We start from the raw sequence: 131,110 nt of genomic DNA, 5'->3' as shown, positions 1-131,110 counted from the left end.
ACATGCCTGATCTACACGTTTCCATGAGGCAAACCATGTTCGAGGACATACTTCTGCAGAGAATTTGGCAGAGAGAATCTACAGGGGAACTGTCCAGACCAAGGACATGAGGGGAGGAATTCATATGGAGCCAGTTGCAGTTCAAGAGTACTGCATTCTGAAAAATGTGAATTATTCACCATGTGGGTTTGTCATTCACCCTGATGCTCCATGGCTGGGTTGTTCCCCTGATGGAGTAATCTTCGATCCCTCTGAGAATCCACCATTTGGACTCTTAGAAGTCAAATGCCCCAACATTCAGAGTTATGTGGACTGCCCCTATCTGAAAATGTCAAGCGGTGCTTTGAAACTTCGGAGGCAACACAAGTACTGCTGGCAAGTTCAGGGACAGATCCTCTTGACTGGTTTAGAATGGTGTGATTTTGTTGTGTGTGCTCAGGAGGACACACTAGTTGAGCGAGTTTACAAAAATCAAGAAGTGATGCACACCATTAGAGAAAAAGCGGATCATTTTTTCTTTTACCATTACATACAAAAGTGTTTGCAGTAAAACATAAATACAATGATTACCTGTATAGTGTCAGATTAATTATCTGTTGTTCATTAAGAAGTGATTTGTTTGTTTTTTCTGTCAATGCATTAATTCCACTGTTTTTATGTCTTCCTTTAAGTGCAGACATAAAAAAAATATGAGAAGGATTTTTGATTCTCCAAGCCAAGGTTTATTACAGCAGGTTATTAAGACCAGTAATATTAAAGCATCAAAACATATTTACATATTTTCGATATTTAAATGCATACATTCTAAAATTTGCTCCATGTCTTTACAAGTGGTCCATTCTGATAGTTCACAAGCAGACAAGATACAGTAAATAGCTGATTTATGCTGCCTGAAATAGACATGGGGATGACGGTGTCAAACAATTTGTGCTCCTTTACTCGTCGGATGCACCGTTCAACATGTACCCTGAGCCTGGCTACGGACTGTGTGTGTTTTACGTCATGTGCAGACATTCGTGTGCACCTTTTCAGGAAAACTGGCCTGTGGATCTTACATGGTACAAGATCGTCTACCAGGAAGCCCTTATCCACCATTATTGCCATGTCAGGGGTAAGTAGAGGAATAATTCCTGACTGTCTGAACATCTCCCTGTCACTAATAGACCCAGCATAGAGTCCAGACACAAAGGTTATGGCACCATGGGGTGCCATTCCAATTAAGGCCTTGAAGGTACAATGAGACTTATAATTGGAAAAGACTTCACTCTGTAACAGCAGGGATGATGGTGTTTGGCAGCAGAGCTCTGTACAATCCAGGATAACTTGTGTGTCCTGAAAATTCCCAAACTCCTCTGGCAGGTAGGCCTGTACTTTGTCTTTGGGCATCCAAATGCAGACAGACCCTAAAAGAAACTGTAGGTTTGGAGTTGGTGACCCGTATCATCTGATGTGTTGCAGGTTCAATCAGTTCCCAGAAGGCCATCAGGTGGTTGTAGGTTGCAAACCTGCAAAGACAGTAGATGGATTATTAAGATACACTGATCAAAAACTAATCAGTCATATCCAGTATTTTTGTTCAGAAGCTCACCTTTTTAGATCATTTTAACTCTATTGTGCACACATTCCAGGCGGCCATTTTTAAAATTCCTCAGATTCCCGACATAGTCCACTATAAAACTAGATATCTCAAGTTGTACATATAGGGAAATGATAATTCATGGCTCAAACTGAAGTAGACAGTTGGGGGAACATATTGATTCACTTCAATACCATATTCCTTGGTTTGTTTTATTTTAGAACCTCTATTACAGATGCTAATATGCCAGGAATGTCAGAAATGCACTTGACCTTGAGCATCACAAGCATGTATATTCACATAGCTCCATTCCATTCAGTCTATAAATTTGAAATATATTTCGCTATGGTCTTTTCTAATAACACAGAAAAAATGGAGCAAATCCATGCAAGCATTGCAAAGTTATTCCACTTTGTTCCAAGGAATGTCAAGTTCAACATTCCAATGTATGCCACAGCCAGTACACACCCTTGGCCAACCAAGCCAACATGCTAACAAATTCCATACACGAAACCGATGAGCTATTTCAAACAACAACGTTGCACATATTACAGAAAGACCAGAAAATTCCAATGAATAAATTCCATGTCCAATTATGAACGTTATATGATATGACATTTATGTCCAATATAGTCCGACAGGCTATGCAAGCTACCGTAGCCAACTCCGGTAGCATCCGACACGATACAGAGTACTCCAGCACTCAAAAGCTCCAATACTAAACATTAGATTATAGACAGTATTAGAATATATATTTTGTACAATATCGCTTATGAAAAATTATCAATTTTTACTCACGAGTACACCGAGTCGCGTCGTAGCGGGTGTACGGTCTCACTTCCGGGTTGGCGAAAATGCCGAAAATTGCTCATATATTCCATAAAAAGTTATCGGTTTATGTTCAAAAGTATCCACAATCAGAATAAAAACGAACAAAATAATCCACGACTGCTTCAGTTTCGCCGAATAGTGTGTTCTGGGGAGCTTGGCTTAGGTTAGCAAAGGTTAGCTTATGTTGCTATGCTAGCGGACCCACATTGGAAATGAAGCGCGACTTTCCGAGGGCTCAATAAAAAAATATAATTGAGCAATCGTGGCAAATGAGGGCTGGTTAGCTTCAGAAGGAAGTAAAGTATTGGTTAGAAGAGGTTCCAATCACTTGTAAGGCTCCAGCTTGTCTCTGTGGACTGATAAGTTGGTGCACTTGCAGTCAACACGAGCGAAGTGTGGCCAGGGTTGGCAGGTCGTACATAAATATTCCGGCCAAAGTCAGTGTAAAATGCGCCCGTCAGAAGCCAAAAGTAGCCCAAAGTGTTAGAGTGTTAAAATTGAGACTATTTAAGTATTATATCGCCATGGATTGTTATTGTTGACTTGTAAGTCCCGCGGTGGGCCAAGTGAAAAGTAGCCCAAAAACGAAAAACTTTGAAGGAGTTTCAAACAAGCCCAATTTGGAGTGAAAACGGCGAATCTGGCAACCGGTTTTAGACCGTATGTGCAGGATATAAAGCGCTGCAAATTCATATATGTTTCGAGGACGGTATGCCAAAAAGTATATTAACCTAAATATATTTTAGGAAACAGAATAGTCCTATATTACATATATTCTAGTTCTACATTAACTGTTCAAACATTATTCCATTTTTCCCTGTGCAAAAATAAGATTTCGCTACCACAATGCATTACTATTTTGCATAAACCAATCAGCTTCAAGTCGGCATATGACGCCCGCTGACGATTCTAGGAAGTAAACAGGAAACTAACGAGCTAACTGAATATCTTTGGACTGGCTTGATCAAATTTGACAATTAAGGCATCTTTTTTTAGTTATATTGTGCTGCATCTAATAAAGTATGGTTAGCAAACGCTTCCTCGTATCCATCGTTAGTGATTGTATCAATAAATTTACCTTGACAGACCAGAAGCTATTACTTACTATTGAGATGTTTGTTTTAGCTAGCTAACTATGAAGCTGCTGTGTAAGTAGCATATCATTACATTTTTATTTTTATTCATCTTCCCCCCTGCACAGTGTCAATGAAAAACAAGGTGACAGGAGAGGTCCGCGTGAGGGCAGTTTGTCATAGGTCTATGAGGAAAAGTGAAAAGCCACATGACTTGAGAGTAGGATCAATGGTTACACACACACACAAGTGTTTGTGTATATATGTATGTATGTATGTATGTACAAACATGCACTAATCAGTCATAACAATTACTGTTTTTTCGCAAGATATTTAAATATGGCAGTCTGAACTAAAGAAGCAAAAGCAGCCTTAATCCTGTGGTCTTTGCTGAATAAGACTTCCAGGGACTTCACATACAGTTGTTCCTGTTCTGGCAAAACAAAATATCCTGTTCTCACTCAACAAAATATTGGGCGCAGTGGGGGGCGCAAAATTATTCTCATCTATTAATGGGGGGCACGGCAGAAAACGTTTGGGAACCACTCCTTTAATGTATAAGTGTATAGAAGTGTATAACCACTACATCAGATTACTGCCATAATATAAGCAAAGCTGATTAAATATTGAAGGTGTGGTCATCTCCAATCACACCCTTCACTAATCACATTGACTAAATCTATAGCATCAATAAAACATGGTATTTGGTGCCCAAGCTTTTGCATGTGCCTATGTAGCAGATGTCAACGGGCTTGGCACCCAATCGCGGAAGAAAGCCACAAGAAGTTGGGGATCTCAATTTGCCTCACCGTTTATTTGTGCCTGTACAAGACATAAGGCGCAATTGACACACACACGCACTTAGTTGTTCTTTCTCTCCCATATAACGTTCGCCATCCGAGTGACAAAAACCCGGGAAAACACTCAGTGAACAGAAAACAAGACAATACAGATATCCTGAACAACGAATGACCACAAGATAAACAGCAGAAAAAAATAAGCGGGAGCGAAGATGAGCTAACGAAGCACGACATTAAACAGCACAGTGACGTTACAGATCGGCAATATCGATACATATAGTTAATCTTACATTTTACATTTAATGTTGAACAGCAAATAAAACATACCTGTACAAGACATAAGGCGCAATTGACACACACACGCACTTAGTTGTTCTTTCTCTCCTAACAAATAAGGGGAAAAACACGAGGATCAAAAAATTGTGCACAAAGAACTGTGTATGCAGTAAACTCAAATAAAATCCCACTAACAATGTTTGCGATGGTTTATTGATGTTTTCGTCAACTAAGGTTTTACTGCGGTTTTCATATTAAAGTCCCCAAAGAACAACTCTGGAGAGAGAGAGAAATCGTCGTGCCTACCCATATAACGTTCGCCATCCGAGTGACAAAAACCCGGGAAAACACTCGATGGATAAGAATGGTGTTACATCAATTAGCGCCCTACGTGCAACCGATTAAGGGGAACCCCCCAAACAAAATAAACATGTATATATATATATATACATAAGCCCTTCCTCCCACAACCAGCTAATCTCAAGCGGCACATTTTAATCATCACTAAACTTTGGGGAGTTCATTTCAGGACATTTCAGATGTAATAACATACAAAATAAAAAAATAAGAATTAAAGAAATCAAAACGAAAGCACCACTGCCACATACTCCCCTCTGAACTTCACAAAGTTTGGCCTCAGGAGATAAGAAATACATAGGTAGTCATCCCCCTCAGTATGATACACCATGCAACGTACACGTCACCCGACTCTTCGGGAAAGAGGCATAATGGAGTTGATCAGGCTCACAAATGCCGTCTTGCTGCAGGGGTGCCTTATACACCACCTACTCGTATGACTAGGATGACAATCTACTCTCCTGGCCTAAAAGGGAATGTCACACCTTGATTCACGTTACTAAGATGCACTATGATGACAAAGCTTTTACAAAACTCTTGACTGAACTATGTGTAGCCTTCTGTGTCATATTTTGTATAAGCCTATCCACAGGTCTTATTATTCTACCAACTCGCGACCTAACCTGAGCCACTACTCCAGGGACATGTGATGGTGAGCAATGTTCAGTTGACGTGTTGGGCCTCACTGGGTCCTCTCGACCACCGGATACTTCGACATCAGCGGACACTGCTAAACTGTCGTTTTCGGCAATGTTAGAATGACCAGCAAGGGACTCTAAATCCACATTCACCGATTGCTGTTCTGACTCTCCTTTCTCTGAGGTGCACTGGCCTTCCGCAGAGCCATCCAAAGCGGCTATCCAACTGGCCGTCTGATCGTCTTTGTCTGGTTCGCCTTCAAACATGGAGGACTGCCTGGGAGATAAGTCTGCTTGGCTACCATCTGATTCTGAGCCACTAAAGGACGACTCTACTTCCCTGTCAGTGTCAAAGGGTAGAAAGTTGACCTGCAACATTAAATTACGGTGGACCACCTTCTCTTGACCGGTTCTATTACTTCTTACACAATAGGTATGGCACTGGGGGTCTTTGGAGACTACGGTGTAAGGAACAGATTCCCACCTATCTGCTAATTTCCGCCGCCCTCGCTCACCCTTGTTGGCCAATAGCACTTGGTCACCTTCCTCAATGTCCGAACCCTTCATTCTTTTGTTGTAAAGTTCAGCTTGACGCTGCTGACTTGCGTTTGCGTTGGTTTGCGCAAGGGACAGAGCTTCCTTGAGGTTATCTCGCATCTTTCTGACGTAGCTATCGTAATCAGTGATGTCATTGTCCCTTTCTACACTGTGAAATACCACATCTACAGGCAGGCGTGGAACTCTACCAAACATCAAATAGAAGGGAGCATAACCAGTAGACTCATGGGCTGTGCAGTTATATGCAAATGTCAGGGTCTGCAGCATCTGAGGCCACTTTAATTTGTCTCTTGGGGGCAAAGCTCTAATCATGTTTCCCAGAGTGCGATTAAACCTCTCAACATGCCCGTTACCCATTGGATGATAGGCTGTGGTTCTTGACTTTCTTACCCCAGAAATATGCAATAATTCTTTAATCAAGTGGCTCTCAAAATTTGCGCCTTGGTCTGAATGAATACTTCCTGCTTCCTGCTTTCCTCCTGTACAGACGCTTTTCTGTCAGCTCTGCTTGTCCTTTCATTTATTTGAGTTATATCTACAAGTTCAAGTTATTTTTACAAGTTAAAAGGATCCATTACTCGTTACTTCACTTGGTAAGCTTTTTTACATTCATCTATAAAGGATTATTTAGCATTTTTTACATTCCGACAGTCCGACACTGCGAGTGAACTGTTTTTTGCGCCTCATCCTTGTGAGTGGTTTTTGTGCACTGTTTTATCAGCAGCTGATATTGTTTTCAGCTGTGAAATACCTGCCAGAACTTATTGGGTGTTATTTTTGCACTTTGGATTTTTAACTTGGATATTTGAGCCTTGTGCCCGGTGCTTTTGCGATTATGCCTCATGCTTCCACATCATCTATTTGCTCTGAGTGTATCAAACTGTCTCAGAGGGTTGCAGAACTTCAGGAAAGAATCCATACCTTACATTCTATAAGGGAGGAGGAAGAATATCTGGACTCGATTCTTGCCACACAAACCGCTGACAAAACCGTCCCTGTGACTGGCAAAGAAAGAGACGTTTCTCTCCATTGTCGCTGGGATGTACTGGGGGCAAAGCCTAAGCTCATCTTGGCCTCAACTCCTAATCCTGTTAACAACAACAATGATAAGGGCTGGACTCTTGTTCGGGGGAAGGAACGTAGCAGAAACCAGCACAGCAGCGGCGGCAAGCAGCAATCTTCAGAACAGAACATTCTTCTCGATAACAGATATGAAGCTCTTGCCTCAACTGAAGTAGCAGAAACTGAGCAGTCTCATCACAACATACTGCCTCCCTCTCCAGGACATCAAGGACATCAAACGCACCCCAATCAGCATCAGAGATCCGACTCCAGTCTGGCTGCTAAGCTTGCAAATAACTCTGGCCATTCGCGGACCAACCACCAGGCTGCCAACTGTGTTAGCCAGCAGCATGCTAACAAGCATGCTAAGAGGGTTAGCCATCGGGATGCTAACCATGTTGGCCATCGGGGTGGTAACCATGTTGGCCATCGGGGTGGTAACCATGCTGGCCATCGGGGTGGTAACCATGTTGGCCATCGGGATGCTAACCATGTTAGCCGCCGAGGCATTAATGGTGAAAGAAGACGAGGAACACCGCCACAGCCCAAAACGCTGCTAATTGGGGACTCAGTCATCAGAGATGTATGGAGCAACAGTATTAAGGCCTTTTGCTTTCCTCGTGTTACTGTCTGTGAAGTGATACCCATGATTCCACACATATTGCATGACCATCCAGCTACGGAAAGACTGATTGTACATGTCGGCTCTAGCGATGTTTACAAACAACAGTCTGAGATACTGAAACAGGATTTTAACCATCTGCTCGACATTCTGGAGTTTTCCCGGTGTGAAGTGTTCATTTCTGGACCGATACCAACTGCACGTCGAGGCAGTGGTCACTTTACCAGACTGCTGGCTCTAAACAGCTGGCTCACTACAGCCTGTGCACATCGGAAGGTAAACTTCATTGACAATTTCAACATTTTTTGGAGGCGTCCTGAGCTTTTTAACCCTGATGAGATCCGGGCGTGGTCTACCTTCTTGGGGTCCAACAGGGTGTGGGGGACCCATTGCATTTTTTGTTAAAATAATCAGCAGATTTAGCCCAATTGCAAGTAAAATAAACAATACATATGTTAAATTAGTTTGCTCTCATTTATTTATTAGTTACTTTTTTATTAAAATGTAACACAATAAGGAAATGAATCATAAATCATGCTGGCTGACAGGCTGGTCCTATGGCTAGCTGCTGACGGGCTGGTGCTAACGGAGCTGGCTGCTGCTCATCCTCCTTTTCATTATCACTATCAGACTCTGATATTTCAGAAATGTGATCCTGAAATTTCTTCTTCTGAATCACCATCAAAATCCTCTGTCTCTTCCAATATCAGCTGTAAGGCAGTCTGAACTGAGAATCGCTTTGCCATCTTTTATAGCATTTTTAGCATTTATAGCATCATGTCCCCATGATTGGATGAAACACACACTCACACACACATACACACACACACACACACACACACACACACACACACACACACACACACACACACACACACACAGGTCCAGAGAGGAGGGAGGGATAATGAGGGCTGAGAGAAAAGATGCTTCTTTCAGATCTCACCCCTTTGTCTCTATAGAGATTCTTCGTCTGCTGTCTGACAATATGCAATCAACCCCTGATGTGACAACCATCAAAAGTGTTGATGGTTGCTCACCTTTGCATGCCAAACTCCTCTGTCCTTTGTTTGTATATCCTTTAAAGTCATACAGACGACTATCAACTACCCAACCCAATGTTGATTGCCCACTTTGACTAGCCCAGGGCACAGTGGACCCTGGACCCTGTATGTAATACAAATGTGAAGGGGGGGGTACGGGGGGGTGGTCATTGAAAATATTTTCTGATTTATGTTGCTCACAGAAAATGAGCCAAGGACCAATGAATCTCAGTTTGAAAAAAAAAAAATTGTAGAATTTTTTTAAGCTGATTTTTTAAAAATGGGTCCCACAGACCCTTGGACCATATAAGGGTTAAACCTGATCAGCTTCACCCTAACAGGGCCGGGACTCAAATGCTTGTGGACAATCTAATGTATGGAATCACTCACATGCGGAATCTGCACCCAACCGCCAGCAGTAACGTCAGTAATGTCAGTCAAAGGAGCCCACCATCTCCTGTCAGAGAATCTGTCCACAGTCTCAGAGGTAAACTCCAGGAGATTGAAGAGGTTCTGCAACACTACAGTCTGCTGTCTTGCAGGAACTCACCCACTTCTCCTGCACACTCAGTGAATTCTCAGGTCTGACACACTGGAACCCATGCTCCTAGTCAGTGCTACATTCCAGTTATTTTAAATAGCCGGTGGCATGGCTCTCAGAGTCGAAATAAAAATGTAATCAGGAGAAAACATAAGGGTACAAAACATTGTAACAAACAAAATTTGATCCCAGTGAAATGCACAAGTGATGTAAGCGATGCTGATCAAACACATCAAGTCTTCAAAGTCTCCTTACTAAATGTCCGCTCACTCACAAACAAGTCTTTTATAATAGCTAAATTAATTGAAGATTACTGTCTGGACTTTCTTTTTCTAACAGAGACTTGGCTTGATAGCAATGGAGCAATAGTGCTAAATGAAGCTTCACCTCCCGACTTTAACTATTTTAATGTCTCCAGAGTAAATAAGAGAGGTGGTGGTGTTGCATGTTTTTACCATAAAGCATTCCGATGTAAGCAGATCTCATTAGGGGAACATCCTACGTTTGAATATCTGGCAGTACAACTCAACAGTACTTATTCAGTTCTTTTGATTGTTATCTATCATCCTCCCAGACTACATGCAGATTTTCTTGAAGATTTTGAAGAAATGCTTTCAAGGATTTTAATTGATTTTGATTATGTTTTAATTGCTGGGGATTTTAATATTCACATGGATATATCCACAAATCCAATCACTTCAGAATTCATGAGGATGCTTAACTCTTTTGATCTCATACAGCATGTATCAGGCCCAACTCATAAGCATGGCCACATTTTAGATTTGGTCATTTCTAAACGTATAGAGGTTAATAATACTGAAATTACTGATGTTGCAATCTCTGACCATTTTGGTGTATTTTTCAACATGTCATTATCTACTAGAACACTCAGTGAAAAGCGCACAATAACCAAGCGTTATCTCAGTGCTGGCAGTGCCGTGGCCTTCACAGACATGATACAGTCCCTCCCTCCCCTCTCAGAAAATGGGAATGAGCTAGTTGAAACATTCACACACAGAGTTAGGAACTGTATTGATGCTGTGGCACCAAAGGTAACTAAAATAATCTCTGGTAAAATTAAGATGCCCTGGAGAAACACTCCATCTATTGTAAAATTTAGGCAAGATTGTAGGCAGGCTGAGAGACGTTGGCGAAAGTCAAAATTGCAAGTACATTTTGATATTTATAAAACAACATTGCAGAATTACAACAGTGAAGTGAAATCAGCAAGGAAAAACTATTTCTCTACCTTAATCAATTCATCCAATAATAACTCAGCTGTCTTGTTCAGAAGCATAGATCAGCTAGTAAACCCCACCTCCTGTGGCTTCCCTGAGACTGTTTCAGTTGAAAAATGTGAGGAGTTTGCTATATTTTTTAAGGACAAGATTACTAGTATAAGGCAGAACATAGCAACAAGCACTAATAGACCATCAACCCTTATATCAGTTACTCAGCCTAACTTTAATATGTCTTATTTCCAAGAAGTTGACATGGTAACACTACTTGATGTGATTTCATCACTAAAATCCTCTACTTGTGAACTGGACCCTTTACCAACAAGCTTTTTCAAGCAGGTTCTGAGCTCATTAGCAAATGAAGTTCTAACGATTGTTAATCAGTCTCTGCAATTGGGTGAATTCCCTAACATTTTTAAAACTGCAATGGTTAAACCACTATTAAAGAACAGAAATCTTGATCCCACAATTCTTAATAATTATCGACCTATATCTAACCTTTCCTTTCTTAGCAAAATCATTGAAAAAGTAGTGTCAATCCAGTTGAATGACTATGTCAAAGTAAATCAAATAAATGACACTTTTCAATCTGGTTTCAGAGCTCTCCACAGCACTGAAACAGCCCTAGTTAAGGTAGTAAATGACTTGAGATTGAATAAGGATGCAGGCAAACTCTCAGTCCTTTTTCTGCTAGATTTAAGCGCCGCTTTTGACACCGTTGATCATGAAATACTTCTTGATCGACTACAGAGCTGGGTAGGCCTTAGTGGCTTAGTCTTAGACTGGTTTAGATCGTACCTAACTGGGCGTGATTACTATGTAGCATTAGGTACCTCTTCCTCCACACGTCAAAAAATAACTTGTGGTGTCCCCCAAGGATCAATTCTTGGGCCGTTACTATTCAACCTATATATGCTTCCATTACCACACATCATTAATAAACATGGTATTAGTTATCATCAATATGCAGATGACACTCAACTTTATATCTCGCTAGAACCTAAAGCCCTAAAATCAATTTGCTCACTGTTTGACTGCATAGATGATATACAGACATGGATGTCTGACAATTTTCTGCAGTTAAATAAACAGAAGACAGAGGTTCTTGTTCTTGGCAGTGATTCACAAAGGAATGATGTCCAGACTTATTTAAATCAAATGAATCTGAAAGCCAGACAATGTGTTAAGAACCTGGGTGTCACCTTTGATAATGAGCTCAGCTTCAAATCACACATCATGACTACATGCAAGACAGCTTACTTTCATCTTCGAAACATCGCTAAGGTCCGAGATATGCTCTCTCCTGCTGACAGTGAAAAACTTGTCCATGCATTTATCACATCAAGGCTAGATTATTGTAACGCTGTTCTATCTGCTCTTCCAAAGAGCTCTATTTCGCACCTACAGCGAGTTCAGAACGCGGCTGCAAGGGTTCTGACCCGCAGGAGAAAGAGAGATCATATTACACCTGCACTCCACTCACTGCACTGGTTACCTGTCAGCTTTAGAATAGATTTTAAGGTTCTAGTCATGGTTTTTAAATGTCTTCATGGTCTTGCCCCTCTTTACCTAAGTGAAATGATGGTTAGATATGTTCCAGTCAGGTCTCTCAGGTCTTCAAACAGTAATCTACTGGTGATTCCTAAAAGCCGATTAAAGATTGGCGAGGGTGCTTTTAGCCACTATGGCCCAAAGCTCTGGAATTCTCTTCCTGAAGAGCTCAGAGGCATTTCATCCCTGCATAGTTTTAAGAGCAGTCTCAAAACATTCCTGTTTAGATCCGCTTTTAGTTAAAACTATTAAGATAGAGTTTCTTATCTTATTTACTTTACTTTTTATTATCTTACTTACTTCACTTTTTACTTTTTATGTTATTTTAATATTTTTATCTTTAATTTCTTTTAAAATTTTCTTCTGTCTTTTTGTTTTTGTCTTATCTCCTTTTATTGTTTCTTTTATTTATACTGTAAAGCACTTTGAGTTACATGTATGTATGAAAGGTGCTATACAAATAAAGATTATTATTATTATTATTATTATTATTATACGTTCCGGAAACCCGTATACACAAAAGAATCTGTCCCAAAGCTGGCGGGCTACTTGTCTGGCTGATTGACCACTGCAGACGAATGAATGAGACATTTTAGTGAAGTGATCCGTGATCACTAGGACATCTACACTCTTGCCACGGGAATCTTCTGCACTCCAAAAGTCTATGCAGACCAATTCTAATGGCCGTGATGTTTTCACACTTTCCAGTGGAGCCCGTCCCTCAGGTTCAGGGGTCTTACTCACCACGCATCTCTTACAGCGCCTGACATGATGTCGTATGTCTTGTTCCATGCCAACCCAAAAGAATCTCTGCCTTGCCAAGTAGAGTGTTCTGCCTTGCCCTTGATGACCAGCATCATCGTGGACACCCTGCAACACCATATCCAACAGAAGAGCAGGAACAACATACTGGTGGCGTTTTTTTCCTGACAAGGGGTCTTTGCACACACGGTACAGTATGCCATCCAACATTTTTAGCTTGTCCCACTGTTTCAGGGTTTTCAAAGTTTTGAATGTTTCCTGAGTCCTCTCTCGCCTCGATGGTTTCCTGCCACGTGTGATGTAATATAGAACTCGAGACAGGACAGGATCACTTTGTTGTTTTTCCTGCAGCTCTTTCAGTGACAAAACTGGTAATGCGCTCTGACCTAATGGTAACAACTGATGTATGTCCTGGGACAGCCACAGCCCCACGTTTTCACCAAAGCCTGTGTCCCACTCTATGTGATTATCCAGTATGGCAGACACCTCAGCGCAGGACAGTGAGCTGTGTGCGGGGTCTTTGAGGCATGGTGCAGGTTCAACAGTTTGGCACTGAGCACTGACATGGAAGGCACGTTGGACAACATCCTCTCGGAAGCGGTCTGCTTCCGCCAGCAAGTCTGTATACGGTTCTGTCACCAACCTTTGGCTAACTCGACCCTGGGTGAAGGGTTGTCTGCTTAAGGCATCCGCCACCACATTCCTGCTGCCAGGGATATACTGAATACTGAAGTTGTATGGAGCCAACTTAGCAACCCACCTCTGCTCGCATGCGTCAAGTCTGGGCTTTGTTAAAATATAGGTCAGCGGGTTATTGTCTGTCCAGACAGTGAAGGTATGCCCCTTCAACCAGTGACTAAACTTGTCGCATACGGACCATTTTAGAGCTAAAAATTCTAACCGATGAGCAGGGTAGTTGCTTTGGGCACGAGTGAGGGCTTTGCTAGCAAAAGCAATGGGTCGTGCTTTTGTCTCACCATCAGAGACCTGGGATAGTACAGCACCCAGCCCATCCAGAGAAGCATCTGTGGACAGGACGAACGGTCGACTAAAGTCAGGGTGTGCAAGTACTACAGACTCCAAGAGTGCTGACTTCAGTTGTTCAAATGATTTGCTATGCTCCTCTTTCCAGTCATCTGGGCTCAGCCTCCTAAACGCAGCAGGGCCACGCCCATTGGCTTTCCTCCCCTTTGGTGCAGCAGTCAGCGTGAACAGAGGTTTGGCTATACTAGAACAGTTCTGTATAAATCGCTGATAGTACATTATCATGCCAAGGAATCCCTTAATCTTCCTCTGTGACGGAGTGACTCCATCGTCTGTCATTAGGTCGGCTTCCGTCACGGCAGTGATAGCTCTGACCTTGTCAGGGTCGGTTGCCACCCCCTTTTCGTCAATAACATGACCCAGAAACCTCACACTACGCCGCAACAGATAGCATTTTTTGGGCGCCAGCTTTAACCCATGAGCACTTAATCTGGTGAAGACTAGTTCAAGTCTATTCAAGGCTTCCTGTTCGTCGGGCGCAACCACAAGTACATCATCTAAATAACAAAGTAGAGTGAGGAAATTTTGGTCTCCAAACACACCCATCATGAGTCGCATGAAGCTCGCAGGGCTGTTACACAGTCCCTGCGGTAATCTGTTGAACTCATAAAGCCCCATAGGGGTGGTGAATGCGGTGAGCTTTTTATCTTCCTCGGCCATCTCGATATTGTAGAACCCCGAGGTAAGATCCATTGCGCTGAATATAGCATTTCCACCCAAGGCAGCCAGACAGTCGGCCTGATGTGGTAGAGGGTGAGCATCCTTAATAGTGCGAGCGTTCAACCAACGATAATCCACGCAAATACGTAGGTCACCGCTTTTCTTCCACACGAGCACTAGCGGTGAGGCCCACTCACTGGAGGATTTGCGGATGATCTCACGTTCCTCCATATCCGAAAGCACCTGTCTGAGTTTGTGATAATGTCCAGGGGGAACTCTGCGATAAGGGAGTCTGAATGGCCGGTCATCTGACAAGTGTATGCGATGAGAAAAATCTTTGGCCTTGCCACAGTCTAGTTTGTCTTTTGAGAAAACCCCTTCGTGCTTACATACTAGCTGTGCTAGCTGTTCCTTCCAATATGTCGACACCTCACATGATTCAATATCGAGGTCGGCTAGCCCATGCTGATTCAACTGTTCACGAAGGCCGGGCTTAATTGGTACACTGTCGGTTGCAGAATTATTCACCTCTTGACTCAACACCCTCAATCCGTCACATGGCGACTGCTGGGGATCGACATTGAGATCCTCCAGGGCTAAGCAGGGAAAAACATCAGCCACTTTGGAGTTCCTCCTCAGGGTGACTGGTTTATCACATAGGTTTAGGATTTTGACTGGAACCCACCTATCAGCACTCATTGAGGCTATAACTCTCCCAACCATGATACTCCTCATATGTACTGGGGATTTTGGTGGTTCGACCAAGATAGTGCTCCCCTCTGAGATTGCTGCAGATGCTGGCAGTCTAGCCCACACTAGGTGCTCCTGTTTGGGCAGTAAGGTGACGGCTTGTGTCAGTTTAGCCGTTCCGACAGTGCTAGGAATCTCTTTCCCTTTCCATCTATGCAAGCCAGACAACATGTTCAGGAACTGCTCGATTTCTGACTCTCCGGAACTCTCGGGCTGGCTGAGAATGCGCCAGTAGCTGGGGGTCTTCTTGAGTTGGGACAGAATGTATTTGATGACATTGGTGCCCAAGATAACTTGATCACGTTGGCCGGGGACGACTAGAGTAGGCACGATAACAGCATGGCCGTACACCTCCATTTCTATCTCATAAATGGATTTAGGCTTAACCTGAACACCACCACAGCCTACGAGTGTGATGGCTGAACACGTCTCACTGGGTCGAATCATAATTCCTGAACTCTTAAGCTTTTGCTCTGCTTCTTCATTCATCGTGCACGCCATGGACCCGCTATCTAATAATGCTCTCAATGAAACGTGGCCGTTTACTAAAATGTCAGTATAAAACAAGCTGTCTGCCTTTTCCAGCTTCATCACATTTTGGAACAAGATAGCATGATTACCAGGGGAATTCTTACAGCACTCTTCATATAACGATACATCGCTGTCTACACTGAGGGTCTGGTTATTTTCACTCACATTGTCCCCTCTCGAATGTGAGTGTGCAAGTTTCCCTGGTCGTGTGTTGCAGCGGTCATCTGTGAGGTAGGCGCTCAAGCATTAGGGCAGTCTCGTCGCTGGTGTCCAACATCTAAACAAGTTAAGCAACGTTTCTCCTTCATGCAATGTGAACGAGTAGAATGTGATGTGTCACTACAAACTCTGCAAGCCGTGTCACGAGCCCATCGTGCCGCACGCGGTGTATCAGGACCACGGGGAGGCTGACTAGTACGCTCTAGCACCTTTTCCAGCATACTGAGAACACGCTCTAGTGCATTGGAGCCAGTAGCAACATTATCACAGAGCTTGGGGATGTTATTGGAGATACCCTGTGGTAAATGGGCAATTGTGTGCTCTTCAGGAGTGGCCTCTTCTGAACTAATAGCCGATGTGACCTGGAATGTGCGGGGTCTTAGTACACTGGGGGGTTTGCGTGACTGGCTCTCCCTCTGGTATTCGTCTATGGCCTCCTGAACTTCCTCGAAAGACCATTTAGTCATTGGCTTACACCTAAAGACACTGGACAAATCAGGGCTAGTGCAGTTTCGTATGAACATCATGGCAATCTCGGAATTTATGCTCTCCATTCTGCCACCATTGCGCTGTAAATAGCTGTCAGCACGCTCTGCAGCAGCATTAAGTCTGACCCAGTAGTCAACAGGGGTTTCTTCGTCTTTTGGTTGTGTGGCATAGAAATCAGCGAGTGGCAAACATGACACAGGGCTATCACTGAAATAACGCTTCAACATATCATAAATTTTCTCAGGACTTATAACAGCGTTGGAGTCAGAACTACTCTTAAGCCCCACCTTCACTATGTTTTTAGCCCTACCCAGGAGATGACTGAAAATTGTGTTTGCTCTTTCTGTGTCGGGACAGCTGCTCTTCTGTAAATATAATTCCATAACGTCTATCCACTCCTGGACAGTATATTTGTCACTACTATCTCCTCTGAACATGGGTGGCTCTTTAATGTCTGACCTCACAATTACACTCATTTTGGAAAGGTCGAGTGATGAGCTAGGACTTCCGGTTTTCCCTGTGCTAAGTGGCACTTGAGGTGTAGTAGCGACTGGGCTTTGACTAGCTAATATCCGACTTGCAATGCTCTCACCAATCTGACTTCCCAGTTCCCCTATCAATTCACGCAACTGTTGTGTGACATCTCTGTTATCACTGGGGGTTGAACATATGGGCATCACTGGTTCATCACTATGAGCCCCACCCGGACCTGACAGGTTATCTTGAAACAGCTTTAAACCGCCCGGCTGACCCACAATGCTATCATCTACCCTGTGTGACGCCCTGCCCCTTCCAACCAGTGGGGTGAATACATTAAAAGTATCTAGGCCTCTACCAAACATGGTGTGGGAGGTTTAACTGAACAGATTAAATGTACACAAGAATCAGGCAAAAATTAAAAAGAAAGTAAAATGTAAAAATTAAATAAAAAAAAATATATATATACACAGTTGGATCAATTTGATGTAAAGCTGACCGCTGGCTATTGGCGTGACACCTGCTGTATGGATCCTCTGACCTCACGGGCACGCAGCTTGACCTCGGCGTCCGGCAGCGGCTGAACAGATGAATCCGGGTCACGGCACCAGTTTTATGTAGCAGATGTCAACGGGCTTGGCACCCAATCGCGGAAGAAAGCCACAAGAAGTTGGGGATCTCAATTTGCCTCACCGTTTATTTGTGCCTGTACAAGACATAAGGCGCAATTGACACACACACGCACTTAGTTGTTCTTTCTCTCCCATATAACGTTCGCCATCCGAGTGACAAAAACCCGGGAAAACACTCAGTGAACAGAAAACAAGACAATACAGATATCCTGAACAACGAATGACCACAAGATAAACAGCAGAAAAAAAATAAGCGGGAGCGAAGATGAGCTAACGAAGCACGACATTAAACAGCACAGTGACGTTACAGATCGGCAATATCGATACATATAGTTAATCTTACATTTTACATTTAATGTTGAACAGCAAATAAAACATACCTGTACAAGACATAAGGCGCAATTGACACACACACGCACTTAGTTGTTCTTTCTCTCCTAACAAATAAGGGGAAAAACACGAGGATCAAAAAATTGTGCACAAAGAACTGTGTATGCAGTAAACTCAAATAAAATCCCACTAACAATGTTTGCGATGGTTTATTGATGTTTTCGTCAACTAAGGTTTTACTGCGGTTTTCATATTAAAGTCCCCAAAGAACAACTCTGGAGAGAGAGAGAAATCGTCGTGCCTACCCATATAACGTTCGCCATCCGAGTGACAAAAACCCGGGAAAACACTCGATGGATAAGAATGGTGTTACATCAATTAGCGCCCTACGTGCAACCGATTAAGGGGAACCCCCCAAACAAAATAAACATGTATATATATATATATACATAAGCCCTTCCTCCCACAACCAGCTAATCTCAAGCGGCACATTTTAATCATCACTAAACTTTGGGGAGTTCATTTCAGGACATTTCAGATGTAATAACATACAAAATAAAAAAATAAGAATTAAAGAAATCAAAACGAAAGCACCACTGCCACACCTACATATTTTATCTCTCTACCTTCAGTGAATTAAAGTGGATGTGTACAGTCAACTAATTTGGGAAACTTTACCTGACTTATTTATTTTTGCTCAATTACTGCTGTTCAATAAAATGTTAACAGATATTTTAATATATTTTTTCTCCTTAGATGGTGTTAAAACACTCGAGCCCTGTCATTTTGGTGAGCACCCATTGCTCCTGTGTGGCAGGATGTGCCCTGTGCAATCATTTGGTTGCCCTTCTTTATCAGACTGCACACTATTCTCAGCTAGATATTCCTGCTGTACCCCCAGTCCAAAGCTGCACAGACACCGAGCAGCGAGTTACCTAGCATGTCAGTTTGTATGTCACATGTATGTTCATCCATATGTAGCCACCATTAAAACAGTGCTAAATGTGTCCCTACTTTTAGGGTGTGAAGCCGGGACCCGTTGGAGAAATGGAGGTTCGAAAACCAAGGAATTCAACTGCTGACTGTGTGAGGTTATATATATATATATATATATATATATATATATATATATATATATATATATATATATATATATATATATATATATATATATAAGTTATCTTTTAAACCTTATATTCAACATCTAATTAAAAAGCTTAGACTTTTGTTAGGTTTTTATTATAGAAATAAATCTTGTTTTTCTTTTATTGTAAAAAAGAAGTTAGTTGAAGCAACGTTCATGCCTGTATTAGATTATGAAGATATTTTGTATATGAATGCTCCTGTGCACTGTTTGAGCATACTGGACAGTGTGTATCATAGTGCTTTGCGATTTATAACAAACTGTCGACCTCTTACTCATCATTGTTTGTTATATACAAAAGTGAATTGGACTTCGTTGCAGGCACGACGTTTTGCACATTGGTATGTTTTTATTTACAAAGCACTAATTGGGAATTTGCCTAATTATTTATGTTGTCTTCTGAATAGAAGGCAAAGTCTGCTCAGTCTTCGTTCGAGTGAGTTTTTGCAACTTGCTGTTCCTAGAGCTCGAACAGAGCTAGGAAAGACTGCTTTTAGTTTTGCTGCTCCATACACATGGAACCGGTTACAGGCTGATATAAAAATCAAGGACCTTGTTTCTTTGAACAGATTTAAGACTCTGATAAAATCAGTCAGGTCCAGATCATCTGTGTGTGCGTGTTTTAATAAATTTTATGTGAGATTTTGAATGTATCTTGAATGTTGTAATTTGTGCTGCTGCTCGGTCTCTCTTGGCCAGGTCTCTCTTGTAAAAGAGATCTTGTATCTCAAGGGACTAACCTGGTTAAATAAAGGCAAATAAAAAAATAAAAAAATATTACCTTTGATCCATGTGATGTGTAATGAAGTTTAGATTATATTGTGGCAGTAATTTGATTTAATGGTTACACACGTTTTTGCTTTTAATATTTTTCAGAAGTTCACATTATAAAGCGTTGGATGGAGAAATGCCCAATGTTGCCATGCTAAGAGTGTCAAAGGTCTATAAGAAGTTTTAGTCCTGTAATTGCCCCTCTGGTTACAACAATGGGCATGTCAACTGCAGTCCCATTAGTTGAATGTGCTTTTGGGCCTGTAGAGGCAGGGAGTGTGGTTTGATTCCATCATAAGCCAGCAGCAGTGAGAGAAATTGTGAACATCCCAGGTGCCCCCACTCAAGCACCCCTTGCTATCCAAAACTATAGGCTGGGACGATGAGAATGTGCGTATGTTTTGTGAGAAGAGGAAGAAGTGCATGTTAAGTCCCTGGAAGTGTGATTGAGCATGGGCCAGAGGATTGAAGCTGCAACACAGGAGCAGAGTTGATGTGAAGAATGGCATGGTCTGAGAAAGATGAGAGTATATTGTGCTGCATCTAATAAAGTATGGTTAGCAAACGCTTCCTCGTATCCATGTTAACGTTAGTGATTGTATCAATAAATTTACCTTGACAGACCAGAAGCTATTACTTACTATTGAGATGTTTGTTTTAGCTAGCTAACTATGAAGCTGCTGTGTAAGTAGCATATCATTAAATTTTTATTTTTATTCATCTTCCCCCCTGCACAGTGTCAATGAAAAACAAGGTGACAGGAGAGGTCCGCGTGAGGGCAGTTTGTCATAGGTCTATGAGGAAAAGTGAAAAGCCACATGACTTGAGAGTAGGATCAATGGTTACACACACACACAAGTGTTTGTGTATATATGTATGTATGTATGTATGTACAAACATGCACTAATCAGTCATAACAATTACTGTTTTTTCGCAAGATATTTAAATATGGCAGTCTGAACTAAAGAAGCAAAAGCAGCCTTAATCCTGTGGTCTTTGCTGAATAAGACTTCCAGGGACTTCACATACAGTTGTTCCTGTTCTGGCAAAACAAAATATCCTGTTCTCACTCAACAAAATATTGGGCGCAGTGGGGGGCGCAAAATTATTCTCATCTATTAATGGGGGGCACGGCAGAAAACGTTTGGGAACCACTCCTTTAATGTATAAGTGTATAGAAGTGTATAACCACTACATCAGATTACTGCCATAATATAAGCAAAGCTGATTAAATATTGAAGGTGTGGTCATCTCCAATCACACCCTTCACTAATCACATTGACTAAATCTATAGCATCAATAAAACATGGTATTTGGTGCCCAAGCTTTTGCATGTGCCTACATATTTTATCTCTCTACCTTCAGTGAATTAAAGTGGATGTGTACAGTCAACTAATTTGGGAAACTTTACCTGACTTATTTATTTTTGCTCAATTACTGCTGTTCAATAAAATGTTAACAGATATTTTAATATATTTTTTCTCCTTAGATGGTGTTAAAACACTCGAGCCCTGTCATTTTGGTGAGCACCCATTGCTCCTGTGTGGCAGGATGTGCCCTGTGCAATCATTTGGTTGCCCTTCTTTATCAGACTGCACACTATTCTCAGCTAGATATTCCTGCTGTACCCCCAGTCCAAAGCTGCACAGACACCGAGCAGCGAGTTACCTAGCATGTCAGTTTGTATGTCACATGTATGTTCATCCATATGTAGCCACCATTAAAACAGTGCTAAATGTGTCCCTACTTTTAGGGTGTGAAGCCGGGACCCGTTGGAGAAATGGAGGTTCGAAAACCAAGGAATTCAACTGCTGACTGTGTGAGGTTATATATATATATATATATATATATATATATATATATATATATATATATATATATATATATATATGTTATCTTTTAAACCTTATATTCAACATCTAATTAAAAAGCTTAGACTTTTGTTAGGTTTTTATTATAGAAATAAATCTTGTTTTTCTTTTATTGTAAAAAAGAAGTTAGTTGAAGCAACATTCATGCCTGTATTAGATTATGGAGATATTTTGTATATGAATGCTCCTGTGCACTGTTTGAGCATACTGGACAGTGTGTATCATAGTGCTTTGCGATTTATAACAAACTGTCGACCTCTTACTCATCATTGTTTGTTATATACAAAAGTGAATTGGACTTCGTTGCAGGCACGACGTTTTGCACTTTGGTATGTTTTTATTTACAAAGCACTAATTGGGAATTTGCCTAATTATTTATGTTGTCTTCTGAATAGAAGGCAAAGTCTGCTCAGTCTTCGTTCGAGTGAGTTTTTGCAACTTGCTGTTCCTAGAGCTCGAACAGAGCTAGGAAAGACTGCTTTTAGTTTTGCTGCTCCATACACATGGAACCGGTTACAGGCTGATATAAAAATCAAGGACCTTGTTTCTTTGAACAGATTTAAGACTCTGATAAAATCAGTCAGGTCCAGATCATCTGTGTGTGCGTGTTTTAATAAATTTTATGTGAGATTTTGAATGCATCTTGAATGTTGTAATTTGTGCTGCTGCTCGGTCTCTCTTGGCCAGGTCTCTCTTGTAAAAGAGATCTTGTATCTCAAGGGACTAACCTGGTTAAATAAAGGCAAATAAAAAAATAAAAAAATATTACCTTTGATCCATGTGATGTGTAATGAAGTTTAGATTATATTGTGGCAGTAATTTGATTAAATGGTTATACACGTTTTTGCTTTTAATATTTTTCAGAAGTTGACATTATAAAGCGTTGGATGGAGAAATGCCCAATGTTGCCATGCTAAGAGTGTGAGAGGTCTATAAGAAGTTTTAGTCCTGTAATTGCCCCTCTGGTTGCAACAATGGGCATGTGAACTGCAGTCCCATTAGTTGAATGTGCTTTTGGGCCTGTAGAGGCAGGGAGTGTGGTTTGATTCCATGATAAGCCAGCAGCAGTGAGAGAAATTGTGAACATCCCAGGTGCCCCCAGTGAAGCACCCCTTGCTATGGAAAACTATAGGCTGGGACGATGAGAATGTGCGTATGTTTTGTGAGAAGAGGAAGAAGTGCATGTTAAGTCCCTGGAAGTGTGATTGAGCATGGGGCAGAGGATTGAAGCTGCAAGACAGGAGCAGAGTTGATGTGAAGAATGGCATGGTCTGAGAAAGATGAGAGTAAGATGTAGAGCAGGCATGTGAAAGATAGGGCCCCGCGGGCCGGACCCGGCCCGTTGGATTATTTAATACGGCCCGGCATAAATTTCTGAGTATGTCAAAAAATGAATCAAGTCTCTAGCTCATTTCTATCAAAAGTTGTGATTTTTAAAAAATGAATACAAATCAAAAGCTCTCTCTGGTCGCTAGAGGAAAGTAAATGACAGCATGCAGCACTGACACGAGTTAAAGCTTCAGTCAAAGGATGCAATTCCGCTATGAAGCGATTCTGCTATGAAGGATAAATTTGGGTCCGTGGAATTGAATACGTTTTATCAATATCTCGTGCCAGGTTACCCCAAATTAACAGCCATGGCTGCATAAGTTCTATCCATGTTTGGGACTACTTATCTTTGTGAACAGGTGTTCTCTGTAATGAACAATAATAAAACAAAGCAGCGCTCAAGGTTAACAAATAAACACTTGAATGACATTGTTAAATGTGCTGCTACTCAGGATTTGACACCTAATATCGATGCACTTGTGAAGGCAAAAAGATGCCAAGTTACAGGAGCCAGCAGCAGCAAGTAGACTGCAGGAATGCAGTGAGAGAGAGAGAAAAAAAGTGTGATGACACGAAATTTGTTTGCACTCATGAATACAGATCATTAAAAATAAGATTCATCTGGTTTCATATTAAAGATAATTAATATTGTGCAGTATGTTCTCAGCTTCAGTAGGCCCAGCCTAGTAGTTTGATCTGATGTAGTCTAATTTTATTACCCATGCACTGCTATAACTTTTATTTGTATTTCTTTTTTTATTTATTTCAAAGCAGTATGACTATTAAGGCGAAAATGTTTTTTTCATAGCTCCCACTTGAGTTTGTTAATGTGGTGAGTTGCTTCAGGTATAAAACTGCATTCACTCAACTGTTAAAATAAACCAGTTGTTAACACATTCACCGTCAAACATGAAAATCTTTTTTTTTTTCATTGTTTTAATGTGTTGTGCTTAGAAAAGATCCCTTTTCATCCATGATTATAAAATGTAGGCTGAATGATAAAGCATAGTACTGAAAAATAAAGCGAAATATTTGGAGTTGATTTGTAGTTACTGATCCGGCTCACCTAAGAACAGAAGGTCTGGATCCGGCCCCACAGCCAAACTGAGTTTGACATGCCTGATCTACACGTTTCCATGAGGCAAACCATGTTCGAGGACATACTTCTGCAGATAATTTGGCAGAGAGAATCTACAGGGGAACTGTCCAGACCAAGGACATGAGGGGAGGAATTCATATGGAGCCAGTTGCAGTTCAAGAGTACTGCATTCTGAAAAATGTGAATTATTCACCATGTGGGTTTGTCATTCACCCTGATGCTCCATGGCTGGGTTGTTCCCCTGATGGAGTAATCTTCGATCCCTCTGAGAATCCACCATTTGGACTCTTAGAAGTCAAATGCCCCAACATTCAGAGTTATGTGGACTGCCCCTATCTGAAAATGTCAAGCGGTGCTTTGAAACTTCGGAGGCAACACAAGTACTGCTGGCAAGTTCAGGGACAGATCCTCTTGACTGGTTTAGAATGGTGTGATTTTGTTGTGTGTGCTCAGGAGGACACACTAGTTGAGCGAGTTTACAAAAATCAAGAAGTGATGCACACCATTAGAGAAAAAGCGGATCATTTTTTCTTTTACCATTACATACAAAAGTGTTTGCAGTAAAACATAAATACAATGATTACCTGTATAGTGTCAGATTAATTATCTGTTGTTCATTAAGAAGTGATTTGTTTGTTTTTTCTGTCAATGCATTAATTCCACTGTTTTTATGTCTTCCTTTAAGTGCAGACATAAAAAAAATATGAGAAGGATTTTTGATTCTCCAAGCCAAGGTTTATTACAGCAGGTTATTAAGACCAGTAATATTAAAGCATCAAAACATATTTACATATTTTCGATATTTAAATGCATACATTCTAAAATTTGCTCCATGTCTTTACAAGTGGTCCATTCTGATAGTTCACAAGCAGACAAGATACAGTAAATAGCTGATTTATGCTGCCTGAAATAGACATGGGGATGACGGTGTCAAACAATTTGTGCTCCTTTACTCGTCGGATGCACCGTTCAACATGTACCCTGAGCCTGGCTACGGACTGTGTGTGTTTTACGTCATGTGCAGACATTCGTGTGCACCTTTTCAGGAAAACTGGCCTGTGGATCTTACATGGTACAAGATCGTCTACCAGGAAGCCCTTATCCACCATTATTGCCATGTCAGGGGTAAGTAGAGGAATAATTCCTGACTGTCTGAACATCTCCCTGTCACTAATAGACCCAGCATAGAGTCCAGACACAAAGGTTATGGCACCATGGGGTGCCATTCCAATTAAGGCCTTGAAGGTACAATGAGACTTATAATTGGAAAAGACTTCACTCTGTAACAGCAGGGATGATGGTGTTTGGCAGCAGAGCTCTGTACAATCCAGGATAACTTGTGTGTCCTGAAAATTCCCAAACTCCTCTGGCAGGTAGGCCTGTACTTTGTCTTTGGGCATCCAAATGCAGACAGACCCTAAAAGAAACTGTAGGTTTGGAGTTGGTGACCCGTATCATCTGATGTGTTGCAGGTTCAATCAGTTCCCAGAAGGCCATCAGGTGGTTGTAGGTTGCAAACCTGCAAAAACAGTAGATGGATTATTAAGATACACTGATCAAAAACTAATCAGTCATATCCAGTATTTTTGTTCAGAAGCTCACCTTTTTAGATCATTTTAACTCTATTGTGCACACATTCCAGGCGGCCATTTTTAAAATTCCTCAGATTCCCGACATAGTCCACTATAAAACTAGATATCTCAAGTTGTACATATAGGGAAATGATAATTCATGGCTCAAACTGAAGTAGACAGTTGGGGGAACATATTGATTCACTTCAATACCATATTCCTTGGTTTGTTTTATTTTAGAACCTCTATTACAGATGCTAATATGCCAGGAATGTCAGAAATGCACTTGACCTTGAGCATCACAAGCATGTATATTCACATAGCTCCATTCCATTCAGTCTATAAATTTGAAATATATTTCGCTATGGTCTTTTCTAATAACACAGAAAAAATGGAGCAAATCCATGCAAGCATTGCAAAGTTATTCCACTTTGTTCCAAGGAATGTCAAGTTCAACATTCCAATGTATGCCACAGCCAGTACACACCCTTGGCCAACCAAGCCAACATGCTAACAAATTCCATACACGAAACCGATGAGCTATTTCAAACAACAACGTTGCACATATTACAGAAAGACCAGAAAATTCCAATGAATAAATTCCATGTCCAATTATGAACGTTATATGATATGACATTTATGTCCAATATAGTCCGACAGGCTATGCAAGCTACCGTAGCCAACTCCGGTAGCATCCGACACGATACAGAGTACTCCAGCACTCAAAAGCTCCAATACTAAACATTAGATTATAGACAGTATTAGAATATATATTTTGTACAATATCACTTATGAAAAATTATCAATTTTTACTCACGAGTACACCGAGTCGCGTCGTAGCGGGTGTACGGTCTCACTTCCGGGTTGGCGAAAATGCCGAAAATTGCTCATATATTCCATAAAAAGTTATCGGTTTATGTTCAAAAGTATCCACAATCAGAATAAAAACGAACAAAATAATCCACGACTGCTTCAGTTTCACCGAATAGTGTGTTCTGGGGAGCTTGGCTTAGGTTAGCAAAGGTTAGCTTATGTTGCTATGCTAGCGGACCCACATTGGAAATGAAGCGCGACTTTCCGAGGGCTCAATAAAAAAATATAATTGAGCAATCGTGGCAAATGAGGGCTGGTTAGCTTCAGAAGGAAGTAAAGTATTGGTTAGAAGAGCTTCCAATCACTTGTAAGGCTCCAGCTTGTCTCTGTGGACTGATAAGTTGGTGCACTTGCAGTGAACACGAGCGAAGTGTGGCCAGGGTTGGCAGGTCGTACATAAATATTCCGGCCAAAGTCAGTGTAAAATGCGCCCGTCAGAAGCCAAAAGTAGCCCAAAGTGTTAGAGTGTTAAAATTGAGACTATTTAAGTATTATATCGCCATGGATTGTTATTGTTGGCTTGTAAGTCCCGCGGTGGGCCAAGTGAAAAGTAGCCCAAAAACGAAAAACTTTGAAGGAGTTTCAAACAAGCCCAATTTGGAGTGAAAACGGCGAATCTGGCAACCGGGTTTAGACCGTATGTGCAGGATATAAAGCGCTGCAAATTCATATATGTTTCGAGGACGGTATGCCAAAAAGTATATTAACCTAAATATATTTTAGGAAACAGAATAGTCCTATATTACATATATTCTAGTTCTACATTAACTGTTCAAACATTATTCCATTTTTCCCTGTGCAAAAATAAGATTTCGCTACCACAATGCATTACTATTTTGCATAAACCAATCAGCTTCAAGTCGGCATATGACGCCCGCTGACGATTCTAGGAAGTAAACAGGAAACTAACGAGCTAACTGAATATCTTTGGACTGGCTTGATCAAATTTGACAATTAAGGCATCTTTTTTTAGTTATATTGTGCTGCATCTAATAAAGTATGGTTAGCAAACGCTTCCTCGTATCCATGTTAACGTTAGTGATTGTATCAATAAATTTACCTTGACAGACCAGAAGCTATTACTTACTATTGAGATGTTTGTTTTAGCTTGCTAACTATGAAGCTGCTGTGTAAGTAGCATATCATTACATTTTTATTTTTATTCATCTTCCCCCCTGCACAGTGTCAATGAAAAACAAGGTGACAGGAGAGGTCCGCGTGAGGGCAGTTTGTCATAGGTCTATGAGGAAAAGTGAAAAGCCACATGACTTGAGAGTAGGATCAATGGTTACACACACACACAAGTGTTTGTGTATATATGTATGTATGTATGTATGTACAAACATGCACTAATCAGTCATAACAATTACTGTTTTTTCGCAAGATATTTAAATATGGCAGTCTGAACTAAAGAAGCAAAAGCAGCCTTAATCCTGTGGTCTTTGCTGAATAAGACTTCCAGGGACTTCACATACAGTTGTTCCTGTTCTGGCAAAACAAAATATCCTGTTCTCACTCAACAAAATATTGGGCGCAGTGGGGGGCGCAAAATTATTCTCATCTATTAATGGGGGGCACGGCAGAAAACGTTTGGGAACCACTCCTTTAATGTATAAGTGTATAGAAGTGTATAACCACTACATCAGATTACTGCCATAATATAAGCAAAGCTGATTAAATATTGAAGGTGTGGTCATCTCCAATCACACCCTTCACTAATCACATTGACTAAATCTATAGCATCAATAAAACATGGTATTTGGTGCCCAAGCTTTTGCATGTGCCTACATATTTTATCTCTCTACCTTCAGTGAATTAAAGTGGATGTGTACAGTCAACTAATTTGGGAAACTTTACCTGACTTATTTATTTTTGCTCAATTACTGCTGTTCAATAAAATGTTAACAGATATTTTAATATATTTTTTCTCCTTAGATGGTGTTAAAACACTCGAGCCCTGTCATTTTGGTGAGCACCCATTGCTCCTGTGTGGCAGGATGTGCCCTGTGCAATCATTTGGTTGCCCTTCTTTATCAGACTGCACACTATTCTCAGCTAGATATTCCAGGTGATCAGGTATTCAAAAGCGTGTCATCAAAAGTGAATCAAAAAGAATCAAAAGTGAAAAGTGTCCGACGTGGTCCATTATTCTGTGTTGGCTCCACGACACTGCAGTTTGATCTGGGAGCAAACATGCTCCAAAGAGGCAGCTTGATGTCTCAGTAGAGGTGTCAATACAGACGCCATCAAGGTATTGACTGAACGGTCAGTGGAGAGAATTGAATTGGATGCAACACAACTTGCTGTGCACACGCGAATTTACAAAAGAAAAAGCACAGCTTGAATCAACTAGGGATGACCTGTAAGAGTCATGTGCCAATACTATTTTCAGGTAGGGGGTGTGCTCAGCATGCGAGTGAATAAGGAAAGAGCGTTTGAGCATCTTTTGGGGGCTCGTCAATCTTTTCAAAAAGCTTCTGCTGCCCCGTGTGAGGGTCGAACTCACGACCTTCAGATTATGAGACTGACGCGCTACCTACTGCGCTAACGAGGCTAGGAAAGAAGAAGCGAGGCTGAGGAAGAACTAACAAAGCTGGAGAAAAATGTATCCGCCCCCAATTCACTCCTTGGAGCATGGCGGCAAGTGCACCTGCAGCAACTAATTACTGCCAACAACAGCTAACAAACAACAAGGTTAGCACAAGAAGCCTGGAATTAACCAGAATCTGAGGCCAACGTAATTAAACTCTAATCCTACCCTAACCAATCACAGGATGTTCCAAGAGTAGACAAACAACGCACACAAACAAAAAAAAAACAAAAATACCACCAAAATACAAGTACAAACGACACCTACCTCATGAAGGTATGAAGTGAAGCTTTCTCTGGAGTGCTTTTAGTAGATGCAAAGCAGTAATGTGTGCCAAGAAATTCAGAACTTGCATGTGGGAAAGAGAGAAATGCAAAATCTCAGTTGATCTAAGATGGATATTGCAGTTCGGTACAATGCACTGGAATACAAAGACAAAATGAATTGCCAATGTAGCTAAAGCCAATTTTGCAGCAAATGGTTTGCATGACTTAACTAGGAAGGCAGATGAATCAAACCTGTAGGTCACCAAGATTCTTTGAGTTTTTCCTATCATAAGTCCACAAACTGACGATGGTAAAAGAGGAATGGCAACAGTGAGTCAATATCACCACAATGTGTTCTTTTTACCACCTCCTTGCAGGCACAATGATTCAGAGTACTTTAAAATCAAGGGGACAAGTGCACGTCACCTGACTCAGCATCACTGCAAGACACAGCACGTGTCCTCGTTAGTATAGTGGATAGTATCTCCGCCTGTCACGCGGAAGACCGGGGTTCGATTCCCCGACGGGGAGACCCTCTTTTAGCGCAAGGCGGAGCAACCAGTGACCAGCCATGAAAGAATGTGGCACTTTTTCTTTTACCTGAAACAAGACATCGCTATGTTGCATGAAGATCTTTGGATGAAGCACCTGTGAGTGCAAGCTCTCCCCACTGGTGGCATAAGGTCTCATCACAAATCACATTAGAGAGGCAAGTTAATCCTCTACGCTGCAAGAGACCCCACTGCATTTCCATGCCAACACATTGTAACGACAAAGCAGCCATTTGTAACTCAATTCCTGGGACTATTTCAGGATCAGTTAGGACTGCTAAAGTTTGGCAGCACAAAGTTGCAAATGGCATGAGAAGCATATTTAAAACTGGCTAGCAGGAAGAGAGCACACTCTCTCTTTCCACACGCCCAACAAGACACTCACGCTGCAAGCAGGAGTCGAACCTGCGCGGGGAAACCCCATTGGATTTCAAGTCCAACGCCTTAACCTCTAGGCCATCGCAGTTCGGAGGAGCGAGAGTAACATAGAGATCAATTCCTTGGACTTCCTCAAGCTCAATGATGAGTGCACAAGTGTCATTGCTTCTGAGTTGCAAATGGCTTGAGTAGAAAATTCAAATAAATGAATCTCCATAAGTCTACTCACTATTAACTTCAAGCTGGTACCAATTCCAGGTGATCAGGTATTCAAAAGCGTGTCATCAAAAGTGAATCAAAAAGAATCAAAAGTGAAAAGTGTCCGACGTGGTCCATTATTCTGTGTTGGCACCACGACACTGCAGTTTGATCTGGGAGCGAACATGCTCCAAAGAGGCAGCTTGATGTCTCAGTAGAGGTGTCAATACAGATGCCATCAAGGTATTGACTGAACGGTCAGTGGAGAGAATTGAATTGGATGCAACACAACTTGCTGTGTACACGCGAATTTACAAAAGAAAAAGCACAGCTTGAATCAACTAGGGATGACCTGTAAGAGTCATGTGCCAATACTATTTTCAGGTAGGGGGTGTGCTCAGCATGCGAGTGAATAAGGAAAGAGCGTTTGAGCATCTTTTGGGGGCTCGTCAATCTTTTCAAAAAGCTTCTGCTACCCCGTGTGAGGGTCGAACTCACGACCTTCAGATTATGAGACTGACGCGCTACCTACTGCGCTAACGAGGCTAGGAAAGAAGAAGCGAGGCTGAGGAAGAACTAACAAAGCTGGAGAAAAAATGTATCCGCCCCCAATTCACTCCTTGGAGCATGGCGGCAAGTGCACCTGCAGCAACTAATTACTGCCAACAACAGCTAACAAACAACAAGGTTAGCACAAGAAGCCTGGAATTAACCAGAATCTGAGGCCAACGTAATTAAACTCTAATCCTACCCTAACCAATCACAGGATGTTCCAAGAGTAGACAAACAACGCACACAAACAAAAAAAAAACAAAAATACCACCAAAATACAAGTACAAACGACACCTACCTCATGAAGGTATGAAGTGAAGCTTTCTCTGGAGTGCTTTTAGTAGATGCAAAGCAGTAATGTGTGCCAAGAAATTCAGAACTTGCATGTGGGAAAGAGAGAAATGCAAAATCTCAGTTGATCTAAGATGGATATTGCAGTTCGGTACAATGCACTGGAATACAAAGACAAAATGAATTGCCAATGTAGCTAAAGCCAATTTTGCAGCAAATGGTTTGCATGACTTAACTAGGAAGGCAGATGAATCAAACCTGTAGGTCACCAAGATTCTTTGAGTTTTTCCTATCATAAGTCCACAAACTGACGATGGTAAAAGAGGAATGGCAACAGTGAGTCAATATCACCACAATGTGTTCTTTTTACCACCTCCTTGCAGGCACAATGATTCAGAGTACTTTAAAATCAAGGGGACAAGTGCACGTCACCTGACTCAGCATCACTGCAAGACACAGCACGTGTCCTCGTTAGTATAGTGGATAGTATCTCCGCCTGTCACGCGGAAGACCGGGGTTCGATTCCCAGACGGGGAGACCCTCTTTTAGCGCAAGGCGGAGCAACCAGTGACCAGCCATGAAAGAATGTGGCACTTTTTCTTTTACCTGAAACAAGACATCGCTATGTTGCATGAAGATCTTTGGATGAAGCACCTGTGAGTGCAAGCTCTCCCCACTGGTGGCATAAGGTCTCATCACAAATCACATTAGAGAGGCAAGTTAATCCTCTACGCTGCAAGAGACCCCACTGCATTTCCATGCCAACACATTGTAACGACAAAGCAGCCATTTGTAACTCAATTCCTGGGACTATTTCAGGATCAGTTAGGACTGCTAAAGTTTGGCAGCACAAAGTTGCAAATGGCATGAGAAGCATATTTAAAACTGGCTAGCAGGAAGAGAGCACACTCTCTCTTTCCACACGCCCAACAAGACACTCACGCTGCAAGCAGGAGTCGAACCTGCGCGGGGAAACCCCATTGGATTTCAAGTCCAACGCCTTAACCTCTAGGCCATCGCAGTTCGGAGGAGCGAGAGTAACATAGAGATCAATTCCTTGGACTTCCTCAAGCTCAATGATGAGTGCACAAGTGTCATTGCTTCTGAGTTGCAAATGGCTTGAGTAGAAAATTCAAATAAATGAATCTCCATAAGTCTACTCACTATTAACTTCAAGCTGGTACCAATTCCAGGTGATCAGGTATTCAAAAGCGTGTCATCAAAAGTGAATCAAAAAGAATCAAAAGTGAAAAGTGTCCGACGTGGTCCATTATTCTGTGTTGGCACCACGACACTGCAATTTGATCTGGGAGCGAACATGCTCCAAAGAGGCAGCTTGATGTCTCAGTAGAGGTGTCAATACAGACGCCATCAAGGTATTGACTGAACGGTCAGTGGAGAGAATTGAATTGGATGCAACACAACTTGCTGTGTACACGCGAATTTACAAAAGAAAAAGCACAGCTTGAATCAACTAGGGATGACCTGTAAGAGTCATGTGCCAATACTATTTTCAGGTAGGGGGTGTGCTCAGCATGCGAGTGAATAAGGAAAGAGCGTTTGAGCATCTTTTGGGGGCTCGTCAATCTTTTCAAAAAGCTTCTGCTGCCCCGTGTGAGGGTCGAACTCACGACCTTCAGATTATGAGACTGACGCGCTACCTACTGCGCTAACGAGGCTAGGAAAGAAGAAGCGAGGCTGAGGAAGAACTAACAAAGCTGGAGAAAAAATGTATCCGCCCCCAATTCACTCCTTGGAGCATGGCGGCAAGTGCACCTGCAGCAACTAATTACTGCCAACAACAGCTAACAAACAACAAGCTTAGCACAAGAAGCCTGGAATTAACCAGAATCTGAGGCCAACGTAATTAAAGTCTAATCCTACCCTAACCAATCACAGGATGTTCCAAGAGTAGACAAACAACGCACACAAACAAAAAAAAAAAACAAAAATACCACCAAAATACAAGTACAAACGACACCTACCTCATGAAGGTATGAAGTGAAGCTTTCTCTGGAGTGCTTTTAGTAGATGCAAAGCAGTAATGTGTGCCAAGAAATTCAGAACTTGCATGTGGGAAAGAGAGAAATGCAAAATCTCAGTTGATCTAAGATGGATATTGCAGTTCGGTACAATGCACTGGAATACAAAGACAAAATGAATTGCCAATGTAGCTAAAGCCAATTTTGCAGCAAATGGTTTGCATGACTTAACTAGGAAGGCAGATTAATCAAACCTGTAGGTCACCAAGATTCTTTGAGTTTTTCCTATCATAAGTCCACAAACTGACGATGGTAAAAGAGGAATGGCAACAGTGAGTCAATATCACCACAATGTGTTCTTTTTACCACCTCCTTGCAGGCACAATGATTCAGAGTACTTTAAAATCAAGGGGACAAGTGCACGTCACCTGACTCAGCATCACTGCAAGACACAGCACGTGTCCTCGTTAGTATAGTGGATAGTATCTCCGCCTGTCACGCGGAAGACCGGGGTTCGATTCCCCGACGGGGAGACCCTCTTTTAGCGCAAGGCGGAGCAACCAGTGACCAGCCATGAAAGAATGTGGCACTTTTTCTTTTACCTGAAACAAGACATCGCTATGTTGCATGAAGATCTTTGGATGAAGCACCTGTGAGTGCAAGCTCTCCCCACTGGTGGCATAAGGTCTCATCACAAATCACATTAGAGAGGCAAGTTAATCCTCTACGCTGCAAGAGACCCCACTGCATTTCCATGCCAACACATTGTAACGACAAAGCAGCCATTTGTAACTCAATTCCTGGGACTATTTCAGGATCAGTTAGGACTGCTAAAGTTTGGCAGCACAAAGTTGCAAATGGCATGAGAAGCATATTTAAAACTGGCTAGCAGGAAGAGAGCACACTCTCTCTTTCCACACGCCCAACAAGACACTCACGCTGCAAGCAGGAGTCGAACCTGCGCGGGGAAACCCCATTGGATTTCAAGTCCAACGCCTTAACCTCTCGGCCATCGCAGCTCGGCGGAGCGAGAGTAACATAGAGATCAATTCCTTGGACTTCCTCAAGCTCAATGATGAGTGCACAAGTGTCATTGCTTCTGAGTTGCAAATGGCTTGAGAAGAAAATTCAAATAAATGAATCTCCATAAGTCTACTCACTATTAACTTCAAGCTGGTACCAATTCCAGGTGATCAGGTATTCAAAAGCGTGTCATCAAAAGTGAATCAAAAAGAATCAAAAGTGAAAAGTGTCCGACGTGGTCCATTATTCTGTGTTGGCTCCACGACACTGCAGTTTGATCTGGGAGCAAACATGCTCCAAAGAGGCAGCTTGATGTCTCAGTAGAGGTGTCAATACAGACGCCATCAAGGTATTGACTGAACGGTCAGTGGAGAGAATTGAATTGGATGCAACACAACTTGCTGTGCACACGCGAATTTACAAAAGAAAAAGCACAGCTTGAATCAACTAGGGATGACCTGTAAGAGTCATGTGCCAATACTATTTTCAGGTAGGGGGTGTGCTCAGCATGCGAGTGAATAAGGAAAGAGCGTTTGAGCATCTTTTGGGGGCTCGTCAATCTTTTCAAAAAGCTTCTGCTGCCCCGTGTGAGGGTCGAACTCACGACCTTCAGATTATGAGACTGACGCGCTACCTACTGCGCTAACGAGGCTAGGAAAGAAGAAGCGAGGCTGAGGAAGAACTAACAAAGCTGGAGAAAAAATGTATCCGCCCCCAATTCACTCCTTGGAGCATGGCGGCAAGTGCACCTGCAGCAACTAATTACTGCCAACAACAGCTAACAAACAACAAGGTTAGCACAAGAAGCCTGGAATTAACCAGAATCTGAGGCCAACGTAATTAAACTCTAATCCTACCCTAACCAATCACAGGATGTTCCAAGAGTAGACAAACAACGCACACAAACAAAAAAAAACAAAAAAATACCACCAAAATACAAGTACAAACGACACCTACCTCATGAAGGTATGAAGTGAAGCTTTCTCTGGAGTGCTTTTAGTAGATGCAAAGCAGTAATGTGTGCCAAGAAATTCAGAACTTGCATGTGGGAAAGAGAGAAATGCAAAATCTCAGTTGATCTAAGATGAATATTGCAGTTCGGTACAATGCACTGGAATACGAAGACAAAATGAATTGCCAATGTAGCTAAAGCCAATTTTGCAGCAAATGGTTCGCATGACTTAACTAGGAAGGCAGATGAATGAAACCTGTAGGTCACCAAGATTCTTTGAGTTTTTCCAATCATAAGTCCACAAACTGACGATGGTAAAAGAGGAGTGGCAACAGTGAGTCAATATCACCACAATGTGTTCTTTTTACCACCTCCTTGCAGGCACAATGATTCAGAGTACTTTAAAATCAAGGGGACAAGTGCACGTCACCTGACTCAGCATCACTGCGAGACACAGCACGTGTCCTCGTTAGTATAGTGGATAGTATCTCCGCCTGTCACGCGGAAGACCGGGGTTCGATTCCCCGACGGGGAGACCCTCTTTTAGCGCAAGGCGGAGCAACCAGTGACCGGCCATGAAAGAATGTGGCACTTTTTCTTTTACCTGAAACAAGACATCGCTATGTTGCATGAAGATCTTTGGATGAAGCACCTGTGAGTGCGAGCTCTCCCCACTGGTGGCATAAGGTCTCATCACAAATCACATTAGAGAGGCAAGTTAATCCTCTACGCTGCAAGAGACCCCACTGCATTTCCATGCCAACACATTGTAACGACGAAGCAGCCATTTGTAACTCAATTCCTGGGACTATTTCAGGATCAGTTAGGACTGCTAAAGTTTGGCAGCACAAAGTTGCAAATGGCATGAGAAGCATATTTAAAACTGGCTAGCAGGAAGAGAGCACACTCTCTCTTTCCACACGCCCAACAAGACACTCACGCTGCAAGCAGGAGTCGAACCTGCGCGGGGAAACCCCATTGGATTTCAAGTCCAACGCCTTAACCTCTCGGCCATCGCAGCTCGGCGGAGCGAGAGTAACATAGAGATCAATTCCTTGGACTTCCTCAAGCTCAATGATGAGTGCACAAGTGTCATTGCTTCTGAGTTGCAAATGGCTTGAGAAGAAAATTCAAATAAATGAATCTCCATAAGTCTACTCACTATTAACTTCAAGCTGGTACCAATTCCAAGTGATCAGGTATTCAAAAGCGTGTCATCAAAAGTGAATCAAAAAGAATCAAAAGTGAAAAGTGTCCGACGTGGTCCATTATTCTGTGTTGGCACCACGACACTGCAGTTTGATCTGGGAGCAAACATGCTCCAAAGAGGCAGCTTGATGTCTCAGTAGAGGTGTCAATACAGACGCCATCAAGGTATTGACTGAACGGTCAGTGGAGAGAATTGAATTGGATGCAACACAACTTGCTGTGCACACGCGAATTTACAAAAGAAAAAGCACAGCTTGAATCAACTAGGGATGACCTGTAAGAGTCATGTGCCAATACTATTTTCAGGTAGGGGGTGTGCTCAGCATGCGAGTGAATAAGGAAAGAGCGTTTGAGCATCTTTTGGGGGCTCGTCAATCTTTTCAAAAAGCTTCTGCTGCCCCGTGTGAGGGTCGAACTCACGACCTTCAGATTATGAGACTGACGCGCTACCTACTGCGCTAACGAGGCTAGGAAAGAAGAAGCGAGGCTGAGGAAGAACTAACAAAGCTGGAGAAAAAATGTATCCGCCCCCAATTCACTCCTTGGAGCATGGCGGCAAGTGCACCTGCAGCAACTAATTACTGCCAACAACAGCTAACAAACAACAAGGTTAGCACAAGAAGCCTGGAATTAACCAGAATCTGAGGCCAACGTAATTAAACTCTAATCCTACCCTAACCAATCACAGGATGTTCCAAGAGTAGACAAACAACGCACACAAACAAAAAAAAAACCAAAAATACCACCAAAATACAAGTACAAACGACACCTACCTCATGAAGGTATGAAGTGAAGCTTTCTCTGGAGTGCTTTTAGTAGATGCAAAGCAGTAATGTGTGCCAAGAAATTCAGAACTTGCATGTGGGAAAGAGAGAAATGCAAAATCTCAGTTGATCTAAGATGGATATTGCAGTTCGGTACAATGCACTGGAATACAAAGACAAAATGAATTGCCAATGTAGCTAAAGCCAATTTTGCAGCAAATGGTTCGCATGACTTAACTAGGAAGGCAGATGAATCAAACCTGTAGGTCACCAAGATTCTTTGAGTTTTTCCTATCATAAGTCCACAAACTGACGATGGTAAAAGAGGAATGGCAACAGTGAGTCAATATCACCACAATGTGTTCTTTTTACCACCTCCTTGCAGGCACAATGATTCAGAGTACTTTAAAATCAAGGGGACAAGTGCACGTCACCTGACTCAGCATCACTGCAAGACACAGCACGTGTCCTCGTTAGTATAGTGGATAGTATCTCCGCCTGTCACGCGGAAGACCGGGGTTCGATTCCCAGACGGGGAGACCCTCTTTTAGCGCAAGGCGGAGCAACCAGTGACCAGCCATGAAAGAATGTGGCACTTTTTCTTTTACCTGAAACAAGACATCGCTATGTTGCATGAAGATCTTTGGATGAAGCACCTGTGAGTGCAAGCTCTCCCCACTGGTGGCATAAGGTCTCATCACAAATCACATTAGAGAGGCAAGTTAATCCTCTACGCTGCAAGAGACCCCACTGCATTTCCATGCCAACACATTGTAACGACAAAGCAGCCATTTGTAACTCAATTCCTGGGACTATTTCAGGATCAGTTAGGACTGCTAAAGTTTGGCAGCACAAAGTTGCAAATGGCATGAGAAGCATATTTAAAACTGGCTAGCAGGAAGAGAGCACACTCTCTCTTTCCACACTCCCAACAAGACACTCACGCTGCAAGCAGGAGTCGAACCTGCGCGGGGAAACCCCATTGGATTTCAAGTCCAACGCCTTAACCTCTAGGCCATCGCAGTTCGGAGGAGCGAGAGTAACATAGAGATCAATTCCTTGGACTTCCTCAAGCTCAATGATGAGTGCACAAGTGTCATTGCTTCTGAGTTGCAAATGGCTTGAGTAGAAAATTCAAATAAATGAATCTCCATAAGTCTACTCACTATTAACTTCAAGCTGGTACCAATTCCAGGTGATCAGGTATTCAAAAGCGTGTCATCAAAAGTGAATCAAAAAGAATCAAAAGTGAAAAGTGTCCGACGTGGTCCATTATTCTGTGTTGGCACCACGACACTGCAATTTGATCTGGGAGCGAACATGCTCCAAAGAGGCAGCTTGATGTCTCAGTAGAGGTGTCAATACAGACGCCATCAAGGTATTGACTGAACGGTCAGTGGAGAGAATTGAATTGGATGCAACACAACTTGCTGTGTACACGCGAATTTACAAAAGAAAAAGCACAGCTTGAATCAACTAGGGATGACCTGTAAGAGTCATGTGCCAATACTATTTTCAGGTAGGGGGTGTGCTCAGCATGCGAGTGAATAAGGAAAGAGCGTTTGAGCATCTTTTGGGGGCTCGTCAATCTTTTCAAAAAGCTTTTGCTGCCCCGTGTGAGGGTCGAACTCACGACCTTCAGATTATGAGACTGACGCGCTACCTACTGCGCTAACGAGGCTAGGAAAGAAGAAGCGAGGCTGAGGAAGAACTAACAAAGCTGGAGAAAAAATGTATCCGCCCCCAATTCACTCCTTGGAGCATGGCGGCAAGTGCACCTGCAGCAACTAATTACTGCCAACAACAGCTAACAAACAACAAGCTTAGCACAAGAAGCCTGGAATTAACCAGAATCTGAGGCCAACGTAATTAAACTCTAATCCTACCCTAACCAATCACAGGATGTTCCAAGAGTAGACAAACAACGCACACAAACAAAAAAAAAAACAAAAATACCACCAAAATACAAGTACAAACGACACCTACCTCATGAAGGTATGAAGTGAAGCTTTCTCTGGAGTGCTTTTAGTAGATGCAAAGCAGTAATGTGTGCCAAGAAATTCAGAACTTGCATGTGGGAAAGAGAGAAATGCAAAATCTCAGTTGATCTAAGATGGATATTGCAGTTCGGTACAATGCACTGGAATACGAAGACAAAATGAATTGCCAATGTAGCTAAAGCCAATTTTGCAGCAAATGGTTTGCATGACTTAACTAGGAAGGCAGATGAATCAAACTTGTAGGTCACCAAGATTCTTTGAGTTTTTCCTATCATAAGTCCACAAACTGACGATGGTAAAAGAGGAGTGGCAACAGTGAGTCAATATCACCACAATGTGTTCTTTTTACCACCTCCTTGCAGGCACAATGATTCAGAGTACTTTAAAATCAAGGGGACAAGTGCACGTCACCTGACTCAGCATCACTGCGAGACACAGCACGTGTCCTCGTTAGTATAGTGGATAGTATCTCCGCCTGTCACGCGGAAGACCGGGGTTCGATTCCCCGACGGGGAGACCCTCTTTTAGCGCAAGGCGGAGCAACCAGTGACCGGCCATGAAAGAATGTGGCACTTTTTCTTTTACCTGAAACAAGACATCACTATGTTGCATGAAGATCTTTGGATGAAGCACCTGTGAGTGCAAGCTCTCCCCACTGGTGGCATAAGGTCTCATCACAAATCACATTAGAGAGGCAAGTTAATCCTCTACGCTGCAAGAGACCCCACTGCATTTCCATGCCAACACATTGTAACGACGAAGCAGCCATTTGTAACTCAATTCCTGGGACTATTTCAGGATCAGTTAGGACTGCTAAAGTTTGGCAGCACAAAGTTGCAAATGGCATGAGAAGCATGTTTAAAACTGGCTAGCAGGAAGAGAGCACACTCTCTCTTTCCACACGCCCAACAAGACACTCACGCTGCAAGCAGGAGTCGAACCTGCGCGGGGAAACCCCATTGGATTTCAAGTCCAACGCCTTAACCTCTCGGCCATCGCAGCTCGGCGGAGCGAGAGTAACATAGAGATCAATTCCTTGGACTTCCTCAAGCTCAATGATGAGTGCACAAGTGTCATTGCTTCTGAGTTGCAAATGGCTTGAGTAGAAAATTCAAATAAATGAATCTCCATAAGTCTACTCACTATTAACTTCAAGCTGGTACCAATTCCAAGTGATCAGGTATTCAAAAGCGTGTCATCAAAAGTGAATCAAAAAGAATCAAAAGTGAAAAGTGTCCGACGTGGTCCATTATTCTGTGTTGGCACCACGACACTGCAGTTTGATCTGGGAGCAAACATGCTCCAAAGAGGCAGCTTGATGTCTCAGTAGAGGTGTCAATACAGACGCCATCAAGGTATTGACTGAACGGTCAGTGGAGAGAATTGAATTGGATGCAACACAACTTGCTGTGCACACGCGAATTTACAAAAGAAAAAGCACAGCTTGAATCAACTAGGGATGACCTGGAAGAGTCATGTGCCAATACTATTTTCAGGTAGGGGGTGTGCTCAGCATGCGAGTGAATAAGGAAAGAGCGTTTGAGCATCTTTTGGGGGCTCGTCAATCTTTTCAAAAAGCTTCTGCTGCCCCGTGTGAGGGTCGAACTCACGACCTTCAGATTATGAGACTGACGCGCTACCTACTGCGCTAACGAGGCTAGGAAAGAAGAAGCGAGGCTGAGGAAGAACTAACAAAGCTGGAGAAAAAATGTATCCGCCCCCAATTCACTCCTTGGAGCATGGCGGCAAGTGCACCTGCAGCAACTAATTACTGCCAACAACAGCTAACAAACAACAAGGTTAGCACAAGAAGCCTGGAATTAACCAGAATCTGAGGTCAACGTAATTAAACTCTAATCCTACCCTAACCAATCACAGGATGTTCCAAGAGTAGACAAACAACGCACACAAACAAAAAAAAAAACAAAAATACCACCAAAATACAAGTACAAACGACACCTACCTCATGAAGGTATGAAGTGAAGCTTTCTCTGGAGTGCTTTTAGTAGATGCAAAGCAGTAATGTGTGCCAAGAAATTCAGAACTTGCATGTGGGAAAGAGAGAAATGCAAAATCTCAGTTGATCTAAGATGGATATTGCAGTTCGGTACAATGCACTGGAATACAAAGACAAAATGAATTGCCAATGTAGCTAAAGCCAATTTTGCAGCAAATGGTTCGCATGACTTAACTAGGAAGGCAGATGAATCAAACCTGTAGGTCACCAAGATTCTTTGAGTTTTTCCTATCATAAGTCCACAAACTGACGATGGTAAAAGAGGAATGGCAACAGTGAGTCAATATCACCACAATGTGTTCTTTTTACCACCTCCTTGCAGGCACAATGATTCAGAGTACTTTAAAATCAAGGGGACAAGTGCACGTCACCTGACTCAGCATCACTGCAAGACACAGCACGTGTCCTCGTTAGTATAGTGGATAGTATCTCCGCCTGTCACGCGGAAGACCGGGGTTCGATTCCCAGACGGGGAGACCCTCTTTTAGCGCAAGGCGGAGCAACCAGTGACCAGCCATGAAAGAATGTGGCACTTTTTCTTTTACCTGAAACAAGACATCGCTATGTTGCATGAAGATCTTTGGATGAAGCACCTGTGAGTGCAAGCTCTCCCCACTGGTGGCATAAGGTCTCATCACAAATCACATTAGAGAGGCAAGTTAATCCTCTACGCTGCAAGAGACCCCACTGCATTTCCATGCCAACACATTGTAACGACAAAGCAGCCATTTGTAACTCAATTCCTGGGACTATTTCAGGATCAGTTAGGACTGCTAAAGTTTGGCAGCACAAAGTTGCAAATGGCATGAGAAGCATATTTAAAACTGGCTAGCAGGAAGAGAGCACACTCTCTCTTTCCACACTCCCAACAAGACACTCACGCTGCAAGCAGGAGTCGAACCTGCGCGGGGAAACCCCATTGGATTTCAAGTCCAACGCCTTAACCTCTAGGCCATCGCAGTTCGGAGGAGCGAGAGTAACATAGAGATCAATTCCTTGGACTTCCTCAAGCTCAATGATGAGTGCACAAGTGTCATTGCTTCTGAGTTGCAAATGGCTTGAGTAGAAAATTCAAATAAATGAATCTCCATAAGTCTACTCACTATTAACTTCAAGCTGGTACCAATTCCAGGTGATCAGGTATTCAAAAGCGTGTCATCAAAAGTGAATCAAAAAGAATCAAAAGTGAAAAGTGTCCGACGTGGTCCATTATTCTGTGTTGGCACCACGACACTGCAATTTGATCTGGGAGCGAACATGCTCCAAAGAGGCAGCTTGATGTCTCAGTAGAGGTGTCAATACAGACGCCATCAAGGTATTGACTGAACGGTCAGTGGAGAGAATTGAATTGGATGCAACACAACTTGCTGTGTACACGCGAATTTACAAAAGAAAAAGCACAGCTTGAATCAACTAGGGATGACCTGTAAGAGTCATGTGCCAATACTATTTTCAGGTAGGGGGTGTGCTCAGCATGCGAGTGAATAAGGAAAGAGCGTTTGAGCATCTTTTGGGGGCTCGTCAATCTTTTCAAAAAGCTTTTGCTGCCCCGTGTGAGGGTCGAACTCACGACCTTCAGATTATGAGACTGACGCGCTACCTACTGCGCTAACGAGGCTAGGAAAGAAGAAGCGAGGCTGAGGAAGAACTAACAAAGCTGGAGAAAAAATGTATCCGCCCCCAATTCACTCCTTGGAGCATGGCGGCAAGTGCACCTGCAGCAACTAATTACTGCCAACAACAGCTAACAAACAACAAGCTTAGCACAAGAAGCCTGGAATTAACCAGAATCTGAGGCCAACGTAATTAAACTCTAATCCTACCCTAACCAATCACAGGATGTTCCAAGAGTAGACAAACAACGCACACAAACAAAAAAAAAAACAAAAATACCACCAAAATACAAGTACAAACGACACCTACCTCATGAAGGTATGAAGTGAAGCTTTCTCTGGAGTGCTTTTAGTAGATGCAAAGCAGTAATGTGTGCCAAGAAATTCAGAACTTGCATGTGGGAAAGAGAGAAATGCAAAATCTCAGTTGATCTAAGATGGATATTGCAGTTCGCTACAATGCACTGGAATACGAAGACAAAATGAATTGCCAATGTAGCTAAAGCCAATTTTGCAGCAAATGGTTCGCATGACTTAACTAGGAAGGCAGATGAATCAAACCTGTAGGTCACCAAGATTCTTTGAGTTTTTCCTATCATAAGTCCACAAACTGACGATGGTAAAAGAGGAGTGGCAACAGTGAGTCAATATCACCACAATGTGTTCTTTTTACCACCTCCTTGCAGGCACAATGATTCAGAGTACTTTAAAATCAAGGGGACAAGTGCACGTCACCTGACTCAGCATCACTGCGAGACACAGCACGTGTCCTCGTTAGTATAGTGGATAGTATCTCCGCCTGTCACGCGGAAGACCGGGGTTCGATTCCCCGACGGGGAGACCCTCTTTTAGCGCAAGGCGGAGCAACCAGTGACCGGCCATGAAAGAATGTGGCACTTTTTCTTTTACCTGAAACAAGACATCACTATGTTGCATGAAGATCTTTGGATGAAGCACCTGTGAGTGCAAGCTCTCCCCACTGGTGGCATAAGGTCTCATCACAAATCACATTAGAGAGGCAAGTTAATCCTCTAAGCTGCAAGAGACCCCACTGCATTTCCATGCCAACACATTGTAACGACGAAGCAGCCATTTGTAACTCAATTCCTGGGACTATTTCAGGATCAGTTAGGACTGCTAAAGTTTGGCAGCACAAAGTTGCAAATGGCATGAGAAGCATATTTAAAACTGGCTAGCAGGAAGAGAGCACACTCTCTCTTTCCACACTCCCAACAAGACACTCACGCTGCAAGCAGGAGTCGAACCTGCGCGGGGAAACCCCATTGGATTTCAAGTCCAACGCCTTAACCTCTAGGCCATCGCAGTTCGGAGGAGCGAGAGTAACATAGAGATCAATTCCTTGGACTTCCTCAAGCTCAATGATGAGTGCACAAGTGTCATTGCTTCTGAGTTGCAAATGGCTTGAGTAGAAAATTCAAATAAATGAATCTCCATAAGTCTACTCACTATTAACTTCAAGCTGGTACCAATTCCAGGTGATCAGGTATTCAAAAGCGTGTCATCAAAAGTGAATCAAAAAGAATCAAAAGTGAAAAGTGTCCGACGTGGTCCATTATTCTGTGTTGGCACCACGACACTGCAATTTGATCTGGGAGCGAACATGCTCCAAAGAGGCAGCTTGATGTCTCAGTAGAGGTGTCAATACAGACGCCATCAAGGTATTGACTGAACGGTCAGTGGAGAGAATTGAATTGGATGCAACACAACTTGCTGTGTACACGCGAATTTACAAAAGAAAAAGCACAGCTTGAATCAACTAGGGATGACCTGTAAGAGTCATGTGCCAATACTATTTTCAGGTAGGGGGTGTGCTCAGCATGCGAGTGAATAAGGAAAGAGCGTTTGAGCATCTTTTGGGGGCTCGTCAATCTTTTCAAAAAGCTTTTGCTGCCCCGTGTGAGGGTCGAACTCACGACCTTCAGATTATGAGACTGACGCGCTACCTACTGCGCTAACGAGGCTAGGAAAGAAGAAGCGAGGCTGAGGAAGAACTAACAAAGCTGGAGAAAAAATGTATCCGCCCCCAATTCACTCCTTGGAGCATGGCGGCAAGTGCACCTGCAGCAACTAATTACTGCCAACAACAGCTAACAAACAACAAGCTTAGCACAAGAAGCCTGGAATTAACCAGAATCTGAGGCCAACGTAATTAAACTCTAATCCTACCCTAACCAATCACAGGATGTTCCAAGAGTAGACAAACAACGCACACAAACAAAAAAAAAAACAAAAATACCACCAAAATACAAGTACAAACGACACCTACCTCATGAAGGTATGAAGTGAAGCTTTCTCTGGAGTGCTTTTAGTAGATGCAAAGCAGTAATGTGTGCCAAGAAATTCAGAACTTGCATGTGGGAAAGAGAGAAATGCAAAATCTCAGTTGATCTAAGATGGATATTGCAGTTCGGTACAATGCACTGGAATACGAAGACAAAATGAATTGCCAATGTAGCTAAAGCCAATTTTGCAGCAAATGGTTTGCATGACTTAACTAGGAAGGCAGATGAATCAAACTTGTAGGTCACCAAGATTCTTTGAGTTTTTCCTATCATAAGTCCACAAACTGACGATGGTAAAAGAGGAGTGGCAACAGTGAGTCAATATCACCACAATGTGTTCTTTTTACCACCTCCTTGCAGGCACAATGATTCAGAGTACTTTAAAATCAAGGGGACAAGTGCACGTCACCTGACTCAGCATCACTGCGAGACACAGCACGTGTCCTCGTTAGTATAGTGGATAGTATCTCCGCCTGTCACGCGGAAGACCGGGGTTCGATTCCCCGACGGGGAGACCCTCTTTTAGCGCAAGGCGGAGCAACCAGTGACCGGCCATGAAAGAATGTGGCACTTTTTCTTTTACCTGAAACAAGACATCACTATGTTGCATGAAGATCTTTGGATGAAGCACCTGTGAGTGCAAGCTCTCCCCACTGGTGGCATAAGGTCTCATCACAAATCACATTAGAGAGGCAAGTTAATCCTCTACGCTGCAAGAGACCCCACTGCATTTCCATGCCAACACATTGTAACGACGAAGCAGCCATTTGTAACTCAATTCCTGGGACTATTTCAGGATCAGTTAGGACTGCTAAAGTTTGGCAGCACAAAGTTGCAAATGGCATGAGAAGCATATTTAAAACTGGCTAGCAGGAAGAGAGCACACTCTCTCTTTCCACACGCCCAACAAGACACTCACGCTGCAAGCAGGAGTCGAACCTGCGCGGGGAAACCCCATTGGATTTCAAGTCCAACGCCTTAACCTCTCGGCCATCGCAGCTCGGCGGAGCGAGAGTAACATAGAGATCAATTCCTTGGACTTCCTCAAGCTCAATGATGAGTGCACAAGTGTCATTGCTTCTGAGTTGCAAATGGCTTGAGTAGAAAATTCAAATAAATGAATCTCCATAAGTCTACTCACTATTAACTTCAAGCTGGTACCAATTCCAAGTGATCAGGTATTCAAAAGCGTGTCATCAAAAGTGAATCAAAAAGAATCAAAAGTGAAAAGTGTCCGACGTGGTCCATTATTCTGTGTTGGCACCACGACACTGCAGTTTGATCTGGGAGCAAACATGCTCCAAAGAGGCAGCTTGATGTCTCAGTAGAGGTGTCAATACAGACGCCATCAAGGTATTGACTGAACGGTCAGTGGAGAGAATTGAATTGGATGCAACACAACTTGCTGTGCACACGCGAATTTACAAAAGAAAAAGCACAGCTTGAATCAACTAGGGATGACCTGGAAGAGTCATGTGCCAATACTATTTTCAGGTAGGGGGTGTGCTCAGCATGCGAGTGAATAAGGAAAGAGCGTTTGAGCATCTTTTGGGGGCTCGTCAATCTTTTCAAAAAGCTTCTGCTGCCCCGTGTGAGGGTCGAACTCACGACCTTCAGATTATGAGACTGACGCGCTACCTACTGCGCTAACGAGGCTAGGAAAGAAGAAGCGAGGCTGAGGAAGAACTAACAAAGCTGGAGAAAAAATGTATCCGCCCCCAATTCACTCCTTGGAGCATGGCGGCAAGTGCACCTGCAGCAACTAATTACTGCCAACAACAGCTAACAAACAACAAGGTTAGCACAAGAAGCCTGGAATTAACCAGAATCTGAGGTCAACGTAATTAAACTCTAATCCTACCCTAACCAATCACAGGATGTTCCAAGAGTAGACAAACAACGCACACAAACAAAAAAAAAAACAAAAATACCACCAAAATACAAGTACAAACGACACCTACCTCATGAAGGTATGAAGTGAAGCTTTCTCTGGAGTGCTTTTAGTAGATGCAAAGCAGTAATGTGTGCCAAGAAATTCAGAACTTGCATGTGGGAAAGAGAGAAATGCAAAATCTCAGTTGATCTAAGATGGATATTGCAGTTCGGTACAATGCACTGGAATACAAAGACAAAATGAATTGCCAATGTAGCTAAAGCCAATTTTGCAGCAAATGGTTCGCATGACTTAACTAGGAAGGCAGATGAATCAAACCTGTAGGTCACCAAGATTCTTTGAGTTTTTCCTATCATAAGTCCACAAACTGACGATGGTAAAAGAGGAATGGCAACAGTGAGTCAATATCACCACAATGTGTTCTTTTTACCACCTCCTTGCAGGCACAATGATTCAGAGTACTTTAAAATCAAGGGGACAAGTGCACGTCACCTGACTCAGCATCACTGCAAGACACAGCACGTGTCCTCGTTAGTATAGTGGATAGTATCTCCGCCTGTCACGCGGAAGACCGGGGTTCGATTCCCAGACGGGGAGACCCTCTTTTAGCGCAAGGCGGAGCAACCAGTGACCAGCCATGAAAGAATGTGGCACTTTTTCTTTTACCTGAAACAAGACATCGCTATGTTGCATGAAGATCTTTGGATGAAGCACCTGTGAGTGCAAGCTCTCCCCACTGGTGGCATAAGGTCTCATCACAAATCACATTAGAGAGGCAAGTTAATCCTCTACGCTGCAAGAGACCCCACTGCATTTCCATGCCAACACATTGTAACGACAAAGCAGCCATTTGTAACTCAATTCCTGGGACTATTTCAGGATCAGTTAGGACTGCTAAAGTTTGGCAGCACAAAGTTGCAAATGGCATGAGAAGCATATTTAAAACTGGCTAGCAGGAAGAGAGCACACTCTCTCTTTCCACACTCCCAACAAGACACTCACGCTGCAAGCAGGAGTCGAACCTGCGCGGGGAAACCCCATTGGATTTCAAGTCCAACGCCTTAACCTCTAGGCCATCGCAGTTCGGAGGAGCGAGAGTAACATAGAGATCAATTCCTTGGACTTCCTCAAGCTCAATGATGAGTGCACAAGTGTCATTGCTTCTGAGTTGCAAATGGCTTGAGTAGAAAATTCAAATAAATGAATCTCCATAAGTCTACTCACTATTAACTTCAAGCTGGTACCAATTCCAGGTGATCAGGTATTCAAAAGCGTGTCATCAAAAGTGAATCAAAAAGAATCAAAAGTGAAAAGTGTCCGACGTGGTCCATTATTCTGTGTTGGCACCACGACACTGCAATTTGATCTGGGAGCGAACATGCTCCAAAGAGGCAGCTTGATGTCTCAGTAGAGGTGTCAATACAGACGCCATCAAGGTATTGACTGAACGGTCAGTGGAGAGAATTGAATTGGATGCAACACAACTTGCTGTGTACACGCGAATTTACAAAAGAAAAAGCACAGCTTGAATCAACTAGGGATGACCTGTAAGAGTCATGTGCCAATACTATTTTCAGGTAGGGGGTGTGCTCAGCATGCGAGTGAATAAGGAAAGAGCGTTTGAGCATCTTTTGGGGGCTCGTCAATCTTTTCAAAAAGCTTTTGCTGCCCCGTGTGAGGGTCGAACTCACGACCTTCAGATTATGAGACTGACGCGCTACCTACTGCGCTAACGAGGCTAGGAAAGAAGAAGCGAGGCTGAGGAAGAACTAACAAAGCTGGAGAAAAAATGTATCCGCCCCCAATTCACTCCTTGGAGCATGGCGGCAAGTGCACCTGCAGCAACTAATTACTGCCAACAACAGCTAACAAACAACAAGGTTAGCACAAGAAGCCTGGAATTAACCAGAATCTGAGGCCAACGTAATTAAACTCTAATCCTACCCTAACCAATCACAGGATGTTCCAAGAGTAGACAAACAACGCACACAAACAAAAAAAAAAACAAAAATACCACCAAAATACAAGTACAAACGACACCTACCTCATGAAGGTATGAAGTGAAGCTTTCTCTGGAGTGCTTTTAGTAGATGCAAAGCAGTAATGTGTGCCAAGAAATTCAGAACTTGCATGTGGGAAAGAGAGAAATGCAAAATCTCAGTTGATCTAAGATGGATATTGCAGTTCGCTACAATGCACTGGAATACGAAGACAAAATGAATTGCCAATGTAGCTAAAGCCAATTTTGCAGCAAATGGTTCGCATGACTTAACTAGGAAGGCAGATGAATCAAACCTGTAGGTCACCAAGATTCTTTGAGTTTTTCCTATCATAAGTCCACAAACTGACGATGGTAAAAGAGGAGTGGCAACAGTGAGTCAATATCACCACAATGTGTTCTTTTTACCACCTCCTTGCAGGCACAATGATTCAGAGTACTTTAAAATCAAGGGGACAAGTGCACGTCACCTGACTCAGCATCACTGCGAGACACAGCACGTGTCCTCGTTAGTATAGTGGATAGTATCTCCGCCTGTCACGCGGAAGACCGGGGTTCGATTCCCCGACGGGGAGACCCTCTTTTAGCGCAAGGCGGAGCAACCAGTGACCGGCCATGAAAGAATGTGGCACTTTTTCTTTTACCTGAAACAAGACATCACTATGTTGCATGAAGATCTTTGGATGAAGCACCTGTGAGTGCAAGCTCTCCCCACTGGTGGCATAAGGTCTCATCACAAATCACATTAGAGAGGCAAGTTAATCCTCTAAGCTGCAAGAGACCCCACTGCATTTCCATGCCAACACATTGTAACGACGAAGCAGCCATTTGTAACTCAATTCCTGGGACTATTTCAGGATCAGTTAGGACTGCTAAAGTTTGGCAGCACAAAGTTGCAAATGGCATGAGAAGCATATTTAAAACTGGCTAGCAGGAAGAGAGCACACTCTCTCTTTCCACACTCCCAACAAGACACTCACGCTGCAAGCAGGAGTCGAACCTGCGCGGGGAAACCCCATTGGATTTCAAGTCCAACGCCTTAACCTCTAGGCCATCGCAGTTCGGAGGAGCGAGAGTAACATAGAGATCAATTCCTTGGACTTCCTCAAGCTCAATGATGAGTGCACAAGTGTCATTGCTTCTGAGTTGCAAATGGCTTGAGTAGAAAATTCAAATAAATGAATCTCCATAAGTCTACTCACTATTAACTTCAAGCTGGTACCAATTCCAGGTGATCAGGTATTCAAAAGCGTGTCATCAAAAGTGAATCAAAAAGAATCAAAAGTGAAAAGTGTCCGACGTGGTCCATTATTCTGTGTTGGCACCACGACACTGCAATTTGATCTGGGAGCGAACATGCTCCAAAGAGGCAGCTTGATGTCTCAGTAGAGGTGTCAATACAGACGCCATCAAGGTATTGACTGAACGGTCAGTGGAGAGAATTGAATTGGATGCAACACAACTTGCTGTGTACACGCGAATTTACAAAAGAAAAAGCACAGCTTGAATCAACTAGGGATGACCTGTAAGAGTCATGTGCCAATACTATTTTCAGGTAGGGGGTGTGCTCAGCATGCGAGTGAATAAGGAAAGAGCGTTTGAGCATCTTTTGGGGGCTCGTCAATCTTTTCAAAAAGCTTTTGCTGCCCCGTGTGAGGGTTGAACTCACGACCTTCAGATTATGAGACTGACGCGCTACCTACTGCGCTAACGAGGCTAGGAAAGAAGAAGCGAGGCTGAGGAAGAACTAACAAAGCTGGAGAAAAAATGTATCCGCCCCCAATTCACTCCTTGGAGCATGGCGGCAAGTGCACCTGCAGCAACTAATTACTGCCAACAACAGCTAACAAACAACAAGCTTAGCACAAGAAGCCTGGAATTAACCAGAATCTGAGGCCAACGTAATTAAACTCTAATCCTACCCTAACCAATCACAGGATGTTCCAAGAGTAGACAAACAACGCACACAAACAAAAAAAAAAACAAAAATACCACCAAAATACAAGTACAAACGACACCTACCTCATGAAGGTATGAAGTGAAGCTTTCTCTGGAGTGCTTTTAGTAGATGCAAAGCAGTAATGTGTGCCAAGAAATTCAGAACTTGCATGTGGGAAAGAGAGAAATGCAAAATCTCAGTTGATCTAAGATGGATATTGCAGTTCGCTACAATGCACTGGAATACGAAGACAAAATGAATTGCCAATGTAGCTAAAGCCAATTTTGCAGCAAATGGTTCGCATGACTTAACTAGGAAGGCAGATGAATCAAACCTGTAGGTCACCAAGATTCTTTGAGTTTTTCCTATCATAAGTCCACAAACTGACGATGGTAAAAGAGGAGTGGCAACAGTGAGTCAATATCACCACAATGTGTTCTTTTTACCACCTCCTTGCAGGCACAATGATTCAGAGTACTTTAAAATCAAGGGGACAAGTGCACGTCACCTGACTCAGCATCACTGCGAGACACAGCACGTGTCCTCGTTAGTATAGTGGATAGTATCTCCGCCTGTCACGCGGAAGACCGGGGTTCGATTCCCCGACGGGGAGACCCTCTTTTAGCGCAAGGCGGAGCAACCAGTGACCGGCCATGAAAGAATGTGGCACTTTTTCTTTTACCTGAAACAAGACATCACTATGTTGCATGAAGATCTTTGGATGAAGCACCTGTGAGTGCAAGCTCTCCCCACTGGTGGCATAAGGTCTCATCACAAATCACATTAGAGAGGCAAGTTAATCCTCTAAGCTGCAAGAGACCCCACTGCATTTCCATGCCAACACATTGTAACGACGAAGCAGCCATTTGTAACTCAATTCCTGGGACTATTTCAGGATCAGTTAGGACTGCTAAAGTTTGGCAGCACAAAGTTGCAAATGGCATGAGAAGCATATTTAAAACTGGCTAGCAGGAAGAGAGCACACTCTCTCTTTCCACACGCCCAACAAGACACTCACGCTGCAAGCAGGAGTCGAACCTGCGCGGGGAAACCCCATTGGATTTCAAGTCCAACGCCTTAACCTCTCGGCCATCGCAGCTCGGCGGAGCGAGAGTAACATAGAGATCAATTCCTTGGACTTCCTCAAGCTCAATGATGAGTGCACAAGTGTCATTGCTTCTGAGTTGCAAATGGCTTGAGAAGAAAATTCAAATAAATGAATCTCCATAAGTCTACTCACTATTAACTTCAAGCTGGTACCAATTCCAGGTGATCAGGTATTCAAAAGCGTGTCATCAAAAGTGAATCAAAAAGAATCAAAAGTGAAAAGTGTCCGACGTGGTCCATTATTCTGTGTTGGCACCACGACACTGCAGTTTGATCTGGGAGCGAACATGCTCCAAAGAGGCAGCTTGATGTCTCAGTAGAGGTGTCAATACAGACGCCATCAAGGTATTGACTGAACGGTCAGTGGAGAGAATTGAATTGGATGCAACACAACTTGCTGTGTACACGCGAATTTACAAAAGAAAAAGCACAGCTTGAATCAACTAGGGATGACCTGTAAGAGTCATGTGCCAATACTATTTTCAGGTAGGGGGTGTGCTTAGCATGCGAGTGAATAAGGAAAGAGCGTTTGAGCATCTTTTGGGGGCTCGTCAATCTTTTCAAAAAGCTTCTGCTGCCCCGTGTGAGGGTCGAACTCACGACCTTCAGATTATGAGACTGACGCGCTACCTACTGCGCTAACGAGGCTAGGAAAGAAGAAGCGAGGCTGAGGAAGAACTAACAAAGCTGGAGAAAAAATGTATCCGCCCCCAATTCACTCCTTGGAGCATGGCGGCAAGTGCACCTGCAGCAACTAATTACTGCCAACAACAGCTAACAAACAACAAGCTTAGCACAAGAAGCCTGGAATTAACCAGAATCTGAGGCCAACGTAATTAAACTCTAATCCTACCCTAACCAATCACAGGATGTTCCAAGAGTAGACAAACAACGCACACAAACAAAAAAAAACAAAAATACCACCAAAATACAAGTACAAACGACACCTACCTCATGAAGGTATGAAGTGAAGCTTTCTCTGGAGTGCTTTTAGTAGATGCAAAGCAGTAATGTGTGCCAAGAAATTCAGAACTTGCATGTGGGAAAGAGAGAAATGCAAAATCTCAGTTGATCTAAGATGGATATTGCAGTTCGGTACAATGCACTGGAATACGAAGACAAAATGAATTGCCAATGTAGCTAAAGCCAATTTTGCAGCAAATGGTTCGCATGACTTAACTAGGAAGGCAGATGAATCAAACCTGTAGGTCACCAAGATTCTTTGAGTTTTTCCTATCATAAGTCCACAAACTGACGATGGTAAAAGAGGAGTGGCAACAGTGAGTCAATATCACCACAATGTGTTCTTTTTACCACCTCCTTGCAGGCACAATGATTCAGAGTACTTTAAAATCAAGGGGACAAGTGCACGTCACCTGACTCAGCATCACTGCGAGACACAGCACGTGTCCTCGTTAGTATAGTGGATAGTATCTCCGCCTGTCACGCGGAAGACCGGGGTTCGATTCCCCGACGGGGAGACCCTCTTTTAGCGCAAGGCGGAGCAACCAGTGACCGGCCATGAAAGAATGTGGCACTTTTTCTTTTACCTGAAACAAGACATCGCTATGTTGCATGAAGATCTTTGGATGAAGCACCTGTGAGTGCGAGCTCTCCCCACTGGTGGCATAAGGTCTCATCACAAATCACATTAGAGAGGCAAGTTAATCCTCTACGCTGCAAGAGACCCCACTGCATTTCCATGCCAACACATTGTAACGACGAAGCAGCCATTTGTAACTCAATTCCTGGGACTATTTCAGGATCAGTTAGGACTGCTAAAGTTTGGCAGCACAAAGTTGCAAATGGCATGAGAAGCATATTTAAAACTGGCTAGCAGGAAGAGAGCACACTCTCTCTTTCCACACGCCCAACAAGACACTCACGCTGCAAGCAGGAGTCGAACCTGCGCGGGGAAACCCCATTGGATTTCAAGTCCAACGCCTTAACCTCTCGGCCATCGCAGCTCGGCGGAGCGAGAGTAACATAGAGATCAATTCCTTGGACTTCCTCAAGCTCAATGATGAGTGCACAAGTGTCATTGCTTCTGAGTTGCAAATGGCTTGAGAAGAAAATTCAAATAAATGAATCTCCATAAGTCTACTCACTATTAACTTCAAGCTGGTACCAATTCCAAGTGATCAGGTATTCAAAAGCGTGTCATCAAAAGTGAATCAAAAAGAATCAAAAGTGAAAAGTGTCCGACGTGGTCCATTATTCTGTGTTGGCACCACGACACTGCAGTTTGATCTGGGAGCAAACATGCTCCAAAGAGGCAGCTTGATGTCTCAGTAGAGGTGTCAATACAGACGCCATCAAGGTATTGACTGAACGGTCAGTGGAGAGAATTGAATTGGATGCAACACAACTTGCTGTGTACACGCGAATTTACAAAAGAAAAAGCACAGCTTGAATCAACTAGGGATGACCTGTAAGAGTCATGTGCCAATACTATTTTCAGGTAGGGGGTGTGCTCAGCATGCGAGTGAATAAGGAAAGAGCGTTTGAGCATCTTTTGGGGGCTCGTCAATCTTTTCAAAAAGCTTCTGCTGCCCCGTGTGAGGGTCGAACTCACGACCTTCAGATTATGAGACTGACGCGCTACCTACTGCGCTAACGAGGCTAGGAAAGAAGAAGCGAGGCTGAGGAAGAACTAACAAAGCTGGAGAAAAAATGTATCCGCCCCCAATTCACTCCTTGGAGCATGGCGGCAAGTGCACCTGCAGCAACTAATTACTGCCAACAACAGCTAACAAACAACAAGCTTAGCACAAGAAGCCTGGAATTAACCAGAATCTGAGGCCAACGTAATTAAACTCTAATCCTACCCTAACCAATCACAGGATGTTCCAAGAGTAGACAAACAACGCACACAAACAAAAAAAAAACAAAAATACCACCAAAATACAAGTACAAACGACACCTACCTCATGAAGGTATGAAGTGAAGCTTTCTCTGGAGTGCTTTTAGTAGATGCAAAGCAGTAATGTGTGCCAAGAAATTCAGAACTTGCATGTGGGAAAGAGAGAAATGCAAAATCTCAGTTGATCTAAGATGGATATTGCAGTTCGCTACAATGCACTGGAATACGAAGACAAAATGAATTGCCAATGTAGCTAAAGCCAATTTTGCAGCAAATGGTTCGCATGACTTAACTAGGAAGGCAGATGAATCAAACCTGTAGGTCACCAAGATTCTTTGAGTTTTTCCTATCATAAGTCCACAAACTGACGATGGTAAAAGAGGAGTGGCAACAGTGAGTCAATATCACCACAATGTGTTCTTTTTACCACCTCCTTGCAGGCACAATGATTCAGAGTACTTTAAAATCAAGGGGACAAGTGCACGTCACCTGACTCAGCATCACTGCAAGACACAGCACGTGTCCTCGTTAGTATAGTGGATAGTATCTCCGCCTGTCACGCGGAAGACCGGGGTTCGATTCCCCGACGGGGAGACCCTCTTTTAGCGCAAGGCGGAGCAACCAGTGACCGGCCATGAAAGAATGTGGCACTTTTTCTTTTACCTGAAACAAGACATCACTATGTTGCATGAAGATCTTTGGATGAAGCACCTGTGAGTGCAAGCTCTCCCCACTGGTGGCATAAGGTCTCATCAAAATCACATTAGAGAGGCAAGTTAATCCTCTAAGCTGCAAGAGACCCCACTGCATTTCCATGCCAACACATTGTAACGACGAAGCAGCCATTTGTAACTCAATTCCTGGGACTATTTCAGGATCAGTTAGGACTGCTAAAGTTTGGCAGCACAAAGTTGCAAATGGCATGAGAAGCATATTTAAAACTGGCTAGCAGGAAGAGAGCACACTCTCTCTTTCCACACGCCCAACAAGACACTCACGCTGCAAGCAGGAGTCGAACCTGCGCGGGGAAACCCCATTGGATTTCAAGTCCAACGCCTTAACCTCTCGGCCATCGCAGCTCGGCGGAGCGAGAGTAACATAGAGATCAATTCCTTGGACTTCCTCAAGCTCAATGATGAGTGCACAAGTGTCATTGCTTCTGAGTTGCAAATGGCTTGAGAAGAAAATTCAAATAAATGAATCTCCATAAGTCTACTCACTATTAACTTCAAGCTGGTACCAATTCCAGGTGATCAGGTATTCAAAAGCGTGTCATCAAAAGTGAATCAAAAAGAATCAAAAGTGAAAAGTGTCCGACGTGGTCCATTATTCTGTGTTGGCACCACGACACTGCAGTTTGATCTGGGAGCGAACATGCTCCAAAGAGGCAGCTTGATGTCTCAGTAGAGGTGTCAATACAGACGCCATCAAGGTATTGACTGAACGGTCAGTGGAGAGAATTGAATTGGATGCAACACAACTTGCTGTGTACACGCGAATTTACAAAAGAAAAAGCACAGCTTGAATCAACTAGGGATGACCTGTAAGAGTCATGTGCCAATACTATTTTCAGGTAGGGGGTGTGCTTAGCATGCGAGTGAATAAGGAAAGAGCGTTTGAGCATCTTTTGGGGGCTCGTCAATCTTTTCAAAAAGCTTCTGCTGCCCCGTGTGAGGGTCGAACTCACGACCTTCAGATTATGAGACTGACGCGCTACCTACTGCGCTAACGAGGCTAGGAAAGAAGAAGCGAGGCTGAGGAAGAACTAACAAAGCTGGAGAAAAAATGTATCCGCCCCCAATTCACTCCTTGGAGCATGGCGGCAAGTGCACCTGCAGCAACTAATTACTGCCAACAACAGCTAACAAACAACAAGCTTAGCACAAGAAGCCTGGAATTAACCAGAATCTGAGGCCAACGTAATTAAACTCTAATCCTACCCTAACCAATCACAGGATGTTCCAAGAGTAGACAAACAACGCACACAAACAAAAAAAAAACAAAAATACCACCAAAATACAAGTACAAACGACAGCTACCTCATGAAGGTATGAAGTGAAGCTTTCTCTGGAGTGCTTTTAGTAGATGCAAAGCAGTAATGTGTGCCAAGAAATTCAGAACTTGCATGTGGGAAAGAGAGAAATGCAAAATCTCAGTTGATCTAAGATGGATATTGCAGTTCGGTACAATGCACTGGAATACGAAGACAAAATGAATTGCCAATGTAGCTAAAGCCAATTTTGCAGCAAATGGTTTGCATGACTTAACTAGGAAGGCAGATGAATCAAACCTGTAGGTCACCAAGATTCTTTGAGTTTTTCCTATCATAAGTCCACAAACTGACGATGGTAAAAGAGGAGTGGCAACAGTGAGTCAATATCACCACAATGTGTTCTTTTTACCACCTCCTTGCAGGCACAATGATTCAGAGTACTTTAAAATCAAGGGGACAAGTGCACGTCACCTGACTCAGCATCACTGCGAGACACAGCACGTGTCCTCGTTAGTATAGTGGATAGTATCTCCGCCTGTCACGCGGAAGACCGGGGTTCGATTCCCCGACGGGGAGACCCTCTTTTAGCGCAAGGCGGAGCAACCAGTGACCGGCCATGAAAGAATGTGGCACTTTTTCTTTTACCTGAAACAAGACATCACTATGTTGCATGAAGATCTTTGGATGAAGCACCTGTGAGTGCAAGCTCTCCCCACTGGTGGCATAAGGTCTCATCAAAATCACATTAGAGAGGCAAGTTAATCCTCTAAGCTGCAAGAGACCCCACTGCATTTCCATGCCAACACATTGTAACGACGAAGCAGCCATTTGTAACTCAATTCCTGGGACTATTTCAGGATCAGTTAGGACTGCTAAAGTTTGGCAGCACAAAGTTGCAAATGGCATGAGAAGCATATTTAAAACTGGCTAGCAGGAAGAGAGCACACTCTCTCTTTCCACACGCCCAACAAGACACTCACGCTGCAAGCAGGAGTCGAACCTGCGCGGGGAAACCCCATTGGATTTCAAGTCCAACGCCTTAACCTCTCGGCCATCGCAGCTCGGCGGAGCGAGAGTAACATAGAGATCAATTCCTTGGACTTCCTCAAGCTCAATGATGAGTGCACAAGTGTCATTGCTTCTGAGTTGCAAATGGCTTGAGAAGAAAATTCAAATAAATGAATCTCCATAAGTCTACTCACTATTAACTTCAAGCTGGTACCAATTCCAGGTGATCAGGTATTCAAAAGCGTGTCATCAAAAGTGAATCAAAAAGAATCAAAAGTGAAAAGTGTCCGACGTGGTCCATTATTCTGTGTTGGCACCACGACACTGCAGTTTGATCTGGGAGCGAACATGCTCCAAAGAGGCAGCTTGATGTCTCAGTAGAGGTGTCAATACAGACGCCATCAAGGTATTGACTGAACGGTCAGTGGAGAGAATTGAATTGGATGCAACACAACTTGCTGTGTACACGCGAATTTACAAAAGAAAAAGCACAGCTTGAATCAACTAGGGATGACCTGTAAGAGTCATGTGCCAATACTATTTTCAGGTAGGGGGTGTGCTTAGCATGCGAGTGAATAAGGAAAGAGCGTTTGAGCATCTTTTGGGGGCTCGTCAATCTTTTCAAAAAGCTTCTGCTGCCCCGTGTGAGGGTCGAACTCACGACCTTCAGATTATGAGACTGACGCGCTACCTACTGCGCTAACGAGGCTAGGAAAGAAGAAGCGAGGCTGAGGAAGAACTAACAAAGCTGGAGAAAAAATGTATCCGCCCCCAATTCACTCCTTGGAGCATGGCGGCAAGTGCACCTGCAGCAACTAATTACTGCCAACAACAGCTAACAAACAACAAGCTTAGCACAAGAAGCCTGGAATTAACCAGAATCTGAGGCCAACGTAATTAAACTCTAATCCTACCCTAAACAATCACAGGATGTTCCAAGAGTAGACAAACAACGCACACAAACAAAAAAAAACAAAAATACCACCAAAATACAAGTACAAACGACAGCTACCTCATGAAGGTATGAAGTGAAGCTTTCTCTGGAGTGCTTTTAGTAGATGCAAAGCAGTAATGTGTGCCAAGAAATTCAGAACTTGCATGTGGGAAAGAGAGAAATGCAAAATCTCAGTTGATCTAAGATGGATATTGCAGTTCGCTACAATGCACTGGAATACGAAGACAAAATGAATTGCCAATGTAGCTAAAGCCAATTTTGCAGCAAATGGTTCGCATGACTTAACTAGGAAGGCAGATGAATCAAACCTGTAGGTCACCAAGATTCTTTGAGTTTTTCCTATCATAAGTCCACAAACTGACGATGGTAAAAGAGGAGTGGCAACAGTGAGTCAATATCACCACAATGTGTTCTTTTTACCACCTCCTTGCAGGCACAATGATTCAGAGTACTTTAAAATCAAGGGGACAAGTGCACGTCACCTGACTCAGCATCACTGCGAGACACAGCACGTGTCCTCGTTAGTATAGTGGATAGTATCTCCGCCTGTCACGCGGAAGACCGGGGTTCGATTCCCCGACGGGGAGACCCTCTTTTAGCGCAAGGCGGAGCAACCAGTGACCGGCCATGAAAGAATGTGGCACTTTTTCTTTTACCTGAAACAAGACATCGCTATGTTGCATGAAGATCTTTGGATGAAGCACCTGTGAGTGCGAGCTCTCCCCACTGGTGGCATAAGGTCTCATCACAAATCACATTAGAGAGGCAAGTTAATCCTCTACGCTGCAAGAGACCCCACTGCATTTCCATGCCAACACATTGTAACGACGAAGCAGCCATTTGTAACTCAATTCCTGGGACTATTTCAGGATCAGTTAGGACTGCTAAAGTTTGGCAGCACAAAGTTGCAAATGGCATGAGAAGCATATTTAAAACTGGCTAGCAGGAAGAGAGCACACTCTCTCTTTCCACACGCCCAACAAGACACTCACGCTGCAAGCAGGAGTCGAACCTGCGCGGGGAAACCCCATTGGATTTCAAGTCCAACGCCTTAACCTCTCGGCCATCGCAGCTCGGCGGAGCGAGAGTAACATAGAGATCAATTCCTTGGACTTCCTCAAGCTCAATGATGAGTGCACAAGTGTCATTGCTTCTGAGTTGCAAATGGCTTGAGAAGAAAATTCAAATAAATGAATCTCCATAAGTCTACTCACTATTAACTTCAAGCTGGTACCAATTCCAAGTGATCAGGTATTCAAAAGCGTGTCATCAAAAGTGAATCAAAAAGAATCAAAAGTGAAAAGTGTCCGACGTGGTCCATTATTCTGTGTTGGCACCACGACACTGCAGTTTGATCTGGGAGCAAACATGCTCCAAAGAGGCAGCTTGATGTCTCAGTAGAGGTGTCAATACAGACGCCATCAAGGTATTGACTGAACGGTCAGTGGAGAGAATTGAATTGGATGCAACACAACTTGCTGTGTACACGCGAATTTACAAAAGAAAAAGCACAGCTTGAATCAACTAGGGATGACCTGTAAGAGTCATGTGCCAATACTATTTTCAGGTAGGGGGTGTGCTCAGCATGCGAGTGAATAAGGAAAGAGCGTTTGAGCATCTTTTGGGGGCTCGTCAATCTTTTCAAAAAGCTTCTGCTGCCCCGTGTGAGGGTCGAACTCACGACCTTCAGATTATGAGACTGACGCGCTACCTACTGCGCTAACAAGGCTAGGAAAGAAGAAGCGAGGCTGAGGAAGAACTAACAAAGCTGGAGAAAAAATGTATCCGCCCCCAATTCACTCCTTGGAGCATGGCGGCAAGTGCACCTGCAGCAACTAATTACTGCCAACAACAGCTAACAAACAACAAGGTTAGCACAAGAAGCCTGGAATTAACCAGAATCTGAGGCCAACGTAATTAAACTCTAATCCTACCCTAACCAATCACAGGATGTTCCAAGAGTAGACAAACAACGCACACAAACAAAAAAAAAACAAAAATACCACCAAAATACAAGTACAAACGACACCTACCTCATGAAGGTATGAAGTGAAGCTTTCTCTGGAGTGCTTTTAGTAGATGCAAAGCAGTAATGTGTGCCAAGAAATTCAGAACTTGCATGTGGGAAAGAGAGAAATGCAAAATCTCAGTTGATCTAAGATGGATATTGCAGTTCGGTACAATGCACTGGAATACAAAGACAAAATGAATTGCCAATGTAGCTAAAGCCAATTTTGCAGCAAATGGTTTGCATGACTTAACTAGGAAGGCAGATGAATCAAACCTGTAGGTCACCAAGATTCTTTGAGTTTTTCCTATCATAAGTCCACAAACTGACGATGGTAAAAGAGGAGTGGCAACAGTGAGTCAATATCACCACAATGTGTTCTTTTTACCACCTCCTTGCAGGCACAATGATTCAGAGTACTTTAAAATCAAGGGGACAAGTGCACGTCACCTGACTCAGCATCACTGCGAGACACAGCACGTGTCCTCGTTAGTATAGTGGATAGTATCTCCGCCTGTCACGCGGAAGACCGGGGTTCGATTCCCCGACGGGGAGACCCTCTTTTAGCGCAAGGCGGAGCAACCAGTGACCGGCCATGAAAGAATGTGGCACTTTTTCTTTTACCTGAAACAAGACATCGCTATGTTGCATGAAGATCTTTGGATGAAGCACCTGTGAGTGCGAGCTCTCCCCACTGGTGGCATAAGGTCTCATCACAAATCACATTAGAGAGGCAAGTTAATCCTCTACGCTGCAAGAGACCCCACTGCATTTCCATGCCAACACATTGTAACGACGAAGCAGCCATTTGTAACTCAATTCCTGGGACTATTTCAGGATCAGTTAGGACTGCTAAAGTTTGGCAGCACAAAGTTGCAAATGGCATGAGAAGCATATTTAAAACTGGCTAGCAGGAAGAGAGCACACTCTCTCTTTCCACACGCCCAACAAGACACTCACGCTGCAAGCAGGAGTCGAACCTGCGCGGGGAAACCCCATTGGATTTCAAGTCCAACGCCTTAACCTCTCGGCCATCGCAGCTCGGCGGAGCGAGAGTAACATAGAGATCAATTCCTTGGACTTCCTCAAGCTCAATGATGAGTGCACAAGTGTCATTGCTTCTGAGTTGCAAATGGCTTGAGAAGAAAATTCAAATAAATGAATCTCCATAAGTCTACTCACTATTAACTTCAAGCTGGTACCAATTCCAGGTGATCAGGTATTCAAAAGCGTGTCATCAAAAGTGAATCAAAAAGAATCAAAAGTGAAAAGTGTCCGACGTGGTCCATTATTCTGTGTTGGCACCACGACACTGCAGTTTGATCTGGGAGCGAACATGCTCCAAAGAGGCAGCTTGATGTCTCAGTAGAGGTGTCAATACAGACGCCATCAAGGTATTGACTGAACGGTCAGTGGAGAGAATTGAATTGGATGCAACACAACTTGCTGTGTACACGCGAATTTACAAAAGAAAAAGCACAGCTTGAATCAACTAGGGATGACCTGTAAGAGTCATGTGCCAATACTATTTTCAGGTAGGGGGTGTGCTTAGCATGCGAGTGAATAAGGAAAGAGCGTTTGAGCATCTTTTGGGGGCTCGTCAATCTTTTCAAAAAGCTTCTGCTGCCCCGTGTGAGGGTCGAACTCACGACCTTCAGATTATGAGACTGACGCGCTACCTACTGCGCTAACGAGGCTAGGAAAGAAGAAGCGAGGCTGAGGAAGAACTAACAAAGCTGGAGAAAAAATGTATCCGCCCCCAATTCACTCCTTGGAGCATGGCGGCAAGTGCACCTGCAGCAACTAATTACTGCCAACAACAGCTAACAAACAACAAGCTTAGCACAAGAAGCCTGGAATTAACCAGAATCTGAGGCCAACGTAATTAAACTCTAATCCTACCCTAAACAATCACAGGATGTTCCAAGAGTAGACAAACAACGCACACAAACAAAAAAAAACAAAAATACCACCAAAATACAAGTACAAACGACAGCTACCTCATGAAGGTATGAAGTGAAGCTTTCTCTGGAGTGCTTTTAGTAGATGCAAAGCAGTAATGTGTGCCAAGAAATTCAGAACTTGCATGTGGGAAAGAGAGAAATGCAAAATCTCAGTTGATCTAAGATGGATATTGCAGTTCGCTACAATGCACTGGAATACGAAGACAAAATGAATTGCCAATGTAGCTAAAGCCAATTTTGCAGCAAATGGTTCGCATGACTTAACTAGGAAGGCAGATGAATCAAACCTGTAGGTCACCAAGATTCTTTGAGTTTTTCCTATCATAAGTCCACAAACTGACGATGGTAAAAGAGGAGTGGCAACAGTGAGTCAATATCACCACAATGTGTTCTTTTTACCACCTCCTTGCAGGCACAATGATTCAGAGTACTTTAAAATCAAGGGGACAAGTGCACGTCACCTGACTCAGCATCACTGCGAGACACAGCACGTGTCCTCGTTAGTATAGTGGATAGTATCTCCGCCTGTCACGCGGAAGACCGGGGTTCGATTCCCCGACGGGGAGACCCTCTTTTAGCGCAAGGCGGAGCAACCAGTGACCGGCCATGAAAGAATGTGGCACTTTTTCTTTTACCTGAAACAAGACATCGCTATGTTGCATGAAGATCTTTGGATGAAGCACCTGTGAGTGCGAGCTCTCCCCACTGGTGGCATAAGGTCTCATCACAAATCACATTAGAGAGGCAAGTTAATCCTCTACGCTGCAAGAGACCCCACTGCATTTCCATGCCAACACATTGTAACGACGAAGCAGCCATTTGTAACTCAATTCCTGGGACTATTTCAGGATCAGTTAGGACTGCTAAAGTTTGGCAGCACAAAGTTGCAAATGGCATGAGAAGCATATTTAAAACTGGCTAGCAGGAAGAGAGCACACTCTCTCTTTCCACACGCCCAACAAGACACTCACGCTGCAAGCAGGAGTCGAACCTGCGCGGGGAAACCCCATTGGATTTCAAGTCCAACGCCTTAACCTCTCGGCCATCGCAGCTCGGCGGAGCGAGAGTAACATAGAGATCAATTCCTTGGACTTCCTCAAGCTCAATGATGAGTGCACAAGTGTCATTGCTTCTGAGTTGCAAATGGCTTGAGAAGAAAATTCAAATAAATGAATCTCCATAAGTCTACTCACTATTAACTTCAAGCTGGTACCAATTCCAAGTGATCAGGTATTCAAAAGCGTGTCATCAAAAGTGAATCAAAAAGAATCAAAAGTGAAAAGTGTCCGACGTGGTCCATTATTCTGTGTTGGCACCACGACACTGCAGTTTGATCTGGGAGCAAACATGCTCCAAAGAGGCAGCTTGATGTCTCAGTAGAGGTGTCAATACAGACGCCATCAAGGTATTGACTGAACGGTCAGTGGAGAGAATTGAATTGGATGCAACACAACTTGCTGTGTACACGCGAATTTACAAAAGAAAAAGCACAGCTTGAATCAACTAGGGATGACCTGTAAGAGTCATGTGCCAATACTATTTTCAGGTAGGGGGTGTGCTCAGCATGCGAGTGAATAAGGAAAGAGCGTTTGAGCATCTTTTGGGGGCTCGTCAATCTTTTCAAAAAGCTTCTGCTGCCCCGTGTGAGGGTCGAACTCACGACCTTCAGATTATGAGACTGACGCGCTACCTACTGCGCTAACGAGGCTAGGAAAGAAGAAGCGAGGCTGAGGAAGAACTAACAAAGCTGGAGAAAAAATGTATCCGCCCCCAATTCACTCCTTGGAGCATGGCGGCAAGTGCACCTGCAGCAACTAATTACTGCCAACAACAGCTAACAAACAACAAGGTTAGCACAAGAAGCCTGGAATTAACCAGAATCTGAGGCCAACGTAATTAAACTCTAATCCTACCCTAACCAATCACAGGATGTTCCAAGAGTAGACAAACAACGCACACAAACAAAAAAAAAACAAAAATACCACCAAAATACAAGTACAAACGACACCTACCTCATGAAGGTATGAAGTGAAGCTTTCTCTGGAGTGCTTTTAGTAGATGCAAAGCAGTAATGTGTGCCAAGAAATTCAGAACTTGCATGTGGGAAAGAGAGAAATGCAAAATCTCAGTTGATCTAAGATGGATATTGCAGTTCGGTACAATGCACTGGAATACAAAGACAAAATGAATTGCCAATGTAGCTAAAGCCAATTTTGCAGCAAATGGTTTGCATGACTTAACTAGGAAGGCAGATGAATCAAACCTGTAGGTCACCAAGATTCTTTGAGTTTTTCCTATCATAAGTCCACAAACTGACGATGGTAAAAGAGGAGTGGCAACAGTGAGTCAATATCACCACAATGTGTTCTTTTTACCACCTCCTTGCAGGCACAATGATTCAGAGTACTTTAAAATCAAGGGGACAAGTGCACGTCACCTGACTCAGCATCACTGCGAGACACAGCACGTGTCCTCGTTAGTATAGTGGATAGTATCTCCGCCTGTCACGCGGAAGACCGGGGTTCGATTCCCCGACGGGGAGACCCTCTTTTAGCGCAAGGCGGAGCAACCAGTGACCGGCCATGAAAGAATGTGGCACTTTTTCTTTTACCTGAAACAAGACATCGCTATGTTGCATGAAGATCTTTGGATGAAGCACCTGTGAGTGCGAGCTCTCCCCACTGGTGGCATAAGGTCTCATCACAAATCACATTAGAGAGGCAAGTTAATCCTCTACGCTGCAAGAGACCCCACTGCATTTCCATGCCAACACATTGTAACGACGAAGCAGCCATTTGTAACTCAATTCCTGGGACTATTTCAGGATCAGTTAGGACTGCTAAAGTTTGGCAGCACAAAGTTGCAAATGGCATGAGAAGCATATTTAAAACTGGCTAGCAGGAAGAGAGCACACTCTCTCTTTCCACACGCCCAACAAGACACTCACGCTGCAAGCAGGAGTCGAACCTGCGCGGGGAAACCCCATTGGATTTCAAGTCCAACGCCTTAACCTCTCGGCCATCGCAGCTCGGCGGAGCGAGAGTAACATAGAGATCAATTCCTTGGACTTCCTCAAGCTCAATGATGAGTGCACAAGTGTCATTGCTTCTGAGTTGCAAATGGCTTGAGAAGAAAATTCAAATAAATGAATCTCCATAAGTCTACTCACTATTAACTTCAAGCTGGTACCAATTCCAGGTGATCAGGTATTCAAAAGCGTGTCATCAAAAGTGAATCAAAAAGAATCAAAAGTGAAAAGTGTCCGACGTGGTCCATTATTCTGTGTTGGCACCACGACACTGCAGTTTGATCTGGGAGCGAACATGCTCCAAAGAGGCAGCTTGATGTCTCAGTAGAGGTGTCAATACAGACGCCATCAAGGTATTGACTGAACGGTCAGTGGAGAGAATTGAATTGGATGCAACACAACTTGCTGTGTACACGCGAATTTACAAAAGAAAAAGCACAGCTTGAATCAACTAGGGATGACCTGTAAGAGTCATGTGCCAATACTATTTTCAGGTAGGGGGTGTGCTTAGCATGCGAGTGAATAAGGAAAGAGCGTTTGAGCATCTTTTGGGGGCTCGTCAATCTTTTCAAAAAGCTTCTGCTGCCCCGTGTGAGGGTCGAACTCACGACCTTCAGATTATGAGACTGACGCGCTACCTACTGCGCTAACGAGGCTAGGAAAGAAGAAGCGAGGCTGAGGAAGAACTAACAAAGCTGGAGAAAAAATGTATCCGCCCCCAATTCACTCCTTGGAGCATGGCGGCAAGTGCACCTGCAGCAACTAATTACTGCCAACAACAGCTAACAAACAACAAGCTTAGCACAAGAAGCCTGGAATTAACCAGAATCTGAGGCCAACGTAATTAAACTCTAATCCTACCCTAAACAATCACAGGATGTTCCAAGAGTAGACAAACAACGCACACAAACAAAAAAAAACAAAAATACCACCAAAATACAAGTACAAACGACAGCTACCTCATGAAGGTATGAAGTGAAGCTTTCTCTGGAGTGCTTTTAGTAGATGCAAAGCAGTAATGTGTGCCAAGAAATTCAGAACTTGCATGTGGGAAAGAGAGAAATGCAAAATCTCAGTTGATCTAAGATGGATATTGCAGTTCGCTACAATGCACTGGAATACGAAGACAAAATGAATTGCCAATGTAGCTAAAGCCAATTTTGCAGCAAATGGTTCGCATGACTTAACTAGGAAGGCAGATGAATCAAACCTGTAGGTCACCAAGATTCTTTGAGTTTTTCCTATCATAAGTCCACAAACTGACGATGGTAAAAGAGGAGTGGCAACAGTGAGTCAATATCACCACAATGTGTTCTTTTTACCACCTCCTTGCAGGCACAATGATTCAGAGTACTTTAAAATCAAGGGGACAAGTGCACGTCACCTGACTCAGCATCACTGCGAGACACAGCACGTGTCCTCGTTAGTATAGTGGATAGTATCTCCGCCTGTCACGCGGAAGACCGGGGTTCGATTCCCCGACGGGGAGACCCTCTTTTAGCGCAAGGCGGAGCAACCAGTGACCGGCCATGAAAGAATGTGGCACTTTTTCTTTTACCTGAAACAAGACATCGCTATGTTGCATGAAGATCTTTGGATGAAGCACCTGTGAGTGCGAGCTCTCCCCACTGGTGGCATAAGGTCTCATCACAAATCACATTAGAGAGGCAAGTTAATCCTCTACGCTGCAAGAGACCCCACTGCATTTCCATGCCAACACATTGTAACGACGAAGCAGCCATTTGTAACTCAATTCCTGGGACTATTTCAGGATCAGTTAGGACTGCTAAAGTTTGGCAGCACAAAGTTGCAAATGGCATGAGAAGCATATTTAAAACTGGCTAGCAGGAAGAGAGCACACTCTCTCTTTCCACACGCCCAACAAGACACTCACGCTGCAAGCAGGAGTCGAACCTGCGCGGGGAAACCCCATTGGATTTCAAGTCCAACGCCTTAACCTCTCGGCCATCGCAGCTCGGCGGAGCGAGAGTAACATAGAGATCAATTCCTTGGACTTCCTCAAGCTCAATGATGAGTGCACAAGTGTCATTGCTTCTGAGTTGCAAATGGCTTGAGAAGAAAATTCAAATAAATGAATCTCCATAAGTCTACTCACTATTAACTTCAAGCTGGTACCAATTCCAAGTGATCAGGTATTCAAAAGCGTGTCATCAAAAGTGAATCAAAAAGAATCAAAAGTGAAAAGTGTCCGACGTGGTCCATTATTCTGTGTTGGCACCACGACACTGCAGTTTGATCTGGGAGCAAACATGCTCCAAAGAGGCAGCTTGATGTCTCAGTAGAGGTGTCAATACAGACGCCATCAAGGTATTGACTGAACGGTCAGTGGAGAGAATTGAATTGGATGCAACACAACTTGCTGTGTACACGCGAATTTACAAAAGAAAAAGCACAGCTTGAATCAACTAGGGATGACCTGTAAGAGTCATGTGCCAATACTATTTTCAGGTAGGGGGTGTGCTCAGCATGCGAGTGAATAAGGAAAGAGCGTTTGAGCATCTTTTGGGGGCTCGTCAATCTTTTCAAAAAGCTTCTGCTGCCCCGTGTGAGGGTCGAACTCACGACCTTCAGATTATGAGACTGACGCGCTACCTACTGCGCTAACGAGGCTAGGAAAGAAGAAGCGAGGCTGAGGAAGAACTAACAAAGCTGGAGAAAAAATGTATCCGCCCCCAATTCACTCCTTGGAGCATGGCGGCAAGTGCACCTGCAGCAACTAATTACTGCCAACAACAGCTAACAAACAACAAGGTTAGCACAAGAAGCCTGGAATTAACCAGAATCTGAGGCCAACGTAATTAAACTCTAATCCTACCCTAACCAATCACAGGATGTTCCAAGAGTAGACAAACAACGCACACAAACAAAAAAAAAACAAAAATACCACCAAAATACAAGTACAAACGACACCTACCTCATGAAGGTATGAAGTGAAGCTTTCTCTGGAGTGCTTTTAGTAGATGCAAAGCAGTAATGTGTGCCAAGAAATTCAGAACTTGCATGTGGGAAAGAGAGAAATGCAAAATCTCAGTTGATCTAAGATGGATATTGCAGTTCGCTACAATGCACTGGAATACGAAGACAAAATGAATTGCCAATGTAGCTAAAGCCAATTTTGCAGCAAATGGTTCGCATGACTTAACTAGGAAGGCAGATGAATCAAACCTGTAGGTCACCAAGATTCTTTGAGTTTTTCCTATCATAAGTCCACAAACTGACGATGGTAAAAGAGGAGTGGCAACAGTGAGTCAATATCACCACAATGTGTTCTTTTTACCACCTCCTTGCAGGCACAATGATTCAGAGTACTTTAAAATCAAGGGGACAAGTGCACGTCACCTGACTCAGCATCACTGCGAGACACAGCACGTGTCCTCGTTAGTATAGTGGATAGTATCTCCGCCTGTCACGCGGAAGACCGGGGTTCGATTCCCCGACGGGGAGACCCTCTTTTAGCGCAAGGCGGAGCAACCAGTGACCGGCCATGAAAGAATGTGGCACTTTTTCTTTTACCTGAAACAAGACATCGCTATGTTGCATGAAGATCTTTGGATGAAGCACCTGTGAGTGCGAGCTCTCCCCACTGGTGGCATAAGGTCTCATCACAAATCACATTAGAGAGGCAAGTTAATCCTCTACGCTGCAAGAGACCCCACTGCATTTCCATGCCAACACATTGTAACGACGAAGCAGCCATTTGTAACTCAATTCCTGGGACTATTTCAGGATCAGTTAGGACTGCTAAAGTTTGGCAGCACAAAGTTGCAAATGGCATGAGAAGCATATTTAAAACTGGCTAGCAGGAAGAGAGCACACTCTCTCTTTCCACACGCCCAACAAGACACTCACGCTGCAAGCAGGAGTCGAACCTGCGCGGGGAAACCCCATTGGATTTCAAGTCCAACGCCTTAACCTCTCGGCCATCGCAGCTCGGCGGAGCGAGAGTAACATAGAGATCAATTCCTTGGACTTCCTCAAGCTCAATGATGAGTGCACAAGTGTCATTGCTTCTGAGTTGCAAATGGCTTGAGAAGAAAATTCAAATAAATGAATCTCCATAAGTCTACTCACTATTAACTTCAAGCTGGTACCAATTCCAGGTGATCAGGTATTCAAAAGCGTGTCATCAAAAGTGAATCAAAAAGAATCAAAAGTGAAAAGTGTCCGACGTGGTCCATTATTCTGTGTTGGCACCACGACACTGCAGTTTGATCTGGGAGCGAACATGCTCCAAAGAGGCAGCTTGATGTCTCAGTAGAGGTGTCAATACAGACGCCATCAAGGTATTGACTGAACGGTCAGTGGAGAGAATTGAATTGGATGCAACACAACTTGCTGTGTACACGCGAATTTACAAAAGAAAAAGCACAGCTTGAATCAACTAGGGATGACCTGTAAGAGTCATGTGCCAATACTATTTTCAGGTAGGGGGTGTGCTTAGCATGCGAGTGAATAAGGAAAGAGCGTTTGAGCATCTTTTGGGGGCTCGTCAATCTTTTCAAAAAGCTTCTGCTGCCCCGTGTGAGGGTCGAACTCACGACCTTCAGATTATGAGACTGACGCGCTACCTACTGCGCTAACGAGGCTAGGAAAGAAGAAGCGAGGCTGAGGAAGAACTAACAAAGCTGGAGAAAAAATGTATCCGCCCCCAATTCACTCCTTGGAGCATGGCGGCAAGTGCACCTGCAGCAACTAATTACTGCCAACAACAGCTAACAAACAACAAGCTTAGCACAAGAAGCCTGGAATTAACCAGAATCTGAGGCCAACGTAATTAAACTCTAATCCTACCCTAAACAATCACAGGATGTTCCAAGAGTAGACAAACAACGCACACAAACAAAAAAAAACAAAAATACCACCAAAATACAAGTACAAACGACAGCTACCTCATGAAGGTATGAAGTGAAGCTTTCTCTGGAGTGCTTTTAGTAGATGCAAAGCAGTAATGTGTGCCAAGAAATTCAGAACTTGCATGTGGGAAAGAGAGAAATGCAAAATCTCAGTTGATCTAAGATGGATATTGCAGTTCGCTACAATGCACTGGAATACGAAGACAAAATGAATTGCCAATGTAGCTAAAGCCAATTTTGCAGCAAATGGTTCGCATGACTTAACTAGGAAGGCAGATGAATCAAACCTGTAGGTCACCAAGATTCTTTGAGTTTTTCCTATCATAAGTCCACAAACTGACGATGGTAAAAGAGGAGTGGCAACAGTGAGTCAATATCACCACAATGTGTTCTTTTTACCACCTCCTTGCAGGCACAATGATTCAGAGTACTTTAAAATCAAGGGGACAAGTGCACGTCACCTGACTCAGCATCACTGCGAGACACAGCACGTGTCCTCGTTAGTATAGTGGATAGTATCTCCGCCTGTCACGCGGAAGACCGGGGTTCGATTCCCCGACGGGGAGACCCTCTTTTAGCGCAAGGCGGAGCAACCAGTGACCGGCCATGAAAGAATGTGGCACTTTTTCTTTTACCTGAAACAAGACATCGCTATGTTGCATGAAGATCTTTGGATGAAGCACCTGTGAGTGCGAGCTCTCCCCACTGGTGGCATAAGGTCTCATCACAAATCACATTAGAGAGGCAAGTTAATCCTCTACGCTGCAAGAGACCCCACTGCATTTCCATGCCAACACATTGTAACGACGAAGCAGCCATTTGTAACTCAATTCCTGGGACTATTTCAGGATCAGTTAGGACTGCTAAAGTTTGGCAGCACAAAGTTGCAAATGGCATGAGAAGCATATTTAAAACTGGCTAGCAGGAAGAGAGCACACTCTCTCTTTCCACACGCCCAACAAGACACTCACGCTGCAAGCAGGAGTCGAACCTGCGCGGGGAAACCCCATTGGATTTCAAGTCCAACGCCTTAACCTCTCGGCCATCGCAGCTCGGCGGAGCGAGAGTAACATAGAGATCAATTCCTTGGACTTCCTCAAGCTCAATGATGAGTGCACAAGTGTCATTGCTTCTGAGTTGCAAATGGCTTGAGAAGAAAATTCAAATAAATGAATCTCCATAAGTCTACTCACTATTAACTTCAAGCTGGTACCAATTCCAAGTGATCAGGTATTCAAAAGCGTGTCATCAAAAGTGAATCAAAAAGAATCAAAAGTGAAAAGTGTCCGACGTGGTCCATTATTCTGTGTTGGCACCACGACACTGCAGTTTGATCTGGGAGCAAACATGCTCCAAAGAGGCAGCTTGATGTCTCAGTAGAGGTGTCAATACAGACGCCATCAAGGTATTGACTGAACGGTCAGTGGAGAGAATTGAATTGGATGCAACACAACTTGCTGTGTACACGCGAATTTACAAAAGAAAAAGCACAGCTTGAATCAACTAGGGATGACCTGTAAGAGTCATGTGCCAATACTATTTTCAGGTAGGGGGTGTGCTCAGCATGCGAGTGAATAAGGAAAGAGCGTTTGAGCATCTTTTGGGGGCTCGTCAATCTTTTCAAAAAGCTTCTGCTGCCCCGTGTGAGGGTCGAACTCACGACCTTCAGATTATGAGACTGACGCGCTACCTACTGCGCTAACGAGGCTAGGAAAGAAGAAGCGAGGCTGAGGAAGAACTAACAAAGCTGGAGAAAAAATGTATCCGCCCCCAATTCACTCCTTGGAGCATGGCGGCAAGTGCACCTGCAGCAACTAATTACTGCCAACAACAGCTAACAAACAACAAGGTTAGCACAAGAAGCCTGGAATTAACCAGAATCTGAGGCCAACGTAATTAAACTCTAATCCTACCCTAACCAATCACAGGATGTTCCAAGAGTAGACAAACAACGCACACAAACAAAAAAAAAACAAAAATACCACCAAAATACAAGTACAAACGACACCTACCTCATGAAGGTATGAAGTGAAGCTTTCTCTGGAGTGCTTTTAGTAGATGCAAAGCAGTAATGTGTGCCAAGAAATTCAGAACTTGCATGTGGGAAAGAGAGAAATGCAAAATCTCAGTTGATCTAAGATGGATATTGCAGTTCGGTACAATGCACTGGAATACAAAGACAAAATGAATTGCCAATGTAGCTAAAGCCAATTTTGCAGCAAATGGTTTGCATGACTTAACTAGGAAGGCAGATGAATCAAACCTGTAGGTCACCAAGATTCTTTGAGTTTTTCCTATCATAAGTCCACAAACTGACGATGGTAAAAGAGGAGTGGCAACAGTGAGTCAATATCACCACAATGTGTTCTTTTTACCACCTCCTTGCAGGCACAATGATTCAGAGTACTTTAAAATCAAGGGGACAAGTGCACGTCACCTGACTCAGCATCACTGCGAGACACAGCACGTGTCCTCGTTAGTATAGTGGATAGTATCTCCGCCTGTCACGCGGAAGACCGGGGTTCGATTCCCCGACGGGGAGACCCTCTTTTAGCGCAAGGCGGAGCAACCAGTGACCGGCCATGAAAGAATGTGGCACTTTTTCTTTTACCTGAAACAAGACATCGCTATGTTGCATGAAGATCTTTGGATGAAGCACCTGTGAGTGCGAGCTCTCCCCACTGGTGGCATAAGGTCTCATCACAAATCACATTAGAGAGGCAAGTTAATCCTCTACGCTGCAAGAGACCCCACTGCATTTCCATGCCAACACATTGTAACGACGAAGCAGCCATTTGTAACTCAATTCCTGGGACTATTTCAGGATCAGTTAGGACTGCTAAAGTTTGGCAGCACAAAGTTGCAAATGGCATGAGAAGCATATTTAAAACTGGCTAGCAGGAAGAGAGCACACTCTCTCTTTCCACACGCCCAACAAGACACTCACGCTGCAAGCAGGAGTCGAACCTGCGCGGGGAAACCCCATTGGATTTCAAGTCCAACGCCTTAACCTCTCGGCCATCGCAGCTCGGCGGAGCGAGAGTAACATAGAGATCAATTCCTTGGACTTCCTCAAGCTCAATGATGAGTGCACAAGTGTCATTGCTTCTGAGTTGCAAATGGCTTGAGAAGAAAATTCAAATAAATGAATCTCCATAAGTCTACTCACTATTAACTTCAAGCTGGTACCAATTCCAGGTGATCAGGTATTCAAAAGCGTGTCATCAAAAGTGAATCAAAAAGAATCAAAAGTGAAAAGTGTCCGACGTGGTCCATTATTCTGTGTTGGCACCACGACACTGCAGTTTGATCTGGGAGCGAACATGCTCCAAAGAGGCAGCTTGATGTCTCAGTAGAGGTGTCAATACAGACGCCATCAAGGTATTGACTGAACGGTCAGTGGAGAGAATTGAATTGGATGCAACACAACTTGCTGTGTACACGCGAATTTACAAAAGAAAAAGCACAGCTTGAATCAACTAGGGATGACCTGTAAGAGTCATGTGCCAATACTATTTTCAGGTAGGGGGTGTGCTCAGCATGCGAGTGAATAAGGAAAGAGCGTTTGAGCATCTTTTGGGGGCTCGTCAATCTTTTCAAAAAGCTTCTGCTACCCCGTGTGAGGGTCGAACTCACGACCTTCAGATTATGAGACTGACGCGCTACCTACTGCGCTAACGAGGCTAGGAAAGAAGAAGCGAGGCTGAGGAAGAACTAACAAAGCTGGAGAAAAAATGTATCCGCCCCCAATTCACTCCTTGGAGCATGGCGGCAAGTGCACCTGCAGCAACTAATTACTGCCAACAACAGCTAACAAACAACAAGGTTAGCACAAGAAGCCTGGAATTAACCAGAATCTGAGGCCAACGTAATTAAACTCTAATCCTACCCTAACCAATCACAGGATGTTCCAAGAGTAGACAAACAACGCACACAAACAAAAAAAAAACAAAAATACCACCAAAATACAAGTACAAACGACACCTACCTCATGAAGGTATGAAGTGAAGCTTTCTCTGGAGTGCTTTTAGTAGATGCAAAGCAGTAATGTGTGCCAAGAAATTCAGAACTTGCATGTGGGAAAGAGAGAAATGCAAAATCTCAGTTGATCTAAGATGGATATTGCAGTTCGGTACAATGCACTGGAATACGAAGACAAAATGAATTGCCAATGTAGCTAAAGCCAATTTTGCAGCAAATGGTTCGCATGACTTAACTAGGAAGGCAGATGAATCAAACCTGTAGGTCACCAAGATTCTTTGAGTTTTTCCTATCATAAGTCCACAAACTGACGATGGTAAAAGAGGAGTGGCAACAGTGAGTCAATATCACCACAATGTGTTCTTTTTACCATCTCCTTGCAGGCACAATGATTCAGAGTACTTTAAAATCAAGGGGACAAGTGCACGTCACCTGACTCAGCATCACTGCGAGACACAGCACGTGTCCTCGTTAGTATAGTGGATAGTATCTCCGCCTGTCACGCGGAAGACCGGGGTTCGATTCCCCGACGGGGAGACCCTCTTTTAGCGCAAGGCGGAGCAACCAGTGACCGGCCATGAAAGAATGTGGCACTTTTTCTTTTACCTGAAACAAGACATCGCTATGTTGCATGAAGATCTTTGGATGAAGCACCTGTGAGTGCGAGCTCTCCCCACTGGTGGCATAAGGTCTCATCACAAATCACATTAGAGAGGCAAGTTAATCCTCTACGCTGCAAGAGACCCCACTGCATTTCCATGCCAACACATTGTAACGACGAAGCAGCCATTTGTAACTCAATTCCTGGGACTATTTCAGGATCAGTTAGGACTGCTAAAGTTTGGCAGCACAAAGTTGCAAATGGCATGAGAAGCATATTTAAAACTGGCTAGCAGGAAGAGAGCACACTCTCTCTTTCCACACGCCCAACAAGACACTCACGCTGCAAGCAGGAGTCGAACCTGCGCGGGGAAACCCCATTGGATTTCAAGTCCAACGCCTTAACCTCTCGGCCATCGCAGCTCGGCGGAGTGAGAGTAACATAGAGATCAATTCCTTGGACTTCCTCAAGCTCAATGATGAGTGCACAAGTGTCATTGCTTCTGAGTTGCAAATGGCTTGAGAAGAAAATTCAAATAAATGAATCTCCATAAGTCTACTCACTATTAACTTCAAGCTGGTACCAATTCCAGGTGATCAGGTATTCAAAAGCGTGTCATCAAAAGTGAATCAAAAAGAATCAAAAGTGAAAAGTGTCCGACGTGGTCCATTATTCTGTGTTGGCACCACGACACTGCAGTTTGATCTGGGAGCGAACATGCTCCAAAGAGGCAGCTTGATGTCTCAGTAGAGGTGTCAATACAGACGCCATCAAGGTATTGACTGAACGGTCAGTGGAGAGAATTGAATTGGATGCAACACAACTTGCTGTGTACACGCGAATTTACAAAAGAAAAAGCACAGCTTGAATCAACTAGGGATGACCTGTAAGAGTCATGTGCCAATACTATTTTCAGGTAGGGGGTGTGCTCAGCATGCGAGTGAATAAGGAAAGAGCGTTTGAGCATCTTTTGGGGGCTCGTCAATCTTTTCAAAAAGCTTCTGCTGCCCCGTGTGAGGGTCGAACTCACGACCTTCAGATTATGAGACTGACGCGCTACCTACTGCGCTAACGAGGGTAGGAAAGAAGAAGCGAGGCTGAGGAAGAACTAACAAAGCTGGAGAAAAAATGTATCCGCCCCCAATTCACTCCTTGGAGCATGGCGGCAAGTGCACCTGCAGCAACTAATTACTGCCAACAACAGCTAACAAACAACAAGGTTAGCACAAGAAGCCTGGAATTAACCAGAATCTGAGGCCAACGTAATTAAACTCTAATCCTACCCTAACCAATCACAGGATGTTCCAAGAGTAGACAAACAACGCACACAAACAAAAAAAAAAACAAAAATACCACCAAAATACAAGTACAAACGACACCTACCTCATGAAGGTATGAAGTGAAGCTTTCTCTGGAGTGCTTTTAGTAGATGCAAAGCAGTAATGTGTGCCAAGAAATTCAGAACTTGCATGTGGGAAAGAGAGAAATGCAAAATCTCAGTTGATCTAAGATGGATATTGCAGTTCGGTACAATGCACTGGAATACGAAGACAAAATGAATTGCCAATGTAGCTAAAGCCAATTTTGCAGCAAATGGTTCGCATGACTTAACTAGGAAGGCAGATGAATCAAACCTGTAGGTCACCAAGATTCTTTGAGTTTTTCCTATCATAAGTCCACAAACTGACGATGGTAAAAGAGGAGTGGCAACAGTGAGTCAATATCACCACAATGTGTTCTTTTTACCACCTCCTTGCAGGCACAATGATTCAGAGTACTTTAAAATCAAGGGGACAAGTGCACGTCACCTGACTCAGCATCACTGCAAGACACAGCACGTGTCCTCGTTAGTATAGTGGATAGTATCTCCGCCTGTCACGCGGAAGACCGGGGTTCGATTCCCCGACGGGGAGACCCTCTTTTAGCGCAAGGCGGAGCAACCAGTGACCGGCCATGAAAGAATGTGGCACTTTTTCTTTTACCTGAAACAAGACATCGCTATGTTGCATGAAGATCTTTGGATGAAGCACCTGTGAGTGCGAGCTCTCCCCACTGGTGGCATAAGGTCTCATCACAAATCACATTAGAGAGGCAAGTTAATCCTCTACGCTGCAAGAGACCCCACTGCATTTCCATGCCAACACATTGTAACGACGAAGCAGCCATTTGTAACTCAATTCCTGGGACTATTTCAGGATCAGTTAGGACTGCTAAAGTTTGGCAGCACAAAGTTGCAAATGGCATGAGAAGCATATTTAAAACTGGCTAGCAGGAAGAGAGCACACTCTCTCTTTCCACACGCCCAACAAGACACTCACGCTGCAAGCAGGAGTCGAACCTGCGCGGGGAAACCCCATTGGATTTCAAGTCCAACGCCTTAACCTCTCGGCCATCGCAGCTCGGGGGAGCGAGAGTAACATAGAGATCAATTCCTTGGACTTCCTCAAGCTCAATGATGAGTGCACAAGTGTCATTGCTTCTGAGTTGCAAATGGCTTGAGAAGAAAATTCAAATAAATGAATCTCCATAAGTCTACTCACTATTAACTTCAAGCTGGTACCAATTCCAGGTGATCAGGTATTCAAAAGCGTGTCATCAAAAGTGAATCAAAAAGAATCAAAAGTGAAAAGTGTCCGACGTGGTCCATTATTCTGTGTTGGCACCACGACACTGCAGTTTGATCTGGGAGCGAACATGCTCCAAAGAGGCAGCTTGATGTCTCAGTAGAGGTGTCAATACAGACGCCATCAAGGTATTGACTGAACGGTCAGTGGAGAGAATTGAATTGGATGCAACACAACTTGCTGTGTACACGCGAATTTACAAAAGAAAAAGCACAGCTTGAATCAACTAGGGATGACCTGTAAGAGTCATGTGCCAATACTATTTTCAGGTAGGGGGTGTGCTCAGCATGCGAGTGAATAAGGAAAGAGCGTTTGAGCATCTTTTGGGGGCTCGTCAATCTTTTCAAAAAGCTTCTGCTACCCCGTGTGAGGGTCGAACTCACGACCTTCAGATTATGAGACTGACGCGCTACCTACTGCGCTAACGAGGCTAGGAAAGAAGAAGCGAGGCTGAGGAAGAACTAACAAAGCTGGAGAAAAAATGTATCCGCCCCCAATTCACTCCTTGGAGCATGGCGGCAAGTGCACCTGCAGCAACTAATTACTGCCAACAACAGCTAACAAACAACAAGGTTAGCACAAGAAGCCTGGAATTAACCAGAATCTGAGGCCAACGTAATTAAACTCTAATCCTACCCTAACCAATCACAGGATGTTCCAAGAGTAGACAAACAACGCACACAAACAAAAAAAAAACAAAAATACCACCAAAATACAAGTACAAACGACACCTACCTCATGAAGGTATGAAGTGAAGCTTTCTCTGGAGTGCTTTTAGTAGATGCAAAGCAGTAATGTGTGCCAAGAAATTCAGAACTTGCATGTGGGAAAGAGAGAAATGCAAAATCTCAGTTGATCTAAGATGGATATTGCAGTTCGGTACAATGCACTGGAATACGAAGACAAAATGAATTGCCAATGTAGCTAAAGCCAATTTTGCAGCAAATGGTTCGCATGACTTAACTAGGAAGGCAGATGAATCAAACCTGTAGGTCACCAAGATTCTTTGAGTTTTTCCTATCATAAGTCCACAAACTGACGATGGTAAAAGAGGAGTGGCAACAGTGAGTCAATATCACCACAATGTGTTCTTTTTACCATCTCCTTGCAGGCACAATGATTCAGAGTACTTTAAAATCAAGGGGACAAGTGCACGTCACCTGACTCAGCATCACTGCGAGACACAGCACGTGTCCTCGTTAGTATAGTGGATAGTATCTCCGCCTGTCACGCGGAAGACCGGGGTTCGATTCCCCGACGGGGAGACCCTCTTTTAGCGCAAGGCGGAGCAACCAGTGACCGGCCATGAAAGAATGTGGCACTTTTTCTTTTACCTGAAACAAGACATCGCTATGTTGCATGAAGATCTTTGGATGAAGCACCTGTGAGTGCGAGCTCTCCCCACTGGTGGCATAAGGTCTCATCACAAATCACATTAGAGAGGCAAGTTAATCCTCTACGCTGCAAGAGACCCCACTGCATTTCCATGCCAACACATTGTAACGACGAAGCAGCCATTTGTAACTCAATTCCTGGGACTATTTCAGGATCAGTTAGGACTGCTAAAGTTTGGCAGCACAAAGTTGCAAATGGCATGAGAAGCATATTTAAAACTGGCTAGCAGGAAGAGAGCACACTCTCTCTTTCCACACGCCCAACAAGACACTCACGCTGCAAGCAGGAGTCGAACCTGCGCGGGGAAACCCCATTGGATTTCAAGTCCAACGCCTTAACCTCTCGGCCATCGCAGCTCGGCGGAGCGAGAGTAACATAGAGATCAATTCCTTGGACTTCCTCAAGCTCAATGATGAGTGCACAAGTGTCATTGCTTCTGAGTTGCAAATGGCTTGAGAAGAAAATTCAAATAAATGAATCTCCATAAGTCTACTCACTATTAACTTCAAGCTGGTACCAATTCCAGGTGATCAGGTATTCAAAAGCGTGTCATCAAAAGTGAATCAAAAAGAATCAAAAGTGAAAAGTGTCCGACGTGGTCCATTATTCTGTGTTGGCACCACGACACTGCAGTTTGATCTGGGAGCGAACATGCTCCAAAGAGGCAGCTTGATGTCTCAGTAGAGGTGTCAATACAGACGCCATCAAGGTATTGACTGAACGGTCAGTGGAGAGAATTGAATTGGATGCAACACAACTTGCTGTGTACACGCGAATTTACAAAAGAAAAAGCACAGCTTGAATCAACTAGGGATGACCTGTAAGAGTCATGTGCCAATACTATTTTCAGGTAGGGGGTGTGCTCAGCATGCGAGTGAATAAGGAAAGAGCGTTTGAGCATCTTTTGGGGGCTCGTCAATCTTTTCAAAAAGCTTCTGCTACCCCGTGTGAGGGTCGAACTCACGACCTTCAGATTATGAGACTGACGCGCTACCTACTGCGCTAACGAGGCTAGGAAAGAAGAAGCGAGGCTGAGGAAGAACTAACAAAGCTGGAGAAAAAATGTATCCGCCCCCAATTCACTCCTTGGAGCATGGCGGCAAGTGCACCTGCAGCAACTAATTACTGCCAACAACAGCTAACAAACAACAAGGTTAGCACAAGAAGCCTGGAATTAACCAGAATCTGAGGCCAACGTAATTAAACTCTAATCCTACCCTAACCAATCACAGGATGTTCCAAGAGTAGACAAACAACGCACACAAACAAAAAAAAAACAAAAATTACCACCAAAATACAAGTACAAACGACACCTACCTCATGAAGGTATGAAGTGAAGCTTTCTCTGGAGTGCTTTTAGTAGATGCAAAGCAGTAATGTGTGCCAAGAAATTCAGAACTTGCATGTGGGAAAGAGAGAAATGCAAAATCTCAGTTGATCTAAGATGGATATTGCAGTTCGGTACAATGCACTGGAATACGAAGACAAAATGAATTGCCAATGTAGCTAAAGCCAATTTTGCAGCAAATGGTTCGCATGACTTAACTAGGAAGGCAGATGAATCAAACCTGTAGGTCACCAAGATTCTTTGAGTTTTTCCTATCATAAGTCCACAAACTGACGATGGTAAAAGAGGAGTGGCAACAGTGAGTCAATATCACCACAATGTGTTCTTTTTACCATCTCCTTGCAGGCACAATGATTCAGAGTACTTTAAAATCAAGGGGACAAGTGCACGTCACCTGACTCAGCATCACTGCGAGACACAGCACGTGTCCTCGTTAGTATAGTGGATAGTATCTCCGCCTGTCACGCGGAAGACCGGGGTTCGATTCCCCGACGGGGAGACCCTCTTTTAGCGCAAGGCGGAGCAACCAGTGACCGGCCATGAAAGAATGTGGCACTTTTTCTTTTACCTGAAACAAGACATCGCTATGTTGCATGAAGATCTTTGGATGAAGCACCTGTGAGTGCAAGCTCTCCCCACTGGTGGCATAAGGTCTCATCACAAATCACATTAGAGAGGCAAGTTAATCCTCTACGCTGCAAGAGACCCCACTGCATTTCCATGCCAACACATTGTAACGACGAAGCAGCCATTTGTAACTCAATTCCTGGGACTATTTCAGGATCAGTTAGGACTGCTAAAGTTTGGCAGCACAAAGTTGCAAATGGCATGAGAAGCATATTTAAAACTGGCTAGCAGGAAGAGAGCACACTCTCTCTTTCCACACGCCCAACAAGACACTCACGCTGCAAGCAGGAGTCGAACCTGCGCGGGGAAACCCCATTGGATTTCAAGTCCAACGCCTTAACCTCTCGGCCATCGCAGCTCGGCGGAGCGAGAGTAACATAGAGATCAATTCCTTGGACTTCCTCAAGCTCAATGATGAGTGCACAAGTGTCATTGCTTCTGAGTTGCAAATGGCTTGAGAAGAAAATTCAAATAAATGAATCTCCATAAGTCTACTCACTATTAACTTCAAGCTGGTACCAATTCCAGGTGATCAGGTATTCAAAAGCGTGTCATCAAAAGTGAATCAAAAAGAATCAAAAGTGAAAAGTGTCCGACGTGGTCCATTATTCTGTGTTGGCACCACGACACTGCAGTTTGATCTGGGAGCGAACATGCTCCAAAGAGGCAGCTTGATGTCTCAGTAGAGGTGTCAATACAGACGCCATCAAGGTATTGACTGAACGGTCAGTGGAGAGAATTGAATTGGATGCAACACAACTTGCTGTGTACACGCGAATTTACAAAAGAAAAAGCACAGCTTGAATCAACTAGGGATGACCTGTAAGAGTCATGTGCCAATACTATTTTCAGGTAGGGGGTGTGCTCAGCATGCGAGTGAATAAGGAAAGAGCGTTTGAGCATCTTTTGGGGGCTCGTCAATCTTTTCAAAAAGCTTCTGCTACCCCGTGTGAGGGTCGAACTCACGACCTTCAGATTATGAGACTGACGCGCTACCTACTGCGCTAACGAGGCTAGGAAAGAAGAAGCGAGGCTGAGGAAGAACTAACAAAGCTGGAGAAAAAATGTATCCGCCCCCAATTCACTCCTTGGAGCATGGCGGCAAGTGCACCTGCAGCAACTAATTACTGCCAACAACAGCTAACAAACAACAAGGTTAGCACAAGAAGCCTGGAATTAACCAGAATCTGAGGCCAACGTAATTAAACTCTAATCCTACCCTAACCAATCACAGGATGTTCCAAGAGTAGACAAACAACGCACACAAACAAAAAAAAAACAAAAATACCACCAAAATACAAGTACAAACGACACCTACCTCATGAAGGTATGAAGTGAAGCTTTCTCTGGAGTGCTTTTAGTAGATGCAAAGCAGTAATGTGTGCCAAGAAATTCAGAACTTGCATGTGGGAAAGAGAGAAATGCAAAATCTCAGTTGATCTAAGATGGATATTGCAGTTCGGTACAATGCACTGGAATACGAAGACAAAATGAATTGCCAATGTAGCTAAAGCCAATTTTGCAGCAAATGGTTCGCATGACTTAACTAGGAAGGCAGATGAATCAAACCTGTAGGTCACCAAGATTCTTTGAGTTTTTCCTATCATAAGTCCACAAACTGACGATGGTAAAAGAGGAGTGGCAACAGTGAGTCAATATCACCACAATGTGTTCTTTTTACCATCTCCTTGCAGGCACAATGATTCAGAGTACTTTAAAATCAAGGGGACAAGTGCACGTCACCTGACTCAGCATCACTGCGAGACACAGCACGTGTCCTCGTTAGTATAGTGGATAGTATCTCCGCCTGTCACGCGGAAGACCGGGGTTCGATTCCCCGACGGGGAGACCCTCTTTTAGCGCAAGGCGGAGCAACCAGTGACCGGCCATGAAAGAATGTGGCACTTTTTCTTTTACCTGAAACAAGACATCGCTATGTTGCATGAAGATCTTTGGATGAAGCACCTGTGAGTGCAAGCTCTCCCCACTGGTGGCATAAGGTCTCATCACAAATCACATTAGAGAGGCAAGTTAATCCTCTACGCTGCAAGAGACCCCACTGCATTTCCATGCCAACACATTGTAACGACAAAGCAGCCATTTGTAACTCAATTCCTGGGACTATTTCAGGATCAGTTAGGACTGCTAAAGTTTGGCAGCACAAAGTTGCAAATGGCATGAGAAGCATATTTAAAACTGGCTAGCAGGAAGAGAGCACACTCTCTCTTTCCACACTCCCAACAAGACACTCACGCTGCAAGCAGGAGTCGAACCTGCGCGGGGAAACCCCATTGGATTTCAAGTCCAACGCCTTAACCTCTAGGCCATCGCAGTTCGGAGGAGCGAGAGTAACATAGAGATCAATTCCTTGGACTTCCTCAAGCTCAATGATGAGTGCACAAGTGTCATTGCTTCTGAGTTGCAAATGGCTTGAGTAGAAAATTCAAATAAATGAATCTCCATAAGTCTACTCACTATTAACTTCAAGCTGGTACCAATTCCAGGTGATCAGGTATTCAAAAGCGTGTCATCAAAAGTGAATCAAAAAGAATCAAAAGTGAAAAGTGTCCGACGTGGTCCATTATTCTGTGTTGGCACCACGACACTGCAATTTGATCTGGGAGCGAACATGCTCCAAAGAGGCAGCTTGATGTCTCAGTAGAGGTGTCAATACAGACGCCATCAAGGTATTGACTGAACGGTCAGTGGAGAGAATTGAATTGGATGCAACACAACTTGCTGTGTACACGCGAATTTACAAAAGAAAAAGCACAGCTTGAATCAACTAGGGATGACCTGTAAGAGTCATGTGCCAATACTATTTTCAGGTAGGGGGTGTGCTCAGCATGCGAGTGAATAAGGAAAGAGCGTTTGAGCATCTTTTGGGGGCCCGTCAATCTTTTCAAAAAGCTTTTGCTGCCCCGTGTGAGGGTCGAACTCACGACCTTCAGATTATGAGACTGACGCGCTACCTACTGCGCTAACGAGGCTAGGAAAGAAGAAGCGAGGCTGAGGAAGAACTAACAAAGCTGGAGAAAAAATGTATCCGCCCCCAATTCACTCCTTGGAGCATGGCGGCAAGTGCACCTGCAGCAACTAATTACTGCCAACAACAGCTAACAAACAACAAGCTTAGCACAAGAAGCCTGGAATTAACCAGAATCTGAGGCCAACGTAATTAAACTCTAATCCTACCCTAACCAATCACAGGATGTTCCAAGAGTAGACAAACAACGCACACAAACAAAAAAAAACAAAAATACCACCAAAATACAAGTACAAACGACAGCTACCTCATGAAGGTATGAAGTGAAGCTTTCTCTGGAGTGCTTTTAGTAGATGCAAAGCAGTAATGTGTGCCAAGAAATTCAGAACTTGCATGTGGGAAAGAGAGAAATGCAAAATCTCAGTTGATCTAAGATGGATATTGCAGTTCGGTACAATGCACTGGAATACGAAGACAAAATGAATTGCCAATGTAGCTAAAGCCAATTTTGCAGCAAATGGTTCGCATGACTTAACTAGGAAGGCAGATGAATCAAACCTGTAGGTCACCAAGATTCTTTGAGTTTTTCCTATCATAAGTCCACAAACTGACGATGGTAAAAGAGGAGTGGCAACAGTGAGTCAATATCACCACAATGTGTTCTTTTTACCACCTCCTTGCAGGCACAATGATTCAGAGTACTTTAAAATCAAGGGGACAAGTGCACGTCACCTGACTCAGCATCACTGCGAGACACAGCACGTGTCCTCGTTAGTATAGTGGATAGTATCTCCGCCTGTCACGCGGAAGACCGGGGTTTGATTCCCCGACGGGGAGACCCTCTTTTAGCGCAAGGCGGAGCAACCAGTGACCGGCCATGAAAGAATGTGGCACTTTTTCTTTTACCTGAAACAAGACATCGCTATGTTGCATGAAGATCTTTGGATGAAGCACCTGTGAGTGCGAGCTCTCCCCACTGGTGGCATAAGGTCTCATCACAAATCACATTAGAGAGGCAAGTTAATCCTCTACGCTGCAAGAGACCCCACTGCATTTCCATGCCAACACATTGTAACGACGAAGCAGCCATTTGTAACTCAATTCCTGGGACTATTTCAGGATCAGTTAGGACTGCTAAAGTTTGGCAGCACAAAGTTGCAAATGGCATGAGAAGCATATTTAAAACTGGCTAGCAGGAAGAGAGCACACTCTCTCTTTCCACACGCCCAACAAGACACTCACGCTGCAAGCAGGAGTCGAACCTGCGCGGGGAAACCCCATTGGATTTCAAGTCCAACGCCTTAACCTCTCGGCCATCGCAGCTCGGCGGAGCGAGAGTAACATAGAGATCAATTCCTTGGACTTCCTCAAGCTCAATGATGAGTGCACAAGTGTCATTGCTTCTGAGTTGCAAATGGCTTGAGAAGAAAATTCAAATAAATGAATCTCCATAAGTCTACTCACTATTAACTTTAAGCTGGTACCAATTCCAAGTGATCAGGTATTCAAAAGCGTGTCATCAAAAGTGAATCAAAAAGAATCAAAAGTGAAAAGTGTCCGACGTGGTCCATTATTCTGTGTTGGCACCACGACACTGCAGTTTGATCTGGGAGCAAACATGCTCCAAAGAGGCAGCTTGATGTCTCAGTAGAGGTGTCAATACAGACGCCATCAAGGTATTGACTGAACGGTCAGTGGAGAGAATTGAATTGGATGCAACACAACTTGCTGTGCACACGCGAATTTACAAAAGAAAAAGCACAGCTTGAATCAACTAGGGATGACCTGTAAGAGTCATGTGCCAATACTATTTTCAGGTAGGGGGTGTGCTCAGCATGCGAGTGAATAAGGAAAGAGCGTTTGAGCATCTTTTGGGGGCTCGTCAATCTTTTCAAAAAGCTTCTGCTGCCCCGTGTGAGGGTCGAACTCACGACCTTCAGATTATGAGACTGACGCGCTACCTACTGCGCTAACGAGGCTAGGAAAGAAGAAGCGAGGCTGAGGAAGAACTAACAAAGCTGGAGAAAAAATGTATCCGCCCCCAATTCACTCCTTGGAGCATGGCGGCAAGTGCACCTGCAGCAACTAATTACTGCCAACAACAGCTAACAAACAACAAGGTTAGCACAAGAAGCCTGGAATTAACCAGAATCTGAGGCCAACGTAATTAAACTCTAATCCTACCCTAACCAATCACAGGATGTTCCAAGAGTAGACAAACAACGCACACAAACAAAAAAAAAAACAAAAATACCACCAAAATACAAGTACAAACGACACCTACCTCATGAAGGTATGAAGTGAAGCTTTCTCTGGAGTGCTTTTAGTAGATGCAAAGCAGTAATGTGTGCCAAGAAATTCAGAACTTGCATGTGGGAAAGAGAGAAATGCAAAATCTCAGTTGATCTAAGATGGATATTGCAGTTCGGTACAATGCACTGGAATACAAAGACAAAATGAATTGCCAATGTAGCTAAAGCCAATTTTGCAGCAAATGGTTTGCATGACTTAACTAGGAAGGCAGATGAATCAAACCTGTAGGTCACCAAGATTCTTTGAGTTTTTCCTATCATAAGTCCACAAACTGACGATGGTAAAAGAGGAATGGCAACAGTGAGTCAATATCACCACAATGTGTTCTTTTTACCACCTCCTTGCAGGCACAATGATTCAGAGTACTTTAAAATCAAGGGGACAAGTGCACGTCACCTGACTCAGCATCACTGCAAGACACAGCACGTGTCCTCGTTAGTATAGTGGATAGTATCTCCGCCTGTCACGCGGAAGACCGGGGTTCGATTCCCAGACGGGGAGACCCTCTTTTAGCGCAAGGCGGAGCAACCAGTGACCAGCCATGAAAGAATGTGGCACTTTTTCTTTTACCTGAAACAAGACATCGCTATGTTGCATGAAGATCTTTGGATGAAGCACCTGTGAGTGCAAGCTCTCCCCACTGGTGGCATAAGGTCTCATCACAAATCACATTAGAGAGGCAAGTTAATCCTCTACGCTGCAAGAGACCCCACTGCATTTCCATGCCAACACATTGTAACGACAAAGCAGCCATTTGTAACTCAATTCCTGGGACTATTTCAGGATCAGTTAGGACTGCTAAAGTTTGGCAGCACAAAGTTGCAAATGGCATGAGAAGCATATTTAAAACTGGCTAGCAGGAAGAGAGCACACTCTCTCTTTCCACACTCCCAACAAGACACTCACGCTGCAAGCAGGAGTCGAACCTGCGCGGGGAAACCCCATTGGATTTCAAGTCCAACGCCTTAACCTCTAGGCCATCGCAGTTCGGAGGAGCGAGAGTAACATAGAGATCAATTCCTTGGACTTCCTCAAGCTCAATGATGAGTGCACAAGTGTCATTGCTTCTGAGTTGCAAATGGCTTGAGTAGAAAATTCAAATAAATGAATCTCCATAAGTCTACTCACTATTAACTTCAAGCTGGTACCAATTCCAGGTGATCAGGTATTCAAAAGCGTGTCATCAAAAGTGAATCAAAAAGAATCAAAAGTGAAAAGTGTCCGACGTGGTCCATTATTCTGTGTTGGCACCACGACACTGCAATTTGATCTGGGAGCGAACATGCTCCAGAGGCAGCTTGATGTCTCAGTAGAGGTGTCAATACAGACGCCATCAAGGTATTGACTGAACGGTCAGTGGAGAGAATTGAATTGGATGCAACACAACTTGCTGTGTACACGCGAATTTACAAAAGAAAAAGCACAGCTTGAATCAACTAGGGATGACCTGTAAGAGTCATGTGCCAATACTATTTTCAGGTAGGGGGTGTGCTCAGCATGCGAGTGAATAAGGAAAGAGCGTTTGAGCATCTTTTGGGGGCTCGTCAATCTTTTCAAAAAGCTTTTGCTGCCCCGTGTGAGGGTCGAACTCACGACCTTCAGATTATGAGACTGACGCGCTACCTACTGCGCTAACGAGGCTAGGAAAGAAGAAGCGAGGCTGAGGAAGAACTAACAAAGCTGGAGAAAAAATGTATCCGCCCCCAATTCACTCCTTGGAGCATGGCGGCAAGTGCACCTGCAGCAACTAATTACTGCCAACAACAGCTAACAAACAACAAGCTTAGCACAAGAAGCCTGGAATTAACCAGAATCTGAGGCCAACGTAATTAAACTCTAATCCTACCCTAACCAATCACAGGATGTTCCAAGAGTAGACAAACAACGCACACAAACAAAAAAAAAAACAAAAATACCACCAAAATACAAGTACAAACGACACCTACCTCATGAAGGTATGAAGTGAAGCTTTCTCTGGAGTGCTTTTAGTAGATGCAAAGCAGTAATGTGTGCCAAGAAATTCAGAACTTGCATGTGGGAAAGAGAGAAATGCAAAATCTCAGTTGATCTAAGATGGATATTGCAGTTCGGTACAATGCACTGGAATACGAAGACAAAATGAATTGCCAATGTAGCTAAAGCCAATTTTGCAGCAAATGGTTTGCATGACTTAACTAGGAAGGCAGATGAATCAAACTTGTAGGTCACCAAGATTCTTTGAGTTTTTCCTATCATAAGTCCACAAACTGACGATGGTAAAAGAGGAGTGGCAACAGTGAGTCAATATCACCACAATGTGTTCTTTTTACCACCTCCTTGCAGGCACAATGATTCAGAGTACTTTAAAATCAAGGGGACAAGTGCACGTCACCTGACTCAGCATCACTGCAAGACACAGCACGTGTCCTCGTTAGTATAGTGGATAGTATCTCCGCCTGTCACGCGGAAGACCGGGGTTCGATTCCCAGACGGGGAGACCCTCTTTTAGCGCAAGGCGGAGCAACCAGTGACCAGCCATGAAAGAATGTGGCACTTTTTCTTTTACCTGAAACAAGACATCGCTATGTTGCATGAAGATCTTTGGATGAAGCACCTGTGAGTGCAAGCTCTCCCCACTGGTGGCATAAGGTCTCATCACAAATCACATTAGAGAGGCAAGTTAATCCTCTACGCTGCAAGAGACCCCACTGCATTTCCATGCCAACACATTGTAACGACAAAGCAGCCATTTGTAACTCAATTCCTGGGACTATTTCAGGATCAGTTAGGACTGCTAAAGTTTGGCAGCACAAAGTTGCAAATGGCATGAGAAGCATATTTAAAACTGGCTAGCAGGAAGAGAGCACACTCTCTCTTTCCACACTCCCAACAAGACACTCACGCTGCAAGCAGGAGTCGAACCTGCGCGGGGAAACCCCATTGGATTTCAAGTCCAACGCCTTAACCTCTAGGCCATCGCAGTTCGGAGGAGCGAGAGTAACATAGAGATCAATTCCTTGGACTTCCTCAAGCTCAATGATGAGTGCACAAGTGTCATTGCTTCTGAGTTGCAAATGGCTTGAGTAGAAAATTCAAATAAATGAATCTCCATAAGTCTACTCACTATTAACTTCAAGCTGGTACCAATTCCAGGTGATCAGGTATTCAAAAGCGTGTCATCAAAAGTGAATCAAAAAGAATCAAAAGTGAAAAGTGTCCGACGTGGTCCATTATTCTGTGTTGGCACCACGACACTGCAATTTGATCTGGGAGCGAACATGCTCCAAAGAGGCAGCTTGATGTCTCAGTAGAGGTGTCAATACAGACGCCATCAAGGTATTGACTGAACGGTCAGTGGAGAGAATTGAATTGGATGCAACACAACTTGCTGTGTACACGCGAATTTACAAAAGAAAAAGCACAGCTTGAATCAACTAGGGATGACCTGTAAGAGTCATGTGCCAATACTATTTTCAGGTAGGGGGTGTGCTCAGCATGCGAGTGAATAAGGAAAGAGCGTTTGAGCATCTTTTGGGGGCCCGTCAATCTTTTCAAAAAGCTTTTGCTGCCCCGTGTGAGGGTCGAACTCACGACCTTCAGATTATGAGACTGACGCGCTACCTACTGCGCTAACGAGGCTAGGAAAGAAGAAGCGAGGCTGAGGAAGAACTAACAAAGCTGGAGAAAAAATGTATCCGCCCCCAATTCACTCCTTGGAGCATGGCGGCAAGTGCACCTGCAGCAACTAATTACTGCCAACAACAGCTAACAAACAACAAGCTTAGCACAAGAAGCCTGGAATTAACCAGAATCTGAGGCCAACGTAATTAAACTCTAATCCTACCCTAACCAATCACAGGATGTTCCAAGAGTAGACAAACAACGCACACAAACAAAAAAAAACAAAAATACCACCAAAATACAAGTACAAACGACAGCTACCTCATGAAGGTATGAAGTGAAGCTTTCTCTGGAGTGCTTTTAGTAGATGCAAAGCAGTAATGTGTGCCAAGAAATTCAGAACTTGCATGTGGGAAAGAGAGAAATGCAAAATCTCAGTTGATCTAAGATGGATATTGCAGTTCGGTACAATGCACTGGAATACGAAGACAAAATGAATTGCCAATGTAGCTAAAGCCAATTTTGCAGCAAATGGTTCGCATGACTTAACTAGGAAGGCAGATGAATCAAACCTGTAGGTCACCAAGATTCTTTGAGTTTTTCCTATCATAAGTCCACAAACTGACGATGGTAAAAGAGGAGTGGCAACAGTGAGTCAATATCACCACAATGTGTTCTTTTTACCACCTCCTTGCAGGCACAATGATTCAGAGTACTTTAAAATCAAGGGGACAAGTGCACGTCACCTGACTCAGCATCACTGCGAGACACAGCACGTGTCCTCGTTAGTATAGTGGATAGTATCTCCGCCTGTCACGCGGAAGACCGGGGTTTGATTCCCCGACGGGGAGACCCTCTTTTAGCGCAAGGCGGAGCAACCAGTGACCGGCCATGAAAGAATGTGGCACTTTTTCTTTTACCTGAAACAAGACATCGCTATGTTGCATGAAGATCTTTGGATGAAGCACCTGTGAGTGCAAGCTCTCCCCACTGGTGGCATAAGGTCTCATCACAAATCACATTAGAGAGGCAAGTTAATCCTCTACGCTGCAAGAGACCCCACTGCATTTCCATGCCAACACATTGTAACGACAAAGCAGCCATTTGTAACTCAATTCCTGGGACTATTTCAGGATCAGTTAGGACTGCTAAAGTTTGGCAGCACAAAGTTGCAAATGGCATGAGAAGCATATTTAAAACTGGCTAGCAGGAAGAGAGCACACTCTCTCTTTCCACACTCCCAACAAGACACTCACGCTGCAAGCAGGAGTCGAACCTGCGCGGGGAAACCCCATTGGATTTCAAGTCCAACGCCTTAACCTCTAGGCCATCGCAGTTCGGAGGAGCGAGAGTAACATAGAGATCAATTCCTTGGACTTCCTCAAGCTCAATGATGAGTGCACAAGTGTCATTGCTTCTGAGTTGCAAATGGCTTGAGTAGAAAATTCAAATAAATGAATCTCCATAAGTCTACTCACTATTAACTTCAAGCTGGTACCAATTCCAGGTGATCAGGTATTCAAAAGCGTGTCATCAAAAGTGAATCAAAAAGAATCAAAAGTGAAAAGTGTCCGACGTGGTCCATTATTCTGTGTTGGCACCACGACACTGCAATTTGATCTGGGAGCGAACATGCTCCAAAGAGGCAGCTTGATGTCTCAGTAGAGGTGTCAATACAGACGCCATCAAGGTATTGACTGAACGGTCAGTGGAGAGAATTGAATTGGATGCAACACAACTTGCTGTGTACACGCGAATTTACAAAAGAAAAAGCACAGCTTGAATCAACTAGGGATGACCTGTAAGAGTCATGTGCCAATACTATTTTCAGGTAGGGGGTGTGCTCAGCATGCGAGTGAATAAGGAAAGAGCGTTTGAGCATCTTTTGGGGGCTCGTCAATCTTTTCAAAAAGCTTCTGCTGCCCCGTGTGAGGGTCGAACTCACGACCTTCAGATTATGAGACTGACGCGCTACCTACTGCGCTAACGAGGCTAGGAAAGAAGAAGCGAGGCTGAGGAAGAACTAACAAAGCTGGAGAAAAAATGTATCCGCCCCCAATTCACTCCTTGGAGCATGGCGGCAAGTGCACCTGCAGCAACTAATTACTGCCAACAACAGCTAACAAACAACAAGGTTAGCACAAGAAGCCTGGAATTAACCAGAATCTGAGGCCAACGTAATTAAACTCTAATCCTACCCTAACCAATCACAGGATGTTCCAAGAGTAGACAAACAACGCACACAAACAAAAAAAAACAAAAATACCACCAAAATACAAGTACAAACGACAGCTACCTCATGAAGGTATGAAGTGAAGCTTTCTCTGGAGTGCTTTTAGTAGATGCAAAGCAGTAATGTGTGCCAAGAAATTCAGAACTTGCATGTGGGAAAGAGAGAAATGCAAAATCTCAGTTGATCTAAGATGGATATTGCAGTTCGGTACAATGCACTGGAATACGAAGACAAAATGAATTGCCAATGTAGCTAAAGCCAATTTTGCAGCAAATGGTTCGCATGACTTAACTAGGAAGGCAGATGAATCAAACCTGTAGGTCACCAAGATTCTTTGAGTTTTTCCTATCATAAGTCCACAAACTGACGATGGTAAAAGAGGAGTGGCAACAGTGAGTCAATATCACCACAATGTGTTCTTTTTACCACCTCCTTGCAGGCACAATGATTCAGAGTACTTTAAAATCAAGGGGACAAGTGCACGTCACCTGACTCAGCATCACTGCGAGACACAGCACGTGTCCTCGTTAGTATAGTGGATAGTATCTCCGCCTGTCACGCGGAAGACCGGGGTTCGATTCCCCGACGGGGAGACCCTCTTTTAGCGCAAGGCGGAGCAACCAGTGACCGGCCATGAAAGAATGTGGCACTTTTTCTTTTACCTGAAACAAGACATCGCTATGTTGCATGAAGATCTTTGGATGAAGCACCTGTGAGTGCGAGCTCTCCCCACTGGTGGCATAAGGTCTCATCACAAATCACATTAGAGAGGCAAGTTAATCCTCTACGCTGCAAGAGACCCCACTGCATTTCCATGCCAACACATTGTAACGACGAAGCAGCCATTTGTAACTCAATTCCTGGGACTATTTCAGGATCAGTTAGGACTGCTAAAGTTTGGCAGCACAAAGTTGCAAATGGCATGAGAAGCATATTTAAAACTGGCTAGCAGGAAGAGAGCACACTCTCTCTTTCCACACGCCCAACAAGACACTCACGCTGCAAGCAGGAGTCGAACCTGCGCGGGGAAACCCCATTGGATTTCAAGTCCAACGCCTTAACCTCTCGGCCATCGCAGCTCGGCGGAGCGAGAGTAACATAGAGATCAATTCCTTGGACTTCCTCAAGCTCAATGATGAGTGCACAAGTGTCATTGCTTCTGAGTTGCAAATGGCTTGAGAAGAAAATTCAAATAAATGAATCTCCATAAGTCTACTCACTATTAACTTCAAGCTGGTACCAATTCCAGGTGATCAGGTATTCAAAAGCGTGTCATCAAAAGTGAATCAAAAAGAATCAAAAGTGAAAAGTGTCCGACGTGGTCCATTATTCTGTGTTGGCACCACGACACTGCAGTTTGATCTGGGAGCGAACATGCTCCAAAGAGGCAGCTTGATGTCTCAGTAGAGGTGTCAATACAGACGCCATCAAGGTATTGACTGAACGGTCAGTGGAGAGAATTGAATTGGATGCAACACAACTTGCTGTGTACACGCGAATTTACAAAAGAAAAAGCACAGCTTGAATCAACTAGGGATGACCTGTAAGAGTCATGTGCCAATACTATTTTCAGGTAGGGGGTGTGCTCAGCATGCGAGTGAATAAGGAAAGAGCGTTTGAGCATCTTTTGGGGGCTCGTCAATCTTTTCAAAAAGCTTCTGCTGCCCCGTGTGAGGGTCGAACTCACGACCTTCAGATTATGAGACTGACGCGCTACCTACTGCGCTAACGAGGCTAGGAAAGAAGAAGCGAGGCTGAGGAAGAACTAACAAAGCTGGAGAAAAAATGTATCCGCCCCCAATTCACTCCTTGGAGCATGGCGGCAAGTGCACCTGCAGCAACTAATTACTGCCAACAACAGCTAACAAACAACAAGGTTAGCACAAGAAGCCTGGAATTAACCAGAATCTGAGGCCAACGTAATTAAACTCTAATCCTACCCTAACCAATCACAGGATGTTCCAAGAGTAGACAAACAACGCACACAAACAAAAAAAAACAAAAATACCACCAAAATACAAGTACAAACGACAGCTACCTCATGAAGGTATGAAGTGAAGCTTTCTCTGGAGTGCTTTTAGTAGATGCAAAGCAGTAATGTGTGCCAAGAAATTCAGAACTTGCATGTGGGAAAGAGAGAAATGCAAAATCTCAGTTGATCTAAGATGGATATTGCAGTTCGGTACAATGCACTGGAATACGAAGACAAAATGAATTGCCAATGTAGCTAAAGCCAATTTTGCAGCAAATGGTTCGCATGACTTAACTAGGAAGGCAGATGAATCAAACCTGTAGGTCACCAAGATTCTTTGAGTTTTTCCTATCATAAGTCCACAAACTGACGATGGTAAAAGAGGAGTGGCAACAGTGAGTCAATATCACCACAATGTGTTCTTTTTACCACCTCCTTGCAGGCACAATGATTCAGAGTACTTTAAAATCAAGGGGACAAGTGCACGTCACCTGACTCAGCATCACTGCGAGACACAGCACGTGTCCTCGTTAGTATAGTGGATAGTATCTCCGCCTGTCACGCGGAAGACCGGGGTTCGATTCCCCGACGGGGAGACCCTCTTTTAGCGCAAGGCGGAGCAACCAGTGACCGGCCATGAAAGAATGTGGCACTTTTTCTTTTACCTGAAACAAGACATCGCTATGTTGCATGAAGATCTTTGGATGAAGCACCTGTGAGTGCGAGCTCTCCCCACTGGTGGCATAAGGTCTCATCACAAATCACATTAGAGAGGCAAGTTAATCCTCTACGCTGCAAGAGACCCCACTGCATTTCCATGCCAACACATTGTAACGACGAAGCAGCCATTTGTAACTCAATTCCTGGGACTATTTCAGGATCAGTTAGGACTGCTAAAGTTTGGCAGCACAAAGTTGCAAATGGCATGAGAAGCATATTTAAAACTGGCTAGCAGGAAGAGAGCACACTCTCTCTTTCCACACGCCCAACAAGACACTCACGCTGCAAGCAGGAGTCGAACCTGCGCGGGGAAACCCCATTGGATTTCAAGTCCAACGCCTTAACCTCTCGGCCATCGCAGCTCGGCGGAGCGAGAGTAACATAGAGATCAATTCCTTGGACTTCCTCAAGCTCAATGATGAGTGCACAAGTGTCATTGCTTCTGAGTTGCAAATGGCTTGAGAAGAAAATTCAAATAAATGAATCTCCATAAGTCTACTCACTATTAACTTCAAGCTGGTACCAATTCCAGGTGATCAGGTATTCAAAAGCGTGTCATCAAAAGTGAATCAAAAAGAATCAAAAGTGAAAAGTGTCCGACGTGGTCCATTATTCTGTGTTGGCACCACGACACTGCAGTTTGATCTGGGAGCGAACATGCTCCAAAGAGGCAGCTTGATGTCTCAGTAGAGGTGTCAATACAGACGCCATCAAGGTATTGACTGAACGGTCAGTGGAGAGAATTGAATTGGATGCAACACAACTTGCTGTGTACACGCGAATTTACAAAAGAAAAAGCACAGCTTGAATCAACTAGGGATGACCTGTAAGAGTCATGTGCCAATACTATTTTCAGGTAGGGGGTGTGCTCAGCATGCGAGTGAATAAGGAAAGAGCGTTTGAGCATCTTTTGGGGGCTCGTCAATCTTTTCAAAAAGCTTCTGCTGCCCCGTGTGAGGGTCGAACTCACGACCTTCAGATTATGAGACTGACGCGCTACCTACTGCGCTAACGAGGCTAGGAAAGAAGAAGCGAGGCTGAGGAAGAACTAACAAAGCTGGAGAAAAAATGTATCCGCCCCCAATTCACTCCTTGGAGCATGGCGGCAAGTGCACCTGCAGCAACTAATTACTGCCAACAACAGCTAACAAACAACAAGGTTAGCACAAGAAGCCTGGAATTAACCAGAATCTGAGGCCAACGTAATTAAACTCTAATCCTACCCTAACCAATCACAGGATGTTCCAAGAGTAGACAAACAACGCACACAAACAAAAAAAAAACAAAAATACCACCAAAATACAAGTACAAACGACACCTACCTCATGAAGGTATGAAGTGAAGCTTTCTCTGGAGTGCTTTTAGTAGATGCAAAGCAGTAATGTGTGCCAAGAAATTCAGAAATTGCATGTGGGAAAGAGAGAAATGCAAAATCTCAGTTGATCTAAGATGGATATTGCAGTTCGGTACAATGCACTGGAATACAAAGACAAAATGAATTGCCAATGTAGCTAAAGCCAATTTTGCAGCAAATGGTTTGCATGACTTAACTAGGAAGGCAGATGAATCAAACCTGTAGGTCACCAAGATTCTTTGAGTTTTTCCTATCATAAGTCCACAAACTGACGATGGGAAAAGAGGAGTGGCAACAGTGAGTCAATATCACCACAATGTGTTCTTTTTACCACCTCCTTGCAGGCACAATGATTCAGAGTACTTTAAAATCAAGGGGACAAGTGCACGTCACCTGACTCAGCATCACTGCGAGACACAGCACGTGTCCTCGTTAGTATAGTGGATAGTATCTCCGCCTGTCACGCGGAAGACCGGGGTTCGATTCCCCGACGGGGAGACCCTCTTTTAGCGCAAGGCGGAGCAACCAGTGACCGGCCATGAAAGAATGTGGCACTTTTTCTTTTACCTGAAACAAGACATCGCTATGTTGCATGAAGATCTTTGGATGAAGCACCTGTGAGTGCGAGCTCTCCCCACTGGTGGCATAAGGTCTCATCACAAATCACATTAGAGAGGCAAGTTAATCCTCTACGCTGCAAGAGACCCCACTGCATTTCCATGCCAACACATTGTAACGACGAAGCAGCCATTTGTAACTCAATTCCTGGGACTATTTCAGGATCAGTTAGGACTGCTAAAGTTTGGCAGCACAAAGTTGCAAATGGCATGAGAAGCATATTTAAAACTGGCTAGCAGGAAGAGAGCACACTCTCTCTTTCCACACGCCCAACAAGACACTCACGCTGCAAGCAGGAGTCGAACCTGCGCGGGGAAACCCCATTGGATTTCAAGTCCAACGCCTTAACCTCTCGGCCATCGCAGCTCGGCGGAGCGAGAGTAACATAGAGATCAATTCCTTGGACTTCCTCAAGCTCAATGATGAGTGCACAAGTGTCATTGCTTCTGAGTTGCAAATGGCTTGAGAAGAAAATTCAAATAAATGAATCTCCATAAGTCTACTCACTATTAACTTCAAGCTGGTACCAATTCCAGGTGATCAGGTATTCAAAAGCGTGTCATCAAAAGTGAATCAAAAAGAATCAAAAGTGAAAAGTGTCCGACGTGGTCCATTATTCTGTGTTGGCACCACGACACTGCAGTTTGATCTGGGAGCGAACATGCTCCAAAGAGGCAGCTTGATGTCTCAGTAGAGGTGTCAATACAGACGCCATCAAGGTATTGACTGAACGGTCAGTGGAGAGAATTGAATTGGATGCAACACAACTTGCTGTGTACACGCGAATTTACAAAAGAAAAAGCACAGCTTGAATCAACTAGGGATGACCTGTAAGAGTCATGTGCCAATACTATTTTCAGGTAGGGGGTGTGCTCAGCATGCGAGTGAATAAGGAAAGAGCGTTTGAGCATCTTTTGGGGGCTCGTCAATCTTTTCAAAAAGCTTCTGCTACCCCGTGTGAGGGTCGAACTCACGACCTTCAGATTATGAGACTGACGCGCTACCTACTGCGCTAACGAGGCTAGGAAAGAAGAAGCGAGGCTGAGGAAGAACTAACAAAGCTGGAGAAAAAATGTATCCGCCCCCAATTCACTCCTTGGAGCATGGCGGCAAGTGCACCTGCAGCAACTAATTACTGCCAACAACAGCTAACAAACAACAAGGTTAGCACAAGAAGCCTGGAATTAACCAGAATCTGAGGCCAACGTAATTAAACTCTAATCCTACCCTAACCAATCACAGGATGTTCCAAGAGTAGACAAACAACGCACACAAACAAAAAAAAAAACAAAAATACCACCAAAATACAAGTACAAACGACAGCTACCTCATGAAGGTATGAAGTGAAGCTTTCTCTGGAGTGCTTTTAGTAGATGCAAAGCAGTAATGTGTGCCAAGAAATTCAGAACTTGCATGTGGGAAAGAGAGAAATGCAAAATCTCAGTTGATCTAAGATGGATATTGCAGTTCGGTACAATGCACTGGAATACGAAGACAAAATGAATTGCCAATGTAGCTAAAGCCAATTTTGCAGCAAATGGTTTGCATGACTTAACTAGGAAGGCAGATGAATCAAACTTGTAGGTCACCAAGATTCTTTGAGTTTTTCCTATCATAAGTCCACAAACTGACGATGGTAAAAGAGGAGTGGCAACAGTGAGTCAATATCACCACAATGTGTTCTTTTTACCACCTCCTTGCAGGCACAATGATTCAGAGTACTTTAAAATCAAGGGGACAAGTGCACGTCACCTGACTCAGCATCACTGCGAGACACAGCACGTGTCCTCGTTAGTATAGTGGATAGTATCTCCGCCTGTCACGCGGAAGACCGGGGTTCGATTCCCCGACGGGGAGACCCTCTTTTAGCGCAAGGCGGAGCAACCAGTGACCGGCCATGAAAGAATGTGGCACTTTTTCTTTTACCTGAAACAAGACATCGCTATGTTGCATGAAGATCTTTGGATGAAGCACCTGTGAGTGCGAGCTCTCCCCACTGGTGGCATAAGGTCTCATCACAAATCACATTAGAGAGGCAAGTTAATCCTCTACGCTGCAAGAGACCCCACTGCATTTCCATGCCAACACATTGTAACGACGAAGCAGCCATTTGTAACTCAATTCCTGGGACTATTTCAGGATCAGTTAGGACTGCTAAAGTTTGGCAGCACAAAGTTGCAAATGGCATGAGAAGCATATTTAAAACTGGCTAGCAGGAAGAGAGCACACTCTCTCTTTCCACACGCCCAACAAGACACTCACGCTGCAAGCAGGAGTCGAACCTGCGCGGGGAAACCCCATTGGATTTCAAGTCCAACGCCTTAACCTCTCGGCCATCGCAGCTCGGCGGAGCGAGAGTAACATAGAGATCAATTCCTTGGACTTCCTCAAGCTCAATGATGAGTGCACAAGTGTCATTGCTTCTGAGTTGCAAATGGCTTGAGAAGAAAATTCAAATAAATGAATCTCCATAAGTCTACTCACTATTAACTTCAAGCTGGTACCAATTCCAGGTGATCAGGTATTCAAAAGCGTGTCATCAAAAGTGAATCAAAAAGAATCAAAAGTGAAAAGTGTCCGACGTGGTCCATTATTCTGTGTTGGCACCACGACACTGCAGTTTGATCTGGGAGCGAACATGCTCCAAAGAGGCAGCTTGATGTCTCAGTAGAGGTGTCAATACAGACGCCATCAAGGTATTGACTGAACGGTCAGTGGAGAGAATTGAATTGGATGCAACACAACTTGCTGTGTACACGCGAATTTACAAAAGAAAAAGCACAGCTTGAATCAACTAGGGATGACCTGTAAGAGTCATGTGCCAATACTATTTTCAGGTAGGGGGTGTGCTCAGCATGCGAGTGAATAAGGAAAGAGCGTTTGAGCATCTTTTGGGGGCTCGTCAATCTTTTCAAAAAGCTTCTGCTACCCCGTGTGAGGGTCGAACTCACGACCTTCAGATTATGAGACTGACGCGCTACCTACTGCGCTAACGAGGCTAGGAAAGAAGAAGCGAGGCTGAGGAAGAACTAACAAAGCTGGAGAAAAAATGTATCCGCCCCCAATTCACTCCTTGGAGCATGGCGGCAAGTGCACCTGCAGCAACTAATTACTGCCAACAACAGCTAACAAACAACAAGGTTAGCACAAGAAGCCTGGAATTAACCAGAATCTGAGGCCAACATAATTAAACTCTAATCCTACCCTAACCAATCACAGGATGTTCCAAGAGTAGACAAACAACGCACACAAACAAAAAAAAAACAAAAATACCACCAAAATACAAGTACAAACGACAGCTACCTCATGAAGGTATGAAGTGAAGCTTTCTCTGGAGTGCTTTTAGTAGATGCAAAGCAGTAATGTGTGCCAAGAAATTCAGAACTTGCATGTGGGAAAGAGAGAAATGCAAAATCTCAGTTGATCTAAGATGGATATTGCAGTTCGGTACAATGCACTGGAATACGAAGACAAAATGAATTGCCAATGTAGCTAAAGCCAATTTTGCAGCAAATGGTTCGCATGACTTAACTAGGAAGGCAGATGAATCAAACCTGTAGGTCACCAAGATTCTTTGAGTTTTTCCTATCATAAGTCCACAAACTGACGATGGTAAAAGAGGAGTGGCAACAGTGAGTCAATATCACCACAATGTGTTCTTTTTACCATCTCCTTGCAGGCACAATGATTCAGAGTACTTTAAAATCAAGGGGACAAGTGCACGTCACCTGACTCAGCATCACTGCGAGACACAGCACGTGTCCTCGATAGTATAGTGGATAGTATCTCCGCCTGTCACGCGGAAGACCGGGGTTCGATTCCCCGACGGGGAGACCCTCTTTTAGCGCAAGGCGGAGCAACCAGTGACCGGCCATGAAAGAATGTGGCACTTTTTCTTTTACCTGAAACAAGACATCACTATGTTGCATGAAGATCTTTGGATGAAGCACCTGTGAGTGCAAGCTCTCCCCACTGGTGGCATAAGGTCTCATCACAAATCACATTAGAGAGGCAAGTTAATCCTCTAAGCTGCAAGAGACCCCACTGCATTTCCATGCCAACACATTGTAACGACGAAGCAGCCATTTGTAACTCAATTCCTGGGACTATTTCAGGATCAGTTAGGACTGCTAAAGTTTGGCAGCACAAAGTTGCAAATGGCATGAGAAGCATATTTAAAACTGGCTAGCAGGAAGAGAGCACACTCTCTCTTTCCACACGCCCAACAAGACACTCACGCTGCAAGCAGGAGTCGAACCTGCGCGGGGAAACCCCATTGGATTTCAAGTCCAACGCCTTAACCTCTCGGCCATCGCAGCTCGGCGGAGCGAGAGTAACATAGAGATCAATTCCTTGGAATTCCTCAAGCTCAATGATGAGTGCACAAGTGTCATTGCTTCTGAGTTGCAAATGGCTTGAGAAGAAAATTCAAATAAATGAATCTCCATAAGTCTACTCACTATTAACTTCAAGCTGGTACCAATTCCAGGTGATCAGGTATTCAAAAGCGTGTCATCAAAAGTGAATCAAAAAGAATCAAAAGTGAAAAGTGTCCGACGTGGTCCATTATTCTGTGTTGGCACCACGACACTGCAGTTTGATCTGGGAGCGAACATGCTCCAAAGAGGCAGCTTGATGTCTCAGTAGAGGTGTCAATACAGACGCCATCAAGGTATTGACTGAACGGTCAGTGGAGAGAATTGAATTGGATGCAACACAACTTGCTGTGTACACGCGAATTTACAAAAGAAAAAGCACAGCTTGAATCAACTAGGGATGACCTGTAAGAGTCATGTGCCAATACTATTTTCAGGTAGGGGGTGTGCTCAGCATGCGAGTGAATAAGGAAAGAGCGTTTGAGCATCTTTTGGGGGCTCGTCAATCTTTTCAAAAAGCTTCTGCTACCCCGTGTGAGGGTCGAACTCACGACCTTCAGATTATGAGACTGACGCGCTACCTACTGCGCTAACGAGGCTAGGAAAGAAGAAGCGAGGCTGAGGAAGAACTAACAAAGCTGGAGAAAAAATGTATCCGCCCCCAATTCACTCCTTGGAGCATGGCGGCAAGTGCACCTGCAGCAACTAATTACTGCCAACAACAGCTAACAAACAACAAGGTTAGCACAAGAAGCCTGGAATTAACCAGAATCTGAGGCCAACATAATTAAACTCTAATCCTACCCTAACCAATCACAGGATGTTCCAAGAGTAGACAAACAACGCACACAAACAAAAAAAAAACAAAAATACCACCAAAATACAAGTACAAACGACAGCTACCTCATGAAGGTATGAAGTGAAGCTTTCTCTGGAGTGCTTTTAGTAGATGCAAAGCAGTAATGTGTGCCAAGAAATTCAGAACTTGCATGTGGGAAAGAGAGAAATGCAAAATCTCAGTTGATCTAAGATGGATATTGCAGTTCGGTACAATGCACTGGAATACGAAGACAAAATGAATTGCCAATGTAGCTAAAGCCAATTTTGCAGCAAATGGTTCGCATGACTTAACTAGGAAGGCAGATGAATCAAACCTGTAGGTCACCAAGATTCTTTGAGTTTTTCCTATCATAAGTCCACAAACTGACGATGGTAAAAGAGGAGTGGCAACAGTGAGTCAATATCACCACAATGTGTTCTTTTTACCATCTCCTTGCAGGCACAATGATTCAGAGTACTTTAAAATCAAGGGGACAAGTGCACGTCACCTGACTCAGCATCACTGCGAGACACAGCACGTGTCCTCGATAGTATAGTGGATAGTATCTCCGCCTGTCACGCGGAAGACCGGGGTTCGATTCCCCGACGGGGAGACCCTCTTTTAGCGCAAGGCGGAGCAACCAGTGACCGGCCATGAAAGAATGTGGCACTTTTTCTTTTACCTGAAACAAGACATCACTATGTTGCATGAAGATCTTTGGATGAAGCACCTGTGAGTGCAAGCTCTCCCCACTGGTGGCATAAGGTCTCATCACAAATCACATTAGAGAGGCAAGTTAATCCTCTAAGCTGCAAGAGACCCCACTGCATTTCCATGCCAACACATTGTAACGACGAAGCAGCCATTTGTAACTCAATTCCTGGGACTATTTCAGGATCAGTTAGGACTGCTAAAGTTTGGCAGCACAAAGTTGCAAATGGCATGAGAAGCATATTTAAAACTGGCTAGCAGGAAGAGAGCACACTCTCTCTTTCCACACGCCCAACAAGACACTCACGCTGCAAGCAGGAGTCGAACCTGCGCGGGGAAACCCCATTGGATTTCAAGTCCAACGCCTTAACCTCTCGGCCATCGCAGCTCGGCGGAGCGAGAGTAACATAGAGATCAATTCCTTGGAATTCCTCAAGCTCAATGATGAGTGCACAAGTGTCATTGCTTCTGAGTTGCAAATGGCTTGAGAAGAAAATTCAAATAAATGAATCTCCATAAGTCTACTCACTATTAACTTCAAGCTGGTACCAATTCCAGGTGATCAGGTATTCAAAAGCGTGTCATCAAAAGTGAATCAAAAAGAATCAAAAGTGAAAAGTGTCCGACGTGGTCCATTATTCTGTGTTGGCACCACGACACTGCAGTTTGATCTGGGAGCGAACATGCTCCAAAGAGGCAGCTTGATGTCTCAGTAGAGGTGTCAATACAGACGCCATCAAGGTATTGACTGAACGGTCAGTGGAGAGAATTGAATTGGATGCAACACAACTTGCTGTGTACACGCGAATTTACAAAAGAAAAAGCACAGCTTGAATCAACTAGGGATGACCTGTAAGAGTCATGTGCCAATACTATTTTCAGGTAGGGGGTGTGCTCAGCATGCGAGTGAATAAGGAAAGAGCGTTTGAGCATCTTTTGGGGGCTCGTCAATCTTTTCAAAAAGCTTCTGCTGCCCCGTGTGAGGGTCGAACTCACGACCTTCAGATTATGAGACTGACGCGCTACCTACTGCGCTAACGAGGCTAGGAAAGAAGAAGCGAGGCTGAGGAAGAACTAACAAAGCTGGAGAAAAAATGTATCCGCCCCCAATTCACTCCTTGGAGCATGGCGGCAAGTGCACCTGCAGCAACTAATTACTGCCAACAACAGCTAACAAACAACAAGGTTAGCACAAGAAGCCTGGAATTAACCAGAATCTGAGGCCAACGTAATTAAACTCTAATCCTACCCTAACCAATCACAGGATGTTCCAAGAGTAGACAAACAACGCACACAAACAAAAAAAAACAAAAATACCACCAAAATACAAGTACAAACGACACCTACCTCATGAAGGTATGAAGTGAAGCTTTCTCTGGAGTGCTTTTAGTAGATGCAAAGCAGTAATGTGTGCCAAGAAATTCAGAACTTGCATGTGGGAAAGAGAGAAATGCAAAATCTCAGTTGATCTAAGATGGATATTGCAGTTCGGTACAATGCACTGGAATACAAAGACAAAATGAATTGCCAATGTAGCTAAAGCCAATTTTGCAGCAAATGGTTTGCATGACTTAACTAGGAAGGCAGATGAATCAAACCTGTAGGTCACCAAGATTCTTTGAGTTTTTCCTATCATAAGTCCACAAACTGACGATGGTAAAAGAGGAGTGGCAACAGTGAGTCAATATCACCACAATGTGTTCTTTTTACCACCTCCTTGCAGGCACAATGATTCAGAGTACTTTAAAATCAAGGGGACAAGTGCACGTCACCTGACTCAGCATCACTGCGAGACACAGCACGTGTCCTCGTTAGTATAGTGGATAGTATCTCTGCCTGTCACGCGGAAGACCGGGGTTCGATTCCCCGACGGGGAGACCCTCTTTTAGCGCAAGGCGGAGCAACCAGTGACCGGCCATGAAAGAATGTGGCACTTTTTCTTTTACCTGAAACAAGACATCGCTATGTTGCATGAAGATCTTTGGATGAAGCACCTGTGAGTGCGAGCTCTCCCCACTGGTGGCATAAGGTCTCATCACAAATCACATTAGAGAGGCAAGTTAATCCTCTACGCTGCAAGAGACCCCACTGCATTTCCATGCCAACACATTGTAACGACGAAGCAGCCATTTGTAACTCAATTCCTGGGACTATTTCAGGATCAGTTAGGACTGCTAAAGTTTGGCAGCACAAAGTTGCAAATGGCATGAGAAGCATATTTAAAACTGGCTAGCAGGAAGAGAGCACACTCTCTCTTTCCACACGCCCAACAAGACACTCACGCTGCAAGCAGGAGTCGAACCTGCGCGGGGAAACCCCATTGGATTTCAAGTCCAACGCCTTAACCTCTCGGCCATCGCAGCTCGGCGGAGCGAGAGTAACATAGAGATCAATTCCTTGGACTTCCTCAAGCTCAATGATGAGTGCACAAGTGTCATTGCTTCTGAGTTGCAAATGGCTTGAGAAGAAAATTCAAATAAATGAATCTCCATAAGTCTACTCACTATTAACTTCAAGCTGGTACCAATTCCAGGTGATCAGGTATTCAAAAGCGTGTCATCAAAAGTGAATCAAAAAGAATCAAAAGTGAAAAGTGTCCGACGTGGTCCATTATTCTGTGTTGGCACCACGACACTGCAGTTTGATCTGGGAGCGAACATGCTCCAAAGAGGCAGCTTGATGTCTCAGTAGAGGTGTCAATACAGACGCCATCAAGGTATTGACTGAACGGTCAGTGGAGAGAATTGAATTGGATGCAACACAACTTGCTGTGTACACGCGAATTTACAAAAGAAAAAGCACAGCTTGAATCAACTAGGGATGACCTGTAAGAGTCATGTGCCAATACTATTTTCAGGTAGGGGGTGTGCTCAGCATGCGAGTGAATAAGGAAAGAGCGTTTGAGCATCTTTTGGGGGCTCGTTAATCTTTTCAAAAAGCTTCTGCTACCCCGTGTGAGGGTCGAACTCACGACCTTCAGATTATGAGACTGACGCGCTACCTACTGCGCTAACGAGGCTAGGAAAGAAGAAGCGAGGCTGAGGAAGAACTAACAAAGCTGGAGAAAAAATGTATCCGTCCCCAATTCACTCCTTGGAGCATGGCGGCAAGTGCACCTGCAGCAACTAATTACTGCCAACAACAGCTAACAAACAACAAGGTTAGCACAAGAAGCCTGGAATTAACCAGAATCTGAGGCCAACATAATTAAACTCTAATCCTACCCTAACCAATCACAGGATGTTCCAAGAGTAGACAAACAACGCACACAAACAAAAAAAAAACAAAAATACCACCAAAATACAAGTACAAACGACAGCTACCTCATGAAGGTATGAAGTGAAGCTTTCTCTGGAGTGCTTTTAGTAGATGCAAAGCAGTAATGTGTGCCAAGAAATTCAGAACTTGCATGTGGGAAAGAGAGAAATGCAAAATCTCAGTTGATCTAAGATGGATATTGCAGTTCGGTACAATGCACTGGAATACGAAGACAAAATGAATTGCCAATGTAGCTAAAGCCAATTTTGCAGCAAATGGTTCGCATGACTTAACTAGGAAGGCAGATGAATCAAACCTGTAGGTCACCAAGATTCTTTGAGTTTTTCCTATCATAAGTCCACAAACTGACGATGGTAAAAGAGGAGTGGCAACAGTGAGTCAATATCACCACAATGTGTTCTTTTTACCATCTCCTTGCAGGCACAATGATTCAGAGTACTTTAAAATCAAGGGGACAAGTGCACGTCACCTGACTCAGCATCACTGCGAGACACAGCACGTGTCCTCGTTAGTATAGTGGATAGTATCTCCGCCTGTCACGCGGAAGACCGGGGTTCGATTCCCCGACGGGGAGACCCTCTTTTAGCGCAAGGCGGAGCAACCAGTGACCGGCCATGAAAGAATGTGGCACTTTTTCTTTTACCTGAAACAAGACATCACTATGTTGCATGAAGATCTTTGGATGAAGCACCTGTGAGTGCAAGCTCTCCCCACTGGTGGCATAAGGTCTCATCACAAATCACATTAGAGAGGCAAGTTAATCCTCTAAGCTGCAAGAGACCCCACTGCATTTCCATGCCAACACATTGTAACGACGAAGCAGCCATTTGTAACTCAATTCCTGGGACTATTTCAGGATCAGTTAGGACTGCTAAAGTTTGGCAGCACAAAGTTGCAAATGGCATGAGAAGCATATTTAAAACTGGCTAGCAGGAAGAGAGCACACTCTCTCTTTCCACACGCCCAACAAGACACTCACGCTGCAAGCAGGAGTCGAACCTGCGCGGGGAAACCCCATTGGATTTCAAGTCCAACGCCTTAACCTCTCGGCCATCGCAGCTTGGCGGAGCGAGAGTAACATAGAGATCAATTCCTTGGACTTCCTCAAGCTCAATGATGAGTGCACAAGTGTCATTGCTTCTGAGTTGCAAATGGCTTGAGAAGAAAATTCAAATAAATGAATCTCCATAAGTCTATTCACTATTAACTTCAAGCTGGTACCAATTCCAGGTGATCAGGTATTCAAAAGCGTGTCATCAAAAGTGAATCAAAAAGAATCAAAAGTGAAAAGTGTCCGACGTGGTCCATTATTCTGTGTTGGCACCACGACACTGCAGTTTGATCTGGGAGCGAACATGCTCCAAAGAGGCAGCTTGATGTCTCAGTAGAGGTGTCAATACAGACGCCATCAAGGTATTGACTGAACGGTCAGTGGAGAGAATTGAATTGGATGCAACACAACTTGCTGTGTACACGCGAATTTACAAAAGAAAAAGCACAGCTTGAATCAACTAGGGATGACCTGTAAGAGTCATGTGCCAATACTATTTTCAGGTAGGGGGTGTGCTCAGCATGCGAGTGAATAAGGAAAGAGCGTTTGAGCATCTTTTGGGGGCTCGTCAATCTTTTCAAAAAGCTTCTGCTGCCCCGTGTGAGGGTCGAACTCACGACCTTCAGATTATGAGACTGACGCGCTACCTACTGCACTAACGAGGCTAGGAAAGAAGAAGCGAGGCTGAGGAAGAACTAACAAAGCTGGAGAAAAAATGTATCCGCCCCCAATTCACTCCTTGGAGCATGGCGGCAAGTGCACCTGCAGCAACTAATTACTGCCAACAACAGCTAACAAACAACAAGGTTAGCACAAGAAGCCTGGAATTAACCAGAATCTGAGGCCAACGTAATTAAACTCTAATCCTACCCTAACCAATCACAGGATGTTCCAAGAGTAGACAAACAACGCACACAAACAAAAAAAAAAACAAAAATACCACCAAAATACAAGTACAAACGACAGCTACCTCATGAAGGTATGAAGTGAAGCTTTCTCTGGAGTGCTTTTAGTAGATGCAAAGCAGTAATGTGTGCCAAGAAATTCAGAACTTGCATGTGGGAAAGAGAGAAATGCAAAATCTCAGTTGATCTAAGATGGATATTGCAGTTCGGTACAATGCACTGGAATACGAAGACAAAATGAATTGCCAATGTAGCTAAAGCCAATTTTGCAGCAAATGGTTTGCATGACTTAACTAGGAAGGCAGATGAATCAAACTTGTAGGTCACCAAGATTCTTTGAGTTTTTCCTATCATAAGTCCACAAACTGACGATGGTAAAAGAGGAGTGGCAACAGTGAGTCAATATCACCACAATGTGTTCTTTTTACCACCTCCTTGCAGGCACAATGATTCAGAGTACTTTAAAATCAAGGGGACAAGTGCACGTCACCTGACTCAGCATCACTGCGAGACACAGCATGTGTCCTCGTTAGTATAGTGGATAGTATCTCCGCCTGTCACGCGGAAGACCGGGGTTCGATTCCCCGACGGGGAGACCCTCTTTTAGCGCAAGGCGGAGCAACCAGTGACCGGCCATGAAAGAATGTGGCACTTTTTCTTTTACCTGAAACAAGACATCGCTATGTTGCATGAAGATCTTTGGATGAAGCACCTGTGAGTGCGAGCTCTCCCCACTGGTGGCATAAGGTCTCATCACAAATCACATTAGAGAGGCAAGTTAATCCTCTACGCTGCAAGAGACCCCACTGCATTTCCATGCCAACACATTGTAACGACGAAGCAGCCATTTGTAACTCAATTCCTGGGACTATTTCAGGATCAGTTAGGACTGCTAAAGTTTGGCAGCACAAAGTTGCAAATGGCATGAGAAGCATATTTAAAACTGGCTAGCAGGAAGAGAGCACACTCTCTCTTTCCACACGCCCAACAAGACACTCACGCTGCAAGCAGGAGTCGAACCTGCGCGGGGAAACCCCATTGGATTTCAAGTCCAACGCCTTAACCTCTCGGCCATCGCAGCTCGGCGGAGCGAGAGTAACATAGAGATCAATTCCTTGGACTTCCTCAAGCTCAATGATGAGTGCACAAGTGTCATTGCTTCTGAGTTGCAAATGGCTTGAGAAGAAAATTCAAATAAATGAATCTCCATAAGTCTACTCACTATTAACTTCAAGCTGGTACCAATTCCAGGTGATCAGGTATTCAAAAGCGTGTCATCAAAAGTGAATCAAAAAGAATCAAAAGTGAAAAGTGTCCGACGTGGTCCATTATTCTGTGTTGGCACCACGACACTGCAGTTTGATCTGGGAGCGAACATGCTCCAAAGAGGCAGCTTGATGTCTCAGTAGAGGTGTCAATACAGACGCCATCAAGGTATTGACTGAACGGTCAGTGGAGAGAATTGAATTGGATGCAACACAACTTGCTGTGTACACGCGAATTTACAAAAGAAAAAGCACAGCTTGAATCAACTAGGGATGACCTGTAAGAGTCATGTGCCAATACTATTTTCAGGTAGGGGGTGTGCTCAGCATGCGAGTGAATAAGGAAAGAGCGTTTGAGCATCTTTTGGGGGCTCGTTAATCTTTTCAAAAAGCTTCTGCTACCCCGTGTGAGGGTCGAACTCACGACCTTCAGATTATGAGACTGACGCGCTACCTACTGCGCTAACGAGGCTAGGAAAGAAGAAGCGAGGCTGAGGAAGAACTAACAAAGCTGGAGAAAAAATGTATCCGTCCCCAATTCACTCCTTGGAGCATGGCGGCAAGTGCACCTGCAGCAACTAATTACTGCCAACAACAGCTAACAAACAACAAGGTTAGCACAAGAAGCCTGGAATTAACCAGAATCTGAGGCCAACATAATTAAACTCTAATCCTACCCTAACCAATCACAGGATGTTCCAAGAGTAGACAAACAACGCACACAAACAAAAAAAAAACAAAAATACCACCAAAATACAAGTACAAACGACACCTACCTCATGAAGGTATGAAGTGAAGCTTTCTCTGGAGTGCTTTTAGTAGATGCAAAGCAGTAATGTGTGCCAAGAAATTCAGAACTTGCATGTGGGAAAGAGAGAAATGCAAAATCTCAGTTGATCTAAGATGGATATTGCAGTTCGGTACAATGCACTGGAATACGAAGACAAAATGAATTGCCAATGTAGCTAAAGCCAATTTTGCAGCAAATGGTTCGCATGACTTAACTAGGAAGGCAGATGAATCAAACCTGTAGGTCACCAAGATTCTTTGAGTTTTTCCTATCATAAGTCCACAAACTGACGATGGTAAAAGAGGAGTGGCAACAGTGAGTCAATATCACCACAATGTGTTCTTTTTACCATCTCCTTGCAGGCACAATGATTCAGAGTACTTTAAAATCAAGGGGACAAGTGCACGTCACCTGACTCAGCATCACTGCGAGACACAGCACGTGTCCTCGTTAGTATAGTGGATAGTATCTCCGCCTGTCACGCGGAAGACCGGGGTTCGATTCCCCGACGGGGAGACCCTCTTTTAGCGCAAGGCGGAGCAACCAGTGACCGGCCATGAAAGAATGTGGCACTTTTTCTTTTACCTGAAACAAGACATCACTATGTTGCATGAAGATCTTTGGATGAAGCACCTGTGAGTGCAAGCTCTCCCCACTGGTGGCATAAGGTCTCATCACAAATCACATTAGAGAGGCAAGTTAATCCTCTAAGCTGCAAGAGACCCCACTGCATTTCCATGCCAACACATTGTAACGACGAAGCAGCCATTTGTAACTCAATTCCTGGGACTATTTCAGGATCAGTTAGGACTGCTAAAGTTTGGCAGCACAAAGTTGCAAATGGCATGAGAAGCATATTTAAAACTGGCTAGCAGGAAGAGAGCACACTCTCTCTTTCCACACGCCCAACAAGACACTCACGCTGCAAGCAGGAGTCGAACCTGCGCGGGGAAACCCCATTGGATTTCAAGTCCAACGCCTTAACCTCTCGGCCATCGCAGCTTGGCGGAGCGAGAGTAACATAGAGATCAATTCCTTGGACTTCCTCAAGCTCAATGATGAGTGCACAAGTGTCATTGCTTCTGAGTTGCAAATGGCTTGAGAAGAAAATTCAAATAAATGAATCTCCATAAGTCTATTCACTATTAACTTCAAGCTGGTACCAATTCCAGGTGATCAGGTATTCAAAAGCGTGTCATCAAAAGTGAATCAAAAAGAATCAAAAGTGAAAAGTGTCCGACGTGGTCCATTATTCTGTGTTGGCACCACGACACTGCAGTTTGATCTGGGAGCGAACATGCTCCAAAGAGGCAGCTTGATGTCTCAGTAGAGGTGTCAATACAGACGCCATCAAGGTATTGACTGAACGGTCAGTGGAGAGAATTGAATTGGATGCAACACAACTTGCTGTGTACACGCGAATTTACAAAAGAAAAAGCACAGCTTGAATCAACTAGGGATGACCTGTAAGAGTCATGTGCCAATACTATTTTCAGGTAGGGGGTGTGCTCAGCATGCGAGTGAATAAGGAAAGAGCGTTTGAGCATCTTTTGGGGGCTCGTCAATCTTTTCAAAAAGCTTCTGCTGCCCCGTGTGAGGGTCGAACTCACGACCTTCAGATTATGAGACTGACGCGCTACCTACTGCACTAACGAGGCTAGGAAAGAAGAAGCGAGGCTGAGGAAGAACTAACAAAGCTGGAGAAAAAATGTATCCGCCCCCAATTCACTCCTTGGAGCATGGCGGCAAGTGCACCTGCAGCAACTAATTACTGCCAACAACAGCTAACAAACAACAAGGTTAGCACAAGAAGCCTGGAATTAACCAGAATCTGAGGCCAACGTAATTAAACTCTAATCCTACCCTAACCAATCACAGGATGTTCCAAGAGTAGACAAACAACGCACACAAACAAAAAAAAAAACAAAAATACCACCAAAATACAAGTACAAACGACACCTACCTCATGAAGGTATGAAGTGAAGCTTTCTCTGGAGTGCTTTTAGTAGATGCAAAGCAGTAATGTGTGCCAAGAAATTCAGAACTTGCATGTGGGAAAGAGAGAAATGCAAAATCTCAGTTGATCTAAGATGGATATTGCAGTTCGGTACAATGCACTGGAATACGAAGACAAAATGAATTGCCAATGTAGCTAAAGCCAATTTTGCAGCAAATGGTTTGCATGACTTAACTAGGAAGGCAGATGAATCAAACTTGTAGGTCACCAAGATTCTTTGAGTTTTTCCTATCATAAGTCCACAAACTGACGATGGTAAAAGAGGAGTGGCAACAGTGAGTCAATATCACCACAATGTGTTCTTTTTACCACCTCCTTGCAGGCACAATGATTCAGAGTACTTTAAAATCAAGGGGACAAGTGCACGTCACCTGACTCAGCATCACTGCGAGACACAGCACGTGTCCTCGTTAGTATAGTGGATAGTATCTCCGCCTGTCACGCGGAAGACCGGGGTTCGATTCCCCGACGGGGAGACCCTCTTTTAGCGCAAGGCGGAGCAACCAGTGACCGGCCATGAAAGAATGTGGCACTTTTTCTTTTACCTGAAACAAGACATCACTATGTTGCATGAAGATCTTTGGATGAAGCACCTGTGAGTGCGAGCTCTCCCCACTGGTGGCATAAGGTCTCATCACAAATCACATTAGAGAGGCAAGTTAATCCTCTACGCTGCAAGAGACCCCACTGCATTTCCATGCCAACACATTGTAACGACGAAGCAGCCATTTGTAACTCAATTCCTGGGACTATTTCAGGATCAGTTAGGACTGCTAAAGTTTGGCAGCACAAAGTTGCAAATGGCATGAGAAGCATATTTAAAACTGGCTAGCAGGAAGAGAGCACACTCTCTCTTTCCACACGCCCAACAAGACACTCACGCTGCAAGCAGGAGTCGAACCTGCGCGGGGAAACCCCATTGGATTTCAAGTCCAACGCCTTAACCTCTCGGCCATCGCAGCTTGGCGGAGCGAGAGTAACATAGAGATCAATTCCTTGGACTTCCTCAAGCTCAATGATGAGTGCACAAGTGTCATTGCTTCTGAGTTGCAAATGGCTTGAGAAGAAAATTCAAATAAATGAATCTCCATAAGTCTATTCACTATTAACTTCAAGCTGGTACCAATTCCAGGTGATCAGGTATTCAAAAGCGTGTCATCAAAAGTGAATCAAAAAGAATCAAAAGTGAAAAGTGTCCGACGTGGTCCATTATTCTGTGTTGGCACCACGACACTGCAGTTTGATCTGGGAGCGAACATGCTCCAAAGAGGCAGCTTGATGTCTCAGTAGAGGTGTCAATACAGACGCCATCAAGGTATTGACTGAACGGTCAGTGGAGAGAATTGAATTGGATGCAACACAACTTGCTGTGTACACGCGAATTTACAAAAGAAAAAGCACAGCTTGAATCAACTAGGGATGACCTGTAAGAGTCATGTGCCAATACTATTTTCAGGTAGGGGGTGTGCTCAGCATGCGAGTGAATAAGGAAAGAGCGTTTGAGCATCTTTTGGGGGCTCGTCAATCTTTTCAAAAAGCTTCTGCTGCCCCGTGTGAGGGTCGAACTCACGACCTTCAGATTATGAGACTGACGCGCTACCTACTGCACTAACGAGGCTAGGAAAGAAGAAGCGAGGCTGAGGAAGAACTAACAAAGCTGGAGAAAAAATGTATCCGCCCCCAATTCACTCCTTGGAGCATGGCGGCAAGTGCACCTGCAGCAACTAATTACTGCCAACAACAGCTAACAAACAACAAGGTTAGCACAAGAAGCCTGGAATTAACCAGAATCTGAGGCCAACGTAATTAAACTCTAATCCTACCCTAACCAATCACAGGATGTTCCAAGAGTAGACAAACAACGCACACAAACAAAAAAAAAAACAAAAATACCACCAAAATACAAGTACAAACGACACCTACCTCATGAAGGTATGAAGTGAAGCTTTCTCTGGAGTGCTTTTAGTAGATGCAAAGCAGTAATGTGTGCCAAGAAATTCAGAACTTGCATGTGGGAAAGAGAGAAATGCAAAATCTCAGTTGATCTAAGATGGATATTGCAGTTCGGTACAATGCACTGGAATACGAAGACAAAATGAATTGCCAATGTAGCTAAAGCCAATTTTGCAGCAAATGGTTTGCATGACTTAACTAGGAAGGCAGATGAATCAAACTTGTAGGTCACCAAGATTCTTTGAGTTTTTCCTATCATAAGTCCACAAACTGACGATGGTAAAAGAGGAGTGGCAACAGTGAGTCAATATCACCACAATGTGTTCTTTTTACCACCTCCTTGCAGGCACAATGATTCAGAGTACTTTAAAATCAAGGGGACAAGTGCACGTCACCTGACTCAGCATCACTGCGAGACACAGCACGTGTCTTCGTTAGTATAGTGGATAGTATCTCCGCCTGTCACGCGGAAGACCGGGGTTCGATTCCCCGACGGGGAGACCCTCTTTTAGCGCAAGGCGGAGCAACCAGTGACCGGCCATGAAAGAATGTGGCACTTTTTCTTTTACCTGAAACAAGACATCACTATGTTGCATGAAGATCTTTGGATGAAGCACCTGTGAGTGCGAGCTCTCCCCACTGGTGGCATAAGGTCTCATCACAAATCACATTAGAGAGGCAAGTTAATCCTCTACGCTGCAAGAGACCCCACTGCATTTCCATGCCAACACATTGTAACGACGAAGCAGCCATTTGTAACTCAATTCCTGGGACTATTTCAGGATCAGTTAGGACTGCTAAAGTTTGGCAGCACAAAGTTGCAAATGGCATGAGAAGCATATTTAAAACTGGCTAGCAGGAAGAGAGCACACTCTCTCTTTCCACACGCCCAACAAGACACTCACGCTGCAAGCAGGAGTCGAACCTGCGCGGGGAAACCCCATTGGATTTCAAGTCCAACGCCTTAACCTCTCGGCCATCGCAGCTCGGCGGAGCGAGAGTAACATAGAGATCAATTCCTTGGACTTCCTCAAGCTCAATGATGAGTGCACAAGTGTCATTGCTTCTGAGTTGCAAATGGCTTGAGAAGAAAATTCAAATAAATGAATCTCCATAAGTCTACTCACTATTAACTTCAAGCTGGTACCAATTCCAAGTGATCAGGTATTCAAAAGCGTGTCATCAAAAGTGAATCAAAAAGAATCAAAAGTGAAAAGTGTCCGACGTGGTCCATTATTCTGTGTTGGCACCACGACACTGCAGTTTGATCTGGGAGCGAACATGCTCCAAAGAGGCAGCTTGATGTCTCATTAGAGGTGTCAATACAGACGCCATCAAGGTATTGACTGAACGGTCAGTGGAGAGAATTGAATTGGATGCAACACAACTTGCTGTGTACACGCGAATTTACAAAAGAAAAAGCACAGCTTGAATCAACTAGGGATGACCTGTAAGAGTCATGTGCCAATACTATTTTCAGGTAGGGGGTGTGCTCAGCATGCGAGTGAATAAGGAAAGAGCGTTTGAGCATCTTTTGGGGGCTCGTCAATCTTTTCAAAAAGCTTCTGCTGCCCCGTGTGAGGGTCGAACTCACGACCTTCAGATTATGAGACTGACGCGCTACCTACTGCGCTAACGAGGCTAGGAAAGAAGAAGCGAGGCTGAGGAAGAACTAACAAAGCTGGAGAAAAAATGTATCCGCCCCCAATTCACTCCTTGGAGCATGGCGGCAAGTGCACCTGCAGCAACTAATTACTGCCAACAACAGCTAACAAACAACAAGGTTAGCACAAGAAGCCTGGAATTAACCAGAATCTGAGGCCAACGTAATTAAACTCTAATCTTACCCTAACCAATCACAGGATGTTCCAAGAGTAGACAAACAACGCACACAAACAAAAAAAAAACAAAAATACCACCAAAATACAAGTACAAACGACACCTACCTCATGAAGGTATGAAGTGAAGCTTTCTCTGGAGTGCTTTTAGTAGATGCAAAGCAGTAATGTGTGCCAAGAAATTCAGAACTTGCATGTGGGAAAGAGAGAAATGCAAAATCTCAGTTGATCTAAGATGGATATTGCAGTTCGGTACAATGCACTGGAATACGAAGACAAAATGAATTGCCAATGTAGCTAAAGCCAATTTTGCAGCAAATGGTTCGCATGACTTAACTAGGAAGGCAGATGAATCAAACCTGTAGGTCACCAAGATTCTTTGAGTTTTTCCTATCATAAATCATAATATCTGATCTGCTGACGTCACTGGCTGCTCCTGCTGCTTCCTGCTGCTTCCTGCCGACGCTGCTGCGGAGCGAACTTTGAAATTGTTTTTCTAAAGTGTACTAATCTGTTTACGTGCTAATCTTTATTTTTTGCCTTCCTAGATAATTTTTTACAGATAGTACTTCCACCGTCAAGACGGGCAGCTGAATATTCCGGCCGCTGATCAACTTTCTGCTTCTAAAAATCAGCTAGCGTAAGTTTGTATAAATCGGCTAGACACGGTAAGTGTTTTGATTTATTCATGGCTGGTGTTGGTTTGTTTCCTTGTTCGGAGTGTGGCATGTTTAGTCTAGACCCTTTCGCCACTGATAGTAATAGTGATAGTATTTGTGAGAGGTGCCAGTTAGTTACTTCTCTTGTGGCGAAAGTGGAAAGTTTAGAGCGCCGCGTCCACTCATTATTGAGGGATAGAGAGACAGGGTCTGTAGTAGGTGTGGACGCGCCAGGGAGAACTAGCGCCTCCGCGACTCCGGCGATAGAGCCCTCACAGCGGGGCGAATGGGTGACGTCTCGGCGGCGTAGTCGGAGAGCGAGGGCTGCAGCTACCGCTAACGCCAGCGCTAGCCCACCAGAGCACCACTCCCCGGTTCACGTGTCCAACAGGTTTGCCCCGCTCAGTGCTACACCCTCTGAGGAGACTCTGGTCATAGGAGACTCTATAGTCCGACACGTGAAAGTCGCTATTCCTGTAGGGGCACCAGCGGTTACAGTCAGCTGTTTACCGGGAGCCAGAGCGCCGGACATTAGTGGCAACCTTAGACTGTTAGCCCATAAACGATTCTCTAGGATAGTTATACATGTAGGGGCCAACGATATACGTCTGCGGCAGTCAGAGGTTACTAAGGCTAATGTTAAAGAGGTGGTTAAATTAGCCCAGACGATGTCCGATGCCGTAATCTGCTCTGGCCCCATCCCAATGCGGCGCGGTGATGAGCAGTACAGCAGGCTCACGTCGCTAAACCGCTGGATGTCCAAGTGGTGCTCCGAAAATCAAGTGGGCTTTATTGATAATTGGAAAGATTTCGAGGGCAAGCCTGGTCTTTTAGGCAGGGACGGTGTCCACCCCACCCGGGATGGCGCTGCCCTGTTATCTTGCAGCATAGCCCGTAGTCTTTTAGTTAGTGGGCAGTGTAGTACTAGGAGCTGCTGACTAACCAGAGTCGCGACCAGGCCGCAGACTAACGGGCTAAACCGTCTGTCTGCGAGCTGCTTAGAGGCGTCACCAAGATCCCATAGGATTGAGACTGTGTCTGTGCCCCGGGTTAAATTAAATCATAAGAAAATAGTCCGTCCTAAGTTTTTAACTAATATTCAAACTTCACATCCAATTATTACCTATATGACCGATCTGAAAATTGGATTAATTAATATTCGATCACTCAACTCTAAAGCAGTTTTTATGAATGAACTTATAACTGACCAGAAAATTGATATTTTATGTCTAACTGAAACGTGGATTCAATCTGGTGACTATTTATCTCTAAACGAAGCCACTCCTGTGGGATATAGTTATATACATAAACCTAGATTGTCAGGCAGAGGAGGAGGAATATGTATAATATATCGTGATTGTTTAGAAATTCATCAGAAATACTTGGATATCTTTAATTCATTTGAGATGCTGTCTATTAATGTAACTAGTCCATCTGAAAATAAAAGTTCATTTTCCCTAACAAATGTATATAGACCACCAGGGCCTTACTCAGATTTCTTAAAAGATTTCACAGATTTTACAGCAAATTTAGCAGTTAGTAGTGACAAAATAATAATGGTAGGAGACTTTAACATACATTTTGATAATGCGGAGGATCCACTGACAAGGGCTTTTACTTCTATATTGAACTCTGTTGGCATTACACAAAACGTTGTAGGACCCACACACTATCAAAATCATACCCTAGATTTAATCTTAACGTTGGGTATTGACGTAGATAATATAAATATACTCCCGCAAACCGTAGCTATCTCTGATCACTATTTAGTCAAATTTGAGATTCATCTTAACATAAATACCCGCCCGTCTCCTCGGCAGTGTATGAAGCGCTCGATAAATTCATTAACATCAACACAGTTTATTGAAGCCCTCCCTGATTTAACTGCTCTAGCCCACTCGCCATCCTATCCAGGAGAGTTAGACAGTCTAACCAACTGCATAGAGAATACCTGCAGATCAGCTCTAGATATAGTAGCTCCACTCAAATATAAAAAGACTAGATCTAAAAAACTCGCTCCGTGGTACACTGACCAAACTAGAAACTTAAAACAAATAGCACGTAAATTAGAGCGTAAATGGCGATCTACTAAGTTGGAAGTATTCTACTGTGCCTGGAAGGATAGCATCATTGACTACAAACGGGCACTCGCTAAAGCACGCTCAGCATACCTAGCCTCACTGATAGAGAAAAATAAAAACAATCCTAGATTTCTTTTTAATGCTATTTCCAAACTTACAAAAAATCAAGCAGGCGCAGAACCTCAGATTCCAGTAAACCTCACTAGTAATGTATTTATAGATTTCTTTGATAATAAAATAGAGAATATTAGACAAAATATAAAACCTTTTATTAGTAATACAACTGGTATGTCATCTGGTTTGGTTGACATCGATTTAAATCGCATACTGGGAGAAAAACTTGATGCTTTTCATCCACTCCCACAATCAGAATTAGAGAAAATAATTTCTTCCTTAAATTGTGCTACCTGCACACTAGACTCGGTTCCATCAAAGTTATTAAAAGAGGTATTACCAGCGGTAACTGAACCTCTTCTAACTATAGTTAACTCATCCATTACAATAGGTCACATGCCCAAATCATGTAAATTAGCAGTTATTAAACCTCTGATTAAGAAACCAAATCTTGATCCTACTGTACTATCTAATTATAGACCCATTTCAAACACATCATTTATATCTAAGATCATAGAAAAAGCTGTTGCCCAGCAATTATGCCTATATCTGCATAGGCATCACATATTTGAAAAGTTCCAATCTGGTTTTAGGCCCCATCACAGTACTGAAACAGCATTAGTTAAAGTAACAAATGACCTCCTCCTTGCTTCAGATCAAGGTTATGTATCGCTGTTAGTGCTTCTTGATCTTAGTGCAGCTTTCGACACAATTGATCATAGGATCTTGCTAGAAAGGTTAGAACGCTGGGTTGGAGTCTCTGGCACAGCCCTTTCATGGTTTCATTCTTACTTAACAAATCGCTATCAGTTTGTAGAGCTCAATAATATTCCATCCAAACGTACAAAAGTTAAATATGGGATCCCGCAAGGCTCCATTCTAGGACCACTATTATTTACATTATATATGCTACCATTGGGCACAGTTATAAACAAACATGGTGTCAATTTTCACTGCTATGCAGATGACACTCAACTTTACATATCAGCCAAACCTGATGACAAACTCGGTTTAAGAAAAATTGAGGCCTGTGTAAAAGATATTAAATGCTGGATGTCTCTAAACTTCCTCCAACTTAATGAGGACAAAACAGAAGTTCTTCTTCTGGGCCCTAAGGCCTCAAAACAGAAAATTCCAGATCTAATGCTTAATCTCGCAGGCTACCCCATTACACCTGGCACAGTAGCCAAAAACCTAGGCGTCATACTCGACTCTGACCTATCATTTGATAAATACATAGATAATACTACTAGGATAGCTTTTCTACATCTCCGTAACATTGCTAAATTAAGAAATGCATTATCACAGGATGATGCGGAAAAATTGGTGCACGCCTTTGTTAGCTCTAGATTAGACTACTGCAATGCACTACTGTCAGGATGTTCAAATAGGAATCTAAATAAACTTCAAATAGTTCAAAATGCCGCAGCCAGGGTTCTGACCAGAACTAGAAAATTTCAGCATATCAGTCCAGTCCTATCAGCCCTGCATTGGCTCCCAGTTAAATTCCGTATTGACTTTTATTAACTTATAAAGCATTGCACGGGCTTGCTCCTGAGTACCTTCAGGAACTTATTTCCTATTACGAACCCCCACGCCCACTAAGATCACAGGGTGCTGGTCTTTTATTAGTTCCAAAAATTAATAAGGTAACAGCAGGGGGAAGAGCCTTTTCTTGTAAGGCCCCCCAGCTTTGGAATAATCTTCCTAAATGCGTCCGGGACTCCGACACAGTCACAATCTTTAAGTCTAGGTTGAAAACCCACTTATTTAGTTTAGCGTTTGATAATTAATATCCCCCTTAGATAAAAGTACAGATCCAGGGGTTCATAGACAAAGGGTTTTATGGTAGACTGGGGTGCTGGTGCTGTCGTCCTGTCACTGCTCGTGGTCACTCAAGTTTGTTGACAGTGCAGTGGACGGATGCCCTTGTCTCAGAATACCCCCAAGCCTATGTTACCTTCTGGTTCTGCCTTTTTAGCTAGGCTGTAATAATTTAACTAAATGCCGGAGTTGCTGCCACACTCCGGAAATGTTTATAATTTTACCTGTCCTGTATATGTCCTCATACAGAGCTAATTTTCCCTGTTTCATTTCTCCACATGGCTGCCCGCCTGTTTGAGGAATAATGAGATGAGGAGACCAGCGATCCATCCTGAGCCAGCCACCTCCTGCCTAACCGGATGCATACATCATGATGGACATTATTACATATTTTTCATTTTCTTTCTCTTCTTTCTGTCTAAATTGTTGTTGTTGTTGTCATGGTGACCGGTGTCGGCCAGAGGAGGATGGGTTCCCCCCCTGAGTCTTGGTTCCTCTCAAGGTTTCTTCCTCAAGCAAAAAACTAGGGAGTTTTTCCTTGCCACTGTCGCCCTTGGCTTGCTCACTGGGGGCTAGGACTCGGCACTTGTAAAGCTGCTTTGTGACAACAACTGTTGTAAAAAGCGCTATATAAATAAAATTTGATTGATTGATTGATTGATATCTCAAGTTGTACATATAGGGAAATGATAATTCATGGCTCAAACTGAAGTAGACAGTTGGGGGAACATATTGATTCACTTCAATACCATATTCCTTGGTTTGTTTTATTTTAGAACCTCTATTACAGATGCTAATATGCCAGGAATGTCAGAAATGCACTTGACCTTGAGCATCACAAGCATGTATATTCACATAGCTCCATTCCATTCAGTCTATAAATTTGAAATATATTTCGCTATGGTCTTTTCTAATAACACAGAAAAAATGGAGCAAATCCATGCAAGCATTGCAAAGTTATTCCACTTTGTTCCAAGGAATGTCAAGTTCAACATTCCAATGTATGCCACACCCAGTACACACCCTTAGCCAACCAAGCCAACATGCTAACAAATTCCATACACGAAACCGATGAGCTATTTCAAACAACAACGTTGCACATATTACAGAAAGACCAGAAAATTCCAATGAATAAATTCCATGTCCAATTATGAACGTTATATGATATGACATTTATGTCCAATATAGTCCGACAGGCTATGCAAGCTACCGTAGCCAACTCCGGTAGCATCCGACACGATACAGAGTACTCCAGCACTCAAAAGCTCCAATACTAAACATTAGATTATAGACAGTATTAGAATATATATTTTGTACAATATCGCTTATGAAAAATTATCAATTTTTACTCACGAGTACACCGAGTCGCGTCGTAGCGGGTGTACGGTCTCACTTCCGGGTTGGCGAAAATGCCGAAAATTGCTCATATATTCCATAAAAAGTTATCGGTTTATGTTCAAAAGTATCCACAATCAGAATAAAAACGAACAAAATAATCCACGACTGCTTCAGTTTCGCCGAATAGTGTGTTCTGGGGAGCTTGGCTTAGGTTAGCAAAGGTTAGCTTATGTTGCTATGCTAGCGGACCCACATTGGAAATGAAGCGCGACTTTCCGAGGGCTCAATAAAAAAATATAATTGAGCAATCGTGGCAAATGAGGGCTGGTTAGCTTCAGAAGGAAGTAAAGTATTGGTTAGAAGAGCTTCCAATCACTTGTAAGGCTCCAGCTTGTCTCTGTGGACTGATAAGTTGGTGCACTTGCAGTCAACACGAGCGAAGTGTGGCCAGGGTTGGCAGGTCGTACATAAATATTCCGGCCAAAGTCAGTGTAAAATGCGCCCGTCAGTAGCCAAAACTAGCCCAAAGTGTTAGAGTGTTAAAATTGAGACTATTTAAGTATTATATCGCCATGGATTGTTATTGTTGACTTGTAAGTCCCGCGGTGGGCCAAGTGAAAAGTAGCCCAAAAACGAAAAACTTTGAAGGAGTTTCAAACAAGCCCAATTTGGAGTGAAAACGGCGAATCTGGCAACCGGGTTTAGACCGTATGTGCAGGATATAAAGCGCTGCAAATTCATATATGTTTCGAGGACGGTATGCCAAAAAGTATATTAACCTAAATATATTTTAGGAAACAAAATAGTCCTATATTACATATATTCTAGTTCTACATTAACTCTTCAAACATTATTCCATTTTTCCCTGTGCAAAAATAAGATTTCGCTACCACAATGCATTACTATTTTGCATAAACCAATCAGCTTCAAGTCGGCATATGACGCCCGCTGACGATTCTAGGAAGTAAACAGGAAACTAACGAGCTAACTGAATATCTTTGGACTGGCTTGATCAAATTTGACAATTAAGGCATCTTTTTTTTGTTATATTGTGCTGCATCTAATAAAGTATGGTTAGCAAACGCTTCCTCGTATCCATGTTAACGTTAGTGATTGTATCAATAAATTTACCTTGACAGACCAGAAGCTATTACTTACTATTGAGATGTTTGTTTTAGCTAGCTAACTATGAAGCTGCTGTGTAAGTAGCATATCATTACATTTTTATTTTTATTCATCTTCCCCCCTGCACAGTGTCAATGAAAAACAAGGTGACAGGAGAGGTCCGCGTGAGGGCAGTTTGTCATAGGTCTATGAGGAAAAGTGAAAAGCCACATGACTTGAGAGTAGGATCAATGGTTACACACACACACACAAGTGTTTGTGTATATATGTATGTATGTATGTATGTACAAACATGCACTAATCAGTCATAACAATTACTGTTTTTTCGCAAGATATTTAAATATGGCAGTCTGAACTAAAGAAGCAAAAGCAGCCTTAATCCTGTGGTCTTTGCTGAATAAGACTTCCAGGGACTTCACATACAGTTGTTCCTGTTCTGGCAAAACAAAATATCCTGTTCTCACTCAACAAAATATTGGGCGCAGTGGGGGGCGCAAAATTATTCTCATCTATTAATGGGGGGCACGGCAGAAAACGTTTGGGAACCACTCCTTTAATGTATAAGTGTATAGAAGTGTATAACCACTACATCAGATTACTGCCATAATATAAGCAAAGCTGATTAAATATTGAAGGTGTGGTCATCTCCAATCACACCCTTCACTAATCACATTGACTAAATCTATAGCATCAATAAAACATGGTATTTGGTGCCCAAGCTTTTGCATGTGCCTACATATTTTATCTCTCTACCTTCAGTGAATTAAAGTGGATGTGTACAGTCAACTAATTTGGGAAACTTTACCTGACTTATTTATTTTTGCTCAATTACTGCTGTTCAATAAAATGTTAACAGATATTTTAATATATTTTTTCTCCTTAGATGGTGTTAAAACACTCGAGCCCTGTCATTTTGGTGAGCACCCATTGCTCCTGTGTGGCAGGATGTGCCCTGTGCAATCATTTGGTTGCCCTTCTTTATCAGACTGCACACTATTCTCAGCTAGATATTCCTGCTGTACCCCCAGTCCAAAGCTGCACAGACACTGAGCAGCGAGTTACCTAGCATGTCAGTTTGTATGTCACATGTATGTTCATCCATATGTAGCCACCATTAAAACAGTGCTAAATGTGTCCCTACTTTTAGGGTGTGAAGCCGGGACCCGTTGGAGAAATGGAGGTTCGAAAACCAAGGAATTCAACTGCTGACTGTGTGAGGTTATATATATATATATATATATATAAGTTATCTTTTAAACCTTATATTCAACATCTAATTAAAAAGCTTAGACTTTTGTTAGGTTTTTATTATAGAAATAAATCTTGTTTTTCTTTTATTGTAAAAAAGAAGTTAGTTGAAGCAACGTTCATGCCTGTATTAGATTATGGAGATATTTTGTATATGAATGCTCCTGTGCACTGTTTGAGCATACTGGACAGTGTGTATCATAGTGCTTTGCGATTTATAACAAACTGTCGACCTCTTACTCATCATTGTTTGTTATATACAAAAGTGAATTGGACTTCGTTGCAGGCACGACGTTTTGCACATTGGTATGTTTTTATTTACAAAGCACTAATTGGGAATTTGCCTAATTATTTATGTTGTCTTCTGAATAGAAGGCAAAGTCTGCTCAGTCTTCGTTCGAGTGAGTTTTTGCAACTTGCTGTTCCTAGAGCTCGAACAGAGCTAGGAAAGACTGCTTTTAGTTTTGCTGCTCCATACACATGGAACCGGTTACAGGCTGATATAAAAATCAAGGACCTTGTTTCTTTGAACAGATTTAAGACTCTGATAAAATCAGTCAGGTCCAGATCATCTGTGTGTGCGTGTTTTAATAAATTTTATGTGAGATTTTGAATGCATCTTGAATGTTGTAATTTGTGCTGCTGCTCGGTCTCTCTTGGCCAGGTCTCTCTTGTAAAAGAGATCTTGTATCTCAAGGGACTAACCTGGTTAAATAAAGGCAAATAAAAAAATAAAAAAATATTACCTTTGATCCATGTGATGTGTAATGAAGTTTAGATTATATTGTGGCAGTAATTTGATTAAATGGTTATACACGTTTTTGCTTTTAATATTTTTCAGAAGTTGACATTATAAAGCGTTGGATGGAGAAATGCCCAATGTTGCCATGCTAAGAGTGTGAGAGGTCTATAAGAAGTTTTAGTCCTGTAATTGCCCCTCTGGTTGCAACAATGGGCATGTGAACTGCAGTCCCATTAGTTGAATGTGCTTTTGGGCCTGTAGAGGCAGGGAGTGTGGTTTGATTCCATGATAAGCCAGCAGCAGTGAGAGAAATTGTGAACATCCCAGGTGCCCCCAGTGAAGCACCCCTTGCTATGGAAAACTATAGGCTGGGACGATGAGAATGTGCGTATGTTTTGTGAGAAGAGGAAGAAGTGCATGTTAAGTCCCTGGAAGTGTGATTGAGCATGGGGCAGAGGATTGAAGCTGCAAGACAGGAGCAGAGTTGATGTGAAGAATGGCATGGTCTGAGAAAGATGAGAGTAAGATGTAGAGCAGGCATGTGAAAGATAGGGCCCCGCGGGCCGGACCCGGCCCGTTGGATTATTTAATACGGCCCGGCATAAATTTCTGAGTATGTCAAAAAATGAATCAAGTCTCTAGCTCATTTCTATCAAAAGTTGTGATTTTTAAAAAATGAATACAAATCAAAAGCTCTCTCTGGTCGCTAGAGGAAAGTAAATGACAGCATGCAGCACTGACACGAGTTAAAGCTTCAGTCAAAGGATGCAATTCCGCTATGAAGCGATTCTGCTATGAAGGATAAATTTGGGTCCGTGGAATTGAATACGTTTTATCAATATCTCGTGCCAGGTTACCCCAAATTAACAGCCATGGCTGCATAAGTTCTATCCATGTTTGGGACTACTTATCTTTGTGAACAGGTGTTCTCTGTAATGAACAATAATAAAACAAAGCAGCGCTCAAGGTTAACAAATAAACACTTGAATGACATTGTTAAATGTGCTGCTACTCAGGATTTGACACCTAATATCGATGCACTTGTGAAGGCAAAAAGATGCCAAGTTACAGGAGCCAGCAGCAGCAAGTAGACTGCAGGAATGCAGTGAGAGAGAGAGAAAAAAAGTGTGATGACACGAAATTTGTTTGCACTCATGAATACAGATCATTAAAAATAAGATTCATCTGGTTTCATATTAAAGATAATTAATATTGTGCAGTATGTTCTCAGCTTCAGTAGGCCCAGCCTAGTAGTTTGATCTGATGTAGTCTAATTTTATTACCCATGCACTGCTATAACTTTTATTTGTATTTCTTTTTTTATTTATTTCAAAGCAGTATGACTATTAAGGCGAAAATGTTTTTTTCATAGCTCCCACTTGAGTTTGTTAATGTGGTGAGTTGCTTCAGGTATAAAACTGCATTCACTCAACTGTTAAAATAAACCAGTTGTTAACACATTCACCGTCAAACATGAAAATCTTTTTTTTTTTTCATTGTTTTAATGTGTTGTGCTTAGAAAAGATCCCTTTTCATCCATGATTATAAAATGTAGGCTGAATGATAAAGCATAGTACTGAAAAATAAAGCGAAATATTTGGAGTTGATTTGTAGTTACTGATCCGGCTCACCTAAGAACAGAAGGTCTGGATCCGGCCCCACAGCCAAACTGAGTTTGACATGCCTGATCTACACGTTTCCATGAGGCAAACCATGTTCGAGGACATACTTCTGCAGAGAATTTGGCAGAGAGAATCTACAGGGGAACTGTCCAGACCAAGGACATGAGGGGAGGAATTCATATGGAGCCAGTTGCAGTTCAAGAGTACTGCATTCTGAAAAATGTGAATTATTCACCATGTGGGTTTGTCATTCACCCTGATGCTCCATGGCTGGGTTGTTCCCCTGATGGAGTAATCTTCGATCCCTCTGAGAATCCACCATTTGGACTCTTAGAAGTCAAATGCCCCAACATTCAGAGTTATGTGGACTGCCCCTATCTGAAAATGTCAAGCGGTGCTTTGAAACTTCGGAGGCAACACAAGTACTGCTGGCAAGTTCAGGGACAGATCCTCTTGACTGGTTTAGAATGGTGTGATTTTGTTGTGTGTGCTCAGGAGGACACACTAGTTGAGCGAGTTTACAAAAATCAAGAAGTGATGCACACCATTAGAGAAAAAGCGGATCATTTTTTCTTTTACCATTACATACAAAAGTGTTTGCAGTAAAACATAAATACAATGATTACCTGTATAGTGTCAGATTAATTATCTGTTGTTCATTAAGAAGTGATTTGTTTGTTTTTTCTGTCAATGCATTAATTCCACTGTTTTTATGTCTTCCTTTAAGTGCAGACATAAAAAAAATATGAGAAGGATTTTTGATTCTCCAAGCCAAGGTTTATTACAGCAGGTTATTAAGACCAGTAATATTAAAGCATCAAAACATATTTACATATTTTCGATATTTAAATGCATACATTCTAAAATTTGCTCCATGTCTTTACAAGTGGTCCATTCTGATAGTTCACAAGCAGACAAGATACAGTAAATAGCTGATTTATGCTGCCTGAAATAGACATGGGGATGACGGTGTCAAACAATTTGTGCTCCTTTACTCGTCGGATGCACCGTTCAACATGTACCCTGAGCCTGGCTACGGACTGTGTGTGTTTTACGTCATGTGCAGACATTCGTGTGCACCTTTTCAGGAAAACTGGCCTGTGGATCTTACATGGTACAAGATCGTCTACCAGGAAGCCCTTATCCACCATTATTGCCATGTCAGGGGTAAGTAGAGGAATAATTCCTGACTGTCTGAACATCTCCCTGTCACTAATAGACCCAGCATAGAGTCCAGACACAAAGGTTATGGCACCATGGGGTGCCATTCCAATTAAGGCCTTGAAGGTACAATGAGACTTATAATTGGAAAAGACTTCACTCTGTAACAGCAGGGATGATGGTGTTTGGCAGCAGAGCTCTGTACAATCCAGGATAACTTGTGTGTCCTGAAAATTCCCAAACTCCTCTGGCAGGTAGGCCTGTACTTTGTCTTTGGGCATCCAAATGCAGACAGACCCTAAAAGAAACTGTAGGTTTGGAGTTGGTGACCCGTATCATCTGATGTGTTGCAGGTTCAATCAGTTCCCAGAAGGCCATCAGGTGGTTGTAGGTTGCAAACCTGCAAAGACAGTAGATGGATTATTAAGATACACTGATCAAAAACTAATCAGTCATATCCAGTATTTTTGTTCAGAAGCTCACCTTTTTAGATCATTTTAACTCTATTGTGCACACATTCCAGGCGGCCATTTTTAAAATTCCTCAGATTCCCGACATAGTCCACTATAAAACTAGATATCTCAAGTTGTACATATAGGGAAATGATAATTCATGGCTCAAACTGAAGTAGACAGTTGGGGGAACATATTGATTCACTTCAATACCATATTCCTTGGTTTGTTTTATTTTAGAACCTCTATTACAGATGCTAATATGCCAGGAATGTCAGAAATGCACTTGACCTTGAGCATCACAAGCATGTATGTTCACATAGCTCCATTCCATTCAGTCTATAAATTTGAAATATATTTCGCTATGGTCTTTTCTAATAACACAGAAAAAATGGAGCAAATCCATGCAAGCATTGCAAAGTTATTCCACTTTGTTCCAAGGAATGTCAAGTTCAACATTCCAATGTATGCCACAGCCAGTACACACCCTTGGCCAACCAAGCCAACATGCTAACAAATTCCATACACGAAACCGATGAGCTATTTCAAACAACAACGTTGCACATATTACAGAAAGACCAGAAAATTCCAATGAATAAATTCCATGTCCAATTATGAACGTTATATGATATGACATTTATGTCCAATATAGTCCGACAGGCTATGCAAGCTACCGTAGCCAACTCCGGTAGCATCCGACACGATACAGAGTACTCCAGCACTCAAAAGCTCCAATACTAAACATTAGATTATAGACAGTATTAGAATATATATTTTGTACAATATCGCTTATGAAAAATTATCAATTTTTACTCACGAGTACACCGAGTCGCGTCGTAGCGGGTGTACGGTCTCACTTCCGGGTTGGCGAAAATGCCGAAAATTGCTCATATATTCCATAAAAAGTTATCGGTTTATGTTCAAAAGTATCCACAATCAGAATAAAAACGAACAAAATAATCCACGACTGCTTCAGTTTCGCCGAATAGTGTGTTCTGGGGAGCTTGGCTTAGGTTAGCAAAGGTTAGCTTATGTTGCTATGCTAGCGGACCCACATTGAAAATGAAGCGCGACTTTCCGAGGGCTCAATAAAAAAATATAATTGAGCAATCGTGGCAAATGAGGGCTGGTTAGCTTCAGAAGGAAGTAAAGTATTGGTTAGAAGAGCTTCCAATCACTTGTAAGGCTCCAGCTTGTCTCTGTGGACTGATAAGTTGGTGCACTTGCAGTCAACACGAGCGAAGTGTGGCCAGGGTTGGCAGGTCGTACATAAATATTCCGGCCAAAGTCAGTGTAAAATGCGCCCGTCAGAAGCCAAAAGTAGCCCAAAGTGTTAGAGTGTTAAAATTGAGACTATTTAAGTATTATATCGCCATGGATTGTTATTGTTGACTTGTAAGTCCCGCGGTGGGCCAAGTGAAAAGTAGCCCAAAAACGAAAAACTTTGAAGGAGTTTCAAACAAGTCCAATTTGGAGTGAAAACCGCGGATCTGGCAACTGGGTTTAGACCGTATGTGCAGTATATAAAGCGCTGCAAATTCATATATGTTTCGAGGACGGTATGCCAAAAAGTATATTAACCTAAATATATTTTAGGAAACAGAATAGTCCTATATTACATATATTCTAGTTCTACATTAACTGTTCAAACATTATTCCATTTTTCCCTGTGCAAAAATAAGATTTCGCTACCACAATGCATTACTATTTTGCATAAACCAATCAGCTTCAAGTCGGCATATGACGCCCGCTGACGATTCTAGGAAGTAAACAGGAAACTAACGAGCTAACTGAATATCTTTGGATTGGCTTGATCAAATTTGACAATTAAGGCATCTTTTTTTTGTTATATTGTGCTGCATCTAATAAAGTATGGTTAGCAAACGCTTCCTCGTATCCATGTTAACGTTAGTGATTGTATCAATAAATTTACCTTGACAGACCAGAAGCTATTACTTACTATTGAGATGTTTGTTTTAGCTAGCTAACTATGAAGCTGCTGTGTAAGTAGCATATCATTACATTTTTATTTTTATTCATCTTCCCCCCTGCACAGTGTCAATGAAAAACAAGGTGACAGGAGAGGTCCGCGTGAGGGCAGTTTGTCATAGGTCTATGAGGAAAAGTGAAAAGCTACATGACTTGAGAGTAGGATCAATGGTTACACACACACACAAGTGTTTGTGTATATATGTATGTATGCATGTATGTACAAACATGCACTAATCAGTCATAACAATTACTGTTTTTTCGCAAGATATTTAAATATGGCAGTCTGAACTAAAGAAGCAAAAGCAGCCTTAATCCTGTGGTCTTTGCTGAATAAGACTT

At 43.4% G+C, this 131,110-nt stretch overlaps 1 protein-coding gene and 125 non-coding genes across 126 annotated transcripts; 36 read left to right on the top strand and 90 right to left on the bottom strand.

Annotated features, from left to right (window-relative positions):
* Positions 1-4,112: 4,112 nt before the first annotated feature.
* Positions 4,113-6,606, bottom strand: LOC143501754 (uncharacterized). The gene is made up of 2 exons (XM_076995027.1): positions 4,863-6,606; positions 4,113-4,664 (listed from the first exon to the last, which is right to left on the bottom strand). Exon 1 carries the CDS (start codon positions 6,464-6,466, stop codon positions 5,423-5,425), a length of 1,044 nt encoding a protein of 347 aa, XP_076851142.1. The 5' UTR covers positions 6,467-6,606; the 3' UTR covers positions 4,113-4,664; positions 4,863-5,422.
* A 22,590-nt stretch (positions 6,607-29,196) lies between these two features.
* Positions 29,197-29,269, bottom strand: trnam-cau (transfer RNA methionine (anticodon CAU)). The gene has a single exon. It is a non-coding gene; the product is annotated as a tRNA-Met (tRNA).
* Positions 29,270-30,030: 761 nt separating this feature from the next.
* On the top strand, positions 30,031-30,102 carry trnad-guc (transfer RNA aspartic acid (anticodon GUC)). The gene has a single exon. It is a non-coding gene; the product is annotated as a tRNA-Asp (tRNA).
* A 404-nt stretch (positions 30,103-30,506) lies between these two features.
* On the bottom strand, positions 30,507-30,588 carry trnas-uga (transfer RNA serine (anticodon UGA)). The gene has a single exon. It is a non-coding gene; the product is annotated as a tRNA-Ser (tRNA).
* A 583-nt stretch (positions 30,589-31,171) lies between these two features.
* Positions 31,172-31,244, bottom strand: trnam-cau (transfer RNA methionine (anticodon CAU)). Its single transcript has one exon. It is a non-coding gene; the product is annotated as a tRNA-Met (tRNA).
* Positions 31,245-32,482: 1,238 nt separating this feature from the next.
* trnas-uga (transfer RNA serine (anticodon UGA)) lies at positions 32,483-32,564 on the bottom strand. The gene has a single exon. It is a non-coding gene; the product is annotated as a tRNA-Ser (tRNA).
* Positions 32,565-33,147: 583 nt separating this feature from the next.
* Positions 33,148-33,220, bottom strand: trnam-cau (transfer RNA methionine (anticodon CAU)). The gene has a single exon. It is a non-coding gene; the product is annotated as a tRNA-Met (tRNA).
* Positions 33,221-33,984: 764 nt separating this feature from the next.
* trnad-guc (transfer RNA aspartic acid (anticodon GUC)) lies at positions 33,985-34,056 on the top strand. The gene has a single exon. It is a non-coding gene; the product is annotated as a tRNA-Asp (tRNA).
* Positions 34,057-34,460: 404 nt separating this feature from the next.
* On the bottom strand, positions 34,461-34,542 carry trnas-uga (transfer RNA serine (anticodon UGA)). The gene has a single exon. It is a non-coding gene; the product is annotated as a tRNA-Ser (tRNA).
* A 583-nt stretch (positions 34,543-35,125) lies between these two features.
* trnam-cau (transfer RNA methionine (anticodon CAU)) lies at positions 35,126-35,198 on the bottom strand. Its single transcript has one exon. It is a non-coding gene; the product is annotated as a tRNA-Met (tRNA).
* A 763-nt stretch (positions 35,199-35,961) lies between these two features.
* Positions 35,962-36,033, top strand: trnad-guc (transfer RNA aspartic acid (anticodon GUC)). The gene has a single exon. It is a non-coding gene; the product is annotated as a tRNA-Asp (tRNA).
* A 404-nt stretch (positions 36,034-36,437) lies between these two features.
* trnas-uga (transfer RNA serine (anticodon UGA)) lies at positions 36,438-36,519 on the bottom strand. The gene has a single exon. It is a non-coding gene; the product is annotated as a tRNA-Ser (tRNA).
* Positions 36,520-37,102: 583 nt separating this feature from the next.
* Positions 37,103-37,175, bottom strand: trnam-cau (transfer RNA methionine (anticodon CAU)). Its single transcript has one exon. It is a non-coding gene; the product is annotated as a tRNA-Met (tRNA).
* A 1,239-nt stretch (positions 37,176-38,414) lies between these two features.
* On the bottom strand, positions 38,415-38,496 carry trnas-uga (transfer RNA serine (anticodon UGA)). The gene has a single exon. It is a non-coding gene; the product is annotated as a tRNA-Ser (tRNA).
* A 583-nt stretch (positions 38,497-39,079) lies between these two features.
* trnam-cau (transfer RNA methionine (anticodon CAU)) lies at positions 39,080-39,152 on the bottom strand. The gene has a single exon. It is a non-coding gene; the product is annotated as a tRNA-Met (tRNA).
* A 763-nt stretch (positions 39,153-39,915) lies between these two features.
* On the top strand, positions 39,916-39,987 carry trnad-guc (transfer RNA aspartic acid (anticodon GUC)). Its single transcript has one exon. It is a non-coding gene; the product is annotated as a tRNA-Asp (tRNA).
* Positions 39,988-40,391: 404 nt separating this feature from the next.
* trnas-uga (transfer RNA serine (anticodon UGA)) lies at positions 40,392-40,473 on the bottom strand. Its single transcript has one exon. It is a non-coding gene; the product is annotated as a tRNA-Ser (tRNA).
* Positions 40,474-41,056: 583 nt separating this feature from the next.
* trnam-cau (transfer RNA methionine (anticodon CAU)) lies at positions 41,057-41,129 on the bottom strand. Its single transcript has one exon. It is a non-coding gene; the product is annotated as a tRNA-Met (tRNA).
* Positions 41,130-42,368: 1,239 nt separating this feature from the next.
* On the bottom strand, positions 42,369-42,450 carry trnas-uga (transfer RNA serine (anticodon UGA)). Its single transcript has one exon. It is a non-coding gene; the product is annotated as a tRNA-Ser (tRNA).
* Positions 42,451-43,033: 583 nt separating this feature from the next.
* On the bottom strand, positions 43,034-43,106 carry trnam-cau (transfer RNA methionine (anticodon CAU)). Its single transcript has one exon. It is a non-coding gene; the product is annotated as a tRNA-Met (tRNA).
* A 763-nt stretch (positions 43,107-43,869) lies between these two features.
* Positions 43,870-43,941, top strand: trnad-guc (transfer RNA aspartic acid (anticodon GUC)). The gene has a single exon. It is a non-coding gene; the product is annotated as a tRNA-Asp (tRNA).
* Positions 43,942-44,345: 404 nt separating this feature from the next.
* trnas-uga (transfer RNA serine (anticodon UGA)) lies at positions 44,346-44,427 on the bottom strand. Its single transcript has one exon. It is a non-coding gene; the product is annotated as a tRNA-Ser (tRNA).
* Positions 44,428-45,010: 583 nt separating this feature from the next.
* On the bottom strand, positions 45,011-45,083 carry trnam-cau (transfer RNA methionine (anticodon CAU)). The gene has a single exon. It is a non-coding gene; the product is annotated as a tRNA-Met (tRNA).
* Positions 45,084-45,846: 763 nt separating this feature from the next.
* trnad-guc (transfer RNA aspartic acid (anticodon GUC)) lies at positions 45,847-45,918 on the top strand. The gene has a single exon. It is a non-coding gene; the product is annotated as a tRNA-Asp (tRNA).
* A 404-nt stretch (positions 45,919-46,322) lies between these two features.
* trnas-uga (transfer RNA serine (anticodon UGA)) lies at positions 46,323-46,404 on the bottom strand. Its single transcript has one exon. It is a non-coding gene; the product is annotated as a tRNA-Ser (tRNA).
* Positions 46,405-46,987: 583 nt separating this feature from the next.
* On the bottom strand, positions 46,988-47,060 carry trnam-cau (transfer RNA methionine (anticodon CAU)). Its single transcript has one exon. It is a non-coding gene; the product is annotated as a tRNA-Met (tRNA).
* A 1,239-nt stretch (positions 47,061-48,299) lies between these two features.
* trnas-uga (transfer RNA serine (anticodon UGA)) lies at positions 48,300-48,381 on the bottom strand. The gene has a single exon. It is a non-coding gene; the product is annotated as a tRNA-Ser (tRNA).
* Positions 48,382-48,964: 583 nt separating this feature from the next.
* On the bottom strand, positions 48,965-49,037 carry trnam-cau (transfer RNA methionine (anticodon CAU)). The gene has a single exon. It is a non-coding gene; the product is annotated as a tRNA-Met (tRNA).
* A 763-nt stretch (positions 49,038-49,800) lies between these two features.
* Positions 49,801-49,872, top strand: trnad-guc (transfer RNA aspartic acid (anticodon GUC)). Its single transcript has one exon. It is a non-coding gene; the product is annotated as a tRNA-Asp (tRNA).
* A 404-nt stretch (positions 49,873-50,276) lies between these two features.
* On the bottom strand, positions 50,277-50,358 carry trnas-uga (transfer RNA serine (anticodon UGA)). The gene has a single exon. It is a non-coding gene; the product is annotated as a tRNA-Ser (tRNA).
* Positions 50,359-50,941: 583 nt separating this feature from the next.
* trnam-cau (transfer RNA methionine (anticodon CAU)) lies at positions 50,942-51,014 on the bottom strand. Its single transcript has one exon. It is a non-coding gene; the product is annotated as a tRNA-Met (tRNA).
* Positions 51,015-51,777: 763 nt separating this feature from the next.
* Positions 51,778-51,849, top strand: trnad-guc (transfer RNA aspartic acid (anticodon GUC)). The gene has a single exon. It is a non-coding gene; the product is annotated as a tRNA-Asp (tRNA).
* Positions 51,850-52,253: 404 nt separating this feature from the next.
* Positions 52,254-52,335, bottom strand: trnas-uga (transfer RNA serine (anticodon UGA)). The gene has a single exon. It is a non-coding gene; the product is annotated as a tRNA-Ser (tRNA).
* A 583-nt stretch (positions 52,336-52,918) lies between these two features.
* On the bottom strand, positions 52,919-52,991 carry trnam-cau (transfer RNA methionine (anticodon CAU)). The gene has a single exon. It is a non-coding gene; the product is annotated as a tRNA-Met (tRNA).
* Positions 52,992-53,752: 761 nt separating this feature from the next.
* On the top strand, positions 53,753-53,824 carry trnad-guc (transfer RNA aspartic acid (anticodon GUC)). Its single transcript has one exon. It is a non-coding gene; the product is annotated as a tRNA-Asp (tRNA).
* A 404-nt stretch (positions 53,825-54,228) lies between these two features.
* On the bottom strand, positions 54,229-54,310 carry trnas-uga (transfer RNA serine (anticodon UGA)). The gene has a single exon. It is a non-coding gene; the product is annotated as a tRNA-Ser (tRNA).
* A 583-nt stretch (positions 54,311-54,893) lies between these two features.
* Positions 54,894-54,966, bottom strand: trnam-cau (transfer RNA methionine (anticodon CAU)). The gene has a single exon. It is a non-coding gene; the product is annotated as a tRNA-Met (tRNA).
* Positions 54,967-55,728: 762 nt separating this feature from the next.
* On the top strand, positions 55,729-55,800 carry trnad-guc (transfer RNA aspartic acid (anticodon GUC)). The gene has a single exon. It is a non-coding gene; the product is annotated as a tRNA-Asp (tRNA).
* A 403-nt stretch (positions 55,801-56,203) lies between these two features.
* Positions 56,204-56,285, bottom strand: trnas-uga (transfer RNA serine (anticodon UGA)). Its single transcript has one exon. It is a non-coding gene; the product is annotated as a tRNA-Ser (tRNA).
* Positions 56,286-56,868: 583 nt separating this feature from the next.
* Positions 56,869-56,941, bottom strand: trnam-cau (transfer RNA methionine (anticodon CAU)). Its single transcript has one exon. It is a non-coding gene; the product is annotated as a tRNA-Met (tRNA).
* Positions 56,942-57,703: 762 nt separating this feature from the next.
* Positions 57,704-57,775, top strand: trnad-guc (transfer RNA aspartic acid (anticodon GUC)). The gene has a single exon. It is a non-coding gene; the product is annotated as a tRNA-Asp (tRNA).
* A 403-nt stretch (positions 57,776-58,178) lies between these two features.
* trnas-uga (transfer RNA serine (anticodon UGA)) lies at positions 58,179-58,260 on the bottom strand. Its single transcript has one exon. It is a non-coding gene; the product is annotated as a tRNA-Ser (tRNA).
* A 583-nt stretch (positions 58,261-58,843) lies between these two features.
* On the bottom strand, positions 58,844-58,916 carry trnam-cau (transfer RNA methionine (anticodon CAU)). The gene has a single exon. It is a non-coding gene; the product is annotated as a tRNA-Met (tRNA).
* Positions 58,917-59,677: 761 nt separating this feature from the next.
* Positions 59,678-59,749, top strand: trnad-guc (transfer RNA aspartic acid (anticodon GUC)). Its single transcript has one exon. It is a non-coding gene; the product is annotated as a tRNA-Asp (tRNA).
* Positions 59,750-60,153: 404 nt separating this feature from the next.
* Positions 60,154-60,235, bottom strand: trnas-uga (transfer RNA serine (anticodon UGA)). Its single transcript has one exon. It is a non-coding gene; the product is annotated as a tRNA-Ser (tRNA).
* Positions 60,236-60,818: 583 nt separating this feature from the next.
* On the bottom strand, positions 60,819-60,891 carry trnam-cau (transfer RNA methionine (anticodon CAU)). Its single transcript has one exon. It is a non-coding gene; the product is annotated as a tRNA-Met (tRNA).
* A 762-nt stretch (positions 60,892-61,653) lies between these two features.
* trnad-guc (transfer RNA aspartic acid (anticodon GUC)) lies at positions 61,654-61,725 on the top strand. The gene has a single exon. It is a non-coding gene; the product is annotated as a tRNA-Asp (tRNA).
* Positions 61,726-62,129: 404 nt separating this feature from the next.
* Positions 62,130-62,211, bottom strand: trnas-uga (transfer RNA serine (anticodon UGA)). Its single transcript has one exon. It is a non-coding gene; the product is annotated as a tRNA-Ser (tRNA).
* Positions 62,212-62,794: 583 nt separating this feature from the next.
* Positions 62,795-62,867, bottom strand: trnam-cau (transfer RNA methionine (anticodon CAU)). Its single transcript has one exon. It is a non-coding gene; the product is annotated as a tRNA-Met (tRNA).
* Positions 62,868-63,628: 761 nt separating this feature from the next.
* Positions 63,629-63,700, top strand: trnad-guc (transfer RNA aspartic acid (anticodon GUC)). Its single transcript has one exon. It is a non-coding gene; the product is annotated as a tRNA-Asp (tRNA).
* Positions 63,701-64,104: 404 nt separating this feature from the next.
* trnas-uga (transfer RNA serine (anticodon UGA)) lies at positions 64,105-64,186 on the bottom strand. The gene has a single exon. It is a non-coding gene; the product is annotated as a tRNA-Ser (tRNA).
* Positions 64,187-64,769: 583 nt separating this feature from the next.
* trnam-cau (transfer RNA methionine (anticodon CAU)) lies at positions 64,770-64,842 on the bottom strand. Its single transcript has one exon. It is a non-coding gene; the product is annotated as a tRNA-Met (tRNA).
* Positions 64,843-65,604: 762 nt separating this feature from the next.
* trnad-guc (transfer RNA aspartic acid (anticodon GUC)) lies at positions 65,605-65,676 on the top strand. The gene has a single exon. It is a non-coding gene; the product is annotated as a tRNA-Asp (tRNA).
* A 404-nt stretch (positions 65,677-66,080) lies between these two features.
* trnas-uga (transfer RNA serine (anticodon UGA)) lies at positions 66,081-66,162 on the bottom strand. Its single transcript has one exon. It is a non-coding gene; the product is annotated as a tRNA-Ser (tRNA).
* Positions 66,163-66,745: 583 nt separating this feature from the next.
* trnam-cau (transfer RNA methionine (anticodon CAU)) lies at positions 66,746-66,818 on the bottom strand. Its single transcript has one exon. It is a non-coding gene; the product is annotated as a tRNA-Met (tRNA).
* Positions 66,819-67,579: 761 nt separating this feature from the next.
* trnad-guc (transfer RNA aspartic acid (anticodon GUC)) lies at positions 67,580-67,651 on the top strand. The gene has a single exon. It is a non-coding gene; the product is annotated as a tRNA-Asp (tRNA).
* A 404-nt stretch (positions 67,652-68,055) lies between these two features.
* trnas-uga (transfer RNA serine (anticodon UGA)) lies at positions 68,056-68,137 on the bottom strand. The gene has a single exon. It is a non-coding gene; the product is annotated as a tRNA-Ser (tRNA).
* A 583-nt stretch (positions 68,138-68,720) lies between these two features.
* Positions 68,721-68,793, bottom strand: trnam-cau (transfer RNA methionine (anticodon CAU)). The gene has a single exon. It is a non-coding gene; the product is annotated as a tRNA-Met (tRNA).
* A 762-nt stretch (positions 68,794-69,555) lies between these two features.
* Positions 69,556-69,627, top strand: trnad-guc (transfer RNA aspartic acid (anticodon GUC)). Its single transcript has one exon. It is a non-coding gene; the product is annotated as a tRNA-Asp (tRNA).
* A 404-nt stretch (positions 69,628-70,031) lies between these two features.
* Positions 70,032-70,113, bottom strand: trnas-uga (transfer RNA serine (anticodon UGA)). Its single transcript has one exon. It is a non-coding gene; the product is annotated as a tRNA-Ser (tRNA).
* Positions 70,114-70,696: 583 nt separating this feature from the next.
* On the bottom strand, positions 70,697-70,769 carry trnam-cau (transfer RNA methionine (anticodon CAU)). Its single transcript has one exon. It is a non-coding gene; the product is annotated as a tRNA-Met (tRNA).
* A 761-nt stretch (positions 70,770-71,530) lies between these two features.
* Positions 71,531-71,602, top strand: trnad-guc (transfer RNA aspartic acid (anticodon GUC)). The gene has a single exon. It is a non-coding gene; the product is annotated as a tRNA-Asp (tRNA).
* Positions 71,603-72,006: 404 nt separating this feature from the next.
* trnas-uga (transfer RNA serine (anticodon UGA)) lies at positions 72,007-72,088 on the bottom strand. Its single transcript has one exon. It is a non-coding gene; the product is annotated as a tRNA-Ser (tRNA).
* Positions 72,089-72,671: 583 nt separating this feature from the next.
* trnam-cau (transfer RNA methionine (anticodon CAU)) lies at positions 72,672-72,744 on the bottom strand. The gene has a single exon. It is a non-coding gene; the product is annotated as a tRNA-Met (tRNA).
* Positions 72,745-73,506: 762 nt separating this feature from the next.
* Positions 73,507-73,578, top strand: trnad-guc (transfer RNA aspartic acid (anticodon GUC)). Its single transcript has one exon. It is a non-coding gene; the product is annotated as a tRNA-Asp (tRNA).
* Positions 73,579-73,982: 404 nt separating this feature from the next.
* On the bottom strand, positions 73,983-74,064 carry trnas-uga (transfer RNA serine (anticodon UGA)). Its single transcript has one exon. It is a non-coding gene; the product is annotated as a tRNA-Ser (tRNA).
* Positions 74,065-74,647: 583 nt separating this feature from the next.
* On the bottom strand, positions 74,648-74,720 carry trnam-cau (transfer RNA methionine (anticodon CAU)). Its single transcript has one exon. It is a non-coding gene; the product is annotated as a tRNA-Met (tRNA).
* Positions 74,721-75,482: 762 nt separating this feature from the next.
* trnad-guc (transfer RNA aspartic acid (anticodon GUC)) lies at positions 75,483-75,554 on the top strand. Its single transcript has one exon. It is a non-coding gene; the product is annotated as a tRNA-Asp (tRNA).
* Positions 75,555-75,958: 404 nt separating this feature from the next.
* trnas-uga (transfer RNA serine (anticodon UGA)) lies at positions 75,959-76,040 on the bottom strand. The gene has a single exon. It is a non-coding gene; the product is annotated as a tRNA-Ser (tRNA).
* A 583-nt stretch (positions 76,041-76,623) lies between these two features.
* trnam-cau (transfer RNA methionine (anticodon CAU)) lies at positions 76,624-76,696 on the bottom strand. Its single transcript has one exon. It is a non-coding gene; the product is annotated as a tRNA-Met (tRNA).
* A 763-nt stretch (positions 76,697-77,459) lies between these two features.
* Positions 77,460-77,531, top strand: trnad-guc (transfer RNA aspartic acid (anticodon GUC)). The gene has a single exon. It is a non-coding gene; the product is annotated as a tRNA-Asp (tRNA).
* Positions 77,532-77,935: 404 nt separating this feature from the next.
* Positions 77,936-78,017, bottom strand: trnas-uga (transfer RNA serine (anticodon UGA)). The gene has a single exon. It is a non-coding gene; the product is annotated as a tRNA-Ser (tRNA).
* A 583-nt stretch (positions 78,018-78,600) lies between these two features.
* On the bottom strand, positions 78,601-78,673 carry trnam-cau (transfer RNA methionine (anticodon CAU)). The gene has a single exon. It is a non-coding gene; the product is annotated as a tRNA-Met (tRNA).
* A 762-nt stretch (positions 78,674-79,435) lies between these two features.
* trnad-guc (transfer RNA aspartic acid (anticodon GUC)) lies at positions 79,436-79,507 on the top strand. Its single transcript has one exon. It is a non-coding gene; the product is annotated as a tRNA-Asp (tRNA).
* A 404-nt stretch (positions 79,508-79,911) lies between these two features.
* Positions 79,912-79,993, bottom strand: trnas-uga (transfer RNA serine (anticodon UGA)). The gene has a single exon. It is a non-coding gene; the product is annotated as a tRNA-Ser (tRNA).
* Positions 79,994-80,576: 583 nt separating this feature from the next.
* trnam-cau (transfer RNA methionine (anticodon CAU)) lies at positions 80,577-80,649 on the bottom strand. Its single transcript has one exon. It is a non-coding gene; the product is annotated as a tRNA-Met (tRNA).
* A 763-nt stretch (positions 80,650-81,412) lies between these two features.
* Positions 81,413-81,484, top strand: trnad-guc (transfer RNA aspartic acid (anticodon GUC)). Its single transcript has one exon. It is a non-coding gene; the product is annotated as a tRNA-Asp (tRNA).
* Positions 81,485-81,888: 404 nt separating this feature from the next.
* trnas-uga (transfer RNA serine (anticodon UGA)) lies at positions 81,889-81,970 on the bottom strand. Its single transcript has one exon. It is a non-coding gene; the product is annotated as a tRNA-Ser (tRNA).
* Positions 81,971-82,553: 583 nt separating this feature from the next.
* On the bottom strand, positions 82,554-82,626 carry trnam-cau (transfer RNA methionine (anticodon CAU)). Its single transcript has one exon. It is a non-coding gene; the product is annotated as a tRNA-Met (tRNA).
* Positions 82,627-83,388: 762 nt separating this feature from the next.
* trnad-guc (transfer RNA aspartic acid (anticodon GUC)) lies at positions 83,389-83,460 on the top strand. Its single transcript has one exon. It is a non-coding gene; the product is annotated as a tRNA-Asp (tRNA).
* A 404-nt stretch (positions 83,461-83,864) lies between these two features.
* Positions 83,865-83,946, bottom strand: trnas-uga (transfer RNA serine (anticodon UGA)). The gene has a single exon. It is a non-coding gene; the product is annotated as a tRNA-Ser (tRNA).
* Positions 83,947-84,529: 583 nt separating this feature from the next.
* Positions 84,530-84,602, bottom strand: trnam-cau (transfer RNA methionine (anticodon CAU)). The gene has a single exon. It is a non-coding gene; the product is annotated as a tRNA-Met (tRNA).
* Positions 84,603-85,363: 761 nt separating this feature from the next.
* Positions 85,364-85,435, top strand: trnad-guc (transfer RNA aspartic acid (anticodon GUC)). Its single transcript has one exon. It is a non-coding gene; the product is annotated as a tRNA-Asp (tRNA).
* Positions 85,436-85,839: 404 nt separating this feature from the next.
* Positions 85,840-85,921, bottom strand: trnas-uga (transfer RNA serine (anticodon UGA)). Its single transcript has one exon. It is a non-coding gene; the product is annotated as a tRNA-Ser (tRNA).
* A 583-nt stretch (positions 85,922-86,504) lies between these two features.
* trnam-cau (transfer RNA methionine (anticodon CAU)) lies at positions 86,505-86,577 on the bottom strand. Its single transcript has one exon. It is a non-coding gene; the product is annotated as a tRNA-Met (tRNA).
* Positions 86,578-87,816: 1,239 nt separating this feature from the next.
* Positions 87,817-87,898, bottom strand: trnas-uga (transfer RNA serine (anticodon UGA)). The gene has a single exon. It is a non-coding gene; the product is annotated as a tRNA-Ser (tRNA).
* A 581-nt stretch (positions 87,899-88,479) lies between these two features.
* On the bottom strand, positions 88,480-88,552 carry trnam-cau (transfer RNA methionine (anticodon CAU)). Its single transcript has one exon. It is a non-coding gene; the product is annotated as a tRNA-Met (tRNA).
* A 1,239-nt stretch (positions 88,553-89,791) lies between these two features.
* On the bottom strand, positions 89,792-89,873 carry trnas-uga (transfer RNA serine (anticodon UGA)). The gene has a single exon. It is a non-coding gene; the product is annotated as a tRNA-Ser (tRNA).
* Positions 89,874-90,456: 583 nt separating this feature from the next.
* Positions 90,457-90,529, bottom strand: trnam-cau (transfer RNA methionine (anticodon CAU)). Its single transcript has one exon. It is a non-coding gene; the product is annotated as a tRNA-Met (tRNA).
* Positions 90,530-91,290: 761 nt separating this feature from the next.
* Positions 91,291-91,362, top strand: trnad-guc (transfer RNA aspartic acid (anticodon GUC)). The gene has a single exon. It is a non-coding gene; the product is annotated as a tRNA-Asp (tRNA).
* Positions 91,363-91,766: 404 nt separating this feature from the next.
* trnas-uga (transfer RNA serine (anticodon UGA)) lies at positions 91,767-91,848 on the bottom strand. The gene has a single exon. It is a non-coding gene; the product is annotated as a tRNA-Ser (tRNA).
* Positions 91,849-92,431: 583 nt separating this feature from the next.
* Positions 92,432-92,504, bottom strand: trnam-cau (transfer RNA methionine (anticodon CAU)). Its single transcript has one exon. It is a non-coding gene; the product is annotated as a tRNA-Met (tRNA).
* A 761-nt stretch (positions 92,505-93,265) lies between these two features.
* On the top strand, positions 93,266-93,337 carry trnad-guc (transfer RNA aspartic acid (anticodon GUC)). The gene has a single exon. It is a non-coding gene; the product is annotated as a tRNA-Asp (tRNA).
* A 404-nt stretch (positions 93,338-93,741) lies between these two features.
* trnas-uga (transfer RNA serine (anticodon UGA)) lies at positions 93,742-93,823 on the bottom strand. The gene has a single exon. It is a non-coding gene; the product is annotated as a tRNA-Ser (tRNA).
* A 583-nt stretch (positions 93,824-94,406) lies between these two features.
* Positions 94,407-94,479, bottom strand: trnam-cau (transfer RNA methionine (anticodon CAU)). Its single transcript has one exon. It is a non-coding gene; the product is annotated as a tRNA-Met (tRNA).
* A 761-nt stretch (positions 94,480-95,240) lies between these two features.
* On the top strand, positions 95,241-95,312 carry trnad-guc (transfer RNA aspartic acid (anticodon GUC)). The gene has a single exon. It is a non-coding gene; the product is annotated as a tRNA-Asp (tRNA).
* Positions 95,313-95,716: 404 nt separating this feature from the next.
* Positions 95,717-95,798, bottom strand: trnas-uga (transfer RNA serine (anticodon UGA)). The gene has a single exon. It is a non-coding gene; the product is annotated as a tRNA-Ser (tRNA).
* Positions 95,799-96,381: 583 nt separating this feature from the next.
* Positions 96,382-96,454, bottom strand: trnam-cau (transfer RNA methionine (anticodon CAU)). Its single transcript has one exon. It is a non-coding gene; the product is annotated as a tRNA-Met (tRNA).
* A 762-nt stretch (positions 96,455-97,216) lies between these two features.
* On the top strand, positions 97,217-97,288 carry trnad-guc (transfer RNA aspartic acid (anticodon GUC)). Its single transcript has one exon. It is a non-coding gene; the product is annotated as a tRNA-Asp (tRNA).
* A 404-nt stretch (positions 97,289-97,692) lies between these two features.
* trnas-uga (transfer RNA serine (anticodon UGA)) lies at positions 97,693-97,774 on the bottom strand. Its single transcript has one exon. It is a non-coding gene; the product is annotated as a tRNA-Ser (tRNA).
* A 583-nt stretch (positions 97,775-98,357) lies between these two features.
* Positions 98,358-98,430, bottom strand: trnam-cau (transfer RNA methionine (anticodon CAU)). Its single transcript has one exon. It is a non-coding gene; the product is annotated as a tRNA-Met (tRNA).
* Positions 98,431-99,193: 763 nt separating this feature from the next.
* trnad-guc (transfer RNA aspartic acid (anticodon GUC)) lies at positions 99,194-99,265 on the top strand. Its single transcript has one exon. It is a non-coding gene; the product is annotated as a tRNA-Asp (tRNA).
* Positions 99,266-99,669: 404 nt separating this feature from the next.
* Positions 99,670-99,751, bottom strand: trnas-uga (transfer RNA serine (anticodon UGA)). The gene has a single exon. It is a non-coding gene; the product is annotated as a tRNA-Ser (tRNA).
* A 583-nt stretch (positions 99,752-100,334) lies between these two features.
* trnam-cau (transfer RNA methionine (anticodon CAU)) lies at positions 100,335-100,407 on the bottom strand. Its single transcript has one exon. It is a non-coding gene; the product is annotated as a tRNA-Met (tRNA).
* A 1,238-nt stretch (positions 100,408-101,645) lies between these two features.
* Positions 101,646-101,727, bottom strand: trnas-uga (transfer RNA serine (anticodon UGA)). Its single transcript has one exon. It is a non-coding gene; the product is annotated as a tRNA-Ser (tRNA).
* Positions 101,728-102,310: 583 nt separating this feature from the next.
* trnam-cau (transfer RNA methionine (anticodon CAU)) lies at positions 102,311-102,383 on the bottom strand. Its single transcript has one exon. It is a non-coding gene; the product is annotated as a tRNA-Met (tRNA).
* A 1,238-nt stretch (positions 102,384-103,621) lies between these two features.
* On the bottom strand, positions 103,622-103,703 carry trnas-uga (transfer RNA serine (anticodon UGA)). The gene has a single exon. It is a non-coding gene; the product is annotated as a tRNA-Ser (tRNA).
* Positions 103,704-104,286: 583 nt separating this feature from the next.
* Positions 104,287-104,359, bottom strand: trnam-cau (transfer RNA methionine (anticodon CAU)). Its single transcript has one exon. It is a non-coding gene; the product is annotated as a tRNA-Met (tRNA).
* A 761-nt stretch (positions 104,360-105,120) lies between these two features.
* trnad-guc (transfer RNA aspartic acid (anticodon GUC)) lies at positions 105,121-105,192 on the top strand. Its single transcript has one exon. It is a non-coding gene; the product is annotated as a tRNA-Asp (tRNA).
* A 404-nt stretch (positions 105,193-105,596) lies between these two features.
* Positions 105,597-105,678, bottom strand: trnas-uga (transfer RNA serine (anticodon UGA)). Its single transcript has one exon. It is a non-coding gene; the product is annotated as a tRNA-Ser (tRNA).
* Positions 105,679-106,261: 583 nt separating this feature from the next.
* On the bottom strand, positions 106,262-106,334 carry trnam-cau (transfer RNA methionine (anticodon CAU)). The gene has a single exon. It is a non-coding gene; the product is annotated as a tRNA-Met (tRNA).
* A 762-nt stretch (positions 106,335-107,096) lies between these two features.
* trnad-guc (transfer RNA aspartic acid (anticodon GUC)) lies at positions 107,097-107,168 on the top strand. The gene has a single exon. It is a non-coding gene; the product is annotated as a tRNA-Asp (tRNA).
* Positions 107,169-107,572: 404 nt separating this feature from the next.
* On the bottom strand, positions 107,573-107,654 carry trnas-uga (transfer RNA serine (anticodon UGA)). The gene has a single exon. It is a non-coding gene; the product is annotated as a tRNA-Ser (tRNA).
* Positions 107,655-108,237: 583 nt separating this feature from the next.
* trnam-cau (transfer RNA methionine (anticodon CAU)) lies at positions 108,238-108,310 on the bottom strand. The gene has a single exon. It is a non-coding gene; the product is annotated as a tRNA-Met (tRNA).
* A 763-nt stretch (positions 108,311-109,073) lies between these two features.
* Positions 109,074-109,145, top strand: trnad-guc (transfer RNA aspartic acid (anticodon GUC)). Its single transcript has one exon. It is a non-coding gene; the product is annotated as a tRNA-Asp (tRNA).
* Positions 109,146-109,549: 404 nt separating this feature from the next.
* Positions 109,550-109,631, bottom strand: trnas-uga (transfer RNA serine (anticodon UGA)). Its single transcript has one exon. It is a non-coding gene; the product is annotated as a tRNA-Ser (tRNA).
* Positions 109,632-110,214: 583 nt separating this feature from the next.
* On the bottom strand, positions 110,215-110,287 carry trnam-cau (transfer RNA methionine (anticodon CAU)). Its single transcript has one exon. It is a non-coding gene; the product is annotated as a tRNA-Met (tRNA).
* A 762-nt stretch (positions 110,288-111,049) lies between these two features.
* On the top strand, positions 111,050-111,121 carry trnad-guc (transfer RNA aspartic acid (anticodon GUC)). The gene has a single exon. It is a non-coding gene; the product is annotated as a tRNA-Asp (tRNA).
* A 404-nt stretch (positions 111,122-111,525) lies between these two features.
* On the bottom strand, positions 111,526-111,607 carry trnas-uga (transfer RNA serine (anticodon UGA)). The gene has a single exon. It is a non-coding gene; the product is annotated as a tRNA-Ser (tRNA).
* Positions 111,608-112,190: 583 nt separating this feature from the next.
* On the bottom strand, positions 112,191-112,263 carry trnam-cau (transfer RNA methionine (anticodon CAU)). The gene has a single exon. It is a non-coding gene; the product is annotated as a tRNA-Met (tRNA).
* Positions 112,264-113,026: 763 nt separating this feature from the next.
* trnad-guc (transfer RNA aspartic acid (anticodon GUC)) lies at positions 113,027-113,098 on the top strand. The gene has a single exon. It is a non-coding gene; the product is annotated as a tRNA-Asp (tRNA).
* A 404-nt stretch (positions 113,099-113,502) lies between these two features.
* On the bottom strand, positions 113,503-113,584 carry trnas-uga (transfer RNA serine (anticodon UGA)). Its single transcript has one exon. It is a non-coding gene; the product is annotated as a tRNA-Ser (tRNA).
* Positions 113,585-114,167: 583 nt separating this feature from the next.
* trnam-cau (transfer RNA methionine (anticodon CAU)) lies at positions 114,168-114,240 on the bottom strand. The gene has a single exon. It is a non-coding gene; the product is annotated as a tRNA-Met (tRNA).
* Positions 114,241-115,003: 763 nt separating this feature from the next.
* On the top strand, positions 115,004-115,075 carry trnad-guc (transfer RNA aspartic acid (anticodon GUC)). Its single transcript has one exon. It is a non-coding gene; the product is annotated as a tRNA-Asp (tRNA).
* A 404-nt stretch (positions 115,076-115,479) lies between these two features.
* On the bottom strand, positions 115,480-115,561 carry trnas-uga (transfer RNA serine (anticodon UGA)). Its single transcript has one exon. It is a non-coding gene; the product is annotated as a tRNA-Ser (tRNA).
* Positions 115,562-116,144: 583 nt separating this feature from the next.
* trnam-cau (transfer RNA methionine (anticodon CAU)) lies at positions 116,145-116,217 on the bottom strand. Its single transcript has one exon. It is a non-coding gene; the product is annotated as a tRNA-Met (tRNA).
* Positions 116,218-131,110: the final 14,893 nt, after the last annotated feature.

Source organism: Brachyhypopomus gauderio, unplaced genomic scaffold (assembly GCF_052324685.1).
Source record: "Brachyhypopomus gauderio isolate BG-103 unplaced genomic scaffold, BGAUD_0.2 sc174, whole genome shotgun sequence".
Lineage (NCBI taxonomy): Eukaryota > Metazoa > Chordata > Actinopteri > Gymnotiformes > Hypopomidae > Brachyhypopomus > Brachyhypopomus gauderio.
This window is presented reverse-complemented; position numbering and strand designations above follow the sequence as displayed.

Bases quoted from the DNA above. Each gene is read 5' to 3' on its own strand.
- LOC143501754 (XM_076995027.1), bottom strand. From the start codon at position 6,466: ATGGGTAACGGGCATGTTGAGAGGTTTAATCGCACTCTGGGAAACATG.